Below are 144,179 nucleotides of genomic sequence, written 5' to 3' on the forward strand. Positions count from 1 at the left end.
AAGTGTTGGATAGCAGAAGGACAACATTTTCTATTCGCACTCCAGTCAGTGCATCAATAGGGAAAGTGTTGGATTGCAGAGGGGTGCAATTTACTATTCTCACTTCAGTCAGCTGAAAATTAAAGACAAACAAAAAATATGTTTTAAAAAGTAAATATGTTAAAAATGTAAACATAATTTAACGTTAATACATATCACAAATACCTACAAATATTATATAAAATACAATATAAAAATAATTTTCAAACAAATTAATATTTTTATTTAGAAAGTATTTATTAACAAAAACATGAATTATTACATACATTTAGTCTATTCAATTCCTACCATATAACACCACACAACTGACAACCAACATTGAAAGTAAAAAAACTTTATTTGAATAATCAACATAATTAATTAGCAATTAAACAAATATTTGTACTTAAAAACAAATTTAAACACATAAAATGTAATTAACTTCCAACCCTTTACACCTTTAATCCCCACAACCCACACCTCAAATTAAACTGTACAACAATTAATTGCACAATTAAAAAGCTTTTTCAATTAACTAACCAATAGTATTAAACAACTCATTATAAAGAAAGTAAAATACATTTTCCACACCTTTCACTCCTATAAACCGAAAACCCACACAAACAATGATTATACAATAACACTAATTAATTATCAATTACTTTATGCATACTAATCAACTAGTCATTAATTATATAAAAATAAATTACTTTCCACCCTTAAACGCTTTAAAGCACACAACCCACACCGAAAAATAATTGCTCAATTACCATAATTAATTGTCAATTAATAAATTAATATTAATTATCAACTAATTATCAATAATTAAAAATAAATTACGTCCCACCATTTTCCATGTAAACCCCACAACCTGCACCTTAAACTAATTACACAATTACCATAATTTATTGTCAATTAAATAATTAATTACCATGAATTGACAACTAATAAATAATTAATTAAAAGTAAATGAATTCAAAACCTTTACCCCTATAAACCACACAAACTGCACCTAAAATGTACCCCCAAAAAATAAAAACAGAAATATTATAAATAGTCAATAAAAATATCAATAGATATATATATATGCATTGATTTATTATAATTGAATCACTTTCCACCCTATTCCCCATAAAACCACAACCCACTAAGGAACTAAAAAAAACAAAATTTGATTGAAGTTACATTTATAACTGCAAAAAATGTCACACATATATTAAAGAACATAAACAACTTATGCAAAAAAATATATCACATACATTTAAAATATATAGTAAAATACATAACACTAATTAAAAAACGATATTTTAAACAACTATATTTTTGCAAACAATTTTAATGATTTCTATTTTTTTTAAATTGACATTTCTTAACTTAAAGTCGATATTCTTTATCACAATATTCTTGCTGTCGATATTGCTGGATCACGATATTTAACCCCTTGCATGCTGATGACTGCCCCCATCCGTCATGCACTACGGCGCTCGTGTGCTGATGATGGCTGGGGGCCGTCATAAACCCGCCCACTCGCGATTTCGCAGCACAGGCGCAGAATCGCGGCAGCATGCAAGGGGTTAAAAATCGATATTAGTGTAAGTCAACATTTAAAACTTGATATTTTAGACTAGAGTATTAGATGAGGTTATTATGAGGTTATTATGTAATCCATTGTGCTCATAGCAAACCTCTCAATAAATGTCAGTAGTAAATTTGGCATGCTGGGTATTGCTGCAATCGTTGACTGTCTTAAAAAGCAAACAACTTCTGGTGGTGGCTTTATTGAAGGTGTTGGTATAGCATTTTGCTTGTATTTATTGCATGGAAGATCTTTAGTATCATGTGGTCGTCAGGAGTTCTGTTTCACTTCCATTTTCTTTCCTGTATATGAATGGATCATTTGTTGTCAACAAGATCTTTAAAATAACAGGATACTGAATGCTTTGGCTTGCATGCTGAAATTGGAGTCTGGATATTCATAAAGACTTCCAAAAAAGTGTTCAGAGGGGCATTGATACTGGAGGTGGGGTTGATTGAGTGAAATTTGACTTCAAGAATTAGGTTGTAAATGGATGACTCTTTGAAAGTTCTGAAGTTTGGGTATTTTCTTTGGACACCTCATTAGCAGAGCTGTAGGGAGTCCTTCGGCAGACATTTGTAAGGCTGCAGCTAAGGGGTTGCTTTCTCATTCATGTAAAATTATTGGCTGCAGTATAGGGTATAGATGCAGTAGGCATTCTTGAAGCAAGGTCTGACTAAGGGGTATATTCACAAGAACATGTGTTAAACATCACCAAAAAATTCTAACGCACCTTTTACACATTACAGCCTATTACGGGAAAATAACCCTGTGTCAACGTGGAATTCACAACACTGTGGTACCATGCGATAGTCCACCGAAACTGCGGCCAATGTCCGCGATACAACCAACGTGAAGGTGATAAAAACATAAACCGCAACGTGAAAGAACACACGATGGCCAAAGCGCGATGAGCAATAAGCAGCACCAGGCCTGCAATACACACATGGCAGGTGGGAAAAATCACTATAAAAGTAGAAAAACACACAAACACAAACTGACCAACACCCAAGCACCATGGAGGCAGCGGGAGCAGGCGCAGAGGACAAGCGCAACCCCACAACACCCCCGATGACCAGCCTGGGACCTCGGGGACAGGGAAGGGCAAGGGCAAGAAGAATAGGAAGACTAAGTTCAGTCTGCAGGAAAACAGGATCCTGATAACGGAGGTGATGGAACACCATCAACAACTTTTCGTCACCTCCACGGTTTCTTTGGTCTCCAAAAATTGGATATGGCGGGACATTGTGGACAAGGTGAATGCCGTTGGGGAGCACAGGTTGTTAATGGACAATGCCAAGAGCTGATGGATTGATATCAAGCGGAAGACCAAGGAGAAATTTGCAGCCAACCAGAAGGCAGCAATGCAGACTGGAGGTGGGAGCCCAGTGCCACAGCTCGTGCTGGGTGACCATAGAGGAGCTGGTGTCAACAGTTATCAGTGTGGAGCCTGTGTCCAGAGTCGAGGGACCGAACACTGCTCCACAGGACACAACCAAGCTGCAACAGGGTGAATGACCACCAGGCACTGGGGAGACTGGTGGATAGGCCCACAATGGCACACATGCGCAACCAAGCAGAGCACAGTGTACACCCACAATGACCCTGATCTACACACTGTCACAATGTACAATGCCATGCGGTCTGTATGTCAACATGTTCCATCCGGCCACATACATGTGGACAAATTGTAATAAACCATATCCCCTTCACATTTCAGAGGCACCGTCAACACCCCCTGCACAGCAGTCCCAGTCACTCTTCACTGATGACAAGGAGGAATTCCACTGCATTGACACCCAAGCCCTCTAAAACATCATGGACATGATCCGAAACTCACCTCCAGGATACGTTTTTCACATGACCGGCTGATACGCGCTGCCATTGGCCGCGGTCCCGATCACGTGATTAAAACCAGGCTTTTAGTATTTCCGTTTACAAATGTGGAATTCGAATCTCAACTGTGAAGACGCAGCAGCGTCCTGTTACTCGTAAGTGCGAACACTTTGGGTTTAAACGGTTATGATGTGCTTTCTGAGATTCGTTGGTTAAAGTTCTATGATTTTGAGAATCAACTTTGGTAAAGCATGTGAGTTATCGTTGTTCTATTTTTAAACTGAGACATTAGTTGTAATCTACTTTTATATCACGTTGTGACTAAGTGTAATGTATTATGTTGTTACCATATTGAGAGAGTGACTAATTTGGTCCTGTTTGCGCTTAATTTTCAGACCCCTGACGAAGGGTCATGTTGGTTTGGACCCGAAATGCATTGGGTGGATGGAACTTTTTGAAATTATCGCAATGAGTTCATAAGAATGGAATTATGTTTGTCAGAAACTATCGTTTAAACGTATCCAACGTATCAACTGCTAAAATTTGAATTAAGAAAATAAAACTCATGAACTCAGAATAGAAACTTGTGTTCTTTGTGAAATGAGTGCTCAGCCTCGAGGATAGAGTGTTCTACCCTCAACATTCTTCGATATCTCTCAGATGTGTCACGTTGTTAATACCCAGCACCATGGCGCATCTTTTGTGCTGCCGCTGCGTCACAAAAGTGACACAACTGCGGCACAAAAGAGGGGCAAGCGGCTTGTAAATCTTCCCCATAGTGCTTTTACTACACTGTAGCTGCGTAAAGGGCCAGAAGATGTGTCTCCAGTGACCATGTGTGCCTGTGCCTGTGTTACATGCACACATGGTCACTGGAGACACATCTTCTGGCCCTTTACGCAGCTGCAGTGTAATAAAAGCACTATATATTTACCCAATGAGGGAGCACTTACTGGATTAGCCAGTAGAAAGTACTCCAGGGAAAATCGCAAAAAAATTCGCTATTTCGCAGGAAAATTTGCGAATTCGCTGATTTTTTTGCGATTTCGTGGGGAAATCCGCGAATTCGAGGACGCAAATTTGCAAATTTCGCCCATGCTTAGTGTGTCAGTGCCTCACAGTGTCGCAGACATATCAACTCCAGCACGTGATGTGTCACTGCCCCACAGTGCGGCCGACAATCCTCCTCCGGCCCCTGATGTGTCAGTGGCACCCAGTGCCGCAGTCAGTACTGCAACACCCAGAGAGGGCGGAGGAGCAGACATCCGAGGATGAGGACGTGGCGGGGATTGTTGTCAGAAGGAGGCAATGCATTCATTTCCACCAACTGACCTGTTTCTGCTTGGTGCCGCACATAGCCCCATGACCTTCCACCTGTCCCCGATACACTCCGTTGTACTCACCTTTGACCAAGATATGGACTGCCATATCCTGTTTGATGAACAATGACACGGCGAACAGACTGCGAACTGTACCCTTCCTCTTCCGCAGTGCTTGGCATCCCCGGATAGACTCTGGCTGGCCCTCCACGGGCCATATTGTGCAGTGTGCTTGGCATGGTCCTGCACCTCTCCGGCTCCAACACTCCACTGAATGTGCAATAAACATCCAGTACTGCACTGCTGTGTCATGTCTTTCTTCATCCATGTATGAATGTGTGAATTAATGTAGGGACAGTGATTTCCCCTTATGTCAATGATGCCCCTCTAGTGGGATGCCTGTCACAGTGTACTAAATTGACTATTTTGTTCCATGTGCCATGGACACTCTTAAGAAAGGTCAATATGTGTGCTCTATCCTAATTGCCTAAGCTTCTTTTCTTTTGGGGGGATTTACTGCTAATTCATTTTTGCCTCACAGATACTTTTTAAAATAAAATTTGTAGACATTGTTTTTATAACTTCGTTACACTTCACATTTTTTAAAATTTACTGTGTCCGCTATTCCTCGCTCTTTTAGGCTCTAAAGTACACAGGGTGGATCGCCCAGTGGGTAGAGGGGGTGGCGTGGCTATATTGTATAGGGACTGTGGGACTCTCTATAGTGAACTACCCACCTGCTGGGGAGAGTGCAAGGCCCTGGATTTTAACCTGCAACTTTCGGCCCACTATACCTTGGGGGGATCCTTGATTTATCGGCCACCTGGCTCAGCCAGCATGTTTTTGGAGACATGGGGGAATGTATTGGCAGAGCGTGTACTGCGGTTCCCAAATTATGTGCTTCTTGGGGATGTTAATCTCCATCTGGGCCATACTGACACAACTGAAAGCAGCTTTTCTGGATTCCCTGCACCTGGCCAATCTTTCTGAATGGGTTAAATACCCTACCCTTCAAGGAGGTCACACCTTGGATTGTATCTGCTCTAATTTTTCTTTATTGGTGGATGAGGCGAAGCCCGGTCACTTGGTCGGATCATTTTCCCATATTTTTTTCATGGAATATTAATCATTCCCCACGGCCAGCCACTTGTAATTGCCACCCCTCCACTAGGATATTGGACCCCGGGCAGCTTAGTAGCTCTCTGGCGGCCTCCCTTCCCTTCTTTTGGGGCACCTAGAAGAAAATCTGGCTCCGTTTGCTAAATGGATTTTTAGCTCGGTCACCATGTCGTAATTTGACAGTGATGGGGTTAGCGTTCAGCTTTGCTACACGAATTTCCCCTTATCTTGACCATGATGTTCGGGGGCCATTTTAAGAACACTGGCATCCATTTTACATGAAAGCGCTGCCTCGTGGTCAGCATGCCCTTTTGTCCTTTCTCTGTACCACTGACCACCTAACTTGCCCAGCAACAGGCTATTTTTAGTACTGGTCAAGCTTGCACATGCGTAGTCAAACCCTCTGTACTAGTGGACAGTCATTACTTAGGATCGTTCCCCAAAACTGACCAGTAGTGTTATAACTCCTCCCATGAGTTGGCTGTGTTCCAAAAATGTCCTTAAATGTACCTAAACTGAGCAAATGTGTTCCGCCTACTCTTTTTATTACCGTAAAACTGTATAAAAGAGGTCTCGCACCGATGTTCTGTGTGATACTTCTTGCATTGCCGAAGGGTGCTGTAGGAATGTACCACCACCCCATGGGGTCCTAATAAACTTGTCTTTTGCATTTCTAGTTTCCGTGCCAACTTCTGTTTTATGGTGTTAAGCAGGTTTGCAGAATATGTAGGTCTGGAGAACCCGATACCACAACCACTCTGGCGGCACCATGTCAACCTAGGCTGAGGAGAGAATCCCCCTCTAAGCCCTGGTTTACTTCTGAGCTGAGGACGCTTAAACATGCATGCAAATCTTTGGAGAGAGTATGGTGCTCCAGGAGACATGGCTCTAAGGATAAACATGCCCTGCGAGCCAAACAAAAACTTTACTATGCGGCCAAAGGCCTATACTACTCTGCTTGTATTGATCAGGCCAACAATATTCAAAATACATGTTTGCCATTGTCCCTGCCTAGCTCGCTCAGAATTCTCAGGGCACTAAAGTCGGGATCACCCAATGACCCATGTGCTGCCAGGCTTCTGTCGGGCGTGGCAGTGATCATTAATCCAGAAGTGAATTTAATGGTTAATCAGTCGCTTCGTGAGACGTATGTTCCCATGGTATGGAAGGAGGCCTGGATCCTGCCTCTTCTTACAAAGCCGTCTCTTGATCCCCTGCTACCTGAGAACTACCGCCCTATCTTGCTCTTACCAAGTTTGGCCAAGGTATGCAAAAAGGTGGTTACATCTCAACTCACCAACTATGTTGAGGCATCAGGCTTACTACATCCGGCACAATCTGGGCTCTGTGCTTCGTACAGCACGGAGTCAGCTCTGTTAGAGATGTCAGAGGCGAGCCCAGAATGTTTTGATGCTGACGAGAGAGCTGCGCTGGTTATGTTGGATCTCTCGGCGGCATTGAACACTGTGCCTCACTCGTTGCTCCTTGACCATCTGGCAGAGATAGGGATTTCTGTCCTGGCCCTGCTGTGGATAAGGTCGTTCTTGGAAGGTCGGTCACAGGAGGTTTGGCTTCCTCCGTGTGCCTCTGTGCCTATGCGGGTGTCTACTGGTGTGCCGCAGGGATCATCACTTAGCCCCTTGCTTTTCAAAATCTACGTGACTCTGCTGGTTTATCTTGCGGAGTCATTAGAGGCTAAAGTGATGGCATATGTTGGCGACACCCAGCTTCTGTTTTCATGGAGCAAGGAGGAGGACTCGGTAGTGGCGGCCCAACACTGTGTGCCTTCGGTTTTTCAGTGGCTGGTGAATGCTCAGCTGAAATGCAACAAGGGTAAATCAGAAGTTCTTCTTCACGGCTCATTTACAACAGACTTTAAGGAAAGGCTTTGGCCGCCCGGGTTTCCCCGAGCAAATGCGGTCAAAGGCAGCGCTAGGAACCTTGCCGTCTGGTTCTACGAAAACCTGAAGTTTTCCACACAAGTAAAGAAAATGGCCGGCACCTGCTTTGTCACCTTGAAAACCTTGAGGAAGTTTCTTCCCCTTTTGCAGGTAGTGCTAGAGAAACTGTGATCCGAGCCCTTATTTTGTCCTGACTGGGCTACCCAAATGCCCTTTTGGTCGTCAGTCCAGGTTTTCTTACCAAGAAAAGTTGTTCAAAACTCGACTGCCAGACTTCTTTTGGGCTTAACATCAAGGCACAGTGTGCGCACCTATCTGCGCTCCTTACACAGGCTACCAGTCGAATCCCGTTTGAAACTTAATATGTTAACTATTGCACATAGGGCCCTCTACAGGCTAGGTCCCATTTACTTGCAGAAGAGGTTTACTTTTTATACACCAGGAAGACAGCTGCGCTCGTCTGGCCAGCTGCTGATGCAGAGCCCTAGGTTTTACTGCCAAAGACTTGGCTGGAATTTCTTTGTGCGTAAAGCCAGTATGGCTTGGAATACATTGCCTTTGGCTCTGCGGAGCACTTAGGACCCTTTGCTGTTCAAGAAAAAACTGAAAGCACTGCTGTTTTAGTCTCAGATCTGTGTGCATTGTTCTCTTTCTGTAGCTAGCGTCGGGATACTTTTGAGTAGCTGTGCACTGTACAAATTAATTATAACATAACATAAGATTACACTGCAACCAGGACACACGCATTAGTCACTTCCTGGTCCAGACATGGACTGAACCACGCCCAGAGCCCCCGAGTCATAGTTGCAAGCCCTGCCCTGGTACGGTGCATACAAGGCCAGACCAATCCGCTTCCGCTCCGAGGGAGGGCCCACATAGCTACCTGTCGCAGGCATACATGCTGGTGGTGTGCAGGTCACTGGTCTAGTTGTCAGCATGTCACGGCCACTCCCTGAGGGTAGGGTTTGCACACACACCACACCCATCTGGCAAAGCCGTCACAGGCCGTGTGACCCCACAAATATAAGGGGGCGACAATGTTACATTCCCCTCTGCCGGTGGTGACTGGATGACAGATGCTCCACGGTGCTCAAGCATAAAAGGCCCATGAGATGTTGCGCACAGGGTTAGTGGCACCCAAAGTCTTGCGGCTGTCATGGGCCTACCACCATGTGGCACTGACTTGTGTTGCACTGGGTTAGTGGCACCCGAAGCCTTGCAACCGTCACTGGCCTACCACTATGTGGTGCTGACTTGTGTTGCACAGGGTGAGTGTCCCCCAAAGCCTTGCAACCGTCACGGGCCTACCACCACATGGCGCTGACTTATGTTGCACAGGGTTAATGGCACCTGAAGCCTTGCGGCCATCACGCACCTACCACCACATGGCGCTGACTTGTGTTGCACAGGGTTAGTGCACTGATGTGGTCTGCGCCATTGATGGCTCAAGACTCATTGCAGCCTTTGATACGGTTAACCATGAGATTTTGCTGAGCCGACTAAGTGATGCTGGGGTGAGAGGTAGTGCTCTGTTGTGGTTTCGGGCATTCTTGCAGGACAGACAGCAGGCGGTGTCTCTGCCCCCTTTTCAGTTTATGTTTTCTCCTATTCCGCATGGGGTGCCACAGGGCTCAGCAATTAGCTCCATCCTTTTCAACCTATATTTAAGACCTCTGATCACGCTTATGAAATCCTATAAGATCAAGCAAATAAATTATGTGGACGACACGCAGATGATCCTCTCCTTTGAGGGAGTCGACATCAGTGGATGTATTTCACAATTGTCTGCGGAATACATCACGCTGGCTGCAGAATAACTGTCTTCAATTCAATGACGGGAAGACGGAGGTGCTTTTTAGTGCTGGGAATAAGATCTCCCGTTCTTTTCCAGGGAATTTTTTTGGCCTCCTGAGACAGCGACCAAAGTGCGGCCAGTGGAATCAGTCCGTAACTTAGGGGTCATGCTGGATTACAAACTCGATTCAGAAAAGGGCGTGGTGATGAACAGAGTGTCTGAATTAAGCAGACCACTCTTACCCAGTCCAAAGATCAGGGCTTGATCCATCACCGTTTTTTAGCTCACTGCACCATTCCAGCTCTGAATCGTTTTGTCCCCCATAAGCGTGGAAGGGTATACTAAGATGTGAGTCCCTTGCTCATTGCACCATCAGGATTCAAGCAAGCCGGGCCGATGACGGCTGAAATGCCAGAAACCGGTCCCCGGAAGCTTGTTTCCTTCCCAGTGAAAGAATTGGCTTGGTAGTTTGGTTTGCCCTGTTCCCATGATGCACTGGGACAGGGACAGACTAATTTGCATGTAGCCAGGTTCTGAGCTGGGATGGTGCAGTGAGCTAAAAAACGGTGATGGATCAAGCCCTGATCTGTTGACTGGGTAGGAGTATTCTGTTTAATTCAGAAACTCTGTCCATCACCCCCCCCCTTTTCTGAATTGATTACAAACTCAGCATGGAGACTCAGGTCACTAAAACGACCTCCTGCTGCTTTGCAATTCTGCGGTCTCTGCGGAAGATCCTGCCATTATTACCATCTCAGGCGCATGCCCAAGTGGCAAGATGTACGATCCTTAGTTGGCTGGATTATTGTAACGCCTTATTACTGGAGTCTCCAGGCTTCTTGTTGGATAGGCTCCAAAGAATTCAATCAGCGGCTGCTATGTTGGTCTTGGGGCTTCCCAGAAGAGCGCATGTGCCGGCAGCTCTGGCGGAACTTCACTGGCTTCCTTTGAGACAGAGGGTACCATTTAAGTCCCTTTGTCTCGTCTTTAAGGCTCTCCATGGAACAGGCCCTATACCCCTGCAATCTAAATTTGCTTGGTACACTCCAACCAGGCTGCTTCGCTCTTCATCGGCTAGACTGGTGAGAGTGCCTAGGTTTAGGAAGGTTAGATCAGGGGGTAGATCTTTCGAGGTGGCAGCTGCCAAATTATGGAATAAGCTCCCGTGCAAGATCAGGCAAATTAAGGAGTTTCTTCCCTTCAGAAAAAAGGTTAAAACCTGGCTATTTCCTGAGTAATACAAAGCAAATGGAGGTCCGCTGCACTCCCGGTGTAGAAAATGGTAGATTCATGTAGTTCAGTGATACTATGTGAGGGTGCTCAGGGCGTTCACCACCTGTCCACGAGGTGCTAAAGTAGTATACTAGCCAGAAAACCTTACCGGTTTAAGGTGGAAACCATGAGCACACCTGAGTGCCAAAGCACTTAAACTTGTAGATAATACACGTAGTCTAGAAGGTACATGCACAAAGTTTTTTTCACTTTGGATGTAGATCAAATGTTCATTTGTGAGTATGCTTCAAATTTCTGTATGACACATCTTTGTTAAAGTCTTTTGTGACCAAATGAAATGTTCAGGTCCGTTAACATTTTGATGAATGTGTCTTTGTGGAATCAATATTTCAAACAATTCAAAAATATCCCAGATGCATTTCGAGCATTTCCCTTAGGAAATCATTCAAGCAGCACCCTTCTTAGGATCAGCATTTATTTGCAACACCAGGTGTTTTTTTTTGGGCCCCGTATCACTGTCCTATACCGACTTCTTGTAATTCACTGTTTCAGATCACGGACCCCCTGAAGAAGAGCCCCAGCTGGCTTGAAATGCATCGGGAATATTTTTGAATAGTTTGAATTACTGATTCCACGAAGACACATTCATCAAAATGTTAACTGACCTGAACATTTCATTTGGTCACTATAGACTTTAACAAAGATGTGTCATACAGAAATTTGACTGTGGACAAAAGAAGGTATTGGGTCCTACAACTGACCAGCCTGGACCTCAACAATTGCAAAACAGAACAAAGTGGCTAGTCAGATTTGTTTTGTGGTAAGTTAGGACACACTCAGCCAGTTTGTGCTGCGTGAACCACACGTTTTGTATTACAAAAGATTTATTTTCATTTTTAATTAAGTTTCATAAATTCATCCATATGTCTTCAAAGGTATAACCTGCCAAAACAGTCGAATGAACAACAGACAATTGTGTGCGCAATATATACATGTGTAAAAAGGTTCACAATGGATACTCAAAATTCACAACACCAACATACAACTTATTACATAATTGTTACATACAAAACAAATTGCAACATGAGAGACATTGATTGTTCCCTGGCTACACCCTTCTTTCTTGTCACAGCCTGTGACAAGAAAGAAGGGTGTAGCCAGGGAACAATCAATACCACTTGTGTGGGCCCTAGCTGTCAATCCTGAAAACACTTTATCACAGGTTTTGTGAGACAGGCAGGCAGTTTCATTGTATCCTTAGTTCCGCCTGTCCACTGGTATATAAGTTCAAGGACTGGATCTTTTTGCGTAATGCTTTTTCTTGTTTAATGTCTCTCATGTTGCAATTTATGAAACTTAATTAAAAATGAAAATAAATCTTTTGTAATACAAAACGTGTGGTTCACGCAGCACAAACTGGCTGAGTGTGTCCTAACTTATCACAAAACAAACCTGACTAGCCAGAAATTTGAAGCATACTCACAAATGAACATTTGATCTACATCCAAAGTGAATAAAACCTTGTGCATGTACCTTCTAGACTACGTGTATTATCTACAAGTTTAAGTGCTTTGGCACTCAGGTGTGCTCAAGGTTTCCACCTTACACCGGTACGGTTTTCTGGCTATTTCCTGAGTAACTCAGTCTGGCCGGCCTGTTCTGACATTCTTCCGTCCTCTTGAGCCACCAGCGCCAGGACGCCTGTAAGGTGATAGTGCGCTTTATAAGACTAACAAATAAATAAAATAAATGTGTGGGACCTGCTGGGCCGCGGGGCGGGACCGCATGATGTGGACTATGCCATGTTGCCGGGGTTGGGCCTGGAGATTGCACAGGCATGTGGTGTGCCTTCTGGTGGACATACTGGCGGAAGCAGGTAAGCAGTGGTGCCTGTGTACGCAGGGGCAGCATTGTCTCTCGCTCTCTCCCTTACTTTCCTTCCCTCCCTCTCCCTTCCTTTCCTTCCCTCTCTTTCTCTCTCTGCCTCACTTTCCTTCTGTTTCTCTGTTGCTCTGTGTCTCACTCCTTTTATGTGCACATGACACAAGTCCTGATTTTGTGCTTTGTTTTCCAGGCTGTGACATCAATGTTGTCCCTGACGGACCCGACAGGAGTGTTACGCATTGTTGTTTTGTGTTGTGTTTCAATAAAGTTTTTGGTTGTTACTTCAGTGTTGTGTGACTGTTTCTCATTCTTTTGGCCACACATGTCTGTATTTATTTTGACAATGTGAGTCATCATGCTATTTTTGTGGCTCTTGTGTCGGGCACGGTAAGTGTATGTTCAGGGGAGGGGTTCACAGGGGGGCTGGGGTTAGTGGCGGGGATGCAACATAACATAACATAACATTACACTGCAACACGGAAACACCCGCATTAGTCACTTCCTGGTCCGAACATGGACTGAACCACACCCAGAGCCCCTGAGTCAGAGTTGCAAGCCCTACCCTTGTACTGCGCACGCCAGGCCAGACCATTCCGCTTACGTTCCGAGGGAGGGCCCACATAGCTACCTGTCGCAGGCATACACACTGGTGGTGTGCAGGTCACTAGTCTTGTTGTCTGCATGTCACGGCCACTCCCAGAGGGCAGGTTTGCACACACACCACAACCATCCAGCACAGGCGTCACAGGCCATGTGACCCCGAAAATATAAGGGGTCGACAACGTCACATTCCCCTCTGCCGGTGGTGACTGAATGATGGATGCTCCATGGTGCTCAATCATAAAAGGCCCATGAGATGGTGTGCACAGGGTTAGTGGCACCTGAAGTCTTCTGGCTGTCATGGGCCTACCACCACGTGGTGCTGACTTGTGTTGCGCAGGGTTAATGGCACCGGAAGCCTTGCAGCCATCACGGACCTGCCACCACATGGCGCTGACTTGTGTTGCACAGGTTTAGTGAACTGATGTGGTCTCCGCCATTGATGACTCAGGACTCATTGTCGTGTGTGGGACCAGCTGGTCCACCGGGCGGCCCGCATGATGTGGACTATGCCATGGTGGCGGTACGGGGCCTCGAGCTATGCCCGGGCACGTGATGTGCCTACTGGTGGACATTCTGGCGGACGCAGGTAAGCAGTGGGGCCTGTGTGCGCAGGGACGGCGGTGTCTCTCTCTCTCTCTTCCTTTCCTTCCCTCTCTCTAGCTTCCTTATCTTCCCTCGCTTTCTCTGGCTCACTTTCCTTCTCTGTTTCTGTTTCTCTGTGTCTCGCTCCTTTTATGTGTGCATGACACGTCCTGATTTTATGCTTTGTTTTCCAGGCTGTGACTTCGAGGTTGTCCCTGACCGACCCGACAGGACTGTTACCCATTGTTGTTTTGTGTTGTGTTTCAAAAATGTTTTTTGTTGTTACTTCAGTGCTGTGTGACTGTTTCTCATTCTTCTGGCCACACATGTGTATTTATTTTGGCAATGTGAGTCATCATGCTATTTTTGTGGCTCTTGTGTCGTGCACGGTATGTGTATGTCCGGCTGAGGGGTTCAGGGAGTGGCTGGGGTTAGTAGCGGGGTATGTTGTGGCCCTCATGGGCATCGGTGCTGCATAGTCATTGTCTCCATGGCATCTGTGGGTCTTCAGCTGTGTCTCTTGGCTGGGCTCCCTTTCATGCTGTGGATAGTCATCCTGCTTAGCACCAGCAGGATGCTGCTGTTAATTCCCTGTTGCTACCGTGGCTTATCACCTGTTTTGTGGCATTTCGATGATCTGGCATTTCATTGTGAAAGTGGTGTTGTGGTTTTTTTGTGTGTTTTTGCACGGGAATGCCTGCTCTCTATCTCATTAGGGTTAGTTGGTGATGTCCACCGTGGAGATAAATTTTGGGGGAGTTATGGCGAAAATACTGCTGATGTCCGCAGTTTGTACCAGCTTGTGAAAGTGCCATAATGCATGCAAGTTATGTTAAACATTGGTGTCCAAAGCTGCACAATCTTTAGTGTGCTTCAATAGGGCAAGGAAAAGGAAAGTTTGTTGTTTTTTTCTGTTACTTACATGTAATCCCCATTGTTCATGATCTTTTTTCTCATTACAGTTTGTGTAGCCTCAGGTCAAAAGACATTGAAATACTGATAGGGGGAATAAGAAGCTTGTCCTAGAGACTGCTGAATAGTGTTTACTCCTTTGCCAGCATGTACTTTTCATGCTTGAAATGTCAGGCAAGTAGCACAGTCTGTCACGTTGTGACCAGTTGGTGTGATACGCTTCTTTTGCTTGAAGGGAAGCACACCTCTTCAGTATTTGCCCTCTGGGCTTACGCTCCTAAATCACTACTAGGTGATACTTAGAGCTCTCCAATACACCATAATAAATTATTATTTGTATGTGGAAAGAGATAGGAAAGTGGTGGGGAACGGTCAGATTATAATGGGTGCTAGACAGAGTGCTGTCACATGCTTCAGAGAAATGCCGTACTCTCAGCAAGGACCCGCGTATACTTGTGATGTTCACACTGGTGATCCAGCACGAGAAGTAATTGAAAACGTTTGTGCTATCTTAAGAAATATTTTATATGTCAACAGAGCCTAAAACCAGGATCCATAATTCGTTTTTTAATTTCAGTATAAAAACACATTGGTAAACACACTCATGTATTCAAGTGTTATTTTTTTGCACCTAGTCAGTGAAGGATGCATAGAAAATAATGTATAATACAATTATTTACTACTAGGTACATAAATACACTGGGTCTGATAACATAAATAGCAAAAATGAGTTTGCGTAGGAGAGACAAATAAAATAACTGCATTCATGAAATAAAAGATTCTTAAAAACAAACTGCAAAAGATAGGCTACTCATCTGATAAAGCTTACTATTCTCTGTACAAGTGCAAAACCAATTACATTATCAAATGCATTATTAACTTTTTCTAACAATAGTCTTTCCTGATGAGGATGTCATTTTTGTCCAGTGGTTTTAACCATCTCTACTAATTTAGAGGATGTGCTGCTCCTAGAAACTGTAGGTGAACATTTGAAACCTGTTGAGTCTGGTGCAGAGTTATGAATGGTGCTTTTTAGTAAGCATGGGCGAATTTTGCGAATCTCGCGTTCGCGAATTTTGCGGATTTGCGAACTCGCAATCCTCAAAATCCGCGAATTCTCGCGAATTTGCGGATTTTTTTTTTTGTGTGTTCGCGCGGGTTTCTGCCAGTTCGCGAGGGTTTTGTACAATTTCGCAAACGCGAACTTACCTGTCGGGTCGCAAGTTTTGCGAACTTGTTGTTTCTACGTGTCCAGCCTGTTTGGGACACTCTTCTTCATCACTGCCACTCTCTGTCAGCATTGCCACTCTCTGACTACTCATGCCACCCTCTTGCCCACCCATGCCACCCTCTGTTTCATCACAGCACCCTCTGGTTGTCCAGTGTACATTATTGTGGCAAAGCAAAGCACACCTTCCCTGCCTCAAGTGACCTGAATTAATTTGGGGCTGATTAATGTGTCACAGAATATTTTTTTAGCTGGCACCTGCTTCCTTAGTGCTTCCTGATTAGTGATCTTTTGCACTTGCTAAGTGCTTTCATTGTTGCAAAATTAGTTACAACACCTGCCCTGCCCCAACTGACAATAATGAATTAGGGGCTGATTAATGTGTCACTGGATTTGAACTTCCAGCCTGGCTCCTGCTTGTCTGCCTTAGCTGTAATTCAGGACCTTTGTGTAACTATTCTGAGGGTCAGAGCAGGGTCACATAATAGTTGCAAGTAGGCAACTGAACTCTGGAGGGGCCCCTCAGGAAGCACTACAGGAAATGGCTACTAATGATGAGCTTGAACTTTTGAACCTGGTAAGTAGTTTCAGTTTTGCTAAGATCGTATTTCTGCAATTTAGCGTTTATTCGCGGGGCGCGAAGTTGAACTGGGAAGCCGCGAACTCACGCGAACAGTGCGAGCAAGCCATAAAATCCGCTGCTCGTGGATTTGCGGATTTTGCGGGAAATTCGCGAATCTCGCGGATTGCGAATTTACCGAAAATCCGCAAAATCCGCGAGCGTAACGGATTTTCCGCCCATGCTTACTTTTTAGTTCAATTTGCATCACTGCATATTCAGACTTAGCCCCGGGCATATCTGGGATGGAAATTTTGTGTGTCTACCCCCTGATTGGGTTGTTTTTCCCCCTTACTGGCTTGATAAACTTTTCTCCTTGTTGCTTCTCAGATTGGCAAGCCCTTGTTGTTGCACGTAGACCATACATCTCGATCCCTCTCTCAACTATTTTGTTTCTTTGGAAATAGCTGGTGGTTATATACTTACACGTTTTACCCTTTGGGTTGCTAATATTAGGAAGGCATAGTGTAAGCTGTCACATCACCATGCTACTGATTTGTTAGAATCTTTGAAAATCTTGGGCCTGCTGAGGTGTAAGCTGCTTGACAAGAAATTGGGCACATTCAACTGTGCTGTAGGGCCTCCATGATGGAAGCTTCTTTGGAAGACATGAAAGAGATTTCCTTGTCAGGCATGATATTGTCCCATTTGGAATCGGTGGATTGATTTCGAGTGCTGAAGAAGGATTTGACAACGGCTGTACTTTCGCGGACCTCTCTATGTCCAACCAAGTGGCGTCCCTGACTGGTACCTGCACAGACCTGCTGAGACAGCTGCTGAGACTTGCCCCCTCCTCTCGACAGCAGCTCTGCAGATGATAGTATTAGCCTCCATCCTGTCCAGAATAACAGGTGACTATGAATGACACAGCTAGGCAGATCTTCAGGCTCCCCAGAAGAGCACATGCGACCCCTCTCTTGTGCAAGCTTCATTGGCTCCCAATCAAGCAGAGGGCCAAATCAAGGGCCTTTGTATAGCCCAAAAAGCTATCTACGGCCAGACCACGACCTACATTAAAGAGCGTCTCCAAAACTATGTGCCTGGCCGTAAACTCCGGTCCGCCGAGAGCTGTCTGTTGACAGGTCCCTGGTTTATCACAAAATCCATGGGAGGCAGAGCCCTCTCTGTCCTGCTCCTGCAACTCTGGAATTCTCTACTCGATGACCTCCGTAAGGAATGTGCTCTCCTTAAATTCAGGAAATGCCTCAAAACGCTCCTGTTTAGGGAGGCGTTAGATTCTATCTAATCTTCTGTAACACTTGCTCCTAGGGACTGCAGTGGGTTCTGGGCTTCAGCCTCCTCTCTCGAAGTGCTAAGAGACCTGATGGTGATTATGCGCTATAGAAGCAGCAGTTAACATAGCATAACATAACTTTCCTCATGTAACTGATAAGATTGCTTGAGCTGATGCATATCAAATGCAATCTAGCTGTCCTGTCCATTCTGGGAGGCGCACCCTCCTCACCATTTTGAGGTCCTCTCTGCAGACTGTACTCTCTTTAATTTTCCTGCTCAGGATATTATACACATTTATATTGTGTCTTTATATTCTTCAGCTGAATGTGATGAGTGATCCGAGCATAATGGGTTACAACTCTGAAACAATTGTGAGTGATGTGTAGCAATGGTAAGACAGGAGAATCATGTGAGTTTGAGGCATATCACTGGTGATAATGGTGAATGATATGGAAGGGAGAGGGAGTATGGAAAGGGGCGACCATTCGGTCCCCCCGAACGTATGGACGGTTGCCCCGATCCCCCCGGGAAACCATTTTGGGCAGGAGGCGTGGCTCGGCTGGTATGCCCAAAGTGGCGTAGCCGGGGCGCGCCCTTTCCCGCCCAGGAGGGGTTGTCCTAGACACCTGCACGGAAGACCGCGCCCAGTGGGCGGACCCGAGGAGGGTCCCCGCCCTCCCACAGACGGATAAATAGAGCGGGAATCAGAAGAAGCGTCCTCTTGTTCCTGTGCTCTGAAGGCTGCACCACTCGATTGCTCGTGAGCCCTCGACGGAACAAGCGGCAATTTTGAGAACTTGTAATCTTGTTGTTTCTCTTTCAGTTATCCGGAGGACGAAGGATCTGGGCCCTCGTTGATCGACTAGAGCGGGATAATTGAAGCTATGGCTGGCAAAAAGGCGGGAAAGAGCTCCGAGTTGGAGAAGGTACTACGGACCTTGTCGAACAGAATGGCGATTATGGACCGAAAAATCGGTAAAGTTGAGTCGATCAGTTGAGGTCTGGCCGAGGTCAAAAAGCAGTTAGCGGCCCAGAACAACCCCTCAGGCCGTCCTAAGAAGGTAATAGGCCCGGCCTTGCCGGGAGTCATCCCTGAGGGTAGGGGGAAGCGTATTAAGAGGAGGGCGGTTTCTGGGGAGGATCCGGTTCCCGAGGCGCCCCCAGTCGCCCTCATCGCACCAGCAGGCACCCCGGTACCAAACCCAGATATAGGCCTACCAATCCCGGTTGTAATTCCCCCTGTTAATAAGGAGGAGATGCCCCCGGAACTGGCCATCCAGTTAGCGGCAGTGTTACCCTGGCTCAAGAAGAAAGCGGGGGGGGCAGTGGCCGCGGGGGACCCGACCGAGGAGGCTGGCTTATAATTGAGCAGTTACGGCAGTCGAGAGAAGCCGAGACGGCAAATGTTCCTTTTGTTCCCCCACCGGTGGCGCCAGGAGTACCTACGGTTAGCCGGGAAGGGGCAGCAGATACGACGATTGCACCCGGTAAGCAACCATTGCCAATGGCAGGGGAGGGTTCATTACCTTCATGGCGCGAAAGGGTGGCCCAGCACATCCCTACGGCCACAAAAGAAATGATATGGGGGAAAAATATGTGAATATGTTTTCGTTGTTGACTGACCATCGCGAAAAGGAATATGCAAAATCCCAGAAAGATTTATGGCACCCCAGTGTATGGCGGGCCAAGATGGCAGAATTTAGGGTCGATGAGACCGTTGCGAACTGGGTAAAAGCCTTTTCGATATTTACTGCAGTCATGTGTGAACGAAAGCCGGAAGTGATGACCGAGTTGTCCTGTTATCAGAATAGGATTATGGATTTTTATACCATGTATGGGGGGGAAGAGTGGAAAGGATATGACATGAAATTCCGAAAAGCGAAAGAGTTTGATGCAACATTGACCTGGGATTGCCTCGACTCGATGTCATGGCACAAGCAGCTCTTGCCTGGTGCGGCGGGTACGTCCTCGCCGGGCGGGAGCGGGCCGGGGTCAGATCGCCCTTTCGAGCAAGCGCCGCTGGGGACTTTCAGCCCAAGAGCGGTGGAAATGGCGGCAAGCGGGGGGTTTGTTGGGGCTTCAATAGAGACAACTGTAACAGGCCCCAGGGAACATGTAGGTTCAGGCATGCGTGTGGGGGCTGTGCCTCTCACCCGGAGAGTAGCTGTAGATCAAAGAACAGTGGAACGGGAGGAAAGGGGGGGTCTAAGCCAGAGTGAGGTGATGCTTGGGAACCGATTGCCTACACCTGTTGATATCATGGCTCTGACTCCTTGGCTGAACAAATACCCTGATCATGTATCCGCCGGGATTTTGAGGAATGGATTCCTACATGGCTTCAACATCCCGGCGGGGGATTTTCGGGGGGACTCCTTATGTAGAAATCAGTTATCTGTCCAACATAACCCAAGCGTAGCAGCAAAGAAAATCTCCAAAGAAGTCAGCCTGGGGCGGGTGGCGGGGCCTTTTCACTGCCCGCCGTTGGCGGATTTTGTGTGTTCACCGCTAGGAGTGGTCCCAAAGAAAGACCCAGGGGAGTTTAGACTCATTCACAATTTATCTGCCCCAAGGGGTTCTTCGGTGAACGGTGCCATTGATCCGGATATTTGTTCGGTTCGGTACGCATCGTTCGACAATGCTGTTGCCATATTAAATCATCTGGGCCCCGGAGCGCTGATGGGGAAATCAGACATCGAATCGGCATTCAGGTTGCTCCCGGTACACCCACGGGATCAGCGCTTGCTAGGTTTTGCGTTTCAAGGGAGTTATTACATGGATAAATGCATGCCTATGGGTTGCTTCATTTCTTGTGCTTATTTTGAAATGTTCAGCTGTTTTTTAGAGTGGGCATTCACCGAAACCAAAGGGCATGGGCACGTTATGCACTATCTAGATGACTTCCTGTTCATGGGAGCGGCCGGCACTATGAAATGTGCGCAGGCGCTGCAGGACTTCTGCATCCTCATGCGGGAGTTCGGAGTCCCATTGGCACCAGGTAAGACGGTCGGACCATCTACTTCACTGGAGTTTCTGGGAATTGAGCTCGATTCTGTGGAAGGATGTTTCCGTTTACCGATGGGAAAGGTGGCCAAGTTATGGGCTTCCTTGGCGCAATGCCTGGGCAAGGAGAAAGTGACCCTGCACCAGTTACAGCAAACAGTGGGTCAGCTTAATTTTGCCTTAGGAGTGATACCGATGGCCCGTCCCTTCTCACGCTCTATTGCGCAAGCTATGGTTGGCCTCAAGGAGGGACACAACCGTACGAGACTGTCGACAGAGGTTCGCCAGGATATGCGCATTTGGTTGGCATTTCTGTCGGACTTCAGCGGTCGAGTTGTGTGGAACAAACCACCAGCATCATCGGATGAACTAGGTTTGTGGACCGATTCAGCTGGGAGCGTGGGATTCGGCGCCATCTTTGGCAACCGATGGTCGGCACAAGTATGGCCGACGTGGTGGCACTCCAGCGGTCTGACAGGTAACATAGGGTTCTTGGAGCTGTTTCCCATTTGGGTTGCTCTGATGGCATGGCAAGACGAATTTAGGGACCGCTCGGTGGTGTTTTGGTCTGACAATATGACGGTGGTTGAGTGCATTAATCAGCAGGCAGCCCGCTGCAAGTGGATCTTGAGATTGTTAAAAGAAATTGTTTTACGTTGCATGAAATTGAATGTACAGTTCAGGGCAAAACATGTGCCAGGTGTACTGAACAATGCAGCTGATGCACTCTCTCGTTCACACATGCAGGCTTTCAGGGGTTATCTACCCACAGCGGACCTAGTGGCGGCCCCGTTCCCCGAAACGATATGGCTAATCGGTGCCCCGGATTACAAGACCTCGTGGCAGCCAGCTTAGCGCCCAGGACGAGGAAAGCCGAAGAAGGAGCGTTTCGTTCCTACTGCACATTTTTGGGTCCGACAGGGAGACAGAGCTGGGGTCAGGAGGAATCCTTCCTGGGGTTCTTGGTAGCACTGCACAGAGAAGGCCGATCAGCGGCAACGGCCAATAGACATAGGGTGGCCATTTCGTTCATGGCACAACTGCAAGGCATAAGTGACCCAACGGGTTCCTTTTTGGTCAGGAAGGCACTCCGCGGCTGGCAGTGCCTTGAGGGTCGCAAGCAGGATACGAGGCGCCCGATTGGCTTAGACAGATTGTCTCTGCTTTTAGCAAAGCTGGATGAGACATGCTCCTCCCCTTTCGAAGCAGTTCTGTTCAGTTCTGTTCAGTTCTGAAGGCGGGGGGGTTACTCCCCCCCGCCTTCCAAAAGTTCAAACCTGTGTCTGTCTCCTCCCATTGGGGATTGGTGTTGGGAGGGGGTTGTGGGCATCCTGGCCATATGGAAAGGGGCGACCATTCGGTCCCCCCGAACGTATGGACGGGTGCCCTGATCCCCCCGGGAAACCATTTTGGGCGGGAGGCGTGGCTCGGCTGGTATGCCCAAAGTGGCGTAGCCGGGGCGCGCCCTTTCCCGCCCAGGAGGGGTTGTCCTAGACACCCGCACGGAAGACCGTGCCCAGTGGGCGTACCCGAGGAGGGTCCCCGCCCTCCCACAGACGGATAAATAGAGCGGGAATCCGAAGAAGCGTCCTCTTGTTCCTGTGCTCTGAAGGCTGCACCACTCGATTGCTCGTGAGCCCTCGACGGAACAAGCGGCAATTTTGACCCACCCACCAGCCCCTCTTGCAATGTTTTAGAATAAAGTAATTGTTGATGTTATCCGAATGTATTAAACAGATGCAGTCAAAGCATGCCTTGGATTGTGTATAGGCCTTTTTTCCTTTGTAGAGAAGTAAAAGAGTGTATTGATAATAAAATTGACTTGTGCTTTAGGACTTTTTTTCCCATTTTCTAGAAATGAAAAGTTGATGAATCATCAAGCTGATCAGATTAGGCGTAATTTTCTTTCCTTAGTAGGTAAAACAACTGTCGTATTTATTTTTGGTCGGGCGGTAAGGTCATGATCGGTGAGTAGTAATTTGAAGGTCCCTAGAGGGGGGGCGCCACCCAGAATGGATGGGAGCGCCCGGGGGGAGGCGGCCATTGGCCCCTTCCACAGGGAGGCAGCACCCACTCAAGATGGGTCTCCTAAGGGGAGACGGCCATAGGCCCCTCCCAGGGGGGAGGCGGCTAGATGCCCCTCCTACGAATTTCCCGGGGGCCGGATATCCGATCCGGCGGAAGAGAGTGTGGGGGATTGGGGGGGGGGAGTCCACGCTGTCCTTCCTACAGATACCTCACACGGGAACTCGGACAACCTTTAAGATGGCGTCGAGTGAAAAGGGGCCCCCACGACAAGGGAAGTTGCAGTTGGCAATGAGGGTAAAGTCCTCTGTGCATGCGCCACTCACACCGTGAGTGCGGGATTTTGGTAGTAGGGATCTGACACCGGTTAAGACCTTGCCGTTGGCCCTTAATGCTAGGATGTACAATTTTAATTTAGATTGTATGCATTTTCAAGATGCTAGACTCGGCTAGGAAACCTTTGTATTAGAGATCTGTTAAGGTTAGCCAAAGGACATGTCTTCATCAAAATGTAATAAAAGTAAAATTGTACATAAATCATGAAACTTTTATTTAATGTTTTAAATTTTGTTTCATATTTTAAAAAATACGGCCGGGGGGTTACTCCCCCCCGCCTTCCAAAAGTTCAAACCTGTGTCTGTCTCCTCCCATTGGGGATTGGTGTTGGGAGGGGGTGGCGGGCATCCCGGCCATAAGACTGGTGAGTGATGTGAAGCGCTATGTGAGCGATAATGACACTGTTGAGTGTTGTTCTAGAGCGCCTGGTAGCGATAGAGAGTGGTGAGTGATGCAAGTGTGATTGTTTGTGATACAGAGAATTCGGTGAGTGATGTGAGAATGTGTTGGAGAGCAATGGCGAGACTGTGGTGAGTGATGTGATGAATAGACTATGGTGATTGATGAGCTGGACAAAAATGGTAAGCGATGTGTATAAGGTACGTGGTGTCTGGTGATGAGGAGACCTGGTATTAATGATGCACAACTGTGGGAAGTAATGAAGGTGAGACTGGGATGAGTGCCATGACAGTGTGATAGGTAGCAATGGTAAGACTATGGTATGTGATGCAACGGTGATGGGTAGCACAGATGAGACTGTGGTGAGTAATGTTAGAGTGTTAGGTAGCAATGGTGAGACTGTGGTGAATGATGTCACGACTGCTAACTCAATGGTCTGACTTGTTAGTGCTGTGACATTGTGATAGGTAGCAATGATGAGTGATGTGAGGTAAAGGTGCTATGGGTAACGATGGTGATACTGGGGGTAGTGATGTGAGACTGCTGAGTAGAGATGCTGAGACTATTGAGTTATATGAGGGAATAATGGCTAGTGATGGTGAGACTTTGCTGTGTGAAGTGAGGGATATGAAAGTGTATTTGGTAGCAATGGAAAGACTGGTCATTGATCTGAGAATTTGAGAGGTAGGGATGGCAAGTGATGTAAGTGAGGTAAGAGTGTGATGCTGTAAGAGGGATGATTCTCTTGTCAAAGAAAAAGCACCATTTCTGGTTGGTTCAAGTACGCATTTATTGTAGTCTTCATGAAGCGGAGACCCAACCCACCATGAACAACTTCTAACAACCATCAAATTCCATGAGCCAACCTCTTTTTGCAACCACCCACATTCCATGTTCCAAGCATCATCATATGGATACCACACACTATTCCAGATTAGATACAGAACACCACAGATGCGTAGTTATAATGGTGATAGTAATGGAAGAATGTTTAATCTACAACCACTGATAAATATTCAGAGAAACATAAGTGAATTTGCTAAATTGTGGTTAATCAAACAATGCAGGTCTCAAAATTCAGAGCCCAAGAACATAGTTTTAAAACTATGTTTGAGCAATTAATGAATTCCTAAAATGACTGGTTTACTGAGAGTTTATGTGCACAAAGGTCTTTAAATGTTGTTTTGTAACTTTTATATGGTTTGCTTAATGCAGCTGACATATAAGTTGCAAAACGTGATTTTTTGGGTGGAGTGTTTATGTGCAGAAAGGGGAACTTTTCTGCACATAAACAATCAATGGTGTTTGGCTGTTTCTATGTGTGCAGCAAAATGCAGCGCTCATAGAAACAGCAAAAATGAGGAAAAATAAAGCATTTCTCCTCATTACGCCTTGCTAAGACCAGCTGGCATATTTACTAGAGAAGTGGCAGAGGTTGGCGCTAGCCTTCTTTGCTTAATGCCAAGATCTGTCACTTCTGAAAAGCAGGGTTGCACTGTATTTACAAGAATACAGTGCAGCCCTGTGTTTCCCCCTGAGCTGGTGCTATTTTAACTGTCTAGCACCAATGCATGCACTCTTGCACCATAGTGCTAGGGGGTCTGCATTGCAGAGGAATGGTTGTTAATGTGCAGGAAGGTGTCCCTTCCTGCACATAAACAATCAGCAATGGTGCTTTGTAACTTCTGTGTGTGCTGCTTAATGCAGCACACATAGAAGCTGCAAAAACTCAGTTTTTTCATTGATTGCTTATGTGCAGGAAGGGAAACATTTCGGCACATGAAAATCAATGGAGTTTTGCTGTTTTAATGTGTGCCTTGGAACAAAAAAGGGTTTGGCCTGAGCGCAGTAAGGCTACGCCTATAACTCTATGAAACAAAACCAACTGCCAGTACTGCTCGGACTATTTATTCTTAGACGCAATAAGTTGGGTATACGCTTCCCAACCTAGAAGGACCAGTCATTCAGTCCACACCAAATGTTATTGTGTATGAATTTTTATTCTCTACTTACAAAATTATTTTAAGAACTTTTTTTGGAATATTTTTCAACCAAAGAACAACTAATCACTATATACACAAAAGAATTTTTTCGCTGTACAATTCAATTCACAAAAAGGGTCACTGTGTAAGTGGTGCAGGGGGTAAGAAAGGCACATACACACCATTAATGTACAGTTCTACTCACTCGACAAAACCTTCAATCATACCACAATCAAACCACAAACCGCTACTCATACAAGAAGGAAAGTGCAAAAGTGAATATTTACAAGTGGGCGAAAAGAGCTATCTACTATATACACTAAGATAAGCAAACAAAAGCTCAATTTTTCTTTTTGAAAACACAAACGTGCAGTCACTATGCAACTTAAAGATGAAATTGCTCTGTTCAAGTGCAATATATGCAAACAAATGACTGAATAACAATCACTCCGGTGACACGGGGTCACCGTGAGAGGGAATTTGAAAAAGTTATTATTCAATCTAGAGGGGTCGACGCGTTTCGAATCCCATTACTCCTTGGGATTCTCCTCAGGACCGAAAAGCAGAAAAAATCTGAAAAACATAAAACCAACATAAGAAACACACTCAGTCGGATGTAAGCATACAAAAGAGACTCTCAACTTAACATTCAGCACGACAAACAAACGTAGTACCTGTCCTGTTTCTTCAGGTTCTAATCCTTGAAAAGCTGTGGGGAGACAAGGGAGAGGATCCATAAGTGTTTGTTCGGAAGCCTAGTGTGACCTTACAAAAACGGGGGAGGTGGTTTGCTGGCTGACTTACTTGGTTGTATTTCGAATACCCTTGAAGAGTTTCGTGGTGGTCCGGTCAGTGACAATAGAGTCGAGGGGGGACTTCCGTTCCAAGTCAATCTGTTTGAAAAAATGAAGATTTTCAGCTTTTTGTTAAGGAGGGAAGTCTTCTACCCGCTCCGTTTATCAGGTTTCGCTTTGGGTCCTCACCGTCCTTGGTCTGTAGCCACAGAATTCAATTGGGCAAATATTTCCGGCGCCGTGTTGGTACGTCATCTACGAAGCGCTTATAACGGATATGGCCCCTGGGGATTCTGGTAGTTGTAGTTTATAGATGATATAATTCTGACAATTCATTCAAACCTCTTGTGGTAGTATTGAATTTGAGTATCAGCATTGCCTCTCGTTGTCTGAGTTTTGCTTCCAGATCATATATCTCGACCGAAGGGACAGACCAATGAAGATCCCCACATATTTTATTTTGGAACTTGCAAAAATGGCCCTTTCTAGAAATTACTTTAAGTTCAAAGAAGATTTTTTCTTCCAAATCAAGGGAGTAGCGATGGGGTGCCCCTTCGCCCCGGAACTTGCTGTCCTTTTCATGAGCCAGTACGAAGAGTCTTTTGTGTATAACAACAACCCATACACAGATCGGATAAGAGGATGGATACGATTCATCGACGATATTTTCCTAATATGGACAGGATCGAAAGATGAATTAATGTCTTTCCATGGATGGCTGAATAACCGCACTAGAGACATTCAATTCAGTATTCAAGTTTCTGAGACGAGACTCACTTTCCTAGACGTAGAAGTCTATTGCACAAATGGCAAACTAGTGACAACTCTATACCGGAAAAAATCGGATAGAAACAAGGCACTGGATTTCTCGAGCAACCATCCTCGGAGTCTAAAACAAAACCTACCGGTAGGTCAATTCCTCCGAATCAGGAGGAATTGCACATTCAAAGAGGAATACACCGAACATGCCAATGCACTGAGAGAGAGACTTCTACAGAAAGGCTATCCGTCCAAACTTTTAAAACAAGCTCAAAAAAGAGCGTGGTGGACACCACGGGAAGAACTACTGAAAAGAAAATCTCGTAAAAATCTGTCCAAAATTGTCTATGTGTCGACCTATTGCCCGTCATCAAATTGGTTAAAGAAAACCATCAACCGAAACTGGCACCTAATAGAAGAACTGGACCCCCAATTTAACAACAAACCACTGTTCGCGTTCAAAAAGGACAAGAGCATTGCCAATCAGATCGTACGAGCAATGGTACCAAAAACAACAAACCCAACACTGCGAGAATATGTAGGCTTACCACCTATAAAAGGCCATCGCAAATGTGGTACATGTGTCAATTGTGCTTTAACGATGGAAGGAACATTATTTGAACACGAAGGAATCTTCTGGAAACATGACAGTTTTACCAACTGTAGAACTCGTAATGTTGTGTACGGCATAGTTTGCCCCTGTGGCCAGCTATATATCGGGAAAACAAATCAAGAGGTGAGACAAAGAATCTCACAACATAAATCAAGAATTAAGACCAAAGTCCTCACGGCGCCACTAGTACAACATTGGCTAGATAATGGACATACAGAAAGTGATTTAAAATGGACAGTCATGTCAAAAATCGAACCTGACAAAAGAGGGGGTGATCTGGAAGCAAAACTCAGACAACGAGAGGCAATGCTGATACTCAAATTCAATACTACCACAAGAGGTTTGAATGAATTGTCAGAATTATATCATCTATAAACTACAACTACCAGAATCCCCAGGGGCCATATCCGTTATAAGCGCTTCGTAGATGACGTACCAACACGGCGCCGGAAATATTTGCCCAATTGAATTCTGTAGCTACAGACCAAGGACGGTAAGGACCCAAAGCGAAACCTGATAAACGGAGCGGGTAGAAGACTTCCCTCCTTAACAAAAAGCTGAAAATCTTCATTTTTTCAAACAGATTGACTTGGAACGGAAGTCCCCCCTCGACTCTATGGTCACTGACCGGACCACCACGAAACTCTTCAAGGGTATTCGAAATACAACCAAGTAAGTCAGCCAGCAAACCACCTCCCCCGTTTTTGTAAGGTCACACTAGGCTTCCGAACAAACACTTATGGATCCTCTCCCTTGTCTCCCCACAGCTTTTCAAGGATTAGAACCTGAAGAAACAGGACAGGTACTACGTTTGTTTGTCGTGCTGAATGTTAAGTTGAGAGTCTCTTTTGTATGCTTACATCCGACTGAGTGTGTTTCTTATGTTGGTTTTATGTTTTTCAGATTTTTTCTGCTTTTCGGTCCTGAGGAGAACCCCAAGGAGTAATGGGATTCGAAACGCGTCGACCCCTCTAGATTGAATAATAACTTTTTCAAATTCCCTCTCACGGTGACCCCGTGTCACCGGAGTGATTGTTATTCAGTCATTTGTTTGCATATATTGCACTTGAATAGAGCAATTTCATCTTTAAGTTGCATAGTGACTGCACGTTTGTGTTTTCAAAAAGAAAAATTGAGCTTTTGTTTGCTTATCTTAGTGTATATAGTAGATAGCTCTTTTCGCCCACTTGTAAATATTCACTTTTGCACTTTCCTTCTTGTATGAGTAGCGGTTTGTGGTTTGATTGTGGTATGATTGAAGGTTTTGTCGAGTGAGTAGAACTGTACATTAATGGTGTGTATGTGCCTTTCTTACCCCCTGCACCACTTACACAGTGACCCTTTTTGTGAATTGAATTGTACAGCGAAAAAATTCTTTTGTGTATATAGTGATTAGTTGTTCTTTGGTTGAAAAATATTCCAAAAAAAGTTCTTAAAATAATTTTGTAAGTAGAGAATAAAAATTCATACGCAATAACATTTGGTGTGGACTGAATGACTGGTCCTTCTAGGTTGGGAAGCGTATACCCAACTTATTGCGTCTAAGAATAAATAGTCCGAGCAGTACTGGCAGTTGGTTTTGTTTTAATGTGTGCAGCACACATGGAAACAGCAAAAACGAGGAGAAATGAAGCATTTCTCCTTGCTTTACCTGTTTAATACCAGGTTTCCCCTGGTCTTAAATGTTGCGCTGCCTCCTATTTAAGCCACCCTTGTAAATAGGGGGCAGTGTCAAAATCAATGGTGTTGCGGTGGAAGTGTCTTAATGATGCCTTGTCACCACCAAACTAAAAGTGATGTTGTGGTGGTGATTGGGGCTTGTAAACATAGCCCTATGTATGCTGCGTTGTGCAGCACACATAGATACAGCAAAACGCCATTGACTGTTTGCGTGCAGGAAGGTCCCTCTTCCTGCACATAAACAATCCAAAAAAAGACGTTTTACAACTTGTATGTGTGCTGCATTGAGCTGCATACATAAAAGTAACAAAACGCTATTAAAAGATTGTTCTTCCTCTCAACGCAGACACCCTTGCACTATGGTGCAAGAGTGCCTATGTTGGCGCTAGGCTGCTGAATTTATCATCAGCGCAGGGGAAGTGGCAGAGTGTGGTATTAAACCAAGGAGGCTAACGCTGTGGTCTGCCACATTGTTGTAAATATGCCCCTTAGTCTGTTCAAAGGGTAAGATGGCCTGAAAAAGGATAAATCCAGGAGTCACTGTTAATTGCTTGATTTGGGGGCAAGATATTGATGACCCGCTAATTTCCCCTGTCTTAAGTGTTCTTTAGCTCTTCTTTGAGGCCTTTCGTAACAATCTTGACCAATGTATACTCAATGCAATCTTCATTCCTTGACATAGCCTTAAACTTAATTATTCGGGTTTATAATTCATTAGGGCTTGGCAAAATTCTAGACGTTCATCCTGATTGGAATATTGTTGAGCGTGACATTTTATTAAAGGCACTTAAGAAGGCATTGCAGTTATCAAGCAATGGAGTTCCTTGGCAAGTTGGTAAGTTGCCCAAGCCAAATCATTCCTCGTCATGGTTTTATTCACAACCCCCACCTTGGCACAGTCAGAAGCATAAATGTGTGGTTTGAAAGGGAAGTGCACTGAAGTGGATTTTCATCATGCTTGTTTACATATCCATTCCTAGTGGTGATCAAGAGTAGCTTACTGGAGCACTGTCGAAGAGGATAGTAGAGAGACGTTATCAGTAGGCATTACCTACACTTGATATTTGTAAATTTTTATTTTTCCTTTTTTTCTTAATATGCACATTGTATTTTACATCATACATTTGTATATTTTATACATCAAAAATTTCAAATTTCGCTGGTTTGAATTTTTAAACAATATAAACAATATAAACAATATAGAGATATCCTGCCATATAATTTACAATTCAAACTTTCATACTCTGTTACAATATCTTATATTGCCATCCTTTCTTTCCATTTGGCTATTGGTTCCCAAATTTTAAGCCCAAGTCTCCTTCCCCTTTTCCCCTTGCGTGCATAAATAGCTTTCTCAAGGTTATAACTAGCTAGTAAGTTTGCCAGCCATACATGCATTCCTGGGGGTACCTTGTCTAGCCAAACTCTTGCTATTGTTAATCTCATAACTGCAGTAGCTATAAACATGAATTCCTTCTGATCAGAACCAACTTGATTATCTCTCCCAAACAGTATCATCATAGGTGTCAATTTGGTTCGTATGTCAAGAGTATTACCAAGAAAATCTTCCATATTTTTAATCAGGGAATAGAGTTGGGGGCAGGTAGCGAACATATGAATAATATCTGCGTCCCCTGCATTACAACGTGGACAGGTGGTGCCAGTGGTGCCTCCCCATTTAGCTATCCTGGCGGGAGTATGGTACAACGAGAATAAAGTCTTGTAATGCTGCGATTGCATGGGACCTGAGCACAGAACCTTACATCCCATGTCCAGGGATTCTTGAAAATTTCCAGTCTCCCCACCCAATTTTTCAATCCATTTGTTGCTAACTTTCTCTAAATCATCAATTTTACTTTTTGCTAGACATGCATAAAAAGATCTAATTGTGCAGTCTCTACCCATTTTTATTTTCTCCAATACTTCATTAGTACTAAATCCCGCACTACCACCTTGCTTGCGACAGAGGAAGCTCCTTACCTGTAGGTATTTGAAAAAATCCTTCCTCTCAATCCCATACTTGAGAGTAAGATCTGTAAACTGAGCTAACGCCTCCCCATCCATTAAGTCCCCAATCTGCCCTATCCCTTTTTGATACCAGCTCAACATTATCGAATCTGCAAATACTTCCGCCGGGAAAGATCTGTTCTTATAGAGCCTGATATATCTGTTATATCTTCCCAGGCCCATTTTTTTTAGGAATGCAATCCATACCCTACCTGCTGCCACTACAGTCTTAAATCTAGTCCGTTTGTGATAACCAAACTCAATTCTATTTAAGAAATTATTTTCTGCCTCTGCCCCTAAAACTATAGAGTAAACTTCTGTTGACATAGTCGTAACACTGCTATCACTTCCTCCACCCCCAATTAACCCCTGCATATACTGAAGTGCTGCCGCCATTTGATATAGCCTAAAATCAGGTGCCCCCCAGCCACCTCTTTCTCTTGGGAGGGTCATATACCTGTAGGCCCGTCTAGTTTTCCCGTGCGCCCAAATAAATCTATTAAGTACCTTCTCTAACAAATTAAACCATCTAGCCTCAAATACTAAAGGAATAGAACGAAAGAAATATAAAAATTTAGGTAAAATTAACATTTTAATTATGTTTGTGCAGCCCATAAGGGAAAGGTGCAGATTATTCATCCTTTCTAAGTCTTTTTTGACTTTGTCAATCAGAGGTGCCAAATTCTGCTCTACTATGTTATCCACACTTGTTGTTAAAAGCACCCCTAAGTACACTGCTGAGTTGACCACCCTATCATCGGTACATACAGTATGCCTATTTTTGATTATCTGTGTTTTTAGTCTATTTAGGCTATACCCTGAGATCTTTCCAAACCTCTGAGCCTCTAGCTCCACCTCTTTTATAGCTATGGTCGGATTAGGCGTTGAAATTGCAACATCGTCTGCGTAGGCTAAGGTCTTCACCACACAGTTGTTAATCCGCATTGGTGGTATCTTTTGATTAGCTTCAAGCCTACGCAATAGTGGTTCCAAATATAGCGCAAACAGTAGGGGAGAGGAGGGACAACCCTGCCTAGTCCCCCTAGCAATTTTTACTTTATCAGAAAGCCCTCCATTAACTCTTATACTTGCTGTTGGAGCATTATACAGTACCCGTATGGCTTTTATAAAGGGTTCCCCCAATCCACACCACCTCATAACCTGCCACAGATAATCCCAGGAGACCCTGTCGAATGCCTTCTCGGCATCCAGAAATAGTGCTGCAACAGGGTCTCCTAGGATGTCCGCAGAGTCCAGCATTGTGATCACCGTTCTTACATGTTGCGTGGTCCCTTTCCCAGGAATGAATCCATGCTGGATAGGGGTTACAAGCTGCTCGATTATCCCAGCCAACCTTTTTGCTAATATTTTAGAGTAAATTTTTACATCCGAGTTCATTAATGTGATTGGCCTATATGACCCTGGTGTTTCTGGTGGCTTCCCCTTTTTCAAAATAACTATTATGTTAGCCCCTCCCCACGTCTCTGGGCTGGGTTCCCCTACCTGTGCTTGCTGCATTATCATAAACATGTCTGCCAAAAGCTCTTTTTTGAATATTTGATAAAATTAAAGTGGAATCTGGTCCGGCCCTGCTGCTTTTCCTGCCGGTAAATTTCCAAGAGCTTCCTCCAACTCTTCAAGCTGCAATAGTCCATCTAATATCTCCCTGTCTTCTACTAACATTGTTGGTGGCGGAATATTCCTCAAATATTCATCAGTCTCTTCTAGATTCGTTGGGTCTTCTGGAGTATATAAATCCGCATAGTATTTTCTAAAGACTTCTCTTACTAGGTTAGTCTCCATGACCATATTCCCCTGTGCGTCTCTTACTTCCTTTACTCCTGCTTCAGCTGCTCTCTGCCTAGTTCTAATTGCTAGCACCCGCCCCACCTTCTCACTTAGTTCGTATATTTTTTCCTTTTTTGTTAAGAAGTTATCTGCCGCCTGCCTTGCAAAACCTTCCACTGCTTCAGCTTTTAGCGCTATGATCTTAAGTAGACAATCCTCTAAGGGTAGATTGTGTCTTATAGCCCTGCTTAAGTTCCCTTCCTCTCTTAACAACCTCTGTCCTATCTCTTCTCTCTTTTCCCTTTCTCTTTTTTGTCTCCCCATTGCAAAACTAATTGTTTCACCCCTTACTCCTGCCTTAAATGTATCCCAGACCACCCCTGGGGCTGCTGTCCCCCTATTTATATCCCAAAACCATTTGATCCAAACTACCATGTGCTCCCTATATGCAGGATCCTTTAAAAGGCCTCTCTCAAAAGTCCATTGCGCAGGAATTCTTGGTGTTTGGTTGATTTTAATAGTAAGGATCACCGGGCTATGGTCTGAGATTACCCTAGGTAACTTCTCCACCTGTGACTCGACTAGTAAACAATTCGTTATCAGAAAGTAGTCAAGCCTAACCATTACCTTATGAGGGGCAGAATAGAAAGTACAACCATCAAGGTGAGGATGTAGCTTAACCCAAGGATCTACCAGAGCATTATGTGTGACCATATCTGCCAGAGCCCTAAATACTTTCCTTTTCCTCCCACTATAAGTCGCATTTTCTTGTGTAAATGAGCTCTCTAAATCATGTATATTAAAATCTCCACAACATACTATGGGTTCATTCCACTGGGCTAACTCCGCATCAAGAAACTGGAATACATCAGGGTCATCTTCTGTTGATCCGTAGATAGAAACTAACGTTAATTTCTGCCCTTTAAAACAGATTTCTAAGATAACCCATCTACCCCATTTGTCTTCCTTCTTCTTCCTTACCACAACATCCCTTAGCCTACCCAAGATTGCTACTCCTCTGGTCCTAGTCTCTTGTCTAGATCTTGCCAACAAATCGAATCCTAATTGCTCTAAAAGGTATGGCCTACTTGACTCTATATGGGTTTCTTGCAGACATATCAAATCTAATCGCAAAGATTTCAAATACGCTGCAACTCTCATTCTCTTATTAGGCTCGTTTAAACCACATACATTCAGTGATACTATCCTACATGCCATTGTGCTGACTTTAACAGGTACCATACAAGATAGACATTATTTAACAGCATCAAACCAGACTGCATATTTTCACAAATTCTTAAATACATAACAATGTGCCATATCTTAAAGAAAAAATGTTTTCGTTCCACCCCCCCCCTCACCTCCCCCCTCCCCTCCCCTCCCTCTCCACCCCTGCTCTGCCCCCACCCCCCTCCCTTTTACAGGCAAATAGGTCAACTGACCTATGTGTGCCCGCCTTTGTTGTTGTGCAAGTCGCTTCCCTCCCCCACTCACTTCAATTGGTTTTGCTGTGCTCCCCTTAATTCACCCTTACTCTTATCCAGATACATGTATAGCCATATATAAATATCTATACCTTTTAACCTCCCTTCTGCCTCCTCATTTCTTCTAAGAAGAGCTCAGCTTTTATCTCAGAGTTAAACATCCAAGTTTTCCCTCCCACAATTACTTTGAGTCTGGCTGGGTAAAGTAAATATGCTTCCATACCGAGAGCTTGGAATGGAGCAATCAACTGCCTTAACTTCCACCTCCTCTCTACAGTAAAATGGCAGAAGTCAGGTCTAGCGAAAAAAGTGGTGTCTTCGAAAGTCCTCCTACTCTCTGGCTTTGCCTTACTCAGAATCTCCTCTCTAAGCAGGAAGTTCCCAATATACACTAATATTGCCCTGGGATGGTTTTTCTGACCATCCCTCCCTCCTTCTCCTGCCCACCCGGCTTTTTTTACTGTAAATGGGAATCTATGTGCCCTCTGTATCTCTGTTTCCCACTGCCACTGGGATTCTGGAAAGGCACCCTTCAGTAACTTTATCACGTATTGCCTGACGTCCTGCCCTTCTGCCCCTTCTTCCACACCCAGCAAGCGAACGTTATTCCTCCTCTGCCTATTTTCAAAGTCCTCCATCTTCCAACGCATATCCTCTGCCATTTTTTCTTGCTCTGTCTTGAATGACTGCCATCTCCCAACATCATCTTCCAGCTTGCCAGTACGCTCCTCAACCTCTGTGACTCGGTCACCCAGTTCATCATACAGTTTGTTGACTTTTCTTAAACTGCTTTGGATTTTCTTTGATGCCTGCCTCGCCCTGCGACTCTCCGCCCTTGCTTCGCTTTGCATTTGTTTAAGAGTCAAGAACAAGGTATGGAAGGGGTCCCGTTGCGCGGGGTTACCACCAGCAGCTGCTGCTCCCTCCACCGTGTTTTCATGAACATCCTCCTCCTGATATACTTGTGAGGTTGCCGAGTAATCCCAGAGAAGTCTTTTCTCCAGTTTAGAATGTCTTTTTTTTTTTTTCATTGTGGACTCTTTCTCTGACTCACTTATACCTGATTCAGTATCTTCCTGTTCGTCCTCTTCTGCACTAGTTTCTGACGATAATGTTGAACCTGAATCCTCATTAACTGAGTAAAATTCGCCTTCCCCTTCTTGAGAGGTGCAATCACCGCCCCCCTGAAGGTGTTTGTTACTGTTTACCTCTTTTGTAAGATTCACATTCACTAAACTCTCACGGCTTCCCCATGAACCAGGCTTTTTCTTTGAGACGTTTATTTCTTCCTCCACCAACATTAGGGCTCCGAGCATATCGGCTGTGGTGTCTCCTGTTGTGCCTCCCGTGTTCCTTGTGCCATTTATCTCCTCCCCTCCGCGCTCCCCTTTACCTTCACCTTCGCTGCTTTCCAGCGCCGCTTCGGCAAGTACACCGCCGCCTGCCTGCGCTGCTTCCACGATCTGGCTTGCTCCCGGTGTCGGCTCTCCTGGTTGCCTAGCAACCGCCCTCACAGAGTCTCCGCCGTCCGCTGCGTCCTCGAGGACGTTTCCTGCAACCGGAGTGTCAGCGTCTGCTTCACGAACGGAGACCGGCATTACAGCATCTCTGCATTTCGGCATTTCTGCTGCTACCGCATCGGGGGGTTTCACTGCCACTGTCAAGATCTCTGTCATGGTAGGCTGCCGCATACTTGATTCTCGTAACTTCTGCTCATCCCCCTTTGCCGGATTGTTCTTACTAGCGCAGCGCGCCTCTCCTGGATTGTTGAGTTTGGAGATCAAACTCTGTTTTCGTAGTTCCGCTTTCTTAGCTTTCTCTGGAGGAGGGGGGGGAGGAAAAACTTTTTTTATCGCGCCGGTGTTCTTTCCTGCTGGGGTATCCAATTTTGCGCTAAAGGCTGTCACTGTCTTCATTGTTGCCGAAGTATCTGGCAGCTTTTTAGACCTCTCGCTCACTTTCTCCTGGTTAGGAGCACGACCAGGTATTTTAGGAGCCATATAGTGTCCTGTAAACAGCTTCAATAGCACTTCTCTCGCTCGGATCCAAGCCTGGCCAACTCGCAATATTTTCTCCTTTAAAGTTACTTCTGCAAACCACCAGCGCCCAAGCTCCATTAGAGGTATTGCTCCGTGTAGCACAGCGTTTTTCCACGATATGTCAACTCATTGTGGGAGAGGGAATTAGATGCGACCTCTCAGCACAACAGCGCAGCGGCCATCTTGCCCCCACACATAATTCGGCATTACCTACACTTGAGCTGTTAAAGTATTAGTATTAGTTATTCTTGGACCTGATCCATTGTCTCACATGGCTGATGCTTTTGAGGCATCTCAATCCAGAAGTAGTTGAAGTTATTGTTCTTCTCATGGTTTTTTGAGGTAGGGCTCGAGGCTTTGATTGTGCTGACTTCGGGTTCCTGACACCACAGACTAGAGCTAAAAACAAACAGAAAAACAAAATGAAAAATTGTTCCTAGAGATAAAATTTCAGAGATAAAATAACCTCTGGTTTAGGCAGCAGGCTGGGTGATCAGGCAGAAACCTCAGCAGGATATAAATAAACCAAGACCTCAAGAGACGATTGTAATGAGTAATCCTGACTTCGATGAAATGGTCATGACACATTGTTTTATGAAATCCAATTAAGACAAAAATATCTTTTATAATACAAACACGTCCCAAGTGCTCAGGCAAGGGTGTGGCGGACATCTCGGCGGCCTCAAGGCAGAGCACAGCTGAGCGTCGCGTGTCACCGACTGGTCAGGGCTCACAACAGCTTTCGGAAATACTGTGGTGTTCTGCACCCACTGCAGTAAGGACTGCAGCTTGCAGCAGTCACCGATGACAAAGGAGTACGGTGCTCGGACACCTTATCCAGGTAAGCTCAAAGCCTGAAGTACAGAGCCATGCCAGCCCTGCTGTGTTTCTTAAAACCATGTATATTGGTGATAAGCGCCGTATGCATGCGGGTTATGTGAAAGACTGGTAGTCCTCGGCTCTTTAAACAAATCCTGAATTACTTTTGAAATTTGGCAACTATGTTACACAAATGGCAGAAGTTACCGCCTTCACAACTAGATATATAAAAATATTGGACAAAGGTTGAGAGGGGACACCTTACTGAAAAACTATAATAGAGGGCTCCGAGATTCTCATCTTAAATTTCGGGTTTTTTTTTTAAATACTGCATCCCTAGCACTCGTCCCCTGCCAGGCTACACGCAGCCAAACTTAGCCCCGACTGTCTTTGCTAGAGATGCCTGAATGTGATATTGTTCATATGCTGTGGGCATGTCAAACAATTCATACTTTTTGGTTGGGGATTGGGAAATATTTGAAAAATTCCTCTCTCCCAGCACGATTATCACATTTAAGTTTCAAACATACCTCCATGTCCATACACACTTATAAATTGTTTTTCACAGCCCTCGGCCTGCTCAAAGTCAACATATCATGTATTTGGATACATGATAACTTGCTACAATTTGATTGTATTTGGGGTCCTTTTCTGGATTTAGGACAACTTTAACATGGTTACCCCATATGTATCTTGGATGATAAATACATAGGATGCTTTGTTAGCTTAAGTGGTATTTTGCAAATTCATTGTGCTATGTAGAGATGATTAATATCAAATGCTACTCTTTTCTTACCTGGATTATCTTCGCATGTATCATTTGTATTTTATGTATGAAGATAGTTATATGCTGAATATACCCTGCATCTTTTTGAAATGCCAATACATAATTGGAGCAAAAAAAAGAAAGAAAGGTGGTAACCCTGCCCCAGTCAGCTCTGAACTGCCTTTCCCCCTCTCAGAGTAGCAGTGCTCTGTGGAAGATGCTCTCACTGAGGGAGCCCCATCCACTCTTGTAGAAGCCTGGCAGTCTCGAGTGACTCCGAAACAAATTAGTAGTGATTTTTTTTCTCTTCACTTGTTGTAGTATGGTGTCAGCTCACACTGCAGCTGCTTACGAAAAACACACACAGCACAGACAAGCGGAAGGATCTCCCTTCCTATATAGAGGACTGGGGCTTCCCGCATCTGGGGGCTGCCAGAGGGTCTTTTCCACCTCAGGTAGAGGCCGCAATATACAAAACATCCCTAGATGTGTTTAGCTGTTGCCTTGCCTCGCAGTCCAAATGATGGTCCTAGTTTCTAATGCAATTGGTTCATCCTAAGAAAATTGTTGAATCGTGTAAAAAATCAGACACAGTCAGAAAAATAAAATACATTTTTCGCCCACCGCGTTCCAATGAAACTTTAAAAATGTGCAATGAGCTCCCTGAGCACGGAAAGGTAATTAAAACAGGAGGGACGGAAAAGGAATGCTTACTCAGAGAGTCACAAGGATGAAAGCTATTTATTACCTGGCCTCAATTAAAAGGGGTAATAAACAGGCAACAACTCCATTATTATAAAACCAAATGGCAAGCGATGCTTCTTTTTAATCTTTTCAGAGACTGAAAACATACAAGAGTTAAGCAAAGTGAATGTGTAAACAGCACCAGTGAGCACCAACCTCACGGACTAGTAACATTCAAACAAGGCTGCTCACTTATGGCCCAGGAGGGCGGTTGGGTGGCATGCTGAACTGTGATCATCTGACCATGCCAAGCAGTCCAGTCACCAGGTGAGGGCGTGTCGAAACAACAAGGAACACGGATTGGCAAGGCCAACAATCCGGTTTGTAATTGAAAGTACCTCTTTAATCCAGTGGCGTAACGAAACCTGAGGGGCCCGTGCAAAGCACAATGAGGGGCCCAGCAGCGGCCCAGCCCACCACCTACCACCGTCCACCGATTAGTTATCACTAATATGCATCTCACATGGGAGTCACGGAGAGCCACGAGAAGGGTATGGGGGGGGGGAGGGATTTTTTCAGGGCCTTCATGGCCGTACAAATGATCTGTCCCCTCCTGACAGAATGCGCATGGCATGTGAAATGTCACCGTCTTACAAACAGAGATGTTAACAAAATACAAATAAATCTCGCTGCTTAAACGCAAAGAGTGTCTTGTGTGTGAGTAAACGTCAAAATAAGTGCACAGAGGTTTGTTTACACGATCCTCGGCAGACGTGATCATAATGAGTGAATACGTGTGTCTGGCCATGCAGGTTATACCACGAACATACAGGATCCTTATCAGCTAATTCGGACGCTTATCACCGCGTCTCATGTTTAAACCGCTCTATCGGCACTCTTAATGCCAGCGCGAACGGTACAGAGTAACCACGTTATCTTGGGATTGTTTCACTCCGCGCACACCACATGTGTTGTTTTACAAGGTTATCCAGCTTGCACACTCCCATGGTGCATATGTAGGATCCCTGAAGGGTTGTGGGGGCTCTACACAGTGTTAGAGGCTAGCTGCAGGTGCTCACACGCCATAGGAGGCACCTGAAGAAACAGGTGCTTGCAGGACCAGCGCTAGGCATGGGCAGCGTGGGCAGCGGCCCAGGGCCTCGCAGCCAGGGGGCCTCGCGCTTTCAAATGCTTCAGAGTTTGGAGGCCCAGGGGGCCCAGGAGGCCCAAGGGATTTAATCAATATCTTCCTGCCTTGGCCTAATCGCTGCATCTACATGAGGATAGCAGCGATTAGACAGGTCATTCAAGAGCCCTCACCTGTGAAGTGCGCCCTGCCCCTGGTTGAATAAGAAGCAGGATAACCTGCAGGGCGCTAAAAGAAAGATAGAATGACGGCGCCTCACACTGAAAACAGCTCAGCTCATCCAGGACTAGGGAAAGGGAGCACAGAGTAAATGAAAGGGGTGCGAAATACGGAATCAAGTGAGAGGGGGCGGGGGGAGCAGATAGGTGTGATAGCAGCCAGACAAGAGGTGCAGGAAGAGTAGCACAATCAGAATGTAAAATTGGCTGGACTAGGGCTTTCAGTGTGCTAGGTCCCTCAAGTCTTTACCTGGTGGTAAATTAAAATCAACATTGAAACAGGCCCCTACCGGACCCTATATTCATGTCCTTTACTTTACCTACAAAAACAATGATCCTGTATCAGCACAATAATTGTATAACTCAGTGGCCGGGTTGGACATTAGGGCAATGAGCCAGTGTGTAATTGTCCAATCTGCTAGGTTAGTATTTGACCTGTTTTTTGGGCTGTTTGTTTGCCTGCTTTATGGTCAGATGAACATGTTTTTAATGTTGATTCTCATGATATTAAAACAAACATTGCCTGCAGCAAAATCAAATTATGCAATCTCTCATACCTTACAAAAAACGTAAACAGCATGTCTTTACAAGTTAAAAACTGCCCTATTTTTGAAACTTTTCTAGCTAACTAATTCACTAATGGGGGCCACTTTTATTTTGGTGCTGGGCCTATTTCCTGACCATATGAGCAGGCGCGGTTCGTCCATTGGGGCGTGGGGGCGTAGCCCCCCTGCCCAACGCCGCCCGCAGCTCCCTCATGACAATCATGTCAATGAATCAACATGACGTCAGACCGCCGGGCGGGCGTCATGTTGATTCATTGACATGATAATGCACAGACGGCAACACAAGTACGCATGCGTGGGGACGGAGGGTGAATTTTTACCCGTGCCCACGCATGCGCACTTGTGTTTTGGTGGCGTTGCGCATGCCCATCAGGAGCCCTAATGGGCGTGCTGCGGGCGAGAGGGTACCTGTGCCCCTGGCACCAGGATTGGCCAGGGGCGCTGTGAGCCTGTGACGTGTGCGGGACCGGCAGCAAGGTAAGAGCGTGTTTTTCGGTGTTTAGCTTGCACAAATGACTTGCGATAGTTCAGTGTGTTAAAGCATCTGCTGCAGAAATGTGTAAATACATGAATGATGGATGGATGCAGGGTGGGTGCATTAATGATTGTTCGGTGGATGGGTGCATGGATGGATGAATGGATGCATGCATGATGGGTGGATGGATGCATGAATGATGGATGCAGGATGGATGAGTGGGTGGATGGGTGGATGCATGAATGAATGATGTATGGATGCAGGATGGATGGGTGGATGCATGCATGATGGGTGGATGCATGATGGATGGATGGATGGATGGGTGGATGGATGGGTGGGTGCATGAATGAATGATGTATGGATGCAGGATGGGTGGGTGGATGGATGGGTGGATGCATGAATGATGTATGGATGGATGCATGCATGATGGGTGGATGCATGATGGATGGATGGATGGGTGCATGAATGAATGATGTATGGATGCAGGATGATTGGGTGGATGGATGGATGGATGGATGCATGAATGATGTATGGATGGATGGACGCATGCATGATGGGTGGATGCATGAATGATGTATGGATGGATGCAAGGTGGTTCGGGCTCGCTCACTGCGGTGCAATATGCAAATTAGTTTACGCCTCACCACTTTCAAATGTCACCAGCCGCCCCTGCCTATGAGGTCACTTCCTGTCAGGTTAAATCTTATGCAAATTATTGGGGCCTCGCATGTTCCTATTCTGCCCGGGGCCCCACAAATCCTAGGACCGGCCCTGGGTGCTTGGCTGACACAAGTACTGTAAATTCAGGGGTGAAAACTGCTCTAAGTGCCACCGCTGCAAGTGAAGGTTGCCCCAAGCTTCCAGATGAAGTGTGCTGCGAATACTGACTGGTAGGGCATCTTGTGCTATAAGTTGTGTAAGTGCCTGGAGCAACGCCCTTGTTCCCACTCTTGCAAGCACAGTCAAGTACTGCAAGTTGGTGTGAGCGCTCCTCCTGCAAGAATCCTGACACTTAATGAAACAGGGGAGGTTGCTGTGAGTGCTGGAGGCAGACATTCTCTGGGGTTTGGGGGGTGCTCCTTGGTGCTTTTAGGGCCACACCCCTCACTGTGCAAGACATAGAGGAAGTGCAGCAGCTGCTGAAAATTACTGAGGCAGGAGACTTGCTGCAAAATCCCCGATAATGCAGGTTGCCTAGGCCTTCTGGTCCTTGCAGTGTAGTTTGCCCTAATTGCTGCATCTGCACCCCAAGAAGGCTAGTACTTTACCCTCTCCACCCTTCAGTGGCACCAAAGCACCCAGACACCACAACTGTGTTTCAACAAAGTGCCTACTGCAGTAAGTGCATTGTGAACGTGATGTAGGCAAAGCATCACACCAGTTTGTTACAAATATATCTATGTCATCTGCTTATCCAATATGTTTACTATGTTACTTGCCATGGTACCAGCCTCTCCATCGTTAGTGTTTCCTATTTGCCTTGATCATTGGGTCAATCCCTCCCCATCCAAATTCTATTATACTACCTCCTCCCCCGGGTCCCGTCTTCCGCACCACCTTGAATGAAGCACTCAGAAGTTGCCTCAATGTGCAGTGCACTTTAAATACAACTGTGAAAAGAAAAGGGTCTCTCAAGCCTCGAGATAGAGATCTGGCTTTGGGTTAGCTTGAGGGCCTCTGAATTTCAATACAAACTTTTTATGTGGTTTCTGTTCCTGCACTACTTGCCTTGGCTACCATTTTCTTGAAAATACCTTTATTCACTATGCCTCCTTTTCATCGACCAGGCCAGACCCAAGAAAAGCTAGCAAAGACACAGGAGGAGGTCATTCTGTTGGCGTCTAGCGTTGTGAATGGCGGCCGGTCACACCAGTGATTTATCGGAAAAAGATTGTGCATTTCCTGATAACCGGTCCTTAATTTGTACCGGCAGTTACAGGCGTGGCAATATCCATAGCTGCCAAGGTTTCAGATTGCTATGTGTGACAGTTTCCTAATTTCAATGTAAATATGAGTGACAATTTCAACTACTATGAGTGACACTTTCTCGCAAGCAAAATCAAGCAATAAGGCCGAGGGAAACACATAAATATCAGAAATTACGCCAATTTCAGCAACGAGAAACTAAGTTAAATGCTGCAAAGCATAAGAAATAATTGTTTAACTGCTTTCATGTATCAGACTCTAGCCAAAATTGCAGAAAATAGATAAAGCGGTATGGAAGATATTCATAATGTATTTATAATAAGCTGAGTGACTCTCCGACTCACTCGAATGCTGCTGACGACCACTAAGCACCGCAGCACTGGAACATTGAGAGCGAGAGGGACTCATTTAGGTCACAGCTAGACAGGCTTAAAGCACATTTTATTTTTCACTTAAATTAACAGTCTCCAGAGGCTCACTGTCTGACACTGAACAGAGAAAAGCTTGTAAATATATGCACCACAACAACTAGATAGCCCCAATGCCAGGCCAAGCAAAGTGCAATCCCTACCCCTAGCTGGGGCTGGTGGCTTAGTGCACTTATGCATCCACTATTCTGTGATTCATCTCATGGTCAAAAGTTTAAATATTGACAGGTTCGCTCAGTATTTGTTTGCTCTGCGTTGGGTGGCTTAAGTACCTTTGAGATGAGTACTAATAAACATCTAACATTAAAGGCCATGGGGTGAACTTTTGCATAACAAATATACATATTATGTTGTGTTATAGTGCATCATATATCCGTGGCAAGACACTGCTATTCATTTAACGGAATGGGCTGCTACTTTGAGCGATCTTTTTTATTTTTACTGGTTTGTTCGGATAGCACATGCTTAATAAAAGTGATTTGTAAACAAGCCCCCCCCCCCCCAACCACCCCCCCCGTGGGAGTAAAGCTTGTTCAGCCTCATTGCTCCCTAGTTAAATTGTCACAGTGATTTAAATTACATATGAGAAGAGACAGCAAGTTATATACTTGATGGTTCGGCTTTCATGTCACAAAAAGTTACTACTTTGTGCAACACCATCACCTAAATAATCTGTTACACCTTGTAAACATGTATGGAGTCAAACATGCTGCAAGATTAGAACCACCGCAGTGAAAGCACCGCAGAGGGGGAGGCCTATCCACAAGGACCGATAGACTTTGATTTACGCTGGAGACAGCCTAGGAGGGCACAGCTGTGGCGTGCAGAGGCTGGTGCCCCCGTGACATTTGTGGCGAGGTGCTTTGGAAGGTGACAGTGCGCTTAGGAGGCCCCTGGAGCTCTGGGGCCTCCTGCACCGTGGGGGCTGCGGGGGCCTATGTTACACCCCTGCTTTAATCACTGATTAGTTTAGGCCCTGAATAAGCCATCACACATGTACTCTGTCACTGGTCTTTGCACACTTACTTCTATTCATCCACCCAGTGACTTATTGTTGCATTTACACACTTACTCATCCGCAATAATACAAACATATAAACACCCCAAGCATATGCAAGGTATAAAAAGTGAAATAAACCTGGTGTGCATGCACGTGCACTACAAAAACAAAATTAATGAAAAGGGAAGTGGGTAGGAGTCTTACAACGGAGAGAGGTGTTCTGAGGCCACGCCCCTTTTAACACATCTCTGCAACGCAGCTCTGTGACACTTACTAGAGGTGCCTGGTGGGCTAGTTGGCCGCCAGGGGACCTCAGGATTCAAGGGGAGTTAATCCCCCAACTTAAAACGTGCCACGGGTGCGATTGCACAGTGATGGAGGGAGGAGGTGGGACCTGAGGTGATATGTGTGCAAACACACCCTGTGGCGCATTTTAAGTTGGGAAATTAATTCATTTTCATCTGGTGTGGCTCGTTCTTTTCCTCTGCAGGGGAACTTGGTTCTGAGATTGTGTGTGCGGCCACAGCACATTGAGCCCCCCACCCAGCTAAGCAGTTCGGCGGCTTTAGTGGCAACCTTTTTTGATATTTGATACTATAATATTCACTGCCCACTGCTAATCTCGTCCCATAATGCTCTGCAGGGCCTTTGGTTGGGATTGTTCTTTTGCCAATAACTGTGCTTGGGGTGGTCCTAAGAGGATGGGACCACCACTGATTTCAACAAAATGTGCTTTTTGTATATGCTCTTTGTGTTGAAGGCATCTGCTTGGTCCTCCCCTAGGTTAGGGGGACCCCAAAATCATCAGCTCTCTCATTGACTAATGGTTTCATTTCAAAAGTTCACTTTTGTGAATTGGTTATATGCTTTTAAGCATGTAAAATTGCTTTTTCAAAGCATCTGAGGATGTTGTTTATTTAGCTGCTACGCTACTGTACTACGTGCAATTTGCAGTGTGCTGTGGCTGCACACACAATCTCAGAACCAGTTCTTGATCGTGAGCAAGGTATCTGGGATACTGAAGCACGTAGGTCGCTTTTCCATGTAAGGAAAATGTGGTAAAGATTAAACAACGTATGCTGATAAGACTATGGGAGGGCGCCCCGATTTTGATGAAAAAAAAATATGTATATATATATATATATATATATATATATATATATATATATATATGGTATACACCCGTTACAACGCATCTTTTACTCCGCACTACCATTACAACGCGACTTTTACAACGCATACCATTACAACGCATTGCGCTGGGGGGCGCTCTAGGATAGGGAATAAGTATAATTTACTATCCAACACCTTCCCTAGGGTCTACGGGGACTGGAGTTAGAATAGTAAATTATACTTACCACTATCCAGCACCTCAAAGTGCTATGCGTTGTAATGGTATGCGTTGTAATGGTCGCGTTGTAATAGTAGGTAGTTGTAACGGTATGCGTTGTAACATGGTACATCCATAAATATATATATATATATATATATATATATACATAGAAAACCAATGCTGACCTCTTTAGAAATCAGCGAGACACATGCTCCGGGCTCAAATGAAGGATTTATTTGGCAAACATGCAGTCGCTTCCTGAAGTCTGTGAAACGCCATGGCAGACGCGTTTCTGGCCCCATTGGCCGTCATCAGTGCCAGTCCCACAAGAAAACAAAATTTCAAGCGCTCCAGAGACCACTTCAATATCAGCAGTCCCTTGGCTCCTCCTCCTCCAGGTGAGTGTAATAACAGCGTTGCACCTCCCAGGAGCACTGCCTGATGGAACCTGCAGTCCACGAGGTCCCGTATACCAGTGTATGGGACAACAGACTCACTTTCGTGCCCCCAATTGCTTGGCGCTTCTTGCACTCCACCACAGGGGTCCTGGGCATATTATTCCGGCCAGTACCTTCAGATGAGCCCTTGTCAGGCAGCGCAATGCCGCCTCCTCTCCCCCCATCGCGCAGACACACACCAGCTGCGTGTGCTCTTCTCCTTTCCGAACGGAGGGGAGGTTTGGTCGGATATATATATATATATATATATATATATATATATATATATATATATATATATATATATATATATACACTGGGTTTTCCCACACCTCAAGTGCACTCCATCCGGTAGCGCTCCAAAGGACGAGAAACGGACACCAAGGTAACGTGGTTCAGCAGTTCTTTATTTGCTCACAGCAGATGTCAGGTCAGACGCGTTTCGAATAACAAGTATTCTTTATCAATTGACTGGACACAGTCCGCTTTCTATTTTTATACCCCATTTTTTTCTCCTATTGGTGATGCTTTCACCCCCCACATGTGATTGTTAGACATGAAAGGAAATACTAGACATGCATAAATGTTCTTTGCCATTTCTGAATAACTTTGTGTTGTCTGACACATAAATGTTGTTGACATTTCATTGTAATGTGCATTGTAACATGACAGTAAAGTAAATTGCATAAATGCTTTTCAAGGGCGCCCTGCATTGACCTCTATTTGTGAGAATGCACAGTTCTTGATTTGCAGATTGTGTGTATGTATACATGTATACTCAATATCATAGATATAAATAAATACATATGAAAATTAGATATACACACCTTGGTATATACATTAAAAAAAATATATTTATAAATATACGTGTCAATAAATATATTTTAAAACCATTGAATATCTTGAAGATAAATAAAATGCTTAAAATGCATATATTTTAATGTAATTGGAATCACAATCTAGCAAAAAATGAATTTCAAACTGATTGATAACCTAATATAATTAAAATCAGTATGGGCAACTGTCCTAATTGTATGTGCAAATTGTCGCAATGTGTGAACATTGTCATATGTGCAAATATAGCATTTGAGCAGCTGTTTCTTGTATTTCTAAACATTGTCATAAAGTGCATACAAAGAAAGGGTTGTCTGTGCAAGTTAAAGTGCAAAATAAAAATAGAGTGAGCATGTTAAAAGATACATACAAAAAATATATATTGTATGTATTGGGAAAGACTAAAAACATGTTGTTTTCCATTATAAGGGAAACACAAACATGATGACAATTTGTTGGAGTATCAAAGTGGATGGCGGACAAATACCAGTATACAGCAGATTTAATTAACTTAAAAGCCAGAGCCACTATATTACAGGAAGTTGTGTAGGTCCTCCGTATTATTGAGTCCATTCGGGTGTTTGCTGTCTAGCTCGAGGATATATTTACATTCTAACTGCCTTAAGCTCTTCTCTCGGTTGCCACCCCGGAGAGGTTCCGATACAGCAGCTATGACAAAATATTTAAGATCCTTGAGGTCATTTTTATGGACAGCCTTGAAATGTCTGGCCACCGAGTACGTCGGGTCATTATTAACCATGGCCCGTAGGTGCTGGAGTATCTTAACATGCACCTGTAGCTTAGTGCTGCCCACATATCTGAGGCCACAGGTGCATGTCAGGATATATACGGCGTACTCGGTTTTACAGTCAAAACATTCCTGGATCGTTGACTCATAAGGGCTGAATGGAGTGTTATATTTGGTGGTGGTAACACCAAATTTACAAGCCCTGCATGACGAGCATTTGTAAAAACCATCCCTTTGTTTAAGCCAGGTAGATTTATTGCTCTTAATGGTTTCTGGATGACTGTGGACTATCTGAGTTCTCATAGAGGTGCCTCTGCGATATGTTATGGTGGGCCTGATGGGCACCTCAGGTGATATCACAGCATCCTTTAGAACAATTGGCCAATTTTGAGTATTGGTAGACCGTATCTGGCGATATTGGCTGTTGAAGGTTAGAACTAGGCGGGGGTATTGGTTGTCGCCTCATCTCCCTCCGGTTCATGCTCATCAGTGCTATTGTTTTTTGAGGGATCCAACAGTGATTCCCTTGATCTGGTTTTGGCTTTGTTGAGCACTCTATTAAGAGTGCATGTAGTGTATCCTCTCCTACGGAATCTTTAAATTGCCTTCCTCATGCAGGTGTCTTGTTGCTCAGTACTGCTGCATTTGCATTTAATTCTGAGGAGCTCTCCATAGGGGATGCTCTCAATTAGGTTTTTGGGGTGAGAGCTGGTGGCATGTAACGTGGAGTTACCCATCGTCGCTTTTCTATGTAGGGTAGTTTTTATGGTGTCATTCTCCACATACACTTTGACATCTAGCAATTCAATCTCTTTGGCACTAAAGTGTGAGATGAATTTTAGGTTGACCTGATTGACATTGATGTTGGCAATACATTCTTTAGCATTTTCTTCACTGCCCTGCAACAGTATAAAAACATTGTCTATAAATCTCAAACACAGCCTCACATGCGTGTTGTATAGTGCCCAGTGTTCTTTCTTAAGGACCTGCTCCTCCCACCAGTCAACCATAAGACAGGCATAGCTGGGGGAGAAGCAGGACCCCATCGCTACAACCCTCATTTGCTTGTACATTTTTGTTCCAAACATAAAAAAGTTGTTGTTTAACACCATTCGATGCTTTTAATGTGTATCTTATTGTGACTATAACACTCTATCGGTCTATTGGTCAAAAAATGTCTGGTCGCTGTTAGTCCCACATCGTGTTCTATGCATGTATAAAGTGACTCTATGTCCAGAGTGATCAATTTCATATCATTTTCCCATTCGAAATTGTCAATCTTTTTTAGAAAGTCACCTGTATCTTTCACATACGTTGGTAGTTCCTTGACCATGTCTTGAAGGTAGTAATCTACGTATTGCAATAGATGTTCACCTGCACTGTTGATAGCCGATATTATGGGACGTCCCGGTATTGGTGTTGTGTTTTTATGTGTTTTTTGATCAAAGTATATAGAGGGTATTGTAGGGAATTCGCTCCAAAGAAAGTCAAATTCGTCCCTAGAGATCATGCCATCCCGTTTGCACTGTTGTAGATGTTTTCTAAGCGTCTCAAGGGCTGCTGTGTACTCCTTCTTGTTTGATTCTTTATAGCATACTTTATCAGAGAGTTGACGGTGGGCTTCCTTGAGGTAATCTTCCTTTGGCCAAAGAACTATATTCCCTCCTTTGTCCGAGGGCTTTTTAATCACTTCCAAGTTTTTGCTCAGTTTTCCAATCAGTTTGTTGTATTATATTTGGTTGAAACTGGGTTTTTTGGGCTTGTGATTGAGTCGATAGCATAAGTGTTTGATGTCATCTATTACCCTCTCATGGTAAATGTCAATGGCATCTTTTGGCATTTGAGGCATAAAGGTGGATTTCTTCTTGAAAGAGCGGCTGCCCGCACCAGATTGACTTATGGTTGCTTCTCTTAGCTGTTGTTGTGTGGATTCCTGACCTTCATCTTCCTCGTTGTTGCTTGCTACTGATTTTGCTGCAAGTAGTGTTTCTACATCCATAGCCAGTAATTTGCTGGTTCTTATATCCATCAGTGTGGTGGCTGTTTGTTTTTTGGCTGTTCCTTTTTTCACTTTAAAAAACTTAATAAGTTTAAGTTTTCTGATGTAGTTGAAGAGGTCAATCCTTGTGTGTGTAGTTAAAGTCATTGGGTCGGCAGTAAGAAAGACCTAATTTCAGGATCTGTCGTTCTTTGTCACTAAGCTGAAGTTTTGTTAAATTTATGATGGTTTTGTCCTCTTTACTGTCCATCATCATTTGCGCCAATAGCCTCTTTTTGGCTTTGCATTTGGTTTTGTTGCGCCTTTCACGCCTTTTGACACTTCTGTTTTTGCTTGCAGTTAGGGTTGTCGCAGTTTCCGGGGCCTTAAGGTGTTGAGCCGGTCCTCCACTAAAAAATCTATTTCTTCACCCAGGTCCAGAATTCTTGTTTCTGGGTATTCCTCATTCGTGCTAGCATTGCTGTAGATAGAGCTTGTTTCGCTCACTATTGAGCTCGCATCGGATATTGCCTCTGCGGAACATCCTGCTTTTTCTGCCACTTGCTGCACCTTGGATTTTTGGGGATTAGATTTAAGTTTTTTTGCATTGTCGTATTTGCGGGCAAAGGCGTATATTTTACCTTGTTCGTAATCTGCTAAGTCTCTAGCGAATTTGTATACCTTTCGCTGTATGATCTTTTCTTCCTGTTTATTAAGTCTATCATTTATTTATTTCCGTGTCTTATCAATAAATTCATTCGGCTCCAATTTGCTCAAGGCAGCATTAATCCCATCGATTTCCTCCAATAGTTTTGCTCTATCAGATTCTGCATATTTGATGACTATCCGGACTAGATTCATAGAGGCATCAAGATTACTAGCGCCCCATTCTCTGAGCATTTTTGGGTCCGGATTTTCGTAGCTGGGCGCAAGAAAGATTCAAAGCCCACGAGGCACCCTCCCAGCTTCCTCATATTTGCTTAGCGATTTCTTTTCCCACCATTTGGTGATCTCTGATCTCATGCATTTTTCCAGCCACTTGAGTAGTGTTTTGGCTGTATCATCCACTTGACCTGTATTCTCATTAGCGGTTTTGTTACCCCGCATTGCAATAGTTGGCAGTTTGCTGTACAGATCATCAGCAGCCGCTTCCCTGGCGCGGACCGCGTCCGTCGACATTGCCGCTGTATGAGTTGTCGATTCAAATACAAGAGACGGATTGTGCCTGCCCACACCTAACCACTGAGTTAAACTGTACTATGGACACTCCCCTCAGTGTGTACAGTTACTGAAGGTCCTCCGACCCTGCTAGGGTTGCACCCGCATTGGTACCGGTCTCAGCACGTCACTCGGGGTCCGCCGCGGTGATTCTCCTTTCGGGAAAGAACGTAGAGGAAGGTTGTTAGCAGCGGCCACTTCTGGGGTAGGGGGTCTGTTGGCGGAATCAACCAGGCTTCCGCAAGGAATTGTCCACTGGGTTTTCCCACACCTCAAGGTACACTCCAGCCGGTAGCGCTCCAAAGGAAGAGAAACGGACACCAAGGTAACGTGGTTCAGCAGGTCTTAAATTTGCTCACAGCAGATGTCAGGTCAGACGCGTTTTGAAGAACAAGTATTCTTTATCAATTGACTGGACACAGTCCTCTTTCTATTTTTATACCCCATTTTTTTTCTCCTGTTGGTGATGCTTTCACCCCCCACATGTGATTGTTAGACATGAAAAAAATACTAGACATGCATAAATGCTAAGTTTCTTTGCCATTTCTGAATAACTTTGTGTTGTCTGACACATAGATGTTGTTGACATTTCATTGTAATGTGCATTGTAACATGACAGTAAAGTAAATAGCCTAAATATATATATTTTTATATATATATCCACGAAATCCACGTTCGAGTTTCCACACAGGTGCGGCGTCCTCCCACACCTTAGAGAGACGCAGACACGGTCCAATTTTGTGCAATCTATTTATTTTGAGCAGGCACAATGCATGACGTTTCGGCTCCGAGGAGCCTTGTTCACATGACAGTGTCATAATCTTAGAGCCGTTCTTTTAAAGGAGCAGCCATTAGAAAAAAGTTTGTGATCACATGCTCGGTTTGGTGATATATATATATATATATATATATATATATCTTCAGCGAAGAACGGACCCAACCAGCTCCAATTCGCAACCAGAGGGTCAGAAGCACCACAGCACAAACAGGGTCCAACACTCGTGTTCAGGTAAGTTTTTTTTATAGTTCTTTCAACACCATCGTGCAGACAAGGAGGACGGTCAACGCGTTTCGGCGATTGCCTTCGACTGGACCACCAGTCAAAAAGTTGGGGGGGGGGGTGACCAGGGCACAGGATGACTTGCAACTTTGCAACTATATATATATATATATATCCTGGAACCGGTGTGTGAAGATATATATTGGTGTATGTTGGCGTGGAGGCGTGGGTCCCGAGCGCAGAGCTAGCGAAGAAGGAAACTTTGGTATATATATATATATATATATATATATATATATATATATATATATATATATATATATATATATATATATATATATAGTTGCAAAGTTGCAAGTCATCCTGTGCCCTGGTCACCCCCCCCCCCAACTTTTTGACTGGTGGTAACTGACTCTGACTGACCCTGGGCTCTGCCTAACCAGGACCTGTGCTGTGCTGAAAAACACGTAGAGTACAGTGAAACCACCTACATACACTAGGGTACACTATGGGTTGGGGTACCCCTATGATTGGCATGACCAACCCTATAAGGCCCTAGTACATAGTAGGGCAGGGTGATTAAAACTACCTTTAAGTCAGAGGTACAGAAAGAGGCAAGTGAAGTGCAGAAAGAAGCAACAGAGGTGCCAAAAGAGGCAAGAGAGGTGCAGAAACATGCAAGAAAGGAGCAGAAAGAGGGAACAGGGGTTCAGGAAGAGGTAGGAGGGACACAGAAATTTGCAAGAGAGGTACAGCAAGAAGCAAGGGAAGTGCAAAAACAGGCAAGAGGGGTGCAGAAAGAGGGAGAAGAGGTGCACAAAGAGGCAAGAGAGATACAGAAAGAGTCAGGAGGGAGCAAAAAAAGGAAGAGAAGTGCAGCAACAGAGGTGCTGAAAGATGTTCAAAGGGTGCATAAAGAGGCAGGAGAAGTGCAGAAAGAAGCAACAGAGGTACAGAAAGAGGCAAGGGAGTTGCAGAAACAGACGGGAAAGGTACAAAAAGGGAACCAAGGTGCAAAAAGAGGCAATAGAGGTGCAGACAAAGAGAATAGGGGTGCAGAAAGAGGCAAGAGGAGTGCAGAAACAAGCAAGTGAGGTGCAGAAAGAAGCAACAGAGGTGCAGAAAGACGCAAGAGAAGTGCAGAAACAAGTCAGAGAAGTGCAGAAAGAGGCAAGAGAATTGCTGAAAGAAGCAACAGAGGTGTAGAAAGAAGCAAGAGAAGTGGAGAAAGAGGCAATTGGGGTACAGAAAGAAGTGAGAGCAGTGCAGAATGAATGAACCAACAGAGTTGCAAAAAGATGCAACAGGGGTACAGAAAAAGGTAGGAGGGGCAGAACAAAGAGACAAGAGAGGTATAAAAAGTGGCAGGAGGGGTGCAGAAAGAAGGAAGAAAAGTGAAGAAACAGACTGGAAAGGTGCAAAAAGAAGGAACAGGGGTACAGAAAGAGTCAAGAGAGGTGCATAAAGACAAAAGAGGGGTACAGAAAGAGGCAAGAGGGGTGCAGAAAGGTGCAAGAGAAATGCAGAAACAAGCAAGAGAAGTGCAGAAAGAGGCAAGGGAACTGCTGAAAGAAGCAATACAATAGAGGTGTCAAAAGAAGCAAGAGAAGTGCAAAAAGAGGCAAGTGAGAAGCAGAGAGAGGCAAGGGAGATACAGAACGAGGCAGGAGTGGTACATAAAGAGGGAAGAGAGGGCTAGAAAGAGGCAAGCAAGTTGCACAAAGAAGCAAGAGAGGTGCAGAAAGAGGCAAGTGAGGTGCAGAAATAAGCTACAGCAGTGCACAATTAACTAACAGAGTTGTAAAAAGAGAGGCAACAGGGGTGCAGAAAAAGGTAGGAGAGGTGCGCAAAGAGGCAAGAGAGGTACAGAAAGAGGCAAGAGGAGTGCAGATAGAAGGAAGAGAAGTGCATAAAGAGGCAGAGAACTGCTGAAAGAAGCAACAAATGTGTAGAAAGAAGCAAGATAAGTGCAAAAAGACACAAGATAAGTGCAGAAAAAAGCAGATGTTCTGAGAGAGGCAAGAGGAGTGCTGAAAGAGGGAAGAGAGGTACAGAAAGAAGCAAGAGAGGTACAGAAAGGAACAAAGGAAGTACAGAAAAAAAGAAACAGAGGTTCAGAAAGAGGGAAAAGGATAGCAGAAAGAAAAGAGGGGAACAGAAAGAGACACTAGAGGTTCAGAAAGAAGGAAGAGAAGTACAGAAAGACACAAGATAAGGGCATAAAAAAGGAACAGAGATGCAGAAAGAGGGAAGAGGGGTGAAGAAAGAGGCAATAAGAAAGCAGAGAGAAGCATGAGAGTAGCAGAAATAAACAAAAGAAATAGAGAAACAGGGAACAGATGTGCAGAAATAGGCAAAAGGAGTGCAGAAAGAGAGAAGAGGGTGCAGAAAGAGTCACAAGGGATGCAGAAAGAAGCACAAGGGATGCAGAAAGAAACAAAAAAAGTGAAGAAAGAAGGAACAGAGATGCAGAAAGAGGCAAAAGAGGTGCAGAAAGAGGGAAGCGGGTGTAGAAAGAGGCAAGAGGGGTACCCAAATAAGCAAGTGAGATACAGAAAGAGGCAACAGAGGTGCAGAAAGAAGAACGAGAAGTGCAGAAAGGAGCAACAGAAATGCAGAAAGAGGCAAGAGGGTACTGAACGAGGCAAGAAAAGTACAGAAAGAAGCAAAACAGGTACAGAAAGAGGCAAGAGAACTGCAGAAAAACGCAAGAGAGGTAAAGGAAGAGGCAGCAGAGGTACACAAAGAGGCAAAAGGGGGACAGAAACATGCAAGAGGGGTGCAGAAAAAATCTAGAGAAGTGCAGAAAGAAGTAACAGAGGTGCTGAAAGAGGCAATAGGGGTGGAGAAAGAGGCAAGAAAATGCAGAAAGAAACAAAAGATGTACATGAAGAGGCAGGAGAACTGCAGAAAAAGGCAATAGAGGTAAAGGCAGAGGCAGGAGAGGTGAACAAAGAGGCAACAGGGTTTTATAAAAAAGAAGCATGAGAAGTACAGAAAGAAGCAACAGAGATGCAGATGGGGAAGTGGGGTGGGAAAAGAGGAAAGAGGGAAACCGAAAGAAACAAGAGAGGTGCAGAAAGAAGGAACAGAGGTACAGAAAGATGCAGCAGGGGTGCAGAACGAGGGAACAGGTGTGCAGAAAGGGCCAAGAGGGGTGCAAAAAGAGGGACGAGGGGTGCAGAAAAATACATGAGGGGTACAGAAAGAAGCAAGAGAGGTGCAGAGAGAAGCAATAGATGTGTAGGATGAGGGAAGAGGAGTGGAAAAAGAAAAAAGAGAAGTGTGAAAGAAGCAAAAGATGTGTAGAAAGAGGGATTAGGGATGGTGAAAGAGGCAAGAGGAGTACAGAAATAGGGAAGAGGAGTGCAGAAAGAAGCAACAGACATGCAAAAAGAGGCAAGAGGGGTACAAAAAGAGGCAATAAAGTCAAGAAAAAGGCAAAAGAGTGGCAGACAGAGGCAAGATAACTGCAGAAAAAAGGCAAGAGAGGTGAAGTTAGAAGCAGTAGAGGTGCACAAAGAGGCAAAAGGGGTTCAGAAAGTGATAAGAGGGGTTCTGGAAGAAGCAAGAGAAGGGCAAAAAGAAGCAACAGAGGGGCTGAGAAAGCAGGAAGAGAAGTACATAAAGAAACAACAGAGATGCAGAAAAGGGAAAGTGGGATTTGGAAAGAAGGACACAGAAATAACCAAGAGAGGCACAGAAAGAAGGAACAGAGGTGCAAGAAGAGGCAGCAGATGTGCAGAAAGAGGGAAGAAGGGTGCAGAATGAAGCAAGAGGGGTACAGAAGGTAACAAAATAAGTGCAGAAAGAAGGAACAGGGGTGAAGAAAGAGGCAAGAGGAGTTCAGAAAGAGAAGAGGGGAGCAGAAAGAGGCACAAGGGGTACAGACAGAAGCTAGAGAGGTACAGAAAGACAAGTGCAGAAAAAAGCAACAGAGATGCAGAAAGAGGGAAGAGGGCTGGAGAAAGAGGCAAGAGAGAAGCAGAGAGAAGCATGAGAGGTACAGAGAGGAACAAAAGAAGTTCAGAAACAAGTAACAGAAGTCCAGAAAGAGGAAGGAGGAGTGCAGAAAGAAAAAAGAGGGGTGCAGAAAGAGGCACAATGGGTGCAGAAAGAGGCAAGAAAATTGCAGAAAGAAACAAAAGAGGTGCAGAAAGAGGCAAAAGAACTGCAGAAAAAGGCAAGAGAGGTTCTCGAAGAGGCAGTAGAGGTGCACAAAGAGGCAAAAGGGGTACAGAAAGAAGCAAGAGAAATTCAGGAATATGCAACAGAGGTGCTGAAAGAGGCAACATGTGTGCAGAAAGAAGGGTGCAGAAAGAGGCACTAGGGGTGCAAAAAGAAACAAACGAGGTATAGAAAAAAGCAAAAGAAGTGCATAAAGAAGCAACAGTGATGCAGAAAGGGGGATGTGTGGTGGAGAAAGAGCCAAGAGGGATACAGAAAGAAACAAGAAAGATGTAGAAAGAAGCAACAGAGGCGAAGGATTGGACTCTCTAGGGCCACGTAGGTTACTTACAACCTCCTGCTATGCCTTCCCAAGAATGAAGAGTCGGTCACACAGTAGAGAATACCAATAGGCATTTTATTAGCTATACTCTGCAGAGGGGCCCATTCAGACCTGCACCCTAAGATGACTGCCAAGGGAATAGCATACCCAGGCATGGAAGTAATAATTATACCTTTCAGCATAAACACAAGGCACACCCACCCAGTAACTTTCCACAGAAGGCAGCAAGAGACGAAGATGGGCATACAGGGATGAGCTAAGAGTCTGAGGATGGGTACACACTATCTCTCTCTGGCAAGGTCATTCTATGTGTGTCTGCTGCTGAGCCAGTGGTAGCAGGCTCATCTCATGGGAAAGGCAAGCAGAATTATAAACAGTATATTCACTAGTACAGCGATGCCATCCTTAGGAGTAAATGCACCCCAGCGATGCAATCCTTAGGAGTAAATGCACCCCAGCAGCTTTCTGATAAAGCAAGCAGTACATAATAAAACTTAGTTCAGCCACAGTCTAATATGGATTGCAAAATACAAAATGGACCCACAGCCACTAACTTAAGCCTGCATTCTATTAGGACAGCTTAGTGGGTTATCTACAAATTTGGCAGCGGCTACTAACTTAGCCGTATAATGCTGACCTAAAATAGCACAGTGCAAGAATAACACAGCTAGGGAATTTTCAGACTAACGGACCCTCCTTTTAACATTACATGTTAAGGAGCTTTATTTGCCATCAAGTAAGGGTCTTTACAATTCTAATCAGGATGGGAAATCTCTATTCACATAATCAATATATTAATACTCAGAAATGGTCAAATGCTCATTATTAAGCAGAGAAACTGTAAGAGAAAAGTATCTACTTTAACGCACATAAACCCTTTGATCTCTTTCTGAACCATAGACTTAGTATTTGAATTGCAAGTATATCCTTTACTTAGGAGTCGAGGTACCTACTCAGCAGACACAACAGGCTGGGGAACAGTGCATACAAGGGCCTGTTTTCCCTGTAACATACTCTTATATTGCAGCCGATGGAATATTCGATAGGTAGATGGGGGAATAAATACAGTGGCAAAAACAGAAATGGAAGACAACATTTGCAGACCGTCCCCTGGGATGCTAAGTATGAACTAGTGATCTACGGGCAAAGTGAATATTAAGATACAGAATTTTAGATGGGCCTATTTTCATGTTCGGTCTGTAAATGAAGTCATATGTTCTCACCCACCGTAATCTCCCCCGCTCCTGGATAAAAAAGGAACTGTCATATTAACTATACATTCATTTGCAGTGCGGGAATCAATAAATGTCATATCTGGGACTGGAGAACAGAATTTAAGTTACACCAATCTAGATTTTTATATCATCATTTTATGTCCTCCTGTGCTCCCTTGTGCGAGGAGCCAAAGTAACAAATACATGTTCACAAGAGCAACAGGTAGTGCATGAACCTGAGAGTACACAGATTACTTTTCATTCAGGTAGTAGGATGTTCCTAACACTATTATTAGCACAATAACAACTAGGAATGCAACTTGCACTTCAATTGGGTGATCAAAGGGATTCCTGGTGATTGGGAGAGAAATGAAACACTATGGAATTGGTGACCAGGAAATAGGATGGGTAAAACTCTTCTTTCCAGTGTCTTTCAGAGAGCCATCACTGGTAGGCTCCGATTGTTTATCTGGCGTAGGTGCTGTTGAGCACCGGCGGTGGAGCTACATGTCTAGCTCTTTCTGGAAAAAATCCTCTTCACTCAGGATAGGGCACCCTCCCTCCTTGGAGGACACCCTCACCTACTCCTGTCTAGTGTTCAGGCCAGTGCACCAATATCTTTCCCCTACTCTATCGCTGGTACCTTAGACAGGGCACCTGCACCCTATTCTTCATCCACGAAGTCCATCCCAACTAATAAAACTTTCCTGCCAGTGCACTGTCCTTCTGTTTGGGCACAAATGGTGCTTACATACTCCAGGCACAAGGGGGTCAAGGAGAAATGGGGTCAGACTAAAGGTAACAGGGTGCAGAGACTCAAACACAGGTGAACCCATAGGCTGGGCTCAAGGGGCTAGGACTCTAACACAGGCGGACCAACAGGCTGAGGCTCCTGGATAGCCCCTCTCTCTGTGGTGTTTTTTGGTGGTACTGCCTCGTCCAGCACTTCTTTGCTCTGCAGCTCTGCCCAAATCATATTCATGCATGTTCCATAACAAGCAGCCAGGCACATCCGGGGTCCCTCTCTCTATGACTGCAGGGTATCCTGGACCTATTAGGGGGTAGAATGGTGAGTTTGAATTATCTGGCAAGGACACAACATCATACAATTGGTTGTTATCTCTCCCAACACCAAGTAGCTGGGTAAGCCTTAATTAATTTGCTAAGCTCTGAGGGAAAAAAAACAATACAAACATACTCTGAATCATTGCATCTGTATATTCCTATATTAGTCATCTGAAGAACCTCAAAAAGGGAATTTCAAAGCCACAGCTCTTTTGTGTTTCTTGTCTTAGCAAGCTTGTGTGCAATAAGTCATAGAGATCACAACACAGCTTCTACTTTGTGAACCTTCGCTGCTGTGCAAGTTTTCAGACACCTCTAGAATTATTTCTCCAAGGGAGCCAACATAAGTATTGTGACCAAAATTGCTAATTTTATATAACTGACAACTTAAGCATAATGTAGCAAGTACATGAATTCCCCAGCAAAACGTGCTGTTCCTAACGAGCTCTTGCAGAGCTACATGCCCTTTCGAACTGTTAACCACTAAAATGTGTGGTGCTCAATTACCGGGGGCATACAGGCACCCTTCCTAGTATCGTGACTCATGTACACCATAGGGTAGACGGGCTGAACAATGTCCTGTCCTGACTATGTGCCTTACTTTCAACTTAGACATCTTGACTTCAGTACCCACCCAGCAGGGCCTACTACAAACATTCTTTTATTTAATTTTCATCATTTTCTGCAACCACATTATTCCACCCCACATCATCTGGTATAACCCAGTTACTCAGACTAACTAATAAAGGACTTGTGATGTCTCTACAACTGTATTTAGTGTTGCGGTAACATAAACAATGATGGTGGTGCCACCTGGGCATTCAAATGAAAGCCACTGACATATAGTTCCCCTTGAGGGTCAGATAGGAAACCATTATTCTAGTCTACCCGTCCTTTCATCTCCACTTCAAATCTTATTCCATCAATTTACAGAAAGGAGGGGCAGTAACTTGGCTGACTTCAAGGAAACACATTTTTCTAATCATGACAATTTTTGCGAACAGTATTGTTTTATAGCCAATTAGACATGCACTGGTGAGGTGCTGTGTCTCTGTTTATTCAAGGGCATGTTCACACATCCTGTAAAATGAGTGACTAAAGCGAGTCCAACTGATTGTCTTATGGAAATGGCCACCAGCATGACCATTCCTAGACGGCTCGTGTGGGCTCAGAAGACAAAAAGTGCACAACAACCCGTCTTGTATACTTACAACACAAACAGCATACAGCAATAGAGTTAAGGCTCATGCACCCCATGCACCTCACTTAATATTCTAGTTACCCAAGGAGCTAATCTCTAAACCCCTTTTCGATAGTAGGTGACCTAGGCAGGTCACAATGTCGACAAAACATACCCCTTTTGTAGCTGGGCATGAGCAGACAGACTGATCTCAAAGGTAATGTATAAAGGGTTTGTACCAATACGCACAGTAATACAGTAAAGACATCATAAAAGGACACAATCAATCCACAAAAAAGACAGAAAGACTCAGAATTGTTGAATAAGAAAAATCTGCCAACTAACACAGACCTTAATGACCATACTTACTTAAAGAGGTGGAGAAGAGTGGCTCAATGGTTAGAGCGGCAGACCCTGATGCAGATGTCTGGCCTGGGACCAGGGTTCAATTATCGCCTCGCGGCTCTTGGACTCAATCTCCCCAGACCTGATAATTATCGCCTCGGTGCCTAGTCTAATCATGGGTCCCACTCTGTGACTCTGGGCAATAGCTTGCTTAATCTCCACAACGGCCTCAGCAGCGCTTGGAGGCCTGGCTTCACCTTGGGGGTGCCCAGGAGTGGACATCTCACAAGAAAGCCAGGAAGGGTTCCACAGCGGTATGAATACAGCCCTACGAGACCTTTGGGTAGAAGACGCTATATAAATACAAACACATTATCAAATTATGAGCTCATTCCTATTCTCTATCTTATCTCTAAGAAGGATATACATGTTAAATGTTACAAAAATTCCCCATTCTGGCCGGTCAGCAGGACAGCCCTTTAATGGTGAAAAAGGAAAAATAGCAGCATTTCACCACCAGGACACGCCACACTCCCCAGCACACATTAGCGTTGCACAAACACTGCACCCACCGGTGTGTCCTATGTACAAACTGCACACAGGCACTGGGCTACTCATGTGGGTGGTACAATTAACTCTGTAAACCTACTAGTAGCTATTTATTTACCAACTCTGGCACCATCAGTGCACTTCACTAGGGATCTAATAATAAAACCTTTGTGCCAATCAGGGGGAACCGAGCACAATATCAATTTACACATAAAGCACTCACACTGTGACATTGATCTGCTGTGGCAAAATACCCAAAGCATCTAAGCTACTAAAAACAAAAACCAGCACAGTATCAAAACATAGGAAGTAGAGGTAAAAAGGTCAGGGGAAACCACGCCAAGGATGTCTTGTCTAACACCGTGCAACTGGACTGCCCTGCAACTTTGCTGTGTGTAAAACGATGAGCAAGTAACTACCTTGTATTTTTAAACTTTGTTTAGATGCCCTGTCTTTCTGCATGGTCCTGAAAGGCACACTTGAGCCAACTCAAACTCAAAAAAGCGGGACAGAACAGGAACCTCAAAAGCTCAAATACCATCTCACTCATACCACTGAAAGCTCATAAAACAAAAAACAGTGGCCAGATTATTTACCGGTAACACGCCCAAAATATGGAACTCTATTCCCCACATCAGAACGAATCCCTCCTTTACTAATTTCAAAAGTCAACTCAAAACCCTGTTCCTCGATCGATCCCTAGTGAACCGATAGGAGCTGTTGGAGCGCTGTAATCGACTCCTCACTCTGTCTTGACTCTACGCCAGCCAGACCTCTATCCTGTTCTCTCTGGAACTGTGACATTTCAGTATTTGTATTTTTGGGACTGTCCGCATTGTGTATTTGTGTTTCAACATGCCCTGTAATTGAGGTAAAGCACTCCGAAACCCACCTGTCAGGTCAGCGCTATAAAAAACTCCTCAAATAAATATCTCTTACCAGCCAATGCTATTCCAAACAAAGACCCATCATCTATTCTATAAGCAATACTGCCCAAAGAATGCGCTTTAGATTAGTGACTGAAAAATATTGAGCAGCAGAAGAAGAATAAAAATAGCCAGAGCAGCAGACAACTGGAGGGCCACATTTTTATTTTTCTTTGAACTGCACACAGGTCGGTGGCCAATTTTGAACACAAACAAAATAGCGGGACTATTATAATGTACCAGCCTTCACCTCACTAACAATTTTCTCAAACAAATCCAGAATCATACACAACAAGGCTCGTGAAATCTCCAACCATGTGGCTAGTGCAAAAACACAATAAAAACAAATCTGCAAATAAACAATCAAATTTTGGTTTAGACACAAATCCTGTCCACTAAAATCTAAATGACACCTTCACTCCCTCATCTTTCCTCTGACAGCAACAACCAGAACAACCTGAATGTCGCTACAGGAACAGAATCAGCAGAAAGAAAAGGACAGCATTTAAAATTGACTTTTCTGAAAACAATGCTACAGCTGTCTCCGGCTAGGCCATTTTAAAATATGCCTCTTATTCAGGAATCTGATAATTAACATCAATTTACATCAATTTGCAAAACTATTGTTTTCCTGCAAGGCCTGTATCACAAACAACAAATTGGCAACTTTTCTCAAATCGGCCTATTTCTGCTGCAACCTTCTCTAAAACAGAGTTTGTATTTTCTCTTTTTAAAACTCCTACAACTAAGTCTGGACCTTCCACTATTTTCACAATAGATTTGGTAAATACATAATTGTTAGGGTTAAAACTCTCATTTTTAAATACAGCAGACTGTTGAAATGTGTTCTTATTTTGTTTTTAGAAATAATTCACGTTTGCTCTGGACAACTGATTTAAATTAATTTGAGTAACATCCATACCTGTTCTGCTTGTGAAACAACACCCTTTAACTCACATTCTTTCTCTGCAAACAACTGATTCTGAAAACATTTCTGTGAAAACCATCTCTTTACCATTATATGTTTTCCTTTACACTCTTTCTACATCTTTCCTTATCCAGCACTATATTCATCATCCATCAGCTTTCCTTGAAAACAAACCAATATTTACTGTGCATGTCCCTAATCTTATCAGAAATCATTAATCCAATTCACAACGAATCTCATGCCACTGGCTCCAGGACATTCTATCCCACAGTGTGGTGGAAACTCTAAATACACACATTGACAAAACTCATGAACCAAATCTTATAGCTTCTGCGTTGTTCTTACAAGCTGTATCCAATTAACATTATTTTACTGCCACTCTGCCCTTCAGGAGAGTAACTACACGCTGTGCATCTCTGCCTGTCTGTGCGAGGAGCTGGGCCTGGGCCCCCACCTTCTATTGTCAACTGCTTTGCTCTGAGTCTCCCTGCTAGATGAGCCTTCTCCTTGGGAATTCCTCCCTTATCACAACAAAGGTAATGGCAAGCCTGCCACAAACTGAATTCACAAGCTTTGTCTTTCAACTTTGAAAATCCTTTTTATTCAGCTAAACACTCACTGCCTGGAGAGTTTGAAACACTTTTTCCAAATTAAATACATGTTCTATTGTGGGCAAATACAAATGAAACACACCCACTTAGCCATTAGCTTTATTTTACTGTGCATGACTGATTCCTGTTGTTGGATTGCCGGACTCCCTGTTGCTCGTAGCCGCTCCCGGCTAGGGGTGAGCAGAATTTGTGTAATCGTGCTATGCAAATCTCCGCGAAATGGTAAAGAATGTCTGTGAACTCGCAGAAATTCCACGAACACGCGGAATTACTTGTTCGCAATGCTTTTTTACAGTTCGCAATCGCTGTTTACGTGCTCAGGGGGAAATATCTTGTGAACGCGCATTTGAGAATGTGAACAAGCAAAAAATGTTGCGAAGTCGCGGAACGCACTATCTTGGACAATTTCGCATTGTCGGCGGTACGCAAAATGATCCAAATTCCGCAAATTCCACAAACAGAACTGAATTTATCATCCAGGCCTACTTCCAGCTCCCAGTCTCTCGCAGTCTCTCACGGCAGTGTGGGAGCAGGACTGACAGGACTGCTGGCCCGTAGGTCACGTGAGGGACTGCAGCACCACAAAGTCACAGCGGCACCACAAAGCCCCCCCTCCCCAAAAATCCAGAAGGGTTCCGCGGGAGCCATGGGAACCTCTGGAGCAGCCCAGGAGCCAACCATCAGTCTGGGAGCTGCCCAGGTACTCAGGAGCAGGCATGAGCTGTGTAACAAGGAGTAACAAGGAGTGAGTGTCCCAGGGAGTGTTCCGGAAGTGCACCGTAGCGTGAGGCACGAGTCTCCTCTGCAGTCACCCTTGGAGCCGTGAGCCCCCGCGGCGGCAGCGGTAGCGGTTGGAGCAGCATGAATTTCTCTCCGGCAACAGAGGTAGTGGTTCGAAGCCCATGAGTCGGCCTGCCGTGTGGGGATTGCTGCAGCGTGTGTGTTTCTCTGTGGCGAAAGTCACCCCAGGTGCCGTGAGAGCCGCCAAACAGCTGTGAGCTGCCACGAACTGTGGCGGCAGCGGTAGCAGTTGGAGCAGCATGAATTTCTCCCCGGCAACAGAGGTAGTGGTTGGAAGCCCATGAGTCGGCCTGCCATGTGGGGATTGCTGCAGCGTGTGTGTTTCTCTGTGGCGAAAGTCACCCCAGGTGCCGTGAGAGCCGCCAAACAGCTGTGAGCTGCCATAAACCGCAGGATCATGTAAAGTTCTACAATGGCAGGAGCCGCAAGAGTTCTTATGAGTGTCCCCATGTAGCAGCTGGTGCAGCCGATCTCACCCAATAGTGGTAAACACTGCAAGAGTGTCCTTCAATGCCCTCCAATGCCTCCCCTCTGTGATAACCCTCCCAGCCACAGTGATAAAAAAGCTAAATTGAAATAAAACCGCCTGTCACAGTTTCACCAGAATATCCACTGTTTTGCTGGAACTATAGTAGGAAATTATCCAATTGTGTGCTCCCTGTACGACCCTCCAGGTGAAACAGAATTTTAAATAACCCTAGCAGCTCGGCCAGTTGGGAGTTGAGGGTTACCCCTTATCTTTGTAGTCCACACACCCAACCCACTGTCAGACCTCCAGCAGACCAGCAGCACCACCTTGGCAATTTTGTTTCTAAAGAGAGCAGATTCATCAGGGGGTCAAGGTAACAACTGAGGATTCGGGAAAAATCCAACAGACACCGTTGAGAAAACCTTGAAAGAGAGTGCCAATAACAGATTTAAACGCCACCTCAAACAAAAAGAGAAGGAAAGAATACCACAAAAGGTGAAGTTGGTTTCAGTATTGTCACCAAAACGTGCTTTTTAAAATTTTGGCGGAAAAAACGACAACCAGAGATTTCATTTTTTAAAGGATCCAATGGCTGCAATTTATGCCTCAGACGGGACTCAAGGTTTGCCAAGTCCAATAGCCCCCAAAAAACAGTCTGCTGGATGCTCAAGTTCCATTATTAAACTAATACAACCTAGTTCTTCAAGAGAAAGCTCCTCACACAAAAGGATGGCAAGCCACAAAACAAATAAAAGAGAGGAGGACATAAGAAAGGCAAACCAAGAAGCCAAAAAAAGCGAGTTGGCCAGAGATGATGCTCCCTCAAATAGAGAGTTGATAACTACAATAGCGCAGGTGTACCTGCCCAAGGCCTTGCTTGATCAAAATAAAAAAGGGAAATGTGGAGAAAATCAAAATAAAAAAGGAGATCCAGGTGAAACTAGAGTCCAAGTCAATGACAAAGTACAAATCGACGAATGGATCAGTTCTATCTCTATATCAGATGACACAGACCTCATTCAAGCCCTGGATTTGAATACACAATCAAATGTGGATGCCCACATTCAAGATCTAGGAAAGAGTCTAGCCTTTGGTACACTTCTGGATCGACAAGTTAGGGAAGAAGGGGGGGGGCAGCCTCCACTTCAATAAAAAATTCCAGCATGCACGGACCAGCAGGAGGGGAAAAACATCAAACTAAACACTAGCCCTATGGGTAGTCAATCATTCCGGACACCCCCAATTACAATCTCTTCAGTTAGTGAAATCAATTTAATTTCAGGGATCAGAGGCAAGTGAGATGCAGAAAGAAACAACAGAGTTGCAGAAAGAGGCATGAGGAGTACAGAAAGAGGCAAGAAAAGAACAGAAAGAAGCAAAAGAGGTGCCAAAAGCAGCAAGAGAACTGCAGAAAAAGGCAAGAGAGTTGCAGGAAGAGGCAGGAGAGGTGCATAAAGTGGCAAAAGGGGTACAGAAATAGGCACAACAGGTGAAGACAGAAGCAAGAGAAGTGCAGAAGGAAGCAACAGAGGTGCAAACAGAGGCAAGACGAGTGCAGAAAGAGGTTAGAGGAGTAGTGAAAGAAGCAAAAGAGGTACAGAAAGAGACAAGAGAACTGCCGAAAAAGGCAAGCGATGTGCAGGACGAGGCAAGAGAGGTACATGAAGATGTAAAAGGGGTACAGAAAGAGGCAAGAGGGATGCAAAAAGAAGCAAGTGAGATGTAGAAAGAAGCAACAGAGGTGCAGAAGGAGGGTAGGGGGAGAAAGAAACAAGAGAGGTGAGAAAGGAGCAATAGATGTGCAGAATGAGGGAAGGAGATGGAGAAAGAGGCATGAGGTGTACAGAAAGAAGCAAGAGAGGTGCAGAAAGTAACAAAAGAAGTGTAGGAAGAAGGAACAGAAGTGCAGAAACAGGCAAGAGGAGAGCAGAAAGAGAAGAAGGGTGCATAAAGAGGCACAAGGGGTCCAGAAAGAAGCAAGGAGGAACAGAAAGACACAAGAGAAGTACAGAAAAAAGCAACATAGATGCAGCAGAAAGAGGATAGAGGGGTGGAGAAAGGCAAGAGGGAAGCAGCTAGAAACATGAGAGGTACAGAAAGAAATAACAGAAGTAGCAAGAAACATGGAACAGATGTGCATAAACAGGCAAGAGGAGTACAGAAAGAGAGAAGCGGGGTACAGAAAGAGGCACAAGGGGTGCAGAAAGAGGCACAAGGGGTACGGACAGAAGCAAGAGAAGATCAGAAAGAAGCAACATAGGTGCTGAAAGAGGCAAGAGAAGTACAGAAAGAAGGATGAGGAGTACAGATAGAAACAAAAGAGGTGCAGAAAGAGGCAAGAAAACTGCAGAAAAAGGCAAGAGATGTGCACGAGAAGGGAGGTGCATAAATGGGCAAAAAGGGTACAGAAAGAGGCAAGAGGGGTGCAGAAAGTAGCAAGAGAGGTGAATAAGAAGCAACAGATGTTCAGAAAGAGGGAAGAGGGATGGGGAAAGCTGCAAGAGGTGTGCAGAAAGAAGCAAGACAGGTGCAGAAAGGGATAAAAGCAGTGCATAAAGAAGTAAGAGAGGTGCATAAACAGGCTAGAGGGGAGCAGAAAGAGAAGAGGGGTGCAGAAAGAGGCACAAGGGTTTCAGAAAGAAGCAAGAGAGAAACAGAAAGTTACAAGATAAGTGCAGAAAAAAGCAACAGAGATGCAGAAAGAAGATAGAGGGATCGAGAAAGAGGCAAGAGGGTAGCAGAGAGAAGCATGAGAGGTGCAGAAAGAAACAAAAGAAGAGCAGAAACAAGGACAGATGTGCAGAAACAGGGGTGCAGAAAGAGAGAAGCAAGATACAGAAAGAGGCACAAGGGGTGCAGAAAGAAACAAAAGAAGTAAAGAAAAAAGGAACAGAGGTGCAGAAAGAGGCAAGTGAGGTGCAGAAAGAGGGAAGAGGGGTGCAGAAAGAGGCAAGAGGGGTACACAACGAAGCAAGTGAGGTGAAGAAAGAGGCAACAGAGATCCCTAACAAAGCCAGAGAAGTGAACAAAGAAGCAACAGATGTGCTGAAAGAGGCAAGAGGAGTGCAGAAAGAGGGAAGAGGAATGCGGAAAGAAGCAAAAGATGTGTAGAAATAGGCAAGAGAACTGCTGATAAAGGCGAGAGAGGTGCAGGAAGAAGCAGGAAAGGTACAAGAAGAGGAAAAAGGGATACAGAAAGAGGCAAGACGGGTGCAGACAAAAGCAAGAGAAGTGCAGAAGAAAGCAACAGAGGTATTGAAAAAGGTATGAGGAGTGCAGAATGAAGCAGCAGAGGTGCAGAAAGAGGCACGATGGGTACAGAAAGAAGCAAGAAAAGTGCATAAAAATAGCAAAAGAAGTACCGAAGAGTCAAGAGAACTGCAGAAAAAGGCAATAGTTGTGCAGGAAGAGGCAAGAGAGGTGCATAAAGAGGCAAAAGGGGTACAGAAAGAGGCAAGATGGGTGCAGAAAAAAGCAAGAGAAGAAAGAGAAGTGCAGAAAGAAGCAGCAGAGGTGCTGAGAGAGGCAAGAGGAGTGCAGAAAGTGGGAAGAGGGGTGCATAAAGAAGCTTGAGGGTTACAACAACGAAGCAAGATAGGTGCAGAAAGAAGCAAGAGAAGTGAATAAAGAAGCAACAGAGATGCAGAAAATGGCAAGTGGGGTGGAGAAAGAGGCAAGAGGGATACAGAAAGGGAACAGAGGTACAGAAAGAAGGAACACAGGTGCAGAAAGAGGCAGCGGGGTTGCAGAAAGAGGGAACAGGTGTGCAGAATGAGGGAAGAGTGATGAAGAAAGAAGCAAGAGAGGTGAGAAAGAAGCAACAGATGAGCAGAAAGAGGGAAGAGGGATGGAGAAGTAAGCAAGAGGGGTGCAGTAAGATGCAAGAGTGGTACAGAAAGTAACAAAAGAAGTCCAGAAAGAAGAAACAGCTGTGCAGAAAGAGGTAAGAGGAGAGCAGAAAGATAAGAGGGGTACCGAAAGAGGCACATGGGATTCAGAAAGAAGCAAGTGAGGTACAGAAAGACACAAGATAAGTGCAGAAAAATAGAAAGAAGCAAGAGAGAATCAGATCAGATAGAAGCAGGAGAGGTAGACAAAGAAACAAAAGAAGTGCAGAAAAAAGGAACAGATGTGCATTAACAGGTAACAAGAGTGCAGAAAGAGAGAAGAGTGGTATAGGAAGAGGCATGGGGGTGCAGAAAGAAACAAAAGAAGTGAAGAAAGATAGAACATAGGTGCAGAAAGAGGCAAGAGAAGTGCAAAAAAGTGAAGAGAGGTGCAGAAAGAGACAAGAGGGGTGCACAAAGACGAAAGTGAGGTACAGAAAGAGTCAATAGAGGTGCAGAAAGTAGCGAGAGATCTACAGAAAGTAGCAATAGAGGTGCAGAAAGAGGCAAGTGGTGAACAAAAAGAGGGAAGGAAAAGTGTCGAAAGAAGCTAAAGAGGTGCAGAAAGAGGAAAGAGAACTGCAGAAAAATGCAATCGAGATGCAGAAGATGCAGGAGAGGTGCACAAAGAGGCATAAGGGGTACAGAAAGAAGCAAGAGGAATGCAGATAGATGCAAAAGAAGTGCAGAAAGAAGCCAAAGAGGTGCTGAAAGAGGTAAGAAGGGTGCAGAAAGAGGAAAAGGAGTGCAGGAAGAAGCAACAAGGGTACTGAAAGAGGCAAGAAGGGTACAGAAAGAGGCAAGAAATTTGCAGATAGAGGCAAGAGAACTGCAGAAAAAGGTAAGAGATGTGCAGGAGGAGGCAGGAGATGTGCATAAATAGGCAAAAGGGATACAGACAAAGGCAACGGGATGCAGAAAAAAGCAAGAGAAGCACAGAAAGAAAGGTGCTGAAAGAGGAAAGAGAAGTGAAGAAAGTGGAATGAGGGGTGCAGAAAGGGGCACACAGGGTGCAAAAAGAAGCAAGAGAGTTGCACAAAGAAGCAAGAGATATGAGAAATGCAGATAAACACAAGAGAAGTACAGAAAGGAGCAGTAGTGATGCAGACAGGAAGAAGTGGGGTAGAGAAAAAGGGATACAGAAAGAAACAAGAGGAGTGCAGAAATAAGGAACAGGTACAGGAAGAGGCAGCAGGGGCACTTACAGAAGGAACAGGTATGCAGAAAGAGGTGAGAGGGGTGCAAAAATTAGGCCGAGGGTTGCAGAAAGAAGCAAGAGAGGTAGAGGGGTGGAGAAAGAAACAACTGAGGTGAGAAAGAAGCAACAGATGTGCAGAGAGAGGGATGAGAAAGAAGCAAGAGGGGTGCAGAAAGAAGTAACAGAAGTGCCGAAAGACGTACCAGAGGTGCTGAAAGAGGCAAGAGGAGTACAGAAAGAGGGAAGAGAGGTACAGAAAGAATCACATGTGATACAAAAAGAAGCAAGAAAGGAACAGAAAGAAGCAAGAGAAGTACATAAAGAAGCAACAGAGATGCAGAAGGGGAAGTGGGGTAGAGAAAGAGGCAAAAGGGATACAGAAAGAAACAAGAGAGGTGCAGAAAGAAGGCACAAAGGTGCGAAAGATTCAGAAGGGTTGCAGAAAGAAGCTAGAGAAGCACAGAAATACACAAGATAAATGCAGAAAAAATCAAACGAGATGCAGAAAGAGGGAAGAGGGGTGGAGAAAGAGGCAAGAGGGAAGCAGACAGAGAGAGAAGAGGGGTGCAGAAGGTGGCATGAGGGGTGCAGAAAGAAACAAAAGTAGTGAAGAAAGAAGGAGCAAAGGTGGTGAAAAAGTCAAGAGCGGTGCAGAAAGAGGGAAAAGTTGTATAGAAAAAGGCAAGAAGGGTTCACAAAGAAGCAAGTGGGTAGAGAAAGAGGCAAGAGTGGTACAGAAAGAAGCAAGAGAGGTGCAAAAAGTAACAAGAGAAGTGCAGAAAGAAGGAACAGAGGTGTCAAAAAAGCAAGAGGAGTGCAGAAAGAGAAGAGGGGTACAAAAAGAGGCCCATTGGATGCAGAAAGAAGCAAGAGAGGTACAGAAAGACACAAAATAAGTGCAGAAAAAAGCAACAGAGATGGAGAAAGAGGGAAAGGGGGTAGAGAAAGAGGCAAGAGGGAAGCAGAAAGAAGCATCAGAGATGCAGAAAGATTCAAAAGAAGTGCAGAAACAAGGAACAGATATGCAGAAAGAGGTAAGAGAGGTGCATAACAGGAAAGAGGGATGCAGAAAGAGGCACGAGGGGTGCATACCGAAGCAAGTGAGATGCAGAAAGTGGCAATAGAGGTGCAACAAGATAGATGCAAGAGAAGTGCAGAAAGGAGCAATAGCAGTAAAGAAAGAGGTAAGAGGGGTACAGAGACAGGAAAGCTAAGTGTAGAAAGAAGCAAGAGAGGTGCTGAAAGCGGCAAGAGGAGTACAGAAAGAGGGGTACAGAAAGAGGCTCGAGGGGTGCAAAGAAAAGCATGAGAGGTGCAGAAGGAAGACAGAGAAGTGCATAAAGAAGCAAAGGAAATTCAGAAAGGGGTAAGTGGGGTAGAGAAAGAGGCAAGAGTGGTACAGAAAAAACTATAGAGGATCAGAAACAAAGCAACAAAGGTGCAAAAAAGAGGCAGCAGGGGTGCAGAAAGAGGGAATGTGAGTGCAGAAAGAGATAAGAAGGGTACAAAAAGAGGGATGAGGGGTACAGAACGAGGCACAAGGGGTACAGAAAGAAGTAAGAGAGGTGCGGTAAGGAGCAACAGATGTACAGCAGGATGGAAGAGGTACAGAAACAAACAAAAGAAGTAAAGAAAGAAGGAACAGAGGTGCATAAAGAGGCAAGAGAGGTGCATAAAGAGGAGTGGGGGTGCAGAAAGAGGCTAGAGGGGGCATAACGAAGCAAGTGATGTTCATAAATAGGCAACAGAGGTGCAGAAAGAATTGCAGAAAGATGCTACAGGTACAGAGAAAGGCAAGAGGGGTACAAAAAGAGGCAAAAATGTGAAGAGAGAAGCAAAAGAGGTGCAGAAAGAGGCACAAGAACTGTAGAAAAGGCAAGAGAGGTGCAGGAAGAGGCAGGAGAGGTACACAAATGGCAAAATGGAGATAGAAAGAAGCAAGAGAAGTGCAGAAAGAAGCAACATAGATGAAGATGGAAGGAAGAAGGGGAAAAAGAGATAAGAGGGAAGCAGAGAGAAGCATGAGAGGTGCAGAAAGAAACAAAAGAAGTACAGAATAAAAGAACAGATAAGCAGAAAGAGGCAAGAGGAGTGCAGAAACAAAGAAGAGGGGTTCTGAAAGAGGCACAAGGGATGCAGAAAGAGGCATGAGGGGTGCAGAAAAAAGCAAAAGAAGTGAAGAAAGAAGGAACAGAGGTGCATAAAGAGGCAAGACAGGTGCAGAAAGAGGAAAGAGGGATGCAGAAAGAGGCACTATGGGTGCACACAGAAGCAAGTGAGGTGCAGAACGTAGCAATATAGGTGCAAAAAGAAGCAAGAGAAGTGCAGAAAGGAGCAACAGGGGTGCTGACAGAGGTAACAGGGGTACCCAGACAGACAAGAGAGGTAAACAAAGAGGCAAAAGGGGTACAGAAAGAGGTAAGAGGTGTGCAGACATGTTAGACGGGGACCTGGAGGGTCGGCCGAGGACCAGGGAAGAGGCCTCCGGAGAGGGCCGTCTCCAGCGATCGTACAGACAAGTAACTTCCCCCCCACAGATGGACACCACACAAGGATAAGGTCAACACTCTTTATATACGATTCTTGAAGCAAGGATATCAGCGATACAGTGAGATCGGGACACGAGGGTCCTCTCAATTCTAGTCATTGGAAGGGAAAGGGGTAGCGGGACAGTCTTGGTACCGGTTCTGGTACTGAGGTGGTACGATGAGTAGCTCACAATCCTCGAGCTTGGAATTCTGGAAGGTCGGGCCGCGGCAGCGCCAGCAGGCTCGGATGATAAGTCTCACTTGAGAAGGGCAGCGCCAGCCGGCAAGGGCGATGGTTCACACAAGGATGGGCCGTGGCAGCGCCAGCAGGTCCCGACGAAGATGTAGGTTGCAGAGGGCCGCGGCAGCGCCAGCAGGTCCCGACGAGGATGTAGGTTGCAGAGGGCCGCGGCAGCGCCAGCAGGTCGCGACGAGGATGTAGGTTGCAGAGGGCCGCGCCAGCGCCAGCAGGTCGCGACGAGGATGTAGGTTGCAGAGGGCCGCGGCAGCGCCAGCAGGCAGGACGATGGTTCACAAGGCAGGGCTGCGGCAGCGCCAGCAGTCCGTCAAGGATGAGTTCTTCAAGGTGTCTCTCGACTCCAGGATACAACTGCCTTCCTGCTCTGGAGCTGCCCCAGTTATAGGTCTGGCCTCCTTTGATGTCCGGACCCTCGCTCTTGGAGGTCGGGAGGTCCGGGATGAGGGAGTCCAGACACCCAGCAGGGGGGTGGAGCCAGCGCCCGGGGAGGCTGGGGGCGATCGGCACCTGGCGGGGGAGAGCCATCGACACTCCTCTCTCCCATTGACCTGCCAAGTGGTCCGTTCACCTCCTGGGTGGTTGGTGGTGCCTCGATGTCGGGGCCTGGCCAGGCCCAGGGTTGGGGTCGAGCTGAGGCCACGCGGCCTCGTGGTGCTGTGTCCAAGATGGCGGCTGGGCCGGGGCAATGGTGCTGACGGGGGCCCGGGTCAGCCGATGCTGGGATGTTCGGGAGCAGGCGTCCCGTGGGGGACGGGTTGCGGGTTGCTTCTGTGGGTTGCCGGGGTGGTTCTTCTGGTGACACCAGGAGAGCCGGTGCTCGGACCCTATCATGTGGGGAGGGAGCGGGCCCTTCACAAGGCCTGTCCAACATGCGTCCCCCCCAGCTGAAGGCGGGGAGAGTCACCCATCTTCTTGGGTACTCTCCTCGTCGAGGCGGAAAAAGCGTGACAGGCCGTCCGCGTTGGCGTGGTCTTGGCCAGGGCGATGCTCCACAGTGAAGTCCATCCCTTGCAGGGAGATGGACCATCGCAACAGTTTTGGATTCTCCCCCCGCATCTGCATCAACCATTGCAGGGGTCTGTGATCTGTTTGTACCCTGAAATGGGTACCGAAGAGGTAGGGCCGGAGTTTCTTGAGGGCCCATACTACTGCGATGGCCTCCCGCTCGATGGTGCTCCAGCGCTGTTCGCGGGCCAGCAGGCGTCGGCTGATGAAGGCCACTGGCTGATCGACTCCCTCGGCGTTGAGTTGAGAGAGGACTGCCCCAATGCCATGATCTGAGGCGTCCGTCTGGACGAGGAATTCCCGGCTGTAGTCGGGGGCCTGGAGCATGGGGCGGTGCACATGGCGGCCTTCAACTTCTCGAAGGCCGCTTGACAGTCCGGAGTCCAGTTGACGGTTTTGGAGTTTTTCGTGGAGGTGAGCTCTGTGAGGGGCCCCACAATGCTGCCATAGTCCTTTACAAACCGCCGGTAGTATCCGGTGAGCCCCAGGAAGGCTCGGACTTTGGTTTGGGTGACGGGTGGCTGCCAGGACTGGATGGCAGAGATCTTGAGCTGGAGGGGGGCCACCAGACCGCTCCCCACTTGGTGTCCGAGGTAGGTCATGGACCCCTGGCCAATCTGGCATTTGCTGGCCTTGATGGTAAGGCCGGCCTGCTGGAGGGCACGCAGGACTTCTCGGAGGTGGTGAAGGTGGTCGGCCCAGTGACGACTGTACACAGCGATATCGTCCAGGTAAGCAGCACTGAATTCTTCGAAGCCCGCCAATACCTGGTTCACGAGTCGTTGGAAAGTAGCTGGAGCGTTTTTCATGCGCTTCGGCTGCGAGCTGCCGAGGTTCAGTCAGTTTACTGTCGAGGAGGTGCTGCCTGAGCTCGACGAAGCAATTGTTGGAGAGGTGCTCCCACACAATGAGGTTAAAGAGTTGCTCGTAGGTGGCTACGTGGCTGCCCTTGAACCACCCTTCGAAGGCTCGGCTGAAATAGTTCACGTACTCCACCCAAGTTGTACCCGGGATCCGCTTGCAGTCGCGGAACCGCTGGCGGTACATCTCTGGCGTGAGTCCGTATTGAGTGAGGAGGGCGGCCTTCATGTGGTCATAGGATGTCATCTGATGGTCCGGGAGCTGCAGCAGGGCGTCGCGCCCTTCATTGACGAACCTCCCCCATAGCCTGGCTCCCCAGTCACTTCGATCAATCCGGTGGGAGGTCATGGCGATCTCGTAGGCCTTGAACCACTGCTGGATATCGTCGTTCCGATAATATTCTCTGACGACATCCTTGGGGATGTGGACTTTCTGTTCTGCAGGGCCCGGGGTGTTCGGGCGCTCGGGCACCCCGAGATCTTTATTCTGTTTCCGCATCTCTATCTCTGCTAGCTTGCGCTCATGTTCATATGCCAGTCTTTTCTCTTCGAGTTCTCTCTGCCTTTGTTTCTCTTCCCGCTCCTCTCGGATCCGCAAGTGTTCTAATGTTATCTTTTGTTCCGCCAATTTCAGCTCTCCGTCCAACCGGAGCCGTGCCAACTCTAATTCATGGAGTCTGCTTTTCTCTCGTTCTTGGATCTCCTCCAGGGAGAGACCCACTCTCCTTCCTTCCGTTGGAGTGGTGTTTGTTTCTGGCTCCTCACGGTTTTGGTTTTGGGGTACGGCCGTACCCGTTTCTGCCCAAGATTCTAGGGCGTGTTTGAAGTCCTCTTTTGTGCTCAGCCCGATGGTAGCAATGTCTAGTTCTATGCAAAATTGCTTTAGCTCTCGATGGTTGTACTCTTCTAGTTTCTCCATCTGGAATTTCTCTGTGGATCCGCTCTCTTTTGTTGTCATTGTGGTTGAGTCGTGGGGTGAGTTACTCTCTGTACGATTACGCGTTGGTTCAGATCGCGCCGCTGGCCACCGATGTTAGACGGGGACCTGGAGGTTCGGCCGAGGACCAGGGAAGAGGCCTCCGGAGAGGGCCGTCTCCAGCGATCGTACAGACAAGTAACTTCCCCCCCACAGATGGACACCACACAAGGATAAGGTCAACACTCTTTATATACGATTCTTGAAGCAAGGATGTCAGCGATACAGTGAGATCGGGACACGAGGGACCTCTCAATTCTAGTCTCTGGAAGGGAAAGGGGTAGCGGGACAGTCTTGGTACCGGTTCTGGTACTGAGGTGGTACGATGAGTAGCTCACAATCCTCGAGCTCGGAATTCTGGAAGGTCGGGCCGCGGCAGCGCCAGCAGGCTCGGATGATAAGTCTCACTTGAGAAGGGCCGCGGCAGCGCCAGCCGGCAAGGGCGATGGTTCACACAAGGATGGGCCGCGGCAGCGCCAGCAGGTCCCGACGAAGATGTAGGTTGCAGAGGGCCGCGGCAGCGCCAGCAGGTCCCGACGAGGATGTAGGTTGCAGAGGGCCGCGGCAGCGCCAGCAGGTCCCGACGAGGATGTAGGTTGCAGAGGGCCGCGGCAGCGCCAGCAGGTCCCGACGAGGATGTAGGTTGCAGAGGGCCGCGGCAGCGCCAGCAGGTCCCGACGAGGATGTAGGTTGCAGAGGGCCGCGGCAGCGCCAGCAGGCAGGACGATGGTTCACAAGGCAGGGCTGCGGCAGCGCCAGCAGTCCGTCAAGGATGAGTTCTTCAAGGTGTCTCTCGACTCCAGGATACAACTGCCTTCCTGCTCTGGAGCTGCCCCAGTTATAGGTCTGGCCTCCTTTGATGTCCAGACCCTCGCTCTTGGAGGTCGGGAGGTCCGGGATGAGGGAGTCCAGACACCCAGCAGGGGGGTAGAGCCAGCGCCCGAGGAGGCTGGGGGCGATCGGCACCTGGCGGGGGAGAGCCATCGACACTCCTCTCTCCCATTGACCTGCCAAGTGGTCCGTTCACCTCCTGGGTGGTTGGTAGTGCCTCGATGTCGGGGCCTGGCCAGGCCCAGGGTTGGGGTCGCGCTGAGGCCACGCGGCCTCGTGGTGCAGTGTCCAAGATGGCGGCTGGGCCGGGGCAATGGTGCTGACGGGGGCCCCGGTCAGCCGATGCTGGGATGTTCGGGAGCAGGCGTCCCGTGGGGGACGGGTTGCGAGTTGCTTCTGTGGGTTGCCGGGGTGGTTCTTCTAGTGACACCGGGAGAGCCGGTGCTCGGACCCTATCATGTGGGGAGGGAGCGGGCCCTTCACGAGGCCTGTCCAACAAGACAGAAGCAAGAGAAGGGTAGAAAGAAGTAAGAGATGCACTGAAAGAGGCAAAAGGAGTACAGAAAGAGGGAAGATGGGTACAGAAAGAGGCTCGCGGGGTGCAAAAAAAGCACAAGAAGTGCAAAAGGAAGCAAGAGAAGTGTATAAAGTAGCAACAGAGATGCAGAAAGGGGTAAATGGGGTAGAGAAAGAGGCAAGAGGGATACAGAAAGAAATAAGAGAGGATCAGAAAGAAGGAAGAGACGTGCAGAAAGAGGCAGCAGGGGTGCAGAAAGAGGGAACATGAGTGCAGAAAGAGGCAAGAGGGGTTCAAAAAGAGGGATGAGGGGAGCAGAAAGAGGCAGGAGGGGTACAAAAAGAAGTAAGAGAGGTGCAGTAAGGAGCAACAGATGTGCAGAATGAGGTAATAGGTTCAGAAATTAACAAAAGAAGTTCAGAAAGAATGAACACAGGTTCGTAAAGAGGCAAGAGGAGATCACAGGGCAGCAGAAAGAGGCACAAGGGGTTCAGAAAGAAGCTAGAGAGTTTCAGAAAGAGGGATGAGGGGTGAAAAAAGAGGCAAGAGGGAAGCAGAGAGAAGTATGAGAGGTGCATAAAGAAACAAAAGAGGCGCAGAAACAAGGAGCAGATGTGCAGAAAGAGGCAGGAGGAGTGTAGAAAGAGATAAGAGGGGTACAGAAAGAGGCACAAGGGGTGCAGAAAGAGGCATGAGAGTTGCAGAAAGAATCAAAAGAAGTGAAAAAAAAAAGGAACAGGGATGCAGAAAGAGGCAAGAGAGGTGCAGAAACAGGGAAGAGGGGTACAGAAAGATGCACAAGGGCTTCACAAAGAAGCAAGTAAGGTGCAGAAAGAGGCAATAGATTTGCAGAAAGCAGCAAGAGAAGTGCAGAAAGGAGCAACAGATGTGCAGAAAGAGGCAAGAGGGGTACAGAAAGAGGCAAGAGAGGTGCACAAAGAGGCAAAAAGGATACCGAAAGAGGCTAGAGGAATGCAGACAGAAGCAAGAGAAGTGCAGAAAGAAGCAACATATGTGCTGAAAGAAGTAAGAGGGGTGCAGAAAGGAGGAAGTAAAGTGCAGAAAGAAGCAAATGAGGTACAGGAAGAGGCAAGAGAACTGCAGAAAAAGGCCAGAGCTGGGCAGGAAGAGGCAGGAGAAGTGCATAAATATGCAAAAGGGGTACAGAAAGAGGCAAGAGGGGTGCAGAAAGAAACAAGAGACGTGCATAAAGAAGCAACAGTGATGCTGAGAAGGAGAAGTGAGTTGGAGAAAGAGCCAAATGGGGTACAGAAAGAGGCATGAGCGGCACATAAAGGAGCAAGAGGAGTGCAGAAAGATGCAGCAGAGGTGCTGAAAGAGCCAAGAAGAGTGCAGAAAGAGGGAAGGGGTGTGCAGAAAGAGGCACGAGGGGTGCAAAGAGAATCAAGAGAGGTGCAGAAAGAAGCAACAGAGATGCAAAAAGGGAAAAGTGGGGTAGAGAAAGAGGATATAGAAAGTAACAAGAAAGGTACAGAAAGAAGGAATAGAGGTGCAGAAAGCGGAAAGAGGGGTGCAGAAAGAGGGAACAGGTGTGCAGAAAGAGGCAAAAGGGGTGCCAACATAGGGAAGAGGGCTACAGAAAGAGCCATGAGGGGTAAAGAAAGAAGGATGAGAGGTGCAGATAGAAGCAACAGAGAGGCAGACTGAGGTAAGAGGGATGGGGAAAGAGGCAACAGGGGGCATAAAGAAGCAAGAGAGGCACAGAAAATAACAAAAGAAGTGCAGAAAGATAGAATAGAGGTGCAGAAAGAGGCAAGAGAAGTGCAGAAAGGAAAGAGGGATACAAAAAGAGGCACAGGGGTGCAGAAAGAAGCATGAAAGACACAAGATAAGTGCAGGAAAAAAGCAACAGAGTTGAATATGGAGGGAAGAGTAGTGGAGAAAGAGGCAAGAGGTAAGCAGAGAGAAGCATGAAAGATTCAAAAAGAAACAAAAGAAGTGCAGAAACAAGGAACAGATGTGCAGAAAGAGGCATGAGGAGTGAAGAAAGAGAAGAGGGGTGCATAAAGATGCACGAGGGGTGCACAAAGAAGCAAGTAAGGTGCAGAAAGAGGCAATAGATTTGCCGAAAGCAGCAAGAGAAGTACAGAAAGGAGCAACAGATGTGCAGAAAGAGGCAAGCGAGGTGCACAAAGATGCAAAAGGCATACAGAAAGAGGCAATAGGAATGCAGACAGAAGCAAGAGAAGTGCAGAAAAAAGCAACATATGTGCTGAAAGAAGTAAGAGGAGTGTAGAAAGAGGGAAGTGAAGTGCGGAATGAATCAAATGAGGGGCAGGAAGAGATAAGAGAACTGCTGTGCAGTAGGAGGCAGTAGGGGTGCATGAAGACGCAAAAGTGGTACAGAAATAGGCAAGAGGGGTGCAGAAAGAAGCAAGAGAAGTGCAAAATGAAGCAACAGAGGTGCTGAAAGAGGCAAGAAGCGTGCAGATAGAGGGAAGAGGGGTGCAGAAAGAGGCAAAAGTGGTGCAAAAAGATGCAAGAAAGGTGCAGAAAGAAGCAAGAGATGTGCATAAAGAAGCAACAGTAATGCAGAGAAGGGGAAGTGGGTTGGAGAAAGAGCCAAAAGGGGTACAGAAAGAGGCATGAGGGGTACAGAAAGAAGCAGGAGAAGTGCATAAAGAAGCAGTAGAGGTGCTGAAAGAGCCAAGAGGAGTGCAGAAAGAGGGAAGGGGTGTGCAGAAAGAGGCACAAGGAGGTGCAAAAGGAATCAAGAAAGGTGCAGAAAGACGCAAGAGAAGTGAAGAAAGAAGCAACAGATATGCAGAAAGGAGGAAGTGGGGTAGAGAAAGAGGCAAGAGGATACAGAAAGAAATAAGAGAGGTGCAGAAAGAAGGAACAGAGGTGCAGAAAGAGAGAATAGGTTTGCAGAAAGAGGCAAGAGGGTGCAAAAACAGGGAAGCGGGCCGCAGAAAGAGCCATGAGGGGTAAAGAAAGAAGCACAAGAGATGCAGATAGAAGCAACAGAGAGGCAGAATGAGGGAAGAGGGGTGGGTTAAGAAACAAAAGAAGCAATAGATGTGCAGAAAGAGTGAAGAGGAATGGAGAAAGAGGCAAGAGGGGTGCAAAAAGAGGCAAGAGAGGTACAAAAATAACAAAAGAAGTGCAGAAAGATGGAACAGAGGTGCAGAAAGAGGCAAGAGAAGTGCAGAAAGAGAGGAGTGGTACAGAAAGAGGCACGGGGTGCCGAAAGAAGCAAGAGAGGTATAGAAAGATAGAGGATAAGTGCAGAAAAAAGCAATGGAGATGAAAATGGAGGGAAGAGGGGTGGAGAAAGAGGCAAGAGGGAAGCAGAGAGAAGCATGAAAGGTGCAAAAACAAATGAATGAAGTGCAGGAACAAGGAACAGATGTGCAGAAAGAGGCATGAGAAGTGCAGAAAAATAGAAGAGGGGTGTAGTAAGAGGCACAAGGGCTGCAGAAAGAGGCACGAGGGGTGCAGAAAGAAACAAAATAAGTGAAGAATGAAGGAATAGAGGTGCAGAAAGAGAGAAGACATGTGAAGAAAGAGGCAAGAGGGGTGCATAAAGAAGAAACCGAGGTACAGAAAGAGGCAACAGAGGTGCACAAAGAAGCAAGAGAAATGCAGAAAGAAGCAATACAGGTGCAGAAACAAGCAAGAGGGGTACAGAAAGAGATAAGAAAAGTGCAGGAAGAAGCAAAAGGGTGCACAAAGTGGCACAGAACTGCATACAAAGGCAAGAAAGGTGCAGGAAGTAGCAAGAGAGGTGCACAAAGAGCCAAAGGGGGTACAGAAAGAGGCACGAGGGGTGCAGAATGGAGCAAGAAAAGTACAGAAAGAAGCAACAGAGTTGCTGAAATAGGCAAGAGGAGTGCAGAAAGAGGGAAGAGGGATGCAGAAAGAGGCAAGAGGGATTCACAAAGAAGCAAGTGCGGTGCAGAAAGAAGAAACAGGTGTGCGGAAAGAGGTACTAGTGATGCAGAAAGAAGCAACAGAGGTGCAGAATGAGGGAAGAGGAATACAGAAATAGTAGAGAGGACAGAAAGAAGCAACAGTGGTGCAGATAGAGGCAAGAGAACTACAGAAAAAGGCAAGAGATGTGCAGGAAGATGCAGGAGAGGTGCATACAGAAGCAAAGGGGGTACAGAAAAAGGCAAGAGGGGTGCAGAAGAAGGAAGAAAAGTGCAGAATGAAGCAACACAGGGAATGACAGAGGCAAGAGGAGTGAAGAAAAGAGTGAAGAGGGGTGCTAAAAGAAGCAAGGGATGCGCAGAAAGGAGCAAGAGATGTGCATAAAGAAGCTACATTGATGTAAAAAGGGAGTAAATGGGTTGGAAAAAGAACCAAAAGGCGTACAGAAAGAGGCAAGAGGGGTACAGAAAGAGGCAAGAGAAGTTCATAAAGAAGCAGCAGGGGTACTGAAAGAGGCAAGAGCGGTGCAGAAAGAGGAACGAGGTGTGCAGAAAGAGGCACAAGGGGTGCAAAATGAAGCAAGGGAGGTCCAGAAAGAAGCAAGAGATGTGCAGAAAGAAGCTACAGAGATGTAGAAAGGGGGAAGTGGGGTAGAGAAAGAGGTAAGAGGGAAACAGAAAGAAACAAGAGAGGTGCAGGAAGAAGGAACAGATGTGAAGAAAGAGGAAGCAGAGGTGCAGAAAGAGGGAACCGGTGTGCAGAAAGAGTCAAGAGGGGTGTAAAAAGAGGGACGAGTGCTGCAGAAAGAGGCACAAGGGGTAAAGAAAGAAGCAACAGAGGTGCGGAATGAGGGAAGAAGGGTGGAGAAAGAAACAAGAGAGGTGAGAAAGAAGCAACAGATGTGCAAAAAGAATCAAGAGGGTGCAGAAAGAAGCAAGAGAGGTACAGAAAAAAAGAAGTGCAGAAAGATGGAACAGAGGTGAAGAAAGAGGCATGAGAAGTGCAGAAAGAGAAGAGGGGTACAGAAAGAGGCACAAGGCATGCAGAAAGAAGCTAGAGAGGTACAGAAAGACAAAAGATAAGTGCAAGAAAGCATTGGAGATGGAGATGGAGGGAAGAGGGTGGAGATGGAGGTCAGGGGAAAGCAGAGAGAAACATGAGAGTTGCAGAAAGAAACAAAAGATGTCCAGAATCAAGGAACAGTTGAGCAGAAAGAGGCAAGAGGAGTGCAGAAAGAGAGAAGAGGGGTGCAGAAAAATACACAAGGGCGGTGGAAAGTGGCACAAGGGGTGCAGAAAGAAACAAAAGAAGTGAAGAATGATGGAACAGAGATGCTGAATTAGGCAAGAGGAGAACAGAAAGATGGTAGGGGTGCAGAGGGGCATGATGGGTGCAAAAAAGCAAGAGAGGTGCAGAAAGAAGAAAGAGAAGTACAGAAAGATGCAATAGAGATGCAGAAAGTGGTAAGTGGGGTGGAGAAAGAGGCAAGAGGGATACAGAAAGAAACACGAGAGGTGCAGAAAGAAGGAACAGAGGTGCAGAAAGAGGTACAAGGAATGCACACTGAAGCAAGAGAAGTGCAGAAAGAAGCAACATATCTGCTGAAAGAGGTAAGAGGAGTGCAGAAAGGGAGAAGAGGGGTGCAGAAAAATACACAAGGGCGGCAGAAAGTGGCACAAGGGGTGCAGAAAGAAACAAAAGAAGTGAAGAATGTTGGAACAGAGGTGCTGAATTAGGCAAGAGGAGAAAATAAAGATGGTAGGGGGTGCAGGGAGGCATGATGGGTGCCAAAAAGCAAGAGAGGTGCAGAAAGAAGCAAGAGAAGTACAGAAAGATGCAATAGAGATGCAGAAAGGGGTAAGTGGGGTGGAGAAAGAGGCAAGAGGGATACAGAAAGAAACACAAGAGGTGCAGAAAGAAGGAACAAAGGTGCAGAAAGAGGTACAAGGAGTGCAGACAGAAGCAAGAGAAGTGCAGAAAGAAGCAACATATGTGCTGAAAGAGGTAAGAGGAGTGCAGAAAAAGGGAAGAGGAGGGAAAAAAGAAGCAACAGTGGGACAGAGATAGGCAAGACAGGTGCAGAAGAAGAGGAAAGAAAAGTACAGAAAGAAGCAAACGAGGGGCAGGGGGAGGCAAGAGAACTGCAGAATAAGGTAAGAGATGTGCAATAAGAGGCAGGAATGGTGCATACAGATGCAAAAGGAGTACAGAAAGAAGCAAGAGGGGAGCAGAAAAAAGCAAGAGAAGTGCAAAATGAAGAATTAGAGGTGCTGAAGGAGACAAGAAAATTGCAGTAAGAGGGAAAAGGGGTGCGCAGAGAGAGGCATAGAGATGCACAAGGGGTGCAAAAAGAAGTAATAGAGGTGCAGAAAGAAGCAAGAGATGTGCATAAAGAAGCAACAGTGATGCAGGGAGGGGGAAGTGGGTTGGAGAAAGAGTGAAAAGGGATACAGAAAGAGCCATGAGGGTACAGAAAGAAGCAAGAGAAGTGCATTAAGAAGCAGCAGAGGTGTTGAAAGAGCCAAGAGGAGTGCAGAAAGAGAGCAAGGGGTGTGCAAAAAGAGGCACACGGGGTGCAAAAAGAAGCAAGAGAGGTGCAGAAAGAAGCAACAGAGAAAGAGGCAAGAGTGATACAGAAAGAAACAAGAGAAGACCAGAAAGAAGACACAGAGGTGCAGAAAGAGGCAGCAGGGGTACAGTAAGAGTGAACAGGTGTGCAGAAAGAGGCAAGAGCGATACAGAAAGAAATAAGAGAAGTGCAGAAAGAAGGAACAGAGGTGCAGAAAGAGGGAGCAGGGGTGCAGTAAGAGTGAACAGGTATGCAGAAAGAGGCAGAAAGAGGCACGAGGGGTGCAACAAGAGGGGAGAGGTCTGCAGAAAGAGGCACAAGGGGTAAAGAAAGAAGCAAGAGAGGTGCAGAAAGAAGCAACAGAGGTGCAGATAGAGGGAAGATGGGTGGAGAAATAAGCAAGAGAGGTGAGAAAGAAGCAACAGATGTGCAGAGGGAAGAGAGAGGGATAGAAAAAGAGACAAGAGGGGTGCAGAAAGAAGCAAGAGAGGTTAAAAAAATAACAAAAGAAGGGCAGAAAGATGGAACAGAGGTGCAGAAAGAGGCAAGAGAAGTGCAGAAAGAGAAGAGGGGTACATTAAGAGGCACAAGGGGGGCAGAAAGAAGCAAGAGAGTTACGGAATGACACATGATAAGTGCAGAAAAAAGCAACAGAGCTGAAGAGGGGTGGAGAAAGAGGCAAGAGGAAAGCAGATTGAAGCATGAGAGGTGCAAAAAGAAGCAAAAGAAGTGCATAAACAAGGAACATATATATAGGAAGAGGCATGAGGAGTGCAGAAAGATAGAAGAGGGGTATAGAAAGAGGCACAATGGTGGCATAAAGAGGCACAAGGGGTGAAGAAAGAAGCAAAATAAGTGAAGAAAGAAGGAACAGAGGTACAGAAAGTGGCACAATAGGTGCAGAAAGAGGGAAGAAAAGTGAAGAAAGAGGCAAGAGTGGTGCATAAAAAAGCAACCAAGGTGCAGAAAGAGGCAACAGAGGTGCAGTTAGAAGCAAGAGAAGTGCAGAAAGAAGCAACACAGGTGCAGAAACACGCAACGGGGGTATAGAAAAAGGTAAGAAAAGTGCAGAAAGAAGCAGAACGGTGCAGGAAGAGGCAAGAAAACTAATTAACAGAGAGAAGCATGAAAGGTACAAAAAGAAAGAAAAGAAGCACAGAAACAAGGAACATATGTGCAGAAAGAGGCATGAGGAGTGCAGAAAGATAGAAAAGGTGTGCAGAAAGAGGCACAAGGGCTGCAGAAAGAGGCACGAAGGGTGCAGAAAAAAACAAAAGAAGTGAAGAATGAAGGAACAGAGGTGCAGAAAGAAGCAACACAGGTGCAGAAACACGCAAGAGGGGTACAGAAAGAGGTAAGAAAAGTACATAGAGAAGCAGAAAGTTGCAGAACGAGGCAAGAGAAGTCCATAAAAAGGCAAGAGAGGTGCAGGAAGAACCAGGAGAGGTGCAGAAAGAGCCAAAGGGGTACAGAAAGAAGCCCGAGGGGTGCAGAATGGAGCAAGAGAAGGGCAGAAAGAAGCAACAGAGGTGCTGAAATTGGCAAGAGGAGTGCAGAAAGAGGGACGAGGGGTGCAGAAAGAAGCAGGAGGGATTCACAAAGAAGCAAGTGAGGTGCATAAAGAGGAAACAGGTACAGAAAATAGTGCAAGGGATGCATAAATAAGAAAGAGAGGTACAGAAAGAAGCAACAGAGGTGCATAATGAGGGAAGAGGAGTGTAGAAAGAGAAGAGCAGGGCACAAAGAAGTAACATTGGTGCAGATAGAGGCATAAGATCTACAGAAAAAGGCAAGGGATGTGCAGGAAGAGCCAGGAGAGGTGCATGCAGATGCAAAAGGGTACAAAAAGAGGCAAGAGGGGTGCAGAAACAAGAAAGAGAAGTGCAGAATGAAGCAACACAGGGAACGAAAGAGGCAAGTGGAGTGCAGAAAGAGTGAAGAGGGGTGGGAAAAGAAGCAAGAGCGGTGCAGAAATGAGCAAGAGATGTGCACAAAGAAGCTACATTGATGCAAATAGGGGGAAGTGGGTTGGAAAAAGAATCAAAAGGCGTACAGAAAGAGGCAAGAGGGGTACAGAAAGAGGCAAGAGAGGTTCATAAAGAAGCATCAGGGGTGGTGAAAGAGGCAAGAGTGGTGCAGAAAGAGGGAAGTGTTGTGCAGAAAGAGGCATGAGGGGTGCAAAAAGAAGCAAAAGAGGTGCAGAAAGAAACAGGAGAGGTGCAGAAAGAAGGAACAGAGGTGCAGAAAGTTGCAGCAGATGTGCAGAAAGAGGGAGCAGGTGTGCAGAAAGAGTGAAGAGGGGTGCAAAAAGAGGGACGAGTGCTGCTGAAAGAGGCACAAGGGGTAAAGAAAGAAGCAACAGAGGTACAGAAATAAGCAACAGAGGTGCAGAATGAGGGAAGAAGGGTGGAGAAAGAAACAAGAGAGGTGAGAAAGAAGCAACAGATGTGCACAAAGAATCAAGAGGGTGCAGAAAGAAGCAAGAGAGGTGCAGAAAAAAAGAAGCGCAGAAAGATGGAACAGAGGTGAAGAAAGAGGCAAGAGGATTGCAGAAAGAGGGAAGAGTTGTGCAGAAAGAGGCATGAGGGGTGCAAAAAGAAGCAAAAGAGGTACAGAAAGAAACAAGAGAGGTGCAGAAAGAAGGAACAGAGGTGCAGACAGTTGCAGCAGATGTGCAGAAAGAGGGAGCAGGTGTGCAGAAAGAGTGAAGAGGGGTGCAAAAAGAGGGAAGAGTGCTGCTGAAAGAGGCACAAGGGGTAAAGAAAGAAGCAAGAGAGGTGCAGAAAGAAGCAACAGAGGTGCAGAATGAGGGAAGAAGGGTGGAGAAAGAAACAAGAGAGGTGAGAAAGAAGCAACAGATGTGCACAAAGAATCAAGAGGATGCAGAAAGAAGCAAGAGAGGTACAGAAAAAAAGAAGTGCAGAAAGATGGAACAGAGGTGAAGAAAGAGGCAAGAGGATTGCAGAAAGAAAAGAGGGGTACAGAAAGAGGCACAAAGGGTACAGAAAGAAGCAAGAGGTACAGAAAGATACAAGATAAGTGCAAAAAAGCTTTAGAGATGTAGATGGAGGGAAGAGGGGTGGAGAAGTAGGTCAGAGGGAAGCAGAGAGAAGCTTGAGAGGTGCAGAAAGAAACAAAATAGGTACAGAACCAAGGAACAGAGGCAAGAGGATGCAGAAAGAGAGAAAAGAGGTGCAGAAAGAGGCACAAGGGTGGCAGAAAGAATCAAGATAAGTACAGAAAGAAGCAATAGAGATGCAGAAAGGAGTATGTGGGGTGGAGAAAGAGGCACGAGGGATACAGAAAGAAACAAGAGAGGTGCAGAAAGAAGGAACAGAGGTGCAGACATTGGTACAAGGAGTGCAGACAGAAGCAAGAGAAGTGCAGAAAGAAGCTACATATTTGCTGAAAGAGGTAAGAGGAGTGCTGAAAGAGGGAAGAGGAGGGCAGAAGAGGAGCATCAGTGAGGCAGAAATAGGCAAGAGAGATGCAGAAGAAGAGGAAAGAAAAGTACAGAAAGAAGCAAACAAGTAGCAAGGAGAGGCAAGAGAACTGCAGAAAAAGTCAAGAGATGTGCAATAAGAGGCAGGAAAGGTACATAAAGATGCAAAAGGGGTACAGAAAGAGGCAAGAGGGGAACAGAAAGAAGCAAGAGAAGTGCAGAATGAAGCAACAGAGGTGCTGAAGGAGACAAAGAAGCAATTGAGGTGCAGAAAGATGAAACAGAGGTGCAAAAAGAAGTACAAGGATGCATAAAGAAACAAGAGAGGTGAGAAAGAAGCAACAGATGTGCACAAAGAATCAAGAGGATGCAGAAAGAAGCAAGAGAGGTGCAGAAAAAAAGAAGTGCAGAAAGATGGAACAGAGGTGAAGAAAGAGGCAAGAGGATTGCAGAAAGAGGGAAGAGTTGTGCAGAAAGAGGCATGAGGGGTGCAAAAAGAAGCAAAAGAGGTGCAGAAAGAAACAAGAGAGGCGCAGAAAGAAGGAACAGATGTGCAGAAAGTTGCAGCAGATGTGCAGAAAGAGGGAGCAGGTGTGCAGAAAGAGTGAAGAGGGGTGCAAAAAGAGGGAAGAGTGCTGCTGAAAGAGGCACAAGGGGTAAAGAAAGAAGCAAGAGAGGTACAGAAAGAAGCAACAGAGGTGCAGAATGAGGGAAGAAGGGTGGAGAAAGAAACAAGAGAGGTGAGAAAGAAGCAACAGATGTGCACAAAGAATCAAGAGGGTGCAGAAAGAAGCAAGAGAGGTACAGAAAAAAGAAGTGCAGAAAGATGGAACAGAGGTGAAGAAAGAGGCAACAGGAGTGCAGAAAGAGAAGAGGGGTACAGAAAGAGGCACAAAGGGTACATAAAGAAGCAAGAGGTACAGAAAGATACAAGATAAGTGCAAAAAAGCTTTAGAGATGTAGATGGAGGGAAGAGGGGTGGAGAAGGAGGTCAGAGGGAAGCAGAGAGAAGCTTGAGAGGTGCAGAAAGAAACAAAAGAGGTACAGAACCAAGGAACAGAGGAAAGAGGATGCAGAAAGAGAGATGAGAGGTGCAGAAAGAGGCACAAGGATGGCAGAAAGAGGCACAAGGGGGCCAGAAAGAAACAAAAGAAGTGAAGAATGATGGAACAGAGATGCTGAAATAGGCAAGAGGAGTACAGAAAGAGGGAAGGGGTGCAGAAAGAAGCAGGATAAGTACAGAAAGAAGCAATAGAGATGCAGAAAGGAGTATGTGGGGTGGAGAAAGAGGCACGAGGGATACAGAAAGAAACAAGAGAGGCGCAGAAAGAAGGAACAGAGGTGCAGAAATTGGTACAAGGAGTGCAGACAGAAGCAAGAGAAGTGCACAAAGAAGCTACATATTTGCTGAAAGAGGTAAGAGGAGTGCTGAAAGAGGGAAGAGGAGGGCAGAAGAAGAGGAGCATCAGTGAGGCAGAAATAGGCAAGAGAGATGCAGAAGAAAAGGAAAGAAAAGTACAGAAAGAAGCAAACAAGGGGCAGGGAGAGGCAAGAGAACTGCAGAAAAAGTCAAGAGATGTGCAATAAGAGGCAGAAAAGGTGCATAAAGATGCAAAGGGGGTACAGAAAGAGGCAAGAGGGGAACAGAAAGAAGCAAGAGAAGTTCAGAATGAAGCAACAGAAGTGCTGAAGGAGATAAAGAAGCAATTGAGGTGCAGAAAAAGGAAACAGAGGTGCAAAAGAAGTACAAGGATGCATAAAGAAGCAAGAGAGGTGGAGAAAGAAGCAACAAAGGTGCAGAATGAGGGAAGAGGACTGCACAAAGAGAAGAGGAGAGCAAAGAGAAGCAAAAGTGGTGCATAAAGAGGCAAGAGAACTACCGGAAAAGGCAATAGATGTGCAGGAAGATGCAGGAGAGGTGCATACAGATACAGACAGAGACAAGAGGGGTGCAGAAACAAGGAAGAGAAGTGCAGAATGAAGCCACACAGGGGATGAAAAAGACAAGAGGAGTGCAGAAAGAGTGAAGAGGGGTGCAAAAGCAGCAAGAGAGGTGCAGAAACTAGCTGCATAAAGAAGCTACAGTGATACAAAAAGGGGGACGTGGGTTGGAAAAAGAGCCAAAAGGGGTACAGAAAGAGGCAAGAGGGGTACAGAAAGAGGCAAGAGAAGTGCATACAGAAGCAGGAGAGGTGCTGAAAGAGGCAGCAAGAGTGGTACAGAATGCGGGAAGAGGTGTGCAGAAAGAGGCACCAGGGTGTACAAAAAGAAGCAAGAGAGGTGCATAAAGAAGAAACAGTGATGCAGAGAAGGAGAAGTGGGTTGGAGAAAGAGCCAAAAGGGATACAGAAAGAGGAATGAGGGATACAGAAAGAAGCCAGAGACTTGCATAAAGAAGCAGCAGAAGTGCTGAAAGAGCCAAGAGGAGTTCAGAAAGAGAGCAAGGGGTGTGCAGAAAAAAGCACGAGGGTGCAAAAATAAGCATGAGAAGTGCAGAAAGATGCAGGAGAGTGCAGAAAGAAGCAACAGAGATGCAGAAAGGGGGAAGTGGAGTAAAGAGATGCAAAAGGTATACAGAAAGAAACAAGAGAGGTGCAGAAAGAGGCAGCAGAGGTGCAGCAAGAGGAAACAGGTATGCAGAAAGAGTCAAGAGAGGTGCAAAAAGAGGCACAAGGGTAAAGAAAGATTCAAGAGAGGTGCAGAAAGAAGCAACAGATGTGCAGAATGAGGGAAGAGGGATGGAGAAAGAGGCAAGAGGGGTACAGATAGAAGCAAGAGAGGTACACAAAATAACAAAAGAAGTGCAGAAAGATGGAACAGAGGTGCAGAAAGAGTCAAAAGAAGTGCAGAAAGAGAAGAGGGGTACAGAAAGAGGCACACGGGGTGAAGAAAGAAGCAAGGGAGGCATAGAAAGAAACAAGATGAGTGCAGAAAAAAGCAACAGATATACAGAAAGAGGGAAGAGGGAAGCAGAAAGAAGCATGCGATGTGCAGAATGAAAGAAAAGAGGTGCAGAAACAAGGAACAGATATGCAAAAAGAGGCAAGAGGAGTAAAGTAAGAAGGAACAGAGGTGCAGAAAGAGGCAAGAGAGGTACACAAAGAAGCGAAAGTGGTGCAGAAAGAGACAATGGGGGTGCAGAAAGAAGCAATAGATGTGCAGAAAGAAGCAACAGAGGTGCTGAAAGAGGCAAGAGAAGTGCAGAAAGAGGGAAGAGTGGTGCAGAAAGAGGCTTGAGGGGTGTAGAAAGAAGCAGGATAGGCACAGAAAGACACAAGATATGTGCAAAGAAAAGCAACAGAGACGCAGAAAGAGGGAAGAGGGGTGGAGAAAGAGGCAAGAGGGAAGCAGAGAGAAGCATAAGAGGTGCATAAACGAACAAAAGAAGTACAGAAAAAAGGAACAGATGTGCAGATAGAAGCAAGAGGAGTGCAGAAAGAGAGAAGAGGGGTGCAGAAAGAGGCACAAGGGGTGCAGAAAGAAACAAAAGAAGTGAAGAAAGAAGGAACAGAGGTGCCAAAAGAGGCAAGAGAGGTGCTGAATTCGGGTAGATTGTTGCAGAAAGAGGCAAGAGGGGTGCACAAAGAAGCAAGTGAGGTACAGAAAGAGGTAGCAGATGTTCAGAAAGAAGCAAGAGAAGTGCAGAAAGAAGCAACAGGGGTGTATAAAGAGGCAAGAGGGGTACAGAAAGAGGCAAGAGGACTGCAGAAAAAGGCAAGATGTGTGCAGGAAGAGGCAGGAGAGGTGCATAAAGAGGCAAAGGGGATGCAGAAAGAGGAAAGAGGGGTACAGAAAGAAGCAAGAGAGGTGCAGAAGGAAGCAACAGAGGTGTTGAAAGAGGCAAGAGGAGTGCGAAAGAGGGAAGAGGGGTATAGAAAGAGGGTCGAGGGGTGTAAAAAGAAGCAAGAAAGGTGCAGAAAGAAGCAAGATAAGTGCATTTAAAAGCAACAGAGATGCAGAAAGGGGTAGGTGGGGTGGAGAAAGAGGCAGGAGGGATACAGAAAGAAATCTGAGTGGGTAGAAAGCAGGAACAGAGGTGCAGAAAGAGGCAGCAAGGGTGAAGAAAGAGGGAACAGGTATGCCGAAACAGGCAAGAGGGGTGCAAATGGATGGAAGAGGGGTGCAGAAAGAGGCACAAGGGGTGCAGGAAGAAGAAAGAGAGGTGTAGAAAGAACAACAGAGGTGCAGAATGAGGGAAGAGGGGTGGAGAAAGAAACAAGAAGGTGGGAAAGAAGTAACAGATGTTGAGAAAAAGGGAAGAGGGATGGAGAAAGAGGCAAGAGGGCTGCAGAAATAAACAAGAGAGGAGCAGAAAGTAACAAAAGTAGTGCAGAAAGAAGGAACAGAGGTTTAGAAAGAGGCTAGAGGAGTGCAGAAAGAGAAGAGGGGGTGCAAAAAGAGGCACACATGTTGCAGAAAGAAGCAAGAGAGGTACAGAAAGATACAATATAAGTGCAGAAAAAATGAAACAGAGATGCAGAAAGAGGGAAGAGGTGTGGAGAAAGAGGCAAGAGAATTGCAGAAATAAGCAACAGAAATGCAGAAAGGGGAAGAAAGGTGAAGAAAGAGGTAAGAGGGGTGCAGAAAGTAGAAGAGATGTGCAGAAAGACGCAACAGAAGTGCAGATTAAGAAAGAAAGATGCAGAAAGAAGCAACAGAAATGCAGACAGAGGCAAGAGAGGAGGTGAAAGAAGCAAGAGTGGCTTGCACCCCATTAGTACCAATTTAACACCCACACTTAGTAATAAGTAAGAGGTGACCATTCTACGTTTACCAAGGACCTTCCACCACGCTGTAACACTTGTCGCTGCATTTTTGTTAACGTTTATCCGTTTCAGCTAGAAACAAGGCTTTTTTGTTCAAATCTGCATATTAGGCAGCAGATGATGAATTACATGGCTAATGCGGAAAATGTATAATTGTGCAAAAGTTGGTGCAGCCAAACAGTCACATAATTCTAGTGGCCCTTCTCATACCTTTGACTAGGTCCCGAAGTGCTCCTCAGTGATTCCTTCTTTTTTTTGTCTCATTGAGTTCATAGTTTAGCTTCTATGGAAACGAAGAAGACTAAACCTGAGGTTCCAACTCTAAAACACAGACTATCATACCACATAATTACTCTCCATAACACATAATCCCACTCTACATAATCCCTATGAAATTAATATCACATACTTTCTATCCACATAATTCCACCACACACAACGTACATCCACTCCACTCCGAAAAACAATATTAAAAAGCTTTTACATTTAAGTCGCCAATAGCTCAAACTCTCCCAAAGGCAAAACCTATTACATTGCAAACACTTCTTTACCAGCAGTCACGTTTGCAGAGTGGTGGAGAAAGGATGCTGGGTAGGACTTACAGGAGGTACCAGGAGGGCTTCTTGGCCCCCAAAGTCCCTCAGGAGTAAATTGGACTTCATCCGCCATCCCGTAGTCTACCAGGAGGCACGTTTGCTGAGTAGTGGAGAAAGGGGGCATTTCCTCTGAAGTCATCTTAGCAATCCCAGTGTGTTGGACTTTCTGAGGTAACACAAGGGTTAGTTGGCCCCCAAGGACAGCCTTAGGGGCCAACTACTCTTCCTATTACCTCCAGTAAGTCCCACACAGCAGGATTGCTAAGTTGTCATAGAGGCCATGCCCCCTTTCACCACCACTCTGCAAACACACTTCCTGGCATGCTCTTGGGTGGGAATTAAAGTCCACTTAGCTGCTGGGTGTTCTTAGGGTCCACTAGCCTACCTGATACCTCCAGTATTTCCCAGATAGTGGGATTGATGAAAGCTGGACAAAGGCAACGCCCCCTTTCTCCAGCACTCTGCAAACACCCCTCCTGGCATGTTCTAAGTTGAGGGATTAGGTCCCCTTGAATACTAAGGGTCCCTGGGGACTATCTAGCCCACCCGGTACCTCCAGTAAGTCCCACACAGCTGAATTGCTGAGAGTGGTATGATGCCACTGCCCCTTTATACACCACTTTGCAAACCTTAGCCTACTATGGTAACAGAATGCATGGAACACACTGTAATGCTAATCCACTATTAGAAGCTGCTTTTCACAGTAATGAAGTCAGGCCTACTACCTTTGTCTGAACATTTCATGATAAACAGATCAGGCCTAGAGCCTTGGTGAGTGGCTAATCACCATAACCGACTCAGTCCTGCTGTGCTGAGCATAAGCTTTCCTACGGTGCAAAAATTGCAATATATTCTCTCTTTTCAGCGGATGCACACAACTGCGCCCAATCAAAATCTATACTTATTATATCAACATTTGGTCTGAAGCCAAAACCCCTGTATCAGTATTGCCTCATAAAGCACTTTTTCTGTTGATCAAATGAGGTCCACAACAGCTGTACGGTCACACCTGACCAAAGTCTTCCGAGTACCTGTAGCACTAAAGAAGGGGTGCATAGAGATCCTGAGTAGGGCAAAGACAGTATGACAGAGGAGTTGCAAGCAGAGGCGAAGGATGCATGCTTAGTGTGACAAACACTGGGGCAAAATCCTTGTTAGCCAGCCATTAGCCTTGTAAACAAAAGTGGAAATATTAATGCAAAACTTCAGAAGCATAAACACAGACATTGAAACACAAATTAAATGTTAGGCATTTCTGCTTAACACAGATGGCTGCAGAAGGTTACTTGATGACTCCAAGTCAAAGTGCACAACATTTGCAGTCATGGACATTACTTTTGTAAATCATTTTAGAGGATTGCAGTGAGATTGAATGAAGTAACCCACTACTATAATTCCTACAAAGCATCACAGTGTGAAATGAAAATGTATGACTTGAGCAACAGGGTATTCTTGTGAGATGGAGTTATAACTCTCACTAAAGTTCATTGGCCAAGTAGAGCAATGGAAAGGAGTAAAGTTGTTTATTCATAAGATCAAAATGTAGAGCAGTAACTCATATATCGATACAAAATAAATAAAGGTTGTGGCACCTACAGAAGCAGAAATATGACCCCAAATATGTTTTAAGTCTGTGCACTACGTATGTTTTGTTCAGAATGACATGGGAGTCATTGGGACTATGTCGTCCTATGTAGACTGAACTTTCAGCGGTCTTCCCAAACCTTCAGATGTCATTCCTCCCCTGCATTGTTATAGTCCCCTATCAATGGAACCAAGGTTCGACAAATGTTGGTCTTCAGCCGATGCTCTACTGGTAGGTTTCTGCCATTAATGTTGTGCAGAGCCATCTCTGTATTGCAGCTTGAGTCCATATTATATGCTGAGAGTCTTGAACAAATGGGCAAAGCAAACCTACTAGTAACACAACGCAAAGTGCCAAATTGGTTGAAGTAGTCACAAGTTTCATGTGTCACTAGACTGCCATAAAGAAAGATTTAAATTGGGACTTGAAAGAGAAGGCATGCTATGAGAACGTTGCAGAGGAGACATGAAGATGCAATAAAAGGGTAGATGATTGAAGGAAAGGGATGGTGAACAGGGCTCCTAAGTTCAATGTGGGAAAAGGTGTTATAATTAAATAACAAAGGCTTTTTCCAGGCAGGAAGTTCCAGAGTTTTGGGGCACTTCTATAAGTTCCAATGAGGATGCTCTATTTTAAGGCAATGTTATTTCAAGACCGAGGCTGCTTGAGTTTCTGATGTTGTAGGAGACTGCAGACAGTGTAAGTGCGTGAGTCAGGTATTAACGGGTGCTAAGCTTAATTGCTTTAAAGGTCATTTTTGATATGTTTAAAGAAATGTGTGCTTCAGTGGGTTAATATGAAAAGTAATTGAGGATTGGTATTGTGATATGGTCAGCTTTTTTTGATTTAGTCAGCATCCTAGCAGCAGAGTGAAGAACAGCTTTTGGAGGAGTCACATGCGTTTTGGAGAGATCTAATAGCACTGAAGTCCCACAAGCCATCCAGGAAAGTGCTTATCTCTCCACTGCCAATTTGAGATCGTGTGAAGATAATAAGCATTAAGTTTTCCTAATCCACGCTCGCAGGATCTGAGCGAATTTGTATTATCGGGAAGTGGGAATATTAAGGTGGGGGTTTTCACCAAGGATGAAGTCAAGGAATTCGGCCAAGGTTGCTTTTTAGGCTTCTTCTGAGGGAGTTTATTCATTTTTGTCTGATCTGATTTCAACATTTTTGGACGATGAATAGGACTTTTAGGGGTGCATATTACCAAGACCATACAGCCAATTTGTGTATCTCTTGTTGTAAGCTTTCTCTGCACGGTTGTGAACAACTTCTTCAATTGCACGGTGAATACTCGATAAGCCAAAGGGGCTACCTCATTTATATTCACTACAGTGGCAGCTGGCCTTTAACCACCCGACCGTTCAAATTCAGAGTTGTCCACAAACTTTGGGTGGGAGATATCATGTCCAAGCACATTTTCTTTTTGAGGATGAAGTAGCTCAATCTCGATCTTAGTTCTGTGTTTTGAATATCTCATTGAATTTGTATCCACGTTACCTCTCACTAGTTGGATGATGTAGAACAAATATCAGCATTTTAAATCACCGCTCACGGATAGTTTTGGTGAGTACTCACATAGGGTGCATAAGAATCAGCTGTATCCTTTTTATTCTCGCGCTATGTGGCCGACAGCTATACCAGCGTTGAGGCTAGGACTTACTTATTAATTATCTCAAACAAGAACATTGCGACCAATTTATGAGTTCAAAAGTATTTTAAAAAGTGATGGGCAGAATGCTTGAGTCCTGTGGCTGCGACAATAGGTCTCCTCAGGACCTGCTCCACTTTATGTTCCTCTGTAAATATTATGAAATGCCCAGAACCTTTTATTTAAAACCTATTTTAAAAAAGTTAAACTTTAGGCAAGTACGTCCAGCTCTTTTTTATTTGCAAATGCTGAAACCCAACTGTCTCCCCTTTGTGGCCAGTTTTCTAAAATGTTCAATGAAATGTAGAAAAAGTTTACATTTTTAGTTGGATATCGTGCTTTTATGGCTTTTTTAATATCAAAATGTTTTTAACAATGCCATTCACATCACTACAATGACGAAACCAATTCCCTAATATTGTCTCGATGTAGGGCAACAAATCATTCTGTGTTTTTATTATGTTATTGTACTGTATTTTGGATTATTTGACTTTTATGGTTTCTGAAAATGTAAACTGAATAAAGTACTTTTGAATTTTGAATGCTTGAATTCATCTCAGCTGCTGGTAATTACTCGGCTGCACCCAGTCCACCATCACTGGACCCAAGCTATACCTGGCTGATGAGCCCTAACTAAGGCAATACCTGTTCTGGACTGCTTGTGTTCTCATTGAGGGAGGAACTGGCCGGGCAGTTCGGGCTGTACAGTTCCCATTGGAAATAGGTCAAGATTGAATTGCAAACAGCTAGGTTCAAACTGAGGTGGCATGGTATGCTTATGATGGACTGGCATGTGGCCCTGAGTAATTACCAGTGGCTGAGATTAATTCAAGCATTCCATCCATCACTGCCAAGGGTTACAGCAGTTGTTAAAGACCCGGAACCAGAGTGGCGAGAGAAAATAATGATGGAGAGGGCCTATAACAAATGGTATAGCCCGAGGCAAAATGGAAGGCCATTATAACATTACAACCACTCCAAATAAGAAGTTCCAAATCAAAAAGGGAGAAACAGAAGACAAACATTAGAATGTTGGAGCAGAGGCTTACACCAGCTATTATTAGCCCTGAGCCCTCTCATTGTCTACTTTGGAGCTCCCAACATTCCGATGTTCTCACATAGCCTTATAGCCCGCTGCTGAGTACCATAACAGTTGTTACCATAACAGTTGTTAAAGGCCCTAGACCTGAGTCATAGGCCTGAGCGGCGAGGGCCTATAAGGAGCGAGAGGGCCTTTAACAACTGGTATAGCCTGAGGCAGAAGGGCTACAAAGCTATTAGAACACTCCAACCACTAATGGTAGAATTTTCTAAATTAAAAAGGGAGAAACAGGAAGACAAGCATTGGAATGTTGGAGTTTTGGGCTTATAGCATCCATTATAAGTACACAGCTACTCCATTGTCTTCAAAGGAGCTCTCAACATTCCAATGTTCTAATGAAAATTATTTTCGCATTTTATATATTTTGCCAACCCTTTAGGCTGAGCGACAATGCTTTTTAAGATCAATGGTCAGTTGAAACAAGATTCAGTAGTACAGACGATCCTCAAGTGTTTTCTAAAATGTTGGGTTTCTTTCAGATCATTAGGTCGTTCTGTGGTAATGGCTACTTTTTCTTTTATATGAAATGTAAAAATTGTTGATTGTACTTTTCTAAAATGTACTTATAGTTTCTCAATATACTTCCACATTCTGATCGGGAATAGTTTTGGGCTAACATGCATTTTTGCTCTTCTTGCCTTAGGTTCATTGTTTTTTTCCAGGTGCCTGAGATGTATTAGATTTTGTAAGAGCTTTAAAAGTGTACAGTCATGTTTTGTCTTAACGTGTGTTTTTAGCTTTTCTACAAAGGAGGTTCATCTCTGTCCATTAGTAGTATCTCATGTTTGTAATGGTTTTAAGTAACATTTAATAAATACATTCAGTATTTATTTTCTCACTTGTAGGTGACCCATGCCTTCCATGTTTGCAAAGAAAGGTCAGTGGTGTGGCACAGGACGTAGTGTTTTTCCAAGAGGCATGCTTGTGTGTGTGATATGGTTGAGTGGTACAGTGTTTCCAGGCTGTTGGTTGGTGGTAGGTGCATGGGACTAAACATATGTCACCGAGCTCCTCCTCAAGCTTCTATCTTATATCTTGATTTTAATAAGAAGTAAAAGAAATAAAAAGTAACGTAGAACTACTAGCCTGGGTACAGGCATCTTCCACTGCATAAATCCTTCCATTATCACACAGACATGCACGTTCCCATCATGAGTGTGAGGTAGGACAGTAATGGGAGTCAGAAGATCCTACCGCAAGTCTTTGTTAAAACTGAGACCCAGACACGAGTAGAAAACCAGGGCCCCAGAGTTTGGCAGCAGGTACAGACTCTAGCCTCAATCTAACTGTGGACTCAGATACTGCCATCAGATCGGAATCTGTCAATAAAACAGAGGACCTCAACAAGACAGAATTCCCTAGTCAATAAGGCAGAGAACTAGTGGCTCATCACATAGTACTAGGCAAGATGAGTGTTCACATTGGCTGTATGCAAAGTCTGTTGTGCCACCTTATTCAACACACCTCTGACAGCCAGAGGTTTCACCTACACAGGTCAGGTGATACATTGTTGAAGCTTCTTTTTTGCAGCATGAGACCAGAGAGCACAAGGCCAAGTGCAAATAATTGCCCCTGACTGCCTCTCTTGTTTGGCTTGCCTGACAGACATGGCTCCAGGGCACACAATAGTCCCTCCTTTTCGTGTATGTAGACATTTTAGGGTACTACTCCATTGGTCTGTTACTCCACCCATCAGCAGTAAGGACTATTTCATGCAATTTCTTCCTACTTCCTGCACAGTGAAAAAATCTACCATCCATGTAGACAGGAAGTACATTCCTCGTAATACAGTACACACATTCCACCTTCCATTAATATGGTCAACGGGCGGGACAGGAATATTTGGGAACATTGTGGGTCATGTGAAAAAATTGGCTTGCACAAGGTTGTACATAGGTAAAGGTGTCATATTCCTGGAAAGGGGTGCCAGTCGTAAATGAATAATTGAACAAGTTTATGACTATCGTACATTGCACTGTACACATTAGTTTTCGTTCAGTTTCACAGCATTACACGTAACATTTGTCATCACTAGCCAACAGAGCTTGTGAAATCAAACTCAAAAGAATAGCTGGGTAAGTGAGTGAGTTCCAAACCTATAACCCATAGGTTTTACATGGATATCTGCAGATAGCCCTTAACTTAGCTGTGTACGGCTAGGTGTCCAAGGAGGACACTGGTAACTATAGATAACACGCCTACTCTCTAGTGACAGCATTGAGTCCTAACCTGAGAAGAAATTATTACTGCAACAACACCATCATATGCACTGCACTGATATATTTTAGTTGTTTGACTATCAGGAAAAATATTGTATCATACTTAGAACTTACTTGGAACTGTTGTAAAAGTAGTGAAAACAGTTTAAAAGTATCTTATTGTTCCTCACTTCAAGGTCTTCAAGGTAGATAGATGACAAGTAGGTTAAGTCAGTAGTTAAGGGAAGTATACTCATTTTCTGCAATTTTCTTTTTCCACAGGTCATCCAGTCTAAGTGACGCGTGCGTCTAGGGATGGCTGGGTTTAAACGGAGGTGGACCCTCGTAGGTGCTATCTTACTTATTATTTGCATCTTTTCTGTGTGCTATTACTACACTTATGTACATTACCGGATGACCAAGGACAGACTTCCTCCAGTGAATATCCACCACGAGCAAACAATAAGTGTAGAGAATGAGATGGAAGTCACGGCTGATGGGGCATGGACTGTGAATTCTATTGGCCGGCTAGGCAATCAGATGGGCGAGTATGCAACGCTGTATGCTTTGGCCAAGCTCAATGGCCGTCCCGCTTACATACTTCCAGGGATGCACAGCTGTCTAGCACCTATCTTCAAGATAACTCTGCCACAATTGCATGAAAGTGTGGTTAAACAGATAAAGTGGCGGTATTATGGGCTGCATGACTGGATGTCTGAAGAGTACAAGAACATCAGTGGGAAGAACGTCTACTTTACAGGCTACCCCTGCTCCTGGACCTTCTACCACCACATCCGACATGAGATCCTCAGAGAGTTCACATTCCATGATTTTATCAAGCAGGAAGCAAATGAGTACTTGGAAAAAGTAAAGGGCTCTCGGAAGAACGTAACCTACATTGGGGTTCATGTTCGACGAGGGGACTATCTACAGACAATGCCCAACTCCTGGAAAGGGGTGGTAGCCGACAAAGGCTATTTGGACAAAGCTATGGCTTATTTCCGGAATAAATATGAAGAGCCTGTGTTTGTAGTGACAAGCAATGGGATGCAGTGGTGCAAAGAGAATATTAGAAACTCCAGGGGAGATGTCTATTTCTCCGGTGACAGCAATGAGTCCTCTCCGGGAAAAGACTTTTCTCTCCTCGCCCACTGCAATCACACCATTATGACCATCGGCACATTTGGGCTTTGGGCAGGTTACCTAGCCGGTGGAGAGATGATCTACCTCGACAACTTCACTTTACCAGATTCAAGGTTCCTCAAGGTTTTCCATTATGATGCTGCATTTCTGCCTGAATGGATTGGTATTCCTGCGGACCTTTCACCTCTTCTGTCAGAGAAAAATTGAGGATACACAGTGATCCTTTGGTGATGTAGGTCTAATATTCCCAGCTGCACTAAAACTACGCAATTTATCTGATGCTTATTTGTGTACTAATCTGGGACTGTCAACGTGGTGTCAAAATATTTTTCTCTTGTAATTTTTTAATTTACATTTCTACAGAAGAATATGAGCTAACTTTATTGCACCTGAATGTGCACTAAGCAAAACATGCCACATTGTGTACAATGAAAAGTAAGCTGGAATGTGGCATAGGATATCTGCCAAATGTTGTAAAAGGTATATCATGTTCACAGTGATCAGTGGTATTGGCGTGTAATGCTTTCTACAAGTGATATTATTCATCAAGCAAAAGTTGCACACGTCTGTTTTACCTACACGTGTTAATCGGACACAAATAGATAAGCATTGCATAGCTGTAGTAATGAGGATGTAATGATGAAAAGTTATACTTATATTACACAGAACTTGCAGATTTCGCTCAGATCTGATGAAAAACTATATATGAGTGAAAACGTTATTTTTTATGGGCATTGTGAAGTACTCCATAAAAATGCACAATAGAGACTTGAAAAGTAACTATTCATCAGGAAATCAGGTGGACAGACGAGATGAGTATATAAAAGGTGACTGAATCTTCCACTGCGCAAATATGAACAGGTACACTTTATGTGGTCAGTGTTACTTGGATTTCAGAAGGAATCTATAATTTCACACAATAATTAAAGTGTTAGCCTTTCAGTAAATTGGATGTTTAATTACTTAGCTAAAGCTTGTAACAAAACTGTTTCCGGAAGTTGCATTAGGTAGGCCAAACAGCTGACTCCATCATATGTGCTTGAAAGATAACATTATGTCTCCTTGTAGATCTCCTGTAATTTATGAAGCAGAGTAGATAACAAGGGCATTTCGTAAATATGATAATTAAAATATTCTTGCACACAGAAGGAAAATACATTGGCGGAACCTGACAATATAATCGACAAATTTAGCTAATCAAACTTGAAGCTCCAAAACCGTTGACATACATAAGGCCATATGATTTGTTGGTACTCAAATCAGTTGACCACATCTTCTATGTCTAAATAAGATCCACTACTTTGAATCAGCCAATCAAATTAGACACTTGAAAGAGCACAACCTGATTTAACAACATGAATTAGTCCTTGAGTTGTAGGGGAAAGTAGAAGACTGAGAAGTCTCCAAAACCTAACTTTAGTAAGCTGAAAGTGCAGAGCTCAAAAGGTGACAAAACAGACATTTTCAGGTGTAGCGTCAGCACTATGGAGCCATCTTCCATCTTGGGATGTTTAGAAAGATTGCTCCAATTTTGTAAGAAAACCTGAAAACGTTCTTGTTCAAACCACATCTGGCTTAGTAATTGTGCCCTCTGGCTGGTGGTAATCTCTTCTCGGTCTCTTCTGCAGTGTCTTTTGAGCTAAACCATATTAACTTGACCTCTTCTTCACTGTCTACCTCCATGTTTTTTTTCTAGCTCCTCATTTTATGTCTCCTGTATTACGTCCTTACGGTGTGCCCGATTCCTGTTTCAATGCTTAGATGTACATTCTTGTTGCAGTTACATGGGGTTTACTTTTGTTCGATATAATGATGCTATGCATCTTCCTGTTCTACTGTCGTAAATATATAATTTACCGTCTTAATTTCTATGCAGGTAAGTACTTAATCAATAATAACTCAAATCGGAAAGAAAGAAACAGAGTCCGTGGTGTTAGAGTTCTTAGGGGTTTTATTCCTTAAAAAGGAATCGTTCCGGAACTGGATATCAGGTTCCTGGCACCACACAGGGTCCAGGAAGGGATAGAGCAATATTTTATTGACAATACATAGCTTATATACTTAATTTACACCATAGAAACCAATATAGGAGGCGTAACAGCTGAGAGAAGACAAGATAACAGCATCCACGTGTTACTAGTACGTAATCAGAAGGCGTGGACTAAGCGTGAACTAGAGGTGTGTGCTAGAAACGTCACAGGTAGGTGTCACAAGGGGGTGGCACCAAACAGAAATGTTGCAATGTCAGCAGAAATCGGAAGCTTGGATGCGCGCGCAGCTGCATGACGTGAAACTGGAGGGTGCAGGGGGCTTGACATTTATACTGACGGAAAGAGACAGAAGTCTGGCATGTCAGATCAACTCGTACTTCTATCATATCTGATATCTGATGTTTAGGAACCATATTATCTGGACGGGAAAGGTCTCTGGGGCAGAAGCTATTCTATACTGACTGTGAGTGCGTGTATAAGCGCCTGAGTGTCTGCATGAGAAGCGTGGGGGCATGGGCCTTCCAGGGGAGCATGGTAACAGAGGCTATGAATTACTTGCATGGAGACAGGCCGGCCCTTTGGCTCTGCAGCTGGGGAATGTTTACCTAAACTAGTAGGCAGGAATGTATTTTCGAGGAGCGGAACAGATAATTCGAAGGTTGTAGTCAGTCTTGGCAGGCAGCAGGCTGAGCTAAGCGCGGCGGGCCGCGCTGGGAGTAAGTCAGAGTTCACGGGTACAGAGGCAGCCTGGGCTGAGGCTTTCAGAGTCAGAAGCCAGAAAAAAAGGCTCGATGGCAGAAATTCAGGGCCTACTTTGCCAGAGCTGAAAAACGTATAAGGTACACTACGAAAAGACGTTGGCATAGCATACTTAGGAACGGACTATTCAATCCATTCAGGGTGGATCTGAAAGAGGACATGTTAACGTTGGACGCAAATGTATTTGCGTCTTCATAGCTGGCACAGGAGGGAAGTTACATGCACTTTAAGCTGGTACATGGAGACGGTGGGGTACACGCTAGGGAACACAACTTGACCATAGAATTTATATTTCCTCATTCCCTCCTTGTTCCCTACGGACCCTTCATGATATATCGATCCTCATGAATCGATCAGTTTGTTCTTGTAACATCATTTGCTCTTCTTTCTTTCTTTTACGTCTTGAAAGGAAACTGGAATGTTCAATACATGAAGTGGCACACAGTCCACAAATCGCTGGCCCACACTGCAAGCACAGGCAGCAACTGAATACTAGGACTAGGCCAATGCCTAGGAAGGATAGGATCTTCCATCCCCAAGCGGTTAACGTTGTCCAGAACCAACCAGACCAAGTCCAGGTGCCTGGATTCTGATGTATCTGATCTGCAATTTTATGAAGACGTGTAATAGCTTGATATACAGATGGCGCGTTTTGTGGAATGAAAACACAGCAACTTGACCCGATGACCTTAAAGGCTCCACCTCTATCTGCCAAGATGACGTCAATAACAAGACGATTCTGAAGGACAACAACCCGCATGGCGGACTGCTCCTCTGTTAAGTTACCTAGGGCGGAGGCGGTTTCATTTACTTCTGCTTCAAGTGTTCTAGTTAATCTGCGTATTAGTTTACTATTTTGGACAGGGCCTAAAAAGAAAAAGAATCCTTTATTAAAATCGGTGTACTGTTCCCATGCCGTTTCTGTGTAGTCGACAAGTGGGATATCTCTTCTGAGTCTATTCTTTACTAGATTTGTATTTCTGTGGTAATCAGGAGGAGCTAGAAAAACAGGTGGCAGAAGGAATGCAATATAACAGGTACCATCCCAATCTGGAGGTAAGCGTATGTATGCGGTATGACCACAAACAAAATAGGAATGACGGATAGCTTTAAAGGACGATTTACCATGATCACTGAATTCGACCACAGTAGTACATTCACTATGACCCAAGTGTACTGAACCTTTCTTCCTGACACATAATTCACCAGTGACTGGCAATACTGACATAGCGGGCAGAACTGGTGCAGCTTCGGATTCAACAGTAAGAATCATAAGGTTAATTGTGTAATTACTTAATCCATATACTTCATTTTCTAGATCAGTTCCTATTCTAATGGGGAGTCCCTCTTTATCAGGGTGACAGACGTCGAGCAGAACTAAGTTCAAGTTTCCCCAAACCCAGCTCCCTTCGAAAACAGCAATATCAGGTTCTAAGGAATTAATTATTTTAAACCATGCCCCACAGGAGCCATTGTGAGTGAACGGATACGGAAAGAGGGGCAGAGCTCCCTTGTAATTCTGATAGGGAGGGAGTCGGCCACATATCCAGCAATTTGTAGCATTATTAGTCTGATGGGAATGATGTAGCATACTAACGAAAGTGTTGTTGCGCAGCGCAAGTCTGTAAGAGAGTTCATGTGGAGGTAACTCGCTAAAAGTATGTTCAGCAGAAACATTGTAAGCAGATTGTTCACGCTTGAAAATAGGACAATAGATAGGAAGAAGTATACTAGCAACGATAATCAGAAGACTTAAAAAAACCATTATTAACAATGTCACTATACAGTGACTACGCAGTGATTTGCAGTATGTACGTTTCTTGAATTGTCTCTCTCTCTCTCTATCTCGATCTAGGGGATACATGTCAGAAACTATTTAACCGATTCACCTAGGGGAGGACTTAAACAATTAAACTGTCTGACTTGCTAGATCGGATTTTTGATCTGTACTCTTCTTGTGGAGTTTTCTCTCGTTCGGAAACTTTAAAGTCACTGGGCTCGATACAGTCTTTGGAAGGGGTGGACGAGCCTGGGTCGGGTTTCAGTTCATTGCATAGTTTCACATGGCTCGTGTGGATCCACCCCTTTCGGCCCTCCACCTTCACCGCTGTCCTCGTAGTAAGTAGAACGGTCTTCGGCGCTTTCCAGCGGGGCTCCAGCGGACTTTTCCTGTCAAAGTTCCTTATTAGAATCAGGTCGCCTGGACGGACATCATGCGGCTTTACATCAGTGTTGTCAGGGAAGGCTGCGGCAACCTGTGAACGACATGATTGGAGTGCAGACATCAAGGAGGCAAGGTAATCTGTCAACATATTGCAATCAACATCAGTAATTTTCTTAGGAATGGGCGTCCCCCACATATTTGGTGGTCTACCAAAAACCACTTCGTACGGGGATAGTCCTGATCTCGAATGGGCAACCATTCTCATATAGAACAGTGCCACTGGCAGGGCGACTATCCAGTCGACCCCTTTCTCTTGACATATTTTTCCAAGGCGGGTCTTTAATGTCTGATTATGCCTCTCTACAAGGCCTGCGGCTTCGGGATGTCGGACACAATGGAATTTCCATTGATATCCTAGCAGCAAGGAAACTTGCTTCATTAATTCGGATGAGAATGGCTGACCGTTATCTGAGTACACGACACGAGGCATGCCGTACCGTGGGAAGAATTCACGAACCAGCTGCCTGGCAGTGGTCGGAGCAGTGTAATCTGGGACTGGGTATGCTTCGGTCCAACGGGACAGTGCACAAACAATTACGAGGACATATTTGAATCCTCGACAACGGTCCATCTGGATATAATCCATCTGGAGGACTTCAAAAGGGTGATCGGGAGGATGAAATCCACCTTGCTCTACAGGGACGCTTTTACCTGGATTGAACTGACAACAGATCATGCAAGTACGCACTTTCTGTTTTGCTGCTGCTCGTAAGTGTTTATTGCTCCAAAGATTTTGTAAACTGTCTAACATCGCTTTTTCTCCTAGATGTGCTGGACTATGTGCTGTATTTATTATGACTTGAACCATCGAGTCAGGGAGAAACCATGTAGATTTTCCCTTCGTCATCCAACCTTGATCTGTCTGGATCCCTCCTAGTTCAATCCATTTCTTTATTTCATCTGGGGTAGCATGTGTCTGAATATCGATAACATCTAGGGTGGGATCCCAGACTGTCATACAATTTGTCGGTCCTATTGTCTTTGTCATGTCAGTTGTCTGAGTGTGAGTCAATGCTGTATGTTTTGCTGTCTGGTCTGCCAGGTCGTTACCCTGGGAAACAGAATCTGTAACTTTAGTATGTGCTTTACACTTCATGACGGATATGCCTGAAGGCAAGTGTATTGCTTCTAACAGTGCTTGAATGAGGGGACCGTGTTGGATCTTGGCACCATGAGAGGTCAGAAAACCTCGTTCTTGCCATAACATTCCGAAGTCGTGTACAACTCCGAACGCATAACGGGAATCAGTATATATATTGACATTTCTGTTCTTGGCTAGTATACAGGCTCGGGTCAGAGCAATAAGCTCTGCTGCTTGAGCGGACAGTGTGTCAATACGATGTGTTTCCTTTACTTCGGTTTCAGTGGTCACTGCATATGCGGCCACTAATTCTCCTGTACTTGTTCGCATACATGAACCATCCACATAAAGTGTCAGGTCTGGATTTGTCAATGGAACATCTGTTAAGTCTCGTCGGGGCTTTGTTACTGCATTAATGATTTCTATACAATCATGCGGGGCTGGATCTGTCCTCATTGAAGGTAACAGTGTTGCGGGGTTCAGAATGCTGCAGCGTCTGATTTCTATGTGTGGCTGGAATAGCGTTAATTCGTAACCTGTCAGTCGCGCTATAGTCAAGTGTTGAGTCTGGGTTCTGTTTAAAAGAACCTCTACAGAGTGTGGAACTTGTACTGTTAACTGATGGCCTAAAACAATTGAATCGCTCTGTCTGATCGCTAGTGCTGTTGCTGCTACTGACTTTAAGCACGCAGGGAGTGCCTGGGCTACTGAATCCAATGTACTTGAAAAATAAGCGCAAGGCTTATGTGAACCTGCTTGATCTTGAGTGAGAACAGACAATGCTGTACCATCACGTTCTGTAACAAAAAGTGTAAACGGTTTGCTGTAACATGGTGTTGCTAAAACTGGTGCTCGGCATAATGTTTTCTTTAATTCCTCAAAGGCTTGTGTGTGTTCCTGAGTCCAAGGAAGGACAGTCGAAGTCGCTGCCTCCTGTGTCGTTAACTGGATGAGTGGTTTAGCTAGAAATGCATACTGAGGAATCCATTGTCTGCAGTACGAGGTGAGGCCTATAAAGGCCCGCACTTCCTTTTGTGTCTGGGGTCGTGGCATATTTACAATTAACTGAATGTGATCGGGAGTGAGCTGTCTCCCCACTTTGGACAGCAAGTGACCCAAGTACACAACTTGCTGAACACAGAATTGTAGCTTCGAAGGAGACACCTTGTGTCCCTTATCTGCCAGAAAATGTAAGACTGTCAGTGATGCTTGTTCGCATTCGGGCTCACTTCGTGCGGTGATCAATAGATCATCGACGTATTGCAGTAAAGCGGTGTTAACTGGCATTTGAATACAATCTAGTTGTCTTTCAGTGCTTGACTATAGATGCTGGGGCTTTCTGTGAATCCTTGAGGTGCGCGGGAAAATTTGAAACTTCGTCCATTTAAACTGAATTCGAAGAGGTATTGGCTCTCTGGATCAATAGGTACACTGAAGAAAGCGTTCTTGAGATCAATTACAGTAAAGAACGTTGCTTCTGAATCAATAGCGGTCAATAGGGAAGAGATATCGGGGACCACAGGGTACTGTGGTACAATACATTTATTCAGCTCTCGCAGATCAATCACCAGCCGATATACTGGCGGTGCATTGGGATCAGTACGTTTAAGAATTGGAATGATGGGTGAATTACAGATATTGGAGTCGGTCTCCACGACCACTCCTTGGGCAATGAGCTCTTCAATGATTTCCAGTAAAGCCACTACAGCATCAGGTGGTAACTTGTATTGTCTGATTTGCGGTAGAACAACTCCTGTCTTGAGTGTAACACGGTGTGGTGTGATATGCATACAACCTACATCAGTTGGGCCTGTTGCCCACAAGTGATCTGGTACATTTTTCAATCTGACATCAAATTCTCGTAAGACATAATGCCCCTTGAAATCCCGCAGAAAGAGTCTAACTCCCTCCGGGGAACAGCAAATTATGGCTCCTAGGGCCTTCAACGTTTTTATTCCTAACAGATTTTCTGGACATGATTTCGTTAGTAACAAGTCTGTAACACGTGATAATGGACCCACAGCAAGGGGGACTGGTTCTGATACTTCATTTACAATGGGCTGTCCTGAAAAACCAAGGGAAACATTCTGTGAGCCTGAGAGGGGTGCCCCTGGGACTTCGTCATGGCTTATAGTGGTGCGGCTTGCCCCTGTGTCAATTAAAAACTTTCTGTCTTTTCCCAATACTTGACTGTGTACATAAGGACCATCTTGATCTACAGGAATTTCAATAAGAGGCAAACCCATTTCCCTCTCTAGGCTGTTTCATGCATATCGTTGGTAATCGGGGTAAGCGGACTGGGCATACTGATACATTTGTTGTGAAACTTGCTGAGTTGCGGCAAGAGGCTGTGGCTGTGATACCGCTACTGTCTGTGCTGTGTGGGATGAAGCATGCATAGGCTGCGTGTTCTGCATGGGTTGTACATTCTGTGAGGTCTGTTGCTGGACCTGATCTTGTCTTGGTGGATGCGGTCTCTCTTTAGTTTTACCTGTTGCTATGTTATGTTTCAGAACTGGACATTCATGTACATAGTGACCTGGCTGCTTGCAATAATTGCATGTCCCTTTTACGGGAGCGGCGGCGTGACCTGTCTGGGTCGTACCCTTTCTGTTTCCGTCGGTATGGACCGACTGGGCTACTAACATTTTCATTTTCGTGTCTTTCATACGTTTTTGTTCTTGATCCTGTTCTTCTCTAATTCTGTTCTGATGGTATTGTAACATCTGTAACATCAGGGATGGCGTATTTGCTTGCCATGTACTCTCAACCTTGTATACACGATTCTTGACTGCCAACAGGGAATTCTCGACTAACTTTGATACAAAAAGATGCGGGTACGACTCGCTACTTGGTTTAAGACCACTATTAATAATAAAACATTTCTCGAATCTTGAATAGAAGTCACTAGTATCTTCGTCGGGTTTCTGTTTACATGCTGAGATCGCATCCCAGTCTTCCTTCCTTGTCGTCAATAATCTTGGCAGAACCTGTACTATCAAACCTGGTAATGCTTTAGTTTTCTCCCCTAGACCTACCCCTGGGACACGTTTGTTCTCTTCGTCTTCTATTTCTGCCCATACAATCTTTTTCTCTCCAACCTCCCATTCTTTTTCCTTTAATTTCTCGTAGATGCCCGTGGGCAGCAGTACCTTTAACATTTTCATGATATCTTCATATGTGTAATCCCCCATTAGTAACATGTCTTTAAGTTCTCTGTGAAAACCTGCAGGGTCTTTATCGTGGCACGGGACCAGTTTCTTCATTTCTAACAGTTCTAACTTAGTCAGTGGCGTGTGTACATACACACGTTTCAAGGTATGATCTTCACCCATAACTGGATGCACTTCTCGTAAGGGGTTCTGACTTTCAATGCCATTCAGACGTTCCATATGATACATTTTTCTTTCTGGGGGCGGGGCGGGAACATATTCGGAGCTTATGAAAGTGTTATATCTATGTCGTTGTTCTAGAATTATTTGTATTATCTTGGTACTGAGACCTCTCCATCTATCCATGAGTAGTGCTTCTAAGGTTTCGTGTAAGGGACCTGGATCAGAATGTTGGTTTCTGTATTTCGTGAGGAGGTGCTGAATCATGTATACACCTGCTAATTTCTGCTCGTCCGGGGAAAGGTTCAGGAATGTTTGCGCTACGGTGTCATCATTATATATATCCGGATTTTCAGTCCATAATATGGCTGACCGGGCTAGTTCTTGTTCATCCATAGAATTGAGTACATGGTACCCCATTCTCTCTCGGAGTCTTTTATCAGTCTCCTGGAACTGATGTTCAGAAGAATTCGGGTTTGTTAAGGCAGAGAGAAAAACTCTCTTGCTTTCTGGACGAGTGCCTTTCCTTAGGTAAGTTCCCTTACCTACATACGCTATAGTGTCTGTAGTCTTTTCTGATTCTTCAGGTTCTTCTTCCTCCTCGGAGGAAGCCTTTTCTTTCTCTTTGTGTATTTCTATCACTTCTTTTCTTATTTTCCTGTACATACTGGCTATGCAAGTCCCCTTGTCGTGTTTTCCTTCAGATATATTTTGACCCCACTTGTTTAGTGCATCTAATTCGCTCTGATCTGTCCCAGGCCTGTCTCGTTCTCTTATTAGGCAATTTATGAAAAAACGTAGTATCTGTGCTTGAACGTCAACTTTCTGATGCTCCATGGCATCCTTAATACTGTCAGGGTCTTTTCCAGTCTGAATAAACTGATATATTCTATCTAGGCGCTCCTTCATTCCTACAAATAATAGCAGGAAATCAGTAGCCGATCTTAACCGTAGTGATGCCATCATCATTCTATCGTCTTTGCCGAGTACTGGATCATATCTGCAAACTGAAAGGTTTTCTTTGAGTATGTCAAGGCGGGGTGATTTGAACATGAAAGGACTCTGCATATCCCTAAGGTTTACTCTGTGTGTTAATGGCGGGGTCCTGAGACCCCCCATCGCACCTCCTGAAGCGGAAGCTTGAACATTATCTCTCTGTGGAGTCTGTATTTGAACTTGAATTTGTCTTTTAGTAGGGTCAGGTAGACGTGTTTTCGGTAGATCAATTTTAGGTACGGGAAGTGGTGGAGGTGGTGGAACAGGAGGAATCTGTTGTGGTACTGGCGGAATATGATCTTGGGGCGGGTTACCACCCCCGTCCCTGTCGTTAGGCAGGGCGCGGACAGGCAGATTGGTGTAAGCGGGTGCTGCATCCTCTAGATAGGTATTCAGGAATATGTCTTTAGTGGTCCTATGAGTTACTTTAGTTGGAACCAATGGTGGCGGCAGATTTTTCGGTATTTCTGAAATGGCCTCAGGCGAACCCTCGGCCGCGAGATACATACCGTTTACGAGATTGTTTCGTGCGCGGTCTACTTGCTCTGATTTTACTCGGATCCCTTCAGTAACTAATTCGTTTTCTTGGGCCTTATCTGATTCTCTAAGTCTATTTTCTCTACGTAATTCTTTTTCAGCACGCTTATGTGATTCCTTACGCCAAAACTCTATGGCGTCTTTCTGGGATTGTCTGGCTTTCTTTTTCCATAGTGCTTCCTCTACCTTCATGATGCACTCGGCATCCCATGTTCCGGTAACAGGCCATCTGTGTCTTTCGTCTAGATGTTTAGTATACTCGGCCCATAAGTCTAGATATAATATGGCATCTATGCCATGCTTGTGGTACATAAAATTTCCTGGAGTGTCCCTAGGGGGGATAGGAATTGCTTCCTCTAGTATCCCTTTCCTAGTTCCTATCTGCTTTAACTTGTTGAAAAACGGCATCTTGTTTACTTAGTACGGAATGCTCAATCCTTGCTTCTTAATACTGGATACAGCTAGTTATACAAAAACACAATAATACACATTGAAAACAGTCACACTCATACCACGACATTAATCACATGAAGAAGACATTTGAGACATATATAACTACCCCCTATACTGGATGTACTGCTAAACAGTACAGATACACTGTCTAAAACAGTGCAGAAATAACGGATGTACTGCTAAACAGTACAGATACACTGTCTAAAAACAGTGCAGACCGGACTTGTGTACCCAAACCCGTCTAGATACGTCCCAGCAATGGTACTCACCGGGAAGCACGGAAACAGAAGGCCTCGGAAAACTCGACTGGACTGGACTCGACTCGACACGTGGATACTTCGGAAAACTTCGGAAAACTTCGGAAAACTGGTGGGCCTCTTGACACCTCGGACCTTGCTTCTTTCGGCTAGGCTCTGGTCGGGATCCTCCGCACTCCTCACCGCCTCGTCTGGGTACTGATCGCAGTCTTCGTCACCTCCGTGGGCCAGAGGGAGATGCAGGAAATCCTGCCGGTACGCGTAGTTTCCTTCTAACTGATGGCAGGGGACAGAGCTTGCAACGCACCAACCGGCGCGTGAGGTGGGGGAGGGGTACCTATTCGGGCGCCAAAATGTCGTAAATATATAATTTACCGTCTTAATTTCTATGCAGGTAAGTACTTAATCAATAATAACTCAAATCGGAAAGAAAGAAACAGAGTCCGTGGTGTTAGAGTTCTTAGGGGTTTTATTCCTTAAAAAGGAATCGTTCCGGAACTGGATATCAGGTTCCTGGCACCACACAGGGTCCAGGAAGGGATAGAGCAATATTTTATTGACAATACATAGCTTATATACTTAATTTACACCATAGAAACCAATATAGGAGGCGTAACAGCTGAGAGAAGACAAGATAACAGCATCCACGTGTTACTAGTACGTAATCAGAAGGCGTGGACTAAGCGTGAACTAGAGGTGTGTGCTAGAAACGTCACAGGTAGGTGTCACAAGGGGGTGGCACCAAACAGAAATGTTGCAATGTCAGCAGAAATCGGAAGCTTGGATGCGCGCGCAGCTGCATGACGTGAAACTGGAGGGTGCAGGGGGCTTGACATTTATACTGACGGAAAGAGACAGAAGTCTGGCATGTCAGATCAACTCGTACTTCTATCATATCTGATATCTGATGTTTAGGAACCATATTATCTGGACGGGAAAGGTCTCTGGGGCAGAAGCTATTCTATACTGACTGTGAGTGCGTGTATAAGAGCCTGAGTGTCTGCATGAGAAGCGTGGGGGCATGGGCCTTCCAGGGGAGCATGGTAACAGAGGCTATGAATTACTTGCATGGAGACAGGCCGGCCCTTTGGCTCTGCAGCTGGGGAATGTTTACCTAAACTAGTAGGCAGGAATGTATTTTCGAGGAGCGGAACAGATAATTCGAAGGTTGTAGTCAGTCTTGGCAGGCAGCAGGCTGAGCTAAGCGCGGCGGGCCGCGCTGGGAGTAAGTCAGAGTTCACGGGTACAGAGGCAGCCTGGGCTGAGGCTTTCAGAGTCAGAAGCCAGAAAAAAAGGCTCGATGGCAGAAATTCAGGGCCTACTTTGCCAGAGCTGAAAAACGTATAAGGTACACTACGAAAAGACGTTGGCATAGCATACTTAGGAACGGACTATTCAATCCATTCAGGGTGGATCTGAAAGAGGACATGTTAACGTTGGACGCAAATGTATTTGCGTCTTCATAGCTGGCACAGGAGGGAAGTTACATGCACTTTAAGCTGGTACATGGAGACGGTGGGGTACACGCTAGGGAACACAACTTGACCATAGAATTTATATTTCCTCACTACTATGTGACTCACTGATTCAGATGGATGTTGATATAGTCTTAATTATTTTCTTGTGAGATTTGCACAACAGCCTCTCCATCAGCATCAGATTTGGCCCCAATGGGGAATGCACAGAGCACTTTAAACTTCAGCGAGGGGTACAGCAGGGTTGTATTTTAGCTCCTTTTTTTATTTATATTCTATATCAACAGTTTAGAGCAGGTTTTGACTGTTGAGGATGTCGATTTCCCTAGAGTAGGTGGCCACCTCATTCCTGCTCTACTGTATGCGGACGATACAGTTTTAATGGCCCATACTACTAAACAAGCTTCTCTCTCCTTTTATTAACTTTATGAATAGACTTGACCTATCCACCAACTTTTCTAAATCACACGTGATGAATTTTAGCCCATTAAAAATTAGAACAATGAAGTGCACAATAGATGGCCAGCACATTAGGAAAGGAAGATAAGTTAAACTATCAGGGAATACAACTGGATTCTGAGTTTAGTTGTCACTCTCTCGATAACCAAAAATGTTTCCTCTTTTAGCAGGGCGATATTTGGTGTCAAGGATTTTTCCAGCCGATTGGGGTGTGCTCATATCCAATCGGTTTTGGAGATTTACAGGGCTAAATGTATCCCCTTAGTGTGCTATGGCAGTGGAATCTGTGGATACAGCCAGGTAGCCCCACTTCAAGTTGTAGAAAATATGTTTTTAAGGAGTCTCTTGGACATTGGTCAAAGCAAACCTTATGAAATTGTTCACGAACTAGGTGTGGATTATTTAACTGATCGGCTCTGCCTTAGTCCATTAAATCTTTGGAAGTCGATTTGGACAAAGGAGGAGTTGGGTTTAGCAGACTGATCCTGAAAGACAGTTTACTAGTAGATAAGCCCCTACAGATCCCATGGCTGGCATACGTTACAATATGTTATGTTATGTTATGTTAAAATAGTTTATATAGCGCTCAGCTGCCCCAGCAAAGGGGCGTCCCGGCGCTTTGCAACAGAAAAATGACTCACTTCAGAGAAAGAAATAGAGCATAGAACAAGCAGGCTTAGTTTTGGGGAAAAAGGTGGGTTTTGACAGCCCTTCTGAAATCCAAAAGGCTTTCCTGTTCGCGTATATGTGCCTGCAGGGAGTTCCACAATTTAGCCGCTAGATAGCAGAAGGAACGTCCTCCCGCGCGGCAGCGCTAGATCCGGGGTATCTTGACCAAATGTTGGCCAGCAGAACGCAGTACGCGGGTCGGAACATACGGGGTGAGAAGATTGCAGAGCATTTTAGGGGTGGCAAGTTTTAGAATTTTGAAGGAGAGGCAGAGTGTCTTAAACTGGATACGCTGAGCCACAGGGAGCCAACGGAGTCTCCGGATGGTATCAGAGATAGAACAGAATCGAGGAAGGCCTACTAAGGCTCTGGCGGCCGCATTTTGAATGCGCTGCATCCGGCAGATCTCAGCTTGATTAGGTCCCAGAAGCAAGGAACAGGCGTAGTCCAGCCGAGAAAGCACAGTGGCCTGGACTATCAGCTGCCTTGTAGATGAATCAAAAAACTTGAGGACAGGCCTTAGGCCTCGTAGAATACTGAAACATGTGGCCGCAACTTTCTTTGTCTGGTAGCAGAAACTAAGGGAGGAGTCTAACCACACACCCAGGTTTTTAACTTCTGATTTAGGTTCCGGGGCTTTACCCAGGGCAGTAGGCCACCAATGGTCCCCCCATAGATCGACGTTCTTTCCAACCAGTAGCACCTCTGTCTTATTTGCATTTAATTGCAGACAGTTAGATGTCATCCACTGTGCCACGGCGGCAAGGCCACTTCTGAACCTGGAGACGTTTGGAGCTGCTGCCTCGGTCAAAGCAACCACCAGCATACGTGGCACGTAGTCAACCAAGTTAGGCCAGCCTTACTTTTTTTTACAGTTGTTGAATTTGCCTTTTGTTTGTTTTTCTGGTGGGAATCTTAAAATACAAATGACTATGGCACTGATATTCTGTATGCTGTTCTTATATGACTTGTCTTTTGTGATTTTATCCATAAAATCGAATAAAGATTATGATGATGAAAAAAAAAGCTCACTGATTCCCACTGGATGAGTGTGTGCTTTAGGAATGTGAAAATAAATAAATAGTTTTGATTACTTCTCCAGATACTCTTCATAATTTCAAGTAGACATATATGAGCATAGCAAAGTTTCAGCTTGCTCTCTACTCAGGCAAAGGCAAACATTTGTAAGTCATAGAGTCATAAGAATGGACAGAGGTACAGCAACATAAACAAGAAGCAGAAACCTGCCTACAAGCGTGTTCCGAAAGTGGAGACAAATATGATATTACTACCTCAAAATCAGCACAATCTAATCAATATATCATAAGGTAACATCAAGAGGTGACAGACAATAAAATATAAAGCTTTACATTACTTCTGCTTTGATAAAGGTTGCTTTCCATTCATGTATTTTAGATGAGGCTAATCAACCACATGCAATATTTGACATAACAAGCAAAAATGTGTCCCCTATGTTGTAACCATTCATCTGAAAACTAATTAGTCATAATCCATAATCCACAATCCATACAATGAATCAATTAATGCTTTGATACAATCAGTATAATTAAAAACCTTTTTGCAATGTTATGGATAATGCAAGTATCACTTGGCAATATCACTGTCATAAACTATGCTGTTAGCTGTATTGTAATACTCTGTCAGACTGCCAGAGCCCTCCTCTGTACAGCAATGGTTCTTAACCTTTTGACTTCTGTGTCCCCCCACTTAACCATTCCTGGAATTCAGGGACCTCCGCAGAATTATTATTGGAATCCAGGGACAGCCACTGGGTTATTATTTGAATGATGGGACCCTGGCCTAAGAAATGTTGATGATTTGAACTGCAAACAATAGACAAAAATACATAAACAATCTTTCATCAAACAAATACACAAGTGATGAGATATTTTATTTAATTCACAAACAAATATAAAAAGAAAATAAAAATTAAATTTTAATGGGAAGTTTGTAGCTTTTCTAAATTCGATTGAAACCACCCATTGTCAATGTTATACTCTTTTTGATGAACTCACACTGCTCATATGAATCAATCTGAGGATACCAACTTAATTTGTAGTCTCCAACATTTCATAGAACTTACACACCATTCAAACATGTTTTAAAATTTACATTTTGCTTCTTTATTTATATAAACTTTATTCAGAATCAGAATCAGAAAAATGTTTTATTCGATATTAGACAATTAATAAAATCATAAAAGCAGGATTAAAAAGACAAATCAATCAGATGAAAGTTAACAGCACAGTATATAAAAACATCTGAGCTAACACAACCTTCAAAAATTTAAATCTATCCAGTTATACTTTTCCTTTTCCTCACAATACTTTTCAGAAGTCCAGTCACAATACCTATGCAACACATATTATCCAATAATTGAAGATATAAAAAGGCCGGGCGACATTGCCGTCAGGCTTCCTTCTTCAGAAAAGGCATGATCCATCTTGTTCTTTTCTTGGAATAAAATTTGCAAAATAAGGTCACATGCATTGTTGTTTGTACAGTTGTATTATCTCAAGGACAATAGCAAAGGTACCTGGACCAGTCATTGATAGCTGGAAATGTAACCAGATGATGGAAACTATCAAACCTAAACCTAGTGAAGACATATCTGTCGTATCCACCGATACACCACACTAGGTATGGTTGGATACAGTAGTTGACCAAAGTCAATTGGTGCTGGATCACCAAACTTTTATTAATTTCCACTGCAATTCTAAGAGACTCAAGATGTGTCAAACATAAAACTTTAAACTCTTTCCTGGATGTAGAGCACATGGTTTCTGGATTAATATAAAAATCTGGTCTACCCAAATCATTTAAGAATTTCCTTACATAATTCAGCCATGGGATTTTTTTAACCGGATCCAGCCTCATAGATTCCTTGATAATTTCTTGATTCTACCCTAAAGTCCACCCTAAGTCCAGAATGTATGCCAGAGCAAAATTGATTGCATTTTAATTATATCAGATATGTGAGAAATCCCCAATTCACTGTAGCTATTATAAACAGAAGTGTTCTGGGGAACCGCTAAAATAAACCTTAAAAAACATTTTCAACTAACTGGATTGGGGAAGCATCATAAAAACCCCAAACTCCCGCCCCATATATTGCAATACTAATGCATTTTGCTTGATAAATTTTGAGAAGAAAATTCATCACCGCCTCAGTCTACCTCTTAAAAGAAGGGTCCTACTTTTGACCGCCCGTCCCCACGATCCTGAATCCTCAAACAAAACACCAAGGTAGGAGAACATTTCGGTTGAGTCTATCCTTCCAGTCCCAGCTGTGATATCTCTACATTTAATTTTCCCCTTCCCACATGACATCACAATGTTTTCTTTACATTGAGTGTAAGGCCCAGATTATCCATAAAATCAATATAAGTGTCAAGGTGGAGAAGTGTGGCTCAATGTTTAGAGCAGCAATTGCAAAAACAACAAGTGATGGACTGAATGTGGATCAATGTCACACACTCCCCCAGTCAAAAGATCTGGGCCCAAATCCATCGTTTTTTTGCACTCCACACCACCCTGGGTTAGACAATGGCGATATGCAAATCAGCTCTGACCCTGTTGCCACATGGGAACAGTCCAGTCCAAACTACAAAAGCCATGTCCTTCCCAGAACGGAAAGCTAGCCGGGCTGATGAGAGGTGTTACCTCGAAACCGGTCCGGTCCTCGGATGCTTGATTCCGTTCTGGGAAGGACATGGCTTTTGTAGTTCGGACTGGACTGTTCCCATGGGGCACAGGGTCAGAGCTGATTTGCATATCGCTATTGTCTCACCCAGGGTGGTGTGGAGTGCAAAAAAACGATGGATTTGGGCCCAGATCTTTGGATTGGGGTGAGTGTGTGACATTGATCCACATTCGGTCCATCACCTGTTGTGTTTGCATATTCCGCCCTAAGTGCGCTGGGGATGCCCAGACGTGGGTCCCAGGCACTCCACACCACTGGAGTCAAGCTAGCCGGGCTGATGAGAGGTGTTACCCCGAAACCGGTCCGGTCCTCGGATGCTTGATTCCGTTCTGGGAAGGACATGGCTTTTGTAGTTCGGACTGGACTGTTCCCATGGGGCACAGGGTCAGAGCTGATTTGCATATCGCTATTGTCTCACCCAGGGTGGTGTGGAGTGCCAAAAAACGATGGATTTGGGCCCAGATCTTTGGACTGGGGTGAGTGTGTGACATTGATCCACATTCGGTCCATCACCTGTTGTGTTTGCATATTCCGCCCTAAGTGCGCTGGGGATGCCCAGACGTGGGTCCCAGGCACTCCACACCACTGGAGTCAAGCTAGCCGGGCTGGTGAGAGGTGTTACCTCGAAACCGGTCCGGTCCTCGGATGCTTGATTCCGTTCTGGGAAGGACATGGCTTTTGTAGTTCGGACTGGACTGTTCCCATGGGGCACAGGGTCAGAGCTGATTTGCATATCGCTATTGTCTCACCCAGGGTGGTGTGGAGTGCAAAAAAACGATGGATTTGGGCCCAGATCTTTGGACTGGGGTGAGTGTGTGACATTGATCCACATTCGGTCCATCACCTGTTGTGTTTGCATATTCCGCCCTAAGTGCGCTGGGGATGCCCAGACGTGGGTCCCAGGCACTCCACACCACTGGAGTCAAGCTAGCCGGGCTGATGAGAGGTGTTACCTCGAAACCGGTCCGGTCCTCGGATGCTTGATTCCGTTCTGGGAAGGACATGGCTTTTGTAGTTCGGACTGGACTGTTCCCATGGGGCACAGGGTCAGAGCTGATTTGCATATCGCTATTGTCTCACCCAGGGTGGTGTGGAGTGCAAAAAAACGATGGATTTGGGCCCAGATCTTTGGACTGGGGTGAGTGTGTGACATTGATCCACATTCGGTCCATCACCTGTTGTGTTTGCATATTCCGCCCTAAGTGCGCTGGGGATGCCCAGACGTGGGTCCCAGGTACTCCACACCACTGGAGTCAAGCTAGCCGGGCTGATGAGAGGTGTTACCTCGAAACCGGTCCGGTCCTCGGATGCTTGATTCCGTTCTGGGAAGGACATGGCTTTTGTAGTTCGGACTGGACTGTTCCCATGGGGCACAGGGTCAGAGCTGATTTGCATATCGCTATTGTCTCACCCAGGGTGGTGTGGAGTGCAAAAAAACGATGGATTTGGGCCCAGATCTTTGGACTGGGGTGAGTGTGTGACATTGATCCACATTCGGTCCATCACCTGTTGTGTTTGCATATTCCGCCCTAAGTGCGCTGGGGATGCCCAGACGTGGGTCCCAGGCACTCCACACCACTGGAGTCAAGCTAGCCGGGCTGATGAGAGGTGTTACCTCGAAACCGGTCCGGTCCTCGGATGCTTGATTCCGTTCTGGGAAGGACATGGCTTTTGTAGTTCGGACTGGACTGTTCCCATGGGGCACAGGGTCAGAGCTGATTTGCATATCGCTATTGTCTCACCCAGGGTGGTGTGGAGTGCAAAAAAACGATGGATTTGGGCCCAGATCTTTGGACTGGGGTGAGTGTGTGACATTGATCCACATTCGGTCCATCACCTGTTGTGTTTGCATATTCCGCCCTAAGTGCGCTGGGGATGCCCAGACGTGGGTCCCAGGCACTCCACACCACTGGAGTCAAGCTAGCTGGGCTGATGAGAGGTGTTACCTCGAAACCGGTCCGGTCCTCGGATGCTTGATTCCGTTCTGGGAAGGACATGGCTTTTGTAGTTCGGACTGGACTGTTCCCATGGGGCACAGGGTCAGAGCTGATTTGCATATCGCTATTGTCTCACCCAGGGTGGTGTGGAGTGCAAAAAAACGATGGATTTGGGCCCAGATCTTTGGACTGGGGTGAGTGTGTGACATTGATCCACATTCGGTCCATCACCTGTTGTGTTTGCATATTCCGCCCTAAGTGCGCTGGGGATGCCCAGACGTGGGTCCCAGGCACTCCACACCACTGGAGTCAAGCTAGCCGGGCTGATGAGAGGTGTTACCTCGAAACCGGTCCGGTCCTCGGATGCTTGATTCCGTTCTGGGAAGGACATGGCTTTTGTAGTTCGGACTGGACTGTTCCCATGGGGCACAGGGTCAGAGCTGATTTGCATATCGCTATTGTCTCACCCAGGGTGGTGTGGAGTGCAAAAAAATGATGGATTTGGGCCCAGATCTTTGGACTGGGGTGAGTGTGTGACATTGATCCACATTCGGTCCATCACCTGTTGTGTTTGCATATTCCGCCCTAAGTGCGCTGGGGATGCCCAGACGTGGGTCCCAGGCACTCCACACCACTGGAGTCAAGCTAGCCGGGCTGATGAGAGGTGTTACCTCGAAACCGGTCCGGTCCTCGGATGCTTGATTCCGTTCTGGGAAGGACATGGCTTTTGTAGTTCGGACTGGACTGTTCCCATGGAGCACAGGGTCAGAGCTGATTTGCATATCGCTATTGTCTCACCCAGGGTGGTGTGGAGTGCAAAAAAACGATGGATTTGGGCCCAGATCTTTGGACTGGGGTGAGTGTGTGACATTGATCCACATTCGGTCCATCACCTGTTGTGTTTGCATATTCCGCCCTAAGTGCGCTGGGGATGCCCAGACGTGGGTCCCAGGCACTCCACACCACTGGAGTCAAGCTAGCCTGGCTGATGAGAGGTGTTACCTCGAAACCGGTCCGGTCCTCGGATGCTTGATTCCGTTCTGGGAAGGACATGGCTTTTGTAGTTCGGACTGGACTGTTCCCATGGGGCACAGGGTCAGAGCTGATTTGCATATCGCTATTGTCTCACCCAGGGTGGTGTGGAGTGCAAAAAAACGATGGATTTGGGCCCAGATCTTTGGACTGGGGTGAGTGTGTGACATTGATCCACATTCGGTCCATCACCTGTTGTGTTTGCATATTCCGCCCTAAGTGCGCTGGGGATGCCCAGACGTGGGTCCCAGGCACTCCACACCACTGGAGTCAAGCTAGCCGGGCTGATGAGAGGTGTTACCTCGAAACCGGTCCGGTCCTCGGATGCTTGATTCCGTTCTGGGAAGGACATGGCTTTTGTAGTTCGGACTGGACTGTTCCCATGGGGCACAGGGTCAGAGCTGATTTGCATATCGCTATTGTCTCACCCAGGGTGGTGTGGAGTGCAAAAAAACGATGGATTTGGGCCCAGATCTTTGGACTGGGGTGAGTGTGTGACATTGATCCACATTCGGTCCATCACCTGTTGTGTTTGCATATTCCGCCCTAAGTGCGCTGGGGATGCCCAGACGTGGGTCCCAGGCACTCCACACCACTGGAGTCAAGCTAGCCGGGCTGATGAGAGGTGTTACCTCGAAACCGGTCCGGTCCTCGGATGCTTGATTCCGTTCTGGGAAGGACATGGCTTTTGTAGTTCGGACTGGACTGTTCCCATGGGGCACAGGGTCAGAGCTGATTTGCATATCGCTATTGTCTCACCCAGGGTGGTGTGGAGTGCAAAAAAACGATGGATTTGGGCCCAGATCTTTGGACTGGAGTGAGTGTGTGACATTGATCCACATTCGGTCCATCACCTGTTGTGTTTGCATATTCCGCCCTAAGTGCGCTGGGGATGCCCAGACGTGGGTCCCAGGCACTCCACACCACTGGAGTCAAGCTAGCCGGGCTGATGAGAGGTGTTACCTCGAAACCGGTCCGGTCCTCGGATGCTTGATTCCGTTCTGGGAAGGACATGGCTTTTGTAGTTCGGACTGGACTGTTCCCATGGGGCACAGGGTCAGAGCTGATTTGCATATCGCTATTGTCTCACCCAGGGTGGTGTGGAGTGCAAAAAAACGATGGATTTGGGCCCAGATCTTTGGACTGGGGTGAGTGTGTGACATTGATCCACATTCGGTCCATCACCTGTTGTGTTTGCATATTCCGCCCTAAGTGCGCTGGGGATGCCCAGACGTGGGTCCCAGGCACTCCACACCACTGGAGTCAAGCTAGCCGGGCTGATGAGAGGTGTTACCTCGAAACCGGTCCGGTCCTCGGATGCTTGATTCTGTTCTGGGAAGGACATGGCTTTTGTAGTTCGGACTGGACTGTTCCCATGGGGCACAGGGTCAGAGCTGATTTGCATATCGCTATTGTCTCACCCAGGGTGGTGTGGGGTGCAAAAAAACGATGGATTTGGACCCAGATCTTTGGACTGGGGTGAGTGTGTGACATTGATCCACATTCGGTCCATCACCTGTTGTGTTTGCATATTCCGCCCTAAGTGCGCTGGGGATGCCCAGACGTGGGTCCCAGGCACTCCACACCACTGGAGTCAAGCTAGCCGGGCTGATGAGAGGTGTTACCTCGAAACCGGTCCGGTCCTCGGATGCTTGATTCCGTTCTGGGAAGGACATGGCTTTTGTAGTTCGGACTGGACTGTTCCCATGGGGCACAGGGTCAGAGCTGATTTGCATATCGCTATTGTCTCACCCAGGGTGGTGTGGAGTGCAAAAAAACGATGGATTTGGGCCCAGATCTTTGGACTGGGGTGAGTGTGTGACATTGATCCACATTCGGTCCATCACCTGTTGTGTTTGCATATTCCGCCCTAAGTGCGCTGGGGATGCCCAGACGTGGGTCCCAGGCACTCCACACCACTGGAGTCAAGCTAGCCGGGCTGATGAGAGGTGTTACCTCGAAACCGGTCCGGTCCTCGGATGCTTGATTCCGTTCTGGGAAGGACATGGCTTTTGTAGTTCGGACTGGACTGTTCCCATGGGGCACAGGGTCAGAGCTGATTTGCATATCGCTATTGTCTCACCCAGGGTGGTGTGGAGTGCAAAAAAACGATGGATTTGGGCCCAGATCTTTGGACTGGGGTGAGTGTGTGACATTGATCCACATTCGGTCCATCACCTGTTGTGTTTGCATATTCCGCCCTAAGTGCGCTGGGGATGCCCAGACGTGGGTCCCAGGCACTCCACACCACTGGAGTCAAGCTAGCCGGGCTGATGAGAGGTGTTACCTCGAAACCGGTCCGGTCCTCGGATGCTTGATTCCGTTCTGGGAAGGACATGGCTTTTGTAGTTCGGACTGGACTGTTCCCATGGGGCACAGGGTCAGAGCTGATTTGCATATCGCTATTGTCTCACCCAGGGTGGTGTGGAGTGCAAAAAAACGATGGATTTGGGCCCAGATCTTTGGACTGGGGTGAGTGTGTGACATTGATCCACATTCGGTCCATCACCTGTTGTGTTTGCATATTCCGCCCTAAGTGCGCTGGGGATGCCCAGACGTGGGTCCCAGGCACTCCACACCACTGGAGTCAAGCTAGCCGGGCTGATGAGAGGTGTTACCTCGAAACCGGTCCGGTCCTCGGATGCTTGATTCCGTTCTGGGAAGGACATGGCTTTTGTAGTTCGGACTGGACTGTTCCCATGGGGCACAGGGTCAGAGCTGATTTGCATATCGCTATTGTCTCACCCAGGGTGGTGTGGAGTGCAAAAAAACGATGAATTTGGGCCCAGATCTTTGGACTGGGGTGAGTGTGTGACATTGATCCACATTCGGTCCATCACCTGTTGTGTTTGCATATTCCGCCCTAAGTGCGCTGGGGATGCCCAGACGTGGGTCCCAGGCACTCCACACCACTGGAGTCAAGCTAGCCGGGCTGATGAGAGGTGTTACCTCGAAACCGGTCCGGTCCTCGGATGCTTGATTCCGTTCTGGGAAGGACATGGCTTTTGTAGTTCGGACTGGACTGTTCCCATGGGGCACAGGGTCAGAGCTGATTTGCATATCGCTATTGTCTCACCCAGGGTGGTGTGGAGTGCAAAAAAACGATGGATTTGGGCCCAGATCTTTGGACTGGGGTGAGTGTGTGACATTGATCCACATTCGGTCCATCACCTGTTGTGTTTGCATATTCCGCCCTAAGTGCGCTGGGGATGCCCAGACGTGGGTCCCAGGCACTCCACACCACTGGAGTCAAGCTAGCCGGGCTGATGAGAGGTGTTACCTCGAAACCGGTCCGGTCCTCGGATGCTTGATTCCGTTCTGGGAAGGACATGGCTTTTGTAGTTCGGACTGGACTGTTCCCATGGGGCACAGGGTCAGAGCTGATTTGCATATCGCTATTGTCTCACCCAGGGTGGTGTGGAGTGCAAAAAAACGATGGATTTGGGCCCAGATCTTTGGACTGGGGTGAGTGTGTGACATTGATCCACATTCGGTCCATCACCTGTTGTGTTTGCATATTCCGCCCTAAGTGCGCTGGGGATGCCCAGACGTGGGTCCCAGGCACTCCACACCACTGGAGTCAAGCTAGCCGGGCTGATGAGAGGTGTTACCTCGAAACCGGTCCGGTCCTCGGATGCTTGATTCCGTTCTGGGAAGGACATGGCTTTTGTAGTTCGGACTGGACTGTTCCCATGGGGCACAGGGTCAGAGCTGATTTGCATATCGCTATTGTCTCACCCAGGGTGGTGTGGAGTGCAAAAAAACGATGGATTTGGGCCCAGATCTTTGGACTGGGGTGAGTGTGTGACATTGATCCACATTCGGTCCATCACCTGTTGTGTTTGCATATTCCGCCCTAAGTGCGCTGGGGATGCCCAGACGTGGGTCCCAGGCACTCCACACCACTGGAGTCAAGCTAGCCGGGCTGATGAGAGGTGTTACCTCGAAACCGGTCCGGTCCTCGGATGCTTGATTCCGTTCTGAGAAGGACATGGCTTTTGTAGTTCGGACTGGACTGTTCCCATGGGGCACAGGGTCAGAGCTGATTTGCATATCGCTATTGTCTCACCCAGGGTGGTGTGGAGTGCAAAAAAACGATGGATTTGGGCCCAGATCTTTGGACTGGGGTGAGTGTGTGACATTGATCCACATTCGGTCCATCACCTGTTGTGTTTGCATATTCCGCCCTAAGTGCGCTGGGGATGCCCAGACGTGGGTCCCAGGCACTCCACACCACTGGAGTCAAGCTAGCCGGGCTGCTGAGAGGTGTTACCTCGAAACCGGTCCGGTCCTCGGATGCTTGATTCCGTTCTGGGAAGGACATGGCTTTTGTAGTTCGGACTGGACTGTTCCCATGGGGCACAGGGTCAGAGCTGATTTGCATATCGCTATTGTCTCACCCAGGGTGGTGTGGAGTGCAAAAAAACGATGGATTTGGGCCCAGATCTTTGGACTGGGGTGAGTGTGTGACATTGATCCACATTCGGTCCATCACCTGTTGTGTTTGCATATTCCGCCCTAAGTGCGCTGGGGATGCCCAGACGTGGGTCCCAGGCACTCCACACCACTGGAGTCAAGCTAGCCGGGCTGATGAGAGGTGTTACCTCGAAACCGGTCCGGTCCTCGGATGCTTGATTCCGTTCTGGGAAGGACATGGCTTTTGTAGTTCGGACTGGACTGTTCCCATGGGGCACAGGGTCAGAGCTGATTTGCATATCGCTATTGTCTCACCCAGGGTGGTGTGGAGTGCAAAAAAACGATGGATTTGGGCCCAGATCTTTGGACTGGGGTGAGTGTGTGACATTGATCCACATTCGGTCCATCACCTGTTGTGTTTGCATATTCCGCCCTAAGTGCGCTGGGGATGCCCAGACGTGGGTCCCAGGCACTCCACACCACTGGAGTCAAGCTAGCCGGGCTGATGAGAGGTGTTACCTCGAAACCGGTCCGGTCCTCGGATGCTTGATTCCGTTCTGGGAAGGACATGGCTTTTGTAGTTCGGACTGGACTGTTCCCATGGGGCACAGGGTCAGAGCTGATTTGCATATCGCTATTGTCTCACCCAGGGTGGTGTGGAGTGCAAAAAAACGATGGATTTGGGCCCAGATCTTTGGACTGGGGTGAGTGTGTGACATTGATCCACATTCGGTCCATCACCTGTTGTGTTTTCAATGTTTAGAGCGGCAGACCCGGATGCAGAGGTCTAGCCCGGGACCAGGGTTCAATTCCCCGCTTCCGCGGGTCTTGGGCTCAAAAATTCCACAGACCTGATAATTCTCGCCTCAGTGCCTATTCCAATCATGGAGTCCCACTCTGCAACTCTGGGCAATAGCTTGCTTAATCTCCACGACAGCCCCCACAACGCTAAGGATGCCTGGCCTCCACCTTGGGGGTGCCCAGGAGTGGAAGCCTCACAGGGAAAGCCAGGATGGGTTCCACAGCGGTATTCGTACAAGCGCCTTGAGACCCTTGCGGGTGAGTAGTGCGCTATACAAGTATCAATTTAAAATTACATTTACAAGGGCTCTCTGTAACCCAAGCTGGGTTCTAACCATTAAAACAGCATTGTCCGCGTAGAGAAGGTAGACAATCGGCTTTTTTTTAATTTGTGGAGGATCCCTAGACCTGGTCACCAGTTCCTCTTCCAAAGCATTAGTGTATAGTGTGAAAAGGAACAGTGCCAGGATGCATCCTTGTCTGACCCCCTCTCCAACTGGAATGGCTTTGGCTAACCTTAGCAGTGGCCCCGCATATAATTGCCTCAAAAATTACACTAATGCGGAATCAACTTTTAAAACCTCTAGGAGTTTCCACAGACTACTATGAACAACATAATCAAAGGTGGACGTAAGGTCAACAAATATCACGTAAAACCTCCGTGCCTTAGCTTGGCTATACTTCCCCATTAAAATACTAAGATTTAAAACCTGCTCAATTGTACCCATCCCCTGCCTAAAACCGTATTGGACCGGACTTAAAGCGTTATTATCTTCTGCCCACATTTGAATCCTGTTCAAAACGACCCTTCCTGCATTTTTCATGAACTAATCTAAAAGGGATATGGGTCGATAGCAAGCCGGGTCTTCACGATCCCCTATTTTAAAAATCGGAATTATCATGGACTCTGACCAAGAATTAATAAAACCCTTTGCACAAAATGCTTCTAAAACTTGAGTTAACAGGGGGGACTATAGCTCTGTGGTGCATTTATACAGGTCTACCGGAAAACTGTCGGGTACTGGTGCCTTATCTCCTTTGCTTGCATTAATAGCCGCTAAAACATCATAATGAGTAATGTGGATATCAATAGACAAGAAATCAGTGGAATCGCTAGATCGTTGTAAAACAGGGACTATAGTAGTGATATCCTCGTTCCCCTTGTTACTATAAACTTTGGAAAATAAATCGATCCACATTTTCTCGTCAATAGCAACCTCTATCTTTGCTCCCTTGTTATTTGAGAAAAACAGGGCCTGTTTTATGTAATGCAGCCTTTAGAGATGAATGCGTTTTAGTGCAGATGGTGTCGAACCATCCATTATTCCTCTTAGATGAGCCCTCAGGGGGGAGACTCAGAGTGTTTTGTACAGCTATTGTAATTAAGGAGAACACTCTCAATATGCCCGTATGAGAGGTGCCTTCCTGTAAACACTTAACTACAGGGCCCATAGCCTCGGTGATAATCTGTTTATTCAACACCTCCGGATCTTTCTTCCCCCAACATAGTGAATAGCCTTTCTGGCGGGCCAAGACAACATCTTGGGTCCAGGTCAGACTATTTGAGATTGATTGAATACCTGAAGGCGGAAGCACCATATTAGTAGTTTGGGGAAGATGGTCACTTAGGAAATTAGGGTAAGTTGTAAATTTATCAAACCAATTCACAAACCGATTTGGAACGATAATAAAATCTATTAACGATTCAAAACCTCTACCAGGGAACATATATCCAAAATCCACTGGTGGAGAGCACAACATATTTGCAAAACCCAGATCATAGGATGACATGATTTCATAAATCTTTCACCCCTGTTTGAGTGAGCAAAATACACCACATGGTCATTCTCTTCTATTACTGTACCTCATGACCCACAATCAACCAGAGGACATATACTGGTATTAAAATCCCCACCCCAGATCAAAATCACATCCATCCCCTTTGGGACTACTATTTTGCACAAATCATTACTTAGGCTCTTTAATACATCACCCATTTGACCCTCAACTTGCGGAAGCGGATGAATGGTAGCAATTTGGTAAAATGTGGTTGATTTTATCATTTGAATTTTTGGGACCCTCAGGACATTTGAAATGTAAACACAAATCCCCCCTTTATGTCTCCCATGAACTGACGGAAACGCTGCGGTGTGAAAAGTCTTAAAACCATCGATATGTAGCTCGTTCAGCAACCACGTCTCCTGGAGACCGAGAATATTGAAGTTACAGATGATATTCTTCCATACTGGATAATTCACCTTAGTTTGCAGGGCAGCAGTATTTCAAAAAACACTTTAACAGTCCCTGGGATAGTTTCATTTACTATGCTAATCGCTTGAACACTCAAATTCTGGGCTTGGCTCCCCGTCCTCCACGCTTCTCAATCAAACTAGAGTCAATATTTGCACTAGATTGGGCATCTGTAGATTCTACCCTATTTGATAGCTCGCTCTGATTAACCATTAATGGCCCCGCAACTCCTGTTGATGTTATGTCACATGCCTTTCGAGAAGCCAGGGAAACATTTGGATAATAATAATTATTGTTTATTAGGAGCAAATCGTCTGGTGAAGCCCCCCCACTAGTGTCTTCTCTCTGAGCAGTATTTAATGACCCAGATGAAAAAATTACCCTCGTGGGTTCTTTAGCAGCCAAATTTGCGATAGGATTATAGTAATTTTCAGCTGCTTGAAGTCAAGAAACCTCATCAAGAAATTGAAGGGGCCCAAATCTGTTTGTTACTGCTAGATTGTATGTCAGGTTACTGTTAGACTGTGAACGTGAGTGTGAGGCTGTGTGCGTATTATGCATTCTTGGCTGATAAAAATAGCTCAATGGAAGAACTTTAATGCCATCTTTCATAAAATTATTATTGCCAGATCGAAGAAGGATTTCATGAACCAAGGCTGGGGAACCCAAAAAGTTTTCCACACAATCCCCTCTAAAAACATTTCTGCTTGTTCCCACCCAGGCGTATTATCATTTAAAAAAAAGAGAACATCTCTTGCGTCAAACCTATTTTACGCCCAAGGCAGTGGATAGCTTTGTTTCTCAGGGTAACACAGGTTTCTTTTTCCTCCTTGGGGGATGGAGGAACGTTAGCCAAAACCAATGTAAAAGGAACTGTAGCAGGGGGAAGATTTAAATTGTGTTGTTTAGGAGAAAGATCCTGCTTGTTTGCCGTGGGTGCTCCAAGGCTAGGACGTGAGGCACTTACAAGTAAGTCGCCCCTTCTAGCTTCATTTCTATCTCTAACACTCCCTCTAATTTCCACAACCTTATTTAATGTACCACTGGGTGGAGTAACCTTCGTTTTCATGGATCCAAGTAACCTACTAGTTCTCTCCCTCTCGGTTAACTGATCTCCATTACCTAGATCACTAGCTAATAAAATCTGGCCGTAAGGTTTAGCAGTTCTTTCCTCACCATAAGTCTCAGGCTGTCTAATTATCGCTTCCTTTATAGGGCTAATAATACACCCTAGAATGGTCTCCAGGCCTATTTCTATTTTATCCAATCTCTTCTCCAAAGTGCCAATAGAATCTTTAATATATTTAATGAGATCACTTAACAGACTCATCATCCCAGTCGAACTGTTAATGGGGTGGTCCTTACCTTTGCATAGTGCTCGTACTTTACCATTGTTGCTAGATGTAATACCTTTCCCCGTTGTAATTTGAGAAGGGGGCGGTTGTTTTTTTGAGACAAGCGGGGCTTTATGTATCAGTAGTGATAGAATTGTGGGAGTAGCCTTCACTTTAGAATTTCAGACTCTTTTTGACGTTGGCAATGGTTCAGCATCCGGATCACTTAGAGAAATCTAATCACTTGTGATCTGGACGCAGCCATTTTGATGTTCCACGGGCATACCATGTAAAATAACAGCATCCCCGTACACTTTATTAATCTATTAAAATTATTTAATTTTCTAAGCAGTCATGGACCCCTAGAGTAGGCGTCCCAGGAACCCCAGAAAAAATAGCAGTACATTTACCTAAATAAAAACTGCTTAGTTGACATCATGTCATAGAGACTTTCTTCACCTGTCAATATAAAATGATTCACCAGCACTCAAAAATCACATTTCCACAACCATTCCCCTAATCAAAAGAGAGTTCCCTTTCAGACCTTCAGTGCAGAGATATAAATGAACACAACACAATAGTGTTTAATATTATAGAAATATTATAGAAAAAACATTTTAGTTTTTCACACTACAAATTGAAGTTCCAGACGTTTCATGAACTTCCCCACAGTTGATCAATTCTCAAAACAGTTGTTTCCAAACAACAGGAAATTGCAATAGGAGGTCTGACACTTGTATCATTTTGTAATTTGATCTGTCAATCCGACATCAAGCAAAATCTGGCTTCCATTGCTTTGAAAACAGTACTCACTGTTGAAAAGGCAAGCAAGAATAGAAAAATTAAGCAATTAACTGTTCCTCAGAACCCCTTAATCACTGATTCGATTAGGTTCAGCCCATATCTCCGTTGCTCACTTCAGGGTCTCCACAGTGCAAAAGACTAGCAATGCTGCTGTCTTCTACACTTAGTCCTATGACAGCCTCACTAACAGCGAGAAAATTACTTGGGGCAACTGCCAAGTGCCCTACATCCCCAGGCCTACACAGTCTATATGCCTGACCTTAGGATGGCTGTCTTGGCTTGTCCCCTGGAAGCATTGCTATTGTGTGCATATCAACCCTACAGTAAGTCTTAGCTTCCCAGTAACTCCAGGATGGGTGCTGTCAATTGATTTATGATAATGCCCCTGGACTGAAACCTTGAACATTATGCATAGCACGGAGCCGGATCAACATGGCCCATGCCTGGTGGAACTTTGATGGAACTTTCGATGGACCTTTGACGATGCCCCCTGGGCGGATACCAAAATTGTTTGTATTTACCTCGGTGCACGAGCAACCTTGGCCGATTCCCAGTGGAGCTGTCATATGCAGCTATACAGGAGTCTGGCCCTGGTTTCATCCCCTCGGCCGTCACCTATCCAGCCGGTCATCTGACATTGTTTTCATCGTTTCCCCTTGGTGTTTCCCTCGCTCCCTCCCTCGCTCCCTCCGTGATTCTTTGATTTAATTGATGCAAATATGTAACCTTTAGCTCTTGTCGGATGCCAAAACTGTTTGTACTTACCTCAGTGCACGAACAACCTTGGCCAATGCCCGGTGGAGCTGTTTTATGCAGCTATAAAGGAGTCTGTCCTTGGTTTCACCCCCTCAGCCGTCACCTACCCAGCCGGTCATTTGACAGAGTTTTCCTCATTTCCCTGTTGTGTTTCCTTCCCTTTCCCTCCCCTCCCTCTGTGATTCTTTGATATAATTGATGTAACTGTGTAACCTGAAACTCGCTGTTCCTCATGTAAAGTGCTCTGATACCTCCTGGTCTAGCCAGCACTAAATAAAACTTTTTAAATAAAATAAATATAAGTATCGGTATTGCTAAGCATAACCATTTCCAGGACAGTGTATGCATGGGAAATTACATCTTGCACAAATTAGTATACACTGGGGTGGACATGAGTAAGTATGCAAACACTCCCCATTGTCCATCTTAACTCTATTTTCCCACTCTGTTTGAGATTAGTATCCTTGTTGTTATCAAGCTGAGAATTGTTCAGGTCAGCATAGACAGGTGGATAAAGCATTTTAAAATTCTTTGCAAAAAAAATCAAAAAACCCTTTAGTGATGAATTTCCCTGTTTCATCTACAAGGAACCCCTGTGTTACCCATATTTAGAAAAGCAAGACCTCAATATCAGTGGATATAGTTGCTGGAGATCAAAAAATAATTCTTCACATTTTGCTTGCCATAGAGTTTCTCTCTACTTTTATTCTTCCTACTAATAAACGATGGTTCTCTCCCATGAAAAATATTCAAGAAAATAGAGATGTATCTATAAGGAAGCATGAAAAAAGCAATCCTATTTTCAAAAGTACTGTCGGAATTTTACACATGTTTAGCAAAAGTCACAATGATATCTTAGGTCTAATTATTTTAAAAAATCTCAAGCAGAAAATGTAGAACTAAACCCTAAAAGATTGTAGGTGTTTAGCATCCATATCAGGAAAGGGTCTGACAGTGGCGTAAAAAACCTTGAGGGGGACACCATGCACGGTACGTGGAGCGGACCCTTCAATACTCAATCAGGAGCTCTCCGGCAAGGGTATTGTGTTGATGGGGCACCAGGGAGCTTGGGGACCTGCTATGTTAAGCCACTAGGGTCTAATATATTGTTTTTAGTAAAGTGCTTCAGTAGCAGAATTTCTAGTTTTCTAAATTCATCATTTGCTACACTCCCAAATCATTATTTAAAATGCAGCTCATATTAGAATTCCAGTTTCATAGATGACTGTGTTTGAAAATCTGATGCTTCATGGTCCTACAGCCTATGCCTACTTCCTAATTCTATGATGAAAATAAGCATAAGAACCTACATATAGTTTTTAGTCCTTGCAAAAAACAATGTATTTAGCTTGAATGACATATCTTGAAAAAAATGAGTCAATGGGTCTAGCCATCATGCTAAAGACAGCCAATTGTGTCATTAAAGAAAGCTATAGATGTCTTCATGCATTAAAATAGGTCTGAATTTTATTTGGTCATGGTGCATAGTTTAGCCTATGTTGATCCATCCTAGCCCAGACCGTACACCTAGATATCTATTAGGACTGTCCCTCCATTTTCCACAAAAGTCTCATGGGTATTAACCACAGAGTCCTGCACAAGAATAAAATCTGTTTTCCCTCATTCACTCGTTAGACCAACTTCTCTTAATATTCAGAGACATCTAATAATATGTTCTCTAATGTTTTTCTTTGTAGTTTCCAATAGAAGCACAATATTCTATCTGGAAAGCCAATTTTGAAAATGCTGGATACAAAAATCTCCTTTAACCACTTACGTCTGATTCCAAGGGCTGTACAAAATGTGGGCTAATACCCCCTTATTGAGAGCTATGCTTCTTCGCAACAGCCCCAGCTTGCCTTTCATTTATCGGCAGGGGCATACTGGACCCTGATAGAGATGGTAAATTAACCTGGCAAAGCAAGATGGAAATGTATCCTTTCCAGCACACACCATAAACATATGAAATTCACTAGATTAAAGACTTTTTGGCATCTAGTAATAAAAACTGCTTAAGGAATCTAGATTGTGTCTGCCACTCTATGGTGTGAAATTAGTATTTGATGTCATCTAGTAGCGCGGTATACATCCTAACTTTTCTAGATGTATCAGTTTAGCATTTACAATCCTGAAACAACTTGTAAACTTCTTCTAACATTTTTCATAATCATTGAGCAGAAAAACAGAACAGACCTCTTTTATTGGGTTTCAAAAAAATTATGAAGACCTATCTAAGGGGCCGATTAGGATTGCGGTGATTCCGCTTCCTCTGGGCCGACGGAAACCACCGCCGGCCAGGACGATGCGGAATCACCGCAGCAGTGCCTTTAAAGACCCCCAGCCAGATTAGGATGGCAGGGGGGTCATCGGAGGACGGGAAAACTGTCCGCCGCTTTTCCGCCACGGTCGCCTTCCACCACCAGCAATATTAGGATGGGGCAGAAAACATGCTTTTCCACGGCGGCTTTTCCGCCTTGGAAAAGCATGTGGTCTTTTGAGTTTGGGGGTCCGTTGCGGGCCCCCAGGGTGTCAGGGGGAGGGGGGTGCACATGGGGGGTACTTATGGTACCCCCCTGCATTTACATGCACAAAGCGGCAGGCACCGCGCGGTGCCTGCCGCTTTGTGTATGTAAATGCAACACATGCATTTTTAACCGCAAGGTTAAAGATACGGGATGTGACCGCCAGGGTGGCGGTCACATCCTAATTCCTACGGAGGGACCGCCGCTGCCCCTGCGGATGGTCCCTCCACCTCGGGGGTGGCGGGCAGACGCAGGTCCTTACGCCATCCTAATGGGCGCCTAAAGTTGTTATATGAAATTATTATGCACCAAGCCCTGAATGTAATATGCTGATTATAGTTAGTGGTCAGTTTAGGCACTAGATTTGATCACAAGGTTTTATACAAATGTTATCCTACTCCATTCTCTCCAGGCGTCTTCCCTTTCAATAAGGACCTCATGGCGTTGTGTGAAGATCCTCCCCCCAGTCACCGGACATCATCCTTGTGGCTCATGTCAGGCTTGTCCACAAACTAAAAAAACAACAGACATAGACATAGGAACATCTAGACCTTGGAAGCAAATTAAATTCACAAGTTGCAACAGTGAACGACTAGTCTACCTCATCACGTGCCCCTGTGGGTACAAATACGTGGGAATGACGACACGGAAAATCTGTATCCCGATATCTGAGCATAAGAGCACTATTCGGTGCAAGAGGCAGGCCACCAAGCTCGCTACACACTTCTTAGAAGCTAACCATCCGTCTACTGCATTTTTATGGACTGTGTTAGAACAACCGTTCATTCCTTCTCACATCACAGACGTGGCGAAATTTCTTCTTTTAAAAGAGCAGAAATGGGTACTGAAACTTGACACTCATCGAAGTGGGCTCAACGATGAGATACCGTGGTCCATCTTTTAATTACATCTATAACAGGTGTCATTTTCTTGACACTTCCATGTCTAGGAACAGCCCCTGCTGCTGTTGTGAAACCTACTGCCATGTAATGAGAATAGGTACTCACATTCACATCTGTATGTACATGTCTGACCCAGCAGTGATTAGCCTATTTTCCCCCTTACCTGCTGCAAGATGGCCCCTTTCTACATCTAGATGCACCATACATTGACACGCATACCTCTCTATATGACTACTGGAGAGGCGATGACTGAGTCTGCATTTTGCGAATTGAATCTATTTTGTGAGGCACTCGCGAACTATCGATAATTTGGGGGTTACTTAAACACAATCGTTTGCTAAAGAGCCCGCCCACGATGGCTCGCCTTTCCCTTACAAGTGGTTCGTCAACAAACAGCGGTTATCTAGGCGATTGAACATTACTAATGACAGACGTCTTTGCATTCCCCACGTCAGGCAGCGAATGGCATATTGTTACGGTGAACCGCGTGATGTTACAAACGCTATTTCTTGCCATAAAGCCTGTTAACGCAAGTTCGCGTTTTGTTTATCAACAACCACCGGTCACCGAGGAAACTGTATTTAACCAATGGCAGGTGTCTTTACTTCTCTTTGGCGCAGGGAACGTATCGCAGAGCGTATTAAACAATCACGCGGTTCCCTCAACCAATCAGCGTGGTCCTTATAACATGGCGCAATACTATCCGCCAGTGCCTCCCCAGTCGGTTCAGACGCCGGCTCAGAAGTACCGACGGATAGGTAAGCACGCCACGGCTATCTTTTACTCCTTACTCTGACACTGATTCGGCATTCTTTAAGCATTCAGCACTATGGTGTCTCGCTTGACGGACACTCGGTCCTGTTATACATCTGCACATGTCTCTACACGCTAAAGCTTTAATTAACATTGAGACAATCTTAATTCTAACGCTGAGACATGTAACGATATCCTGTATAGTTCACATTTTGTAACTGACCGCTGATTCAGTGTTTCTCTATTTGTCACTATGGGGATTTTCGTTAACTGGTAGCCTGTCTACTGAGGAGAGACAAGTTCTTGAATTGTTGTTCACTTGTCCCTATAGAGCGGTGCTTCACTCTACTCCTGCGCCACTGCCAGGTGGGGTGAGGTCTTCACTTCTTACAAGTTACGGTAAGAGTCACTCTCATTTGGGCATATAATGTATATATCTTAATACTGTTAAATCAACTACACTACGTATGAGTGTCTATAGTCAATTCTTATAATCTGACTCAGCTGTAGGTTTATAATCATTGGACCTAGCTGCCCTGTGTGTGTTTGTGTGTTTGTGTGTGATTCCAGTTTTTCTGACACTTAACCCTTCTTGCTCTGACCTCTTCCCAGTGAACGACATAACCTGTAAGGAACAAGACAAGACTCTTCACCTAGAGATTGCAGGTGAAATCAGCACTTGTATGTGAACTGTGTTTCTTATTATCACTTATTATTTCTTTGTCACGCAGTAGCATTAATTTGCTGTAAAGGTCCTGAAGAAAGCAAGGACACATTTGTCCGTTAATTGCTGAAACATGTTGACCTGGTTCCATTTCTAGACAGCTCATTTCTTAAACTGTCCTAACACATTTTTTAATGTTGGCGGAGTGAGTATCACCCGAATAAATTCTGTTCTGTACTCCCTCATCCAATTTTAAACACACCTTTTTATTTTTATTTCATCCACCTAGTTTTTTGCACTGCACTCTTTCAGTCATCTTACACTTTTCCACTTACTAATCTTGAGACGTGGTACACCATACTACCTGTTTTTTCAACTGAAGGGGTCTATTAACATCTTGGTCTCCTTCTGTTTGAGAATGACATACCTGGGTAGATGGTTTTGAAAGAAACCCAAATGATGAAGGGCGGTTCCGAATGGTGACTGATGGGTATCTTTGACCATCCATCAGGGTGTCATTGAATACTTCTTCTCTATAGGTCAGTGGTAAGGGTGACTCTCGTTTGGTTCCACACACCACAAACCCATTGTTTTTCTCCTAAACCCTCTGGTACTCTTTTGTTGTCATGTATCTCTTAGGGATGTTCCCAGAGCTTGGTCTATAAACATTCCCCTGGGTCCCATCTCATCGCAGTGTTATTATTGTGTGAAGATCACCAGAGTCCAGAGTATTAAGACATATTCTTACCTATATTTATGTATTTCAGTATCAATCAATCAATCAATCAAAAGATATTCATTTAGACCATTTTGTCTATAAGAATATCATATACATACCATTATTATAGCAATTAATACATATAATTACAAATTCTAACAAATAATACATCAATTAAGGCAGAAAAGTAAAAACATTGATAAATTAATACAGTATATAAAAAGTTGGTAGCTATTTGTAACCCCTCAAGTATACCCTGTTACTTTTTCTACATTAAAAGCTATATGCCCATGTAAATCATTTTAGAGGCAATCATAAACCTCCCTATGGCACAAACTACATCTAAAAATCACATTTCAGGTATGAGTTCCATTGATTGCTTGTGGACAATTTCTAATCACATATGTTAAAAAGATTGGGCTTAAAAAACATTTCCCCGCGGTCAGTACTTTAAAATAATCCAATAAAATGTGCAATATATATATCACATTTTGTGCTTAGACCACGTGTACAATTCCCTTTATGAAAATCATGACTGTTTTGATCTTTTCATTGGCAAAACATTTGTTAATTCCGATTCTTATTCTTAACACTTCTTTTCTCAAGTAGCTGTTAGATAGTATGTCTACATGCGGGAATCCTACTTCCTTTTTACAAGAGTCAGTCATGAAGTGAACTGATTTTTTGCCCTCAATGTACTGTTTGTCATAATCTCTGGATAATTCCCTGCCTGTAGTCCTAAACTCACTCTTTGTATTCTCAATTTGTAAGTCCTACATGCTCAGCCTAATTCTCATTTCCCTGCAGACTTTTACCATGGTTTTTTAACCTCCTTCTTCCATTTTAGTTCACTGTGCTGTATTTATTTTTTACACCACAAGGAGATCTTTTGCTCTTCCCCAGCTTATGAGCATCCAGAATCTTATCAACGCCATGCAGGACATTATATTCCATGATACCAGTTCCGTCTCTATTCATATAGCCTGGATCATGGCCGATCTACGTACTGACAATAGGTGTTTTAGGCATTTACCCTCTTCAATATCTCATCTATTATTACTGCTTAGATATAACAGTTCACTTCCGTATTTGAATTGAGTTGAAATCATAGCTGCAAAGGCTTTCAGAGCGGGTCTATCTGACATCTCCCCATAATTCTTATTGAATTCCTTCAGGCAGCTAATGGAAGTAAGAGCCGTCCCTCTCAGTGATTCCAGATGGATATCCCATTTTAGTGACTTCTCGACCCAGATCCCTAAATACTTATGTTCCTTTACTGTTTCCAGGTTAGAGGGCCCTAGGACTCAGCTGAAATTAGTTGTTTTATTACCAAAGCATTATACTTTTGTTTTTTCCATATTCAATTCTAATTGTTTGCGCTTGCAATATTCCATAAATATGTCCAGCTTTCTTTGTATTTTTTCAAACAACAGCGGTCCCATGCATTCAAAAATAAAGGAAAAAATAAATATAGAGAGAATCCGTTCTATATTCTGAATGACATGTCCAGCCGGACAGAGGTCTATAAGTTTACTAAATACACAATTCAAATCAGACAAAATACCTTCTACTGATCACCTGTGTGGTACACAAGCCTGTGCCCAACACTAACAGGTCTTAATACAGAAGGTAGGTTTACAAACAGGGAAAGGCTTTTAAGGCTAACAAACGTTTTCTGTGTGGTAAATGCAGTTATACAGAAAAATCAAGGAAACACCATTACATCACATAGAAATCACGTTTTGTATAAGGTGTCACAGAAGTCGACGGCGTTTCGGTCCCCCTGTTAGTTTATAGGGACCATCATCAGGACATTGGAATAATGCCTTAACTTTGTTAGCCTCTAATTACCTGAGGGAAAGATAGGAAAAGGAATCACATTTATTTGAAGAAAAACTAACATAATCTGAGGAGGGTGACTTGGTGAAAGTGAACCAATATTGTGAGCAAGGCACTCATTACAACGGTCATGATCGTGACAGTGACCGGCGTCGAAATAGCTTGGCTGGTGACTCGAGTGGTGGAAAAAGGTTAACGTATAATGCCAATCAGACGCATAGGTGGGTGTCACTAGACTGATGGCTGACTGGTGATAGACTGAGTTCAGGACTAACAGGCGTATACATGCTGGCAGGTGCCTGGCAAGGGGTCTGGAGCATCCTTCCGTAGGTGACTTCCGGATAATGGTAGCCAAAAAGGAAGAGATCTAATTAAAACAAGCAAGGTGAAAAGCACGGTATAGGCCGAGGTATTGTAGTTGGTGCCTGTCGAGAACATAATCATGCTGTTCAGGTGTACGGGTAGGCGTCAGTCGACTGGTGGCTGAGATCGGGACTAACGAACGTACATGGATTACTTCACGGGTGCCTGGCAAGTGCATACTGCCGTGTGAAACTTCAGTTTAGTGGGGTGGACTAATATTTTACGAAGTGGTAAACACGGTGCACGCCGAGATATTGAGGTCGGAGCATGCCGAGAAGGTACAAGCCGAGGGGCGCAGAGTACCATAGAAGGGCTTACCCGGGCAGTCATATTAGGCCGTCAAGAGGAGGTACCCGGAATGGAGTACCACAACCCTGAAAATAATGAAATAGGTGGTTAGGAGAAAGGGGTGAAAACGAAACGAGTGATTAGGAGTCAAAGGAACGAGCGAGCTCTTACCAGGTTGAGTTGCTCTGTGCGTCGCAGTTTATAACCAATTTCAACGGCGCCAGGATACTGCCTGTTGAAAAGTAGCGACCATAAGTATCGTGGGGTGAATATTTTACCAAAATCGAGTGCAGCGGGCTGTGCAGCACTCACCGGATGAGTCGGAGTTCAGTATCTGCCTGGCGTGCTCGGTGAGGAGACGTGCAGCGTTAGAAGTACAGTGATGCCGATTGGGTGCGGGGCGTGCCAGAGTTATAACAACAAACGAAGGACAACCACCTCGGGGGCCATGCTGGGAGAGGTGTTACCAATGAGAAGTGTGCAGCGCAGGGTGAATGTTGATAGTGACAGTAAATAGACGTGGAGAGGTCCAGCGATTCATGAGGAAGCCAATTCATGACATTTAAAGTGAAATAAGAGGCAATTAAAAACAGAACATTTAAAAGAATACAGAATTCAATTAGAACACATTAATTAGGGTTTAGATAAGGGCAGTCCACTCCTCTTGGGCGTTCAGACCAGAGTTCAGACTGTCCGTGTCCGAATTCTGTATTCTTTTAAATGTTCTGTTTTTAATTGCCTCTCACTTTAAATGTCATGAATTGGCTTCCTCATGAATCGCTGGACCTCTCCACGTCTATTTACTGTCACTATCACCATATCAGAATATAGAACGGATTCTCTCTATATTTATTTTTTCCTTTATTTTTGAATGCATGTGACCGCTGTTGTTTGAAAAAATTCAAGTTCACCGACGTCCCTCGTTGACTTAATTGGGGCCCCTTGTTGTTATAAATACAGCTTTCTTTGTAGGCTTATCTCCATCGGGTTTACAATTACAAGGTCATCTGCAAAAAGAAGACAAGCAACATGTTTGCCATCCATCTTGGGACTGACACCTTTGGTGTCTCCCCAAAAGTGATGGCAAATCAGCTTTAAGTAAAGAAAAGAGTAGATGGGCCAGGACACACCCCTGTCTTAGTCAATTTTCAAGTAATATTTTCTCTGTCAGGGTTCCCTCTGTGTCCATGATAATTTGCACCCAGTTATAGCTATGTAGCTCCTGGATTACAGCGATGAGAAACTTTGGGATGTCCACCTTGTCAGAGTCTCCCATAGAGTTCTGCAGTCCACCAGATCACAGGCCGCCTGGAAGTCAATGAAACAGTAGTATGTCAACCACTCGTTTCCACTAACGTCTGTGCGATGCAACAGTGGGAGAACAATGTTCAATGGTAGAGTGACCTACCTTAAGGCCCCCTTGCTCTGGCGATACAATGTGGTTTACTTCTGCACATTCTTTTAACTGTTCTAATAGAATTTGTTTTTAAACTTTTCTCCTACATCCAAGAAATGCATTAACAACAAGACAGAGGATGGTGGACTATTCTTCCTGCACCTCTATACCAATTTCATTTTTTGTGATAGTCTCGCGCCACAAACCCAGACACCAACCATCCTGTGGTGTCATTGTATTCCAGATCCCTAAGGCAATGCTTGAATAGTGTGCGCAGGAATATAGAAAATGTCCAGGAATTTGCTCTGAAGTTATACAAAAAAGTTCTTTATTGGTCAATTTCATAAATAATTCACAGAAAAACGCAATCCAGCCAAAGCGTTTCGTTCTCATAGAGAACTTCATCAGGGCTGAAAGTAAACAAAATACAAACATAAATATACACAGACAGAAGAATTGAACACAATACACATATAACTTGTACATAGAAAAGGAAATATGGTACATCCGAAAAAACATCTATCAAAGAACAACCATATAGAAAGGACAAAACTAAGACAAAATTATATATTTTTTTTGTACATAAATACAACATAAATAAAATTTGTAGACATCCTAACAAGAGATATAATGACAAAAACATTGATTTATACATTTATAAAAGGAGAGACAAAAGTTACCAAACACAATCACCATCAAAACAATTCTCAACATCAGAAAAGATCAATAATCATCTAATTAATTGGAATCCTAGATATAGGGCCATTAGGACATCCCTGGCAGATTTCTCATTCAAAGAGATAAAGAGAAGAGGTGAAGAAACAATTGGGGCCAAATATTCATCCCAGCTCGCTTGTGTAAAGAAGTACTGGCCACCAGAGAGTATATTTAAAAAAGGGAAAATCCCTTTACTGGATCAGACCAAAATCAAAATAATATATCAATTCACCCAGTTAGAAGCTAAACCCACAAAATGGAGAGAGAGGAAAATATAAACTCACCTTCTCAGGGTAATACCCCTCTTGAAAGAGAGAACTAGATGGTTCTCATATGCTGTGAGTACAGATATCACATAAAACTTCCCTACCTTAGCTTGGGTATACTTCCCCATTAAAATACTAAGATTTAAAACCTGCTCAATTGTACCCATCCCCTGCCTAAAACCGTATTGGACCGGACTTAAAGCATTATTATCTTCTGCCCACATTTGAAGCCTGTTCAAAACGACCCTTCCTGTAATTTTCATGAAGAAATCTAAAAGGGGTATAGGTCAATAGCAAGCCCGGTCTTCACAATCCCCTTTTTTAAAAATGGGAATTATCACAGACTCTGACCAAGAATTAATAAAACCCTTTGCACAACATGCTTCTAAAACTCGAGTTAACAGGGGGGACCATAGCTCTGTGGGGCATTTATACAGGTCTACAGGTACACCGTTGTGTCCTGGTGCCTAACCTCCTTTGCTTGCATTAATAGCTGCTAAAACTTCATTATGAGCAATGTGGATATCAATAGACAAGAAATCAGTGGAATCTCTAGATCTTTGTAAAACAGGGACTATAGTAGTAGTATCCTCCTTCCCCTTGTTACTATAAATTTTATGTTAGACCCGGCCTCGTGGTGTGGTCCTCCCTGACCCGTAGCACTCCCGTCCGAGCTTCCACCACAACAGACCCCTGAGTCCCCCGGCCTAACCAACCCTTTCCTCCACGTTAAGCCCTGACCCTTTCCGGACTTCCCAGCCCGTGCCTCCATCTTCCCAGCCCGTAGGCCCTGTGTGCCCACTTTTCGGCACCTAAGATGGCCGCCTGAGCCAGCGCAGCCTAGGTCGAGAGACGCCACCCTGGCTGGAGGACAGAGCACTCCCCTTGAGTGAGAGAGGGAGGAGCAGGATCTTTCACACCTCCGACCTCTCCTCGAGAAGTGGGTTTCGATCGCGCCTCCGGCTGCCCGGAGGGATGGCTCCACGCCTGCTGTGTGTCTGGGACTCCTCCCGAAACCAACTGAATGAATCAAAGGGGCCGCGTGGCCGGAAACCCCAACAAGCGGCCCCCAGGTGTCAAGACCTCTGCCGACCAGACTCCGGAGATCAAAGAGGAGCAGTCCTATAACTGGGGTTGCTCTGCTAAATGACTCGCGGCTCCCCTGCAACTTTGAACCATCTGAGGCCTGCTAAGTGACTCACGGACCCCCCGACGATCGTAAGACATCCAACACCTTGCTTGAGCCCTGCTGAGTGACTTGCGGCTCTCTGACTCTCCTGGTCCGGCTCGACCCTGAAAGATCGCCCCGTATCCCCCAGCTCGAGGATTGAGAGCTGTGTGCCGGATACGCAACGACCATTGACTCTGATCCTAAAGACTGTCCCGCTACCCCTATCCCGACCAAGACTCTGGAAGCTCTGCTACGCTTGTAATTTCTAGCATTTTCTGATCATAAAGATCCCCTTGAACTACAAGATAAAGAACGTTTTTTAAGAAGTTACGGTGTAGTGTCTCTTTGTCGTGTAGTGCTTGGGTAGTGTGTACGATCCTAGACTCGAGACCCTCTGCCTAAGGAGTCTCTCCCTCCAGTGCTCATCTTCGTACCTAGGGAGGCGGGTCCTAGGGTGGTCGGGTACACTTCCTGCCTCCCCGGAGGTCGCCTTCTAACATTGGTGGCAAGCGATGGGATACGAGCCGCAAATCTAGAGATCGTACAGTACACGACTAACGCAAAGACAACGGAAGAAACCACCATGAGTATCATCGAAACTGACGCAGGTACAACATTCTGTGTAGAGCAACTGGAAGACTACACACACAAAGAACTAAAAGAATTCTGCAAAGAACTAGGGATCGCTACCACTGGCCTCAACACAAAAGAAGACATGCAGAAAGCGTTGAAAGCTTGGGTGGAGTACGGAACCCCCCATACAAAAGGAGCGGCAGCGCCGGGACTCCCCCAGACCGAAAACGGCAGCAGCCCGGTACGAAGCACCGTACCAGATGGGGGCCTATCCCCGGAAGAGCTCGCAAACCGAGAGCGAAGTCGCCACCATGAGCTCGAAATGGCGAAACTAAAAATCGAAGGAGAATTAAAACTAGCCGAAGAAAAGTTGGCGATTGAGCAATTGAAGGTCCAAGGAGACCTAGAGGAGAAGAAGCTCCAGCGGGAGCATGAAGGAAGGACACTCCAGTTGGAACACGAGCGAAGCTTGAAGGAGCTCGAGATCAAGGCCAGGAGCGACGAGAGCCGGCCTCTCGGGAACCGAGAGTTCGCCGCCCCAGCCGAGCCGAAGGTCCACATCCCCAAGGATGTGGTTAGAGAATACTACAAAAATGACGACATCCAGCAATGGTTTAAGGCCTACGAAGTCGCCATGACCTCCCACCGAGTCCCACAGAAAAATTGGGGGGCCGGTTTGTGGGGTCGATTTCTGAGTGAGGGGAGAGACACCCTACTCGACCTACCATCCTCCGAGCAGACTTCCTACAACCACATGAAGGAGGCCCT

General features: G+C 45.3%; 1 protein-coding gene across 1 annotated transcript; it reads left to right on the forward strand.

Moving 5' to 3' along the window:
* Positions 1-37,456: 37,456 nt before the first annotated feature.
* On the forward strand, positions 37,457-101,196 carry LOC147701663 (galactoside alpha-(1,2)-fucosyltransferase 2-like). Its single transcript, XM_086928680.1, has 2 exons — positions 37,457-37,608; positions 99,092-101,196. Exon 2 carries the CDS (start codon positions 99,125-99,127, stop codon positions 100,157-100,159), a length of 1,035 nt encoding a protein of 344 aa, XP_086784806.1. The 5' UTR covers positions 37,457-37,608; positions 99,092-99,124; the 3' UTR covers positions 100,160-101,196.
* The last annotated feature ends 42,983 nt before the right edge of the window (positions 101,197-144,179 follow it).

This window comes from Lissotriton vulgaris, chromosome 7 (assembly GCF_964263255.1).
Source record: "Lissotriton vulgaris chromosome 7, aLisVul1.2, whole genome shotgun sequence".
NCBI classification, from domain to species: Eukaryota; Metazoa; Chordata; class Amphibia; order Caudata; family Salamandridae; genus Lissotriton; species Lissotriton vulgaris.

Excerpts from the sequence above, each read along its gene's own strand:
- LOC147701663 (XM_086928680.1), top strand. The coding sequence starts at position 99,125 with ATGGCTGGGTTTAAACGGAGGTGGACCCTCGTAGGTGCTATCTTACTT.